Source organism: Narcine bancroftii, chromosome 9 (genome assembly GCF_036971445.1).
Source record: "Narcine bancroftii isolate sNarBan1 chromosome 9, sNarBan1.hap1, whole genome shotgun sequence".
Lineage (NCBI taxonomy): Eukaryota > Metazoa > Chordata > Chondrichthyes > Torpediniformes > Narcinidae > Narcine > Narcine bancroftii.
The window spans coordinates 19,788,276-19,932,454 of NC_091477.1; the positions used below are offsets into that span (position 1 = coordinate 19,788,276).

The 144,179-nt window shown below is 40.9% G+C and overlaps 1 protein-coding gene and 3 long non-coding RNA genes across 6 annotated transcripts in view; 3 read left to right on the plus strand and 1 right to left on the minus strand.

The window, feature by feature from the left end:
* The first annotated feature begins 514 nt into the window (after positions 1 to 514).
* On the plus strand, positions 515 to 68,243 carry LOC138743252 (organic cation/carnitine transporter 2-like). Its single transcript, XM_069898229.1, has 10 exons — positions 515 to 937; positions 13,406 to 13,509; positions 20,899 to 21,053; positions 24,444 to 24,615; positions 44,518 to 44,644; positions 51,067 to 51,167; positions 52,833 to 53,047; positions 56,809 to 56,991; positions 63,782 to 63,917; positions 66,262 to 68,243. Exons 1-10 carry the CDS (start codon positions 515 to 517, stop codon positions 66,347 to 66,349), a joined length of 1,704 nt encoding a protein of 567 aa, XP_069754330.1. The 3' UTR covers positions 66,350 to 68,243.
* A 42,304-nt stretch (positions 68,244 to 110,547) lies between these two features.
* LOC138743257 (uncharacterized) overlaps positions 110,548 to 144,179 on the minus strand; it is a 55,539-nt gene continuing 21,907 nt past the window's right edge. Inside the window, exons 1-4 of one of the 3 annotated variants that reach the window (XR_011344757.1) lie at positions 142,418 to 142,583; positions 116,421 to 116,533; positions 115,482 to 115,626; positions 110,548 to 111,598 (exon numbers count right to left, since the gene is read on the minus strand). This is a non-coding gene — a long non-coding RNA (uncharacterized lncRNA). Of the gene's footprint in view, positions 111,599 to 115,481; positions 115,627 to 116,420; positions 116,534 to 142,417; positions 142,584 to 144,179 lie in introns of those variants that run through there. The other 2 variants (XR_011344756.1, XR_011344758.1) reach the window with 2 other exon arrangements.
* Positions 126,295 to 144,179, plus strand: part of LOC138743259 (uncharacterized) — a 102,835-nt gene continuing 84,950 nt past the window's right edge. Inside the window, exon 1 of the long non-coding RNA XR_011344760.1 lies at positions 126,295 to 126,462. This is a non-coding gene — a long non-coding RNA (uncharacterized lncRNA). The remainder of the gene's footprint in view (positions 126,463 to 144,179) is intronic.
* On the plus strand, positions 139,079 to 143,113 carry LOC138743260 (uncharacterized). The gene is made up of 3 exons (XR_011344761.1): positions 139,079 to 139,207; positions 139,308 to 139,396; positions 142,917 to 143,113. It is a non-coding gene; the product is annotated as an uncharacterized lncRNA (long non-coding RNA).

The following is a 144,179-nucleotide window of genomic DNA, read 5'->3' on the forward strand; positions in this document are numbered from 1 at the left end:
GTCACTGCAAATTGGAGGAATTATTTTGTTTATATTTCGGTCAGGCAGCCTTCCAACTCTCATTACTATCAACCTCCCATTTCTGTTGGCCCCTCTTCTCCCCTTTCCTGGTTTCGCCCTTCCACCAGCTCACCGCTCCCTCTCCTATCAGAGAGATATCTATCTTGGCCGTCTGCCCGCTCCTATTGTCGCCTCAGCGGTTTTCTCTTCTACCCTGTCACCTCTGCTCCACCCTTTCAATCAGGTGTTTCCTTGATTGTTGATCCTCCGAAGCGTCTGCCACCGTTGCCTTTCTCTGGATGCTGTGTGGCCTGCTGTGTTTCTCCAGCACTTTGGTTCATTGCACCTCGTTTACCCACTTTTGTCCAGCATTGAAAAGAATCATCTAAAAGTGTTGCTGTTGACTCCAAACACCAGTTAATTGGTGTTGATGGATTATTTTGCAAAGTGAGAAAGAACGATCTGGGTTTTTTTTGCGCGACAATCCGGTTCTGTAACTTCTGAAGCGCCCGGGATGGAAGTCGCTGCCGTCGATGCAGATGTACCTGAGGTGCGGGATTACGATGAAGTTACCGATTTCCTGGGAGACTGGGGGCCGTTCCAGAAACTTATCTTCGCCCTTTTGAGCTTCAGCATCTTTCCCAACGGTTTCTGCGGACTGTCCGTAGTTTTCGTCGGGGATGTGCCAGATCATCGCTGCTCAATCCCCGCGAATCTCAACCTCAGCGAAGCCTGGATGAACAGGACGATCCCGCTGGTGCCAGGAGACGATCCCCACTACAGCAAGTGCAGCCGCTACCGCCTGGACGTGATCGTGAACCTTTCGGAGACTTTCCCCGACCCAGATTTGGTCAACATGTCTGGGGTCGAACAGGAGCCGTGTCTGGATGGGTGGGAGTACAGTCGGGAGCAATACATCTCCACCATCGTCAGCGAGGTTGGTGAATGCAGCGACCCTGCGTTGGTATCGGCCGCAGGTGGTCGCTTTGCTCAAGCCCCGCTTGGTTCTGTTAGTTCTCAGAAATCTGTCCTTCTCTGTTTGAAATGAACACAACGACTGAGGCTCCGCAGACATCCAGGGTAGGGAATCCAAAGGTTCAGTGCCTTTTGGAAGGATTTTCCTCCTCCTCTTAATCTAAATTTGCCAACCCCAAGTTTTAAAATTGCACCCCCAAAAACATCTTGGCTATGTCTTCTTTGGATATTTGCTGACAACCACTTTTGAAATCCCTTTTTAATATGCTCCCATAAAATTAACTCTTATTCTTCCAAACCCAACACTCTCTGTTTGCATAATCTCTAGTAAATCCCAATCTCAACGAATATCTTCCTTGCCTGGGGGTGGGGGGGGGGGGGTATGGAAAATGAAAACTGCACGCTATTCTCTGGTTTTTGTCTCATTAATTAGAAAATAAATCCACTCATTATAAAGGGCAACAAACACTTGCTGCATTTCCAAGTTGGCCTTCAGTGCTTTGTGCAGCTACACACCAAAGTCCCATTAAATATCATTGCACTCCAATCACTACCAATTGAACAAGCACAACACTTTCTAGTCATGTGCATCAAATTTTCCCAGTTTCCATCAACCATGTTCTTGTTCGTTCATTCTACCCTGTCCATATCCCCTCAAAACCTTTCCAGGCTCTCCTTTGAGTTCATAATCTCATCTTGTAATTTTGGTTACATGACATTTTGCCTTCCAAATCTCATAGCCTTGATAACTGAGAACAATTTGCTTATTCTTTTTCTATGTTTTTTTTGGTGATTAATTTGATAATTATTGCTATTCCAGGTGCTGTAACTGTGTTGGCCAACCATTTGTGTGAGCATTTATCTGTGAAAAATGATGATACACCATATCAACTGTTTCATTCTTTTCTGTTCCATTGGTTATCTTGTCAAAAAAGTTCTGTATATTAGTCTAAGACAGAAGTGAAGATGGTAAAATCTTGAGAAAACAAAGAATTGCTGGAGGAAGTCAGCATATCAGACAGTATCCATGGGTAGAAATAGTCTGTCGACATTTTATATAAAAATTACAGTAAGGAAACAGGCCACCTTGGCTCCTCTAGTGCACACCGATTTAAGTGAACTCCTCTAGTCCTACCTATCCATAAAGCTATAATCTCCTCACATCCATATACTCATCCAACCTTCTCTTAAATAACAAAATTGACCCTGCTGCAATCACTTCTTCCAGAAGGTTATTCCACACAGCCACCACTCTGTAAGTGAGGAAGCTTCCTCTCATATTACTTCTAAACATTTGTCCACTAACCCTTAACTTATGACCCCTCATTTCAATCTCACCTACCCTCAAGGGGAAGGGGAAGAGCCTATTCACACCTACTCTATCTAGCCCCTTCATAATTTTAAATAGCTCTATCAAATCCCCCCTCAACCTTCTACGCTCCAATGAATAAAGACCCAGTCTACTCAATCTTTCTTTGTATTCTAGATACAGGAATCTAGGCAACATTTTAGTAAATCTTCTCTGCCCCCTATCTACCTTATTGATGTCCTTCCTAGAATTTGGGGACCAGAACTGCACACTGTATTTCAAATTTAGCCTCACCAATACCTTGAATAGTCTCAACATCACTTCCCAACTCCTATATTCTCTGCTTTGATTTATAAAGGCCAGCATATCAAAAGCCTTCTTTATCACCCTATCTACATGAGAATCCACTTTCAAAGAACCATTATTCCAAAATCTCTCTGTTCCTCTGCATTCCTCAGTGCCCTCCCCTTCACTGCATATGTCATGTTTTGATTATTCTTCCCAAAATGAAGCACTTCACACTTATCAATATTAAACTCTATCTGCCATCTTTCAGCCCACTCTGTTAAGTAGTCCAAATCTTTCCACAGTCCCTGAAAACCATCTTCACTATCCACAACTCTCCCTATTTTTGTATCATCCGGATATGTACTAACCCAATTTACCACTCCATCATCTAAATCATTAATATAAATGACAAACAACAAAGAACCCAACATCGAGCACTGAGGCACATCGTTCATCACTGGCCTCCATCCTGATAGACAGTTATCTACCATGACACTCTGGCATCTATCTTTTAGCCACTGTTGAACCCATCTGACTATCTCAACATTAATTCCTAGCACCTGAACCTTCCTTACCAACCTTCCATGTGGAAACTTATCGAAGGCCTTACTGAAATCCATATTTACTATCTCTACTGCTCTACCCTCATCAACCTTCCTAGTCACTTCCTCAAAAAATTCAACAAGATTTGTCAAACATGTTGGGTGTCCCTGACCAGTCCCTGCCCCTCTAGATACTTATACATATTATCTCTAAGAATACTTTCCATTAGTTTACCAACCACTGATGTCAAACCTACTGGCCTATAATTGCTAGGCCTACACCTGGAGCCCTTTTTAAACAGAGGAACCATGTTTGCAACATGCCAATCCTGCAGTACCATGCCTCCCTTCAATGACTGTTGAAAAATCACTGTCAGAGCCTCCGCTATTTCCTCCCTGACTTCCCTCAAGGTCCTGGGGAAAATCCTGTCGGGACCTGGTGAATTATTCACTTTTATATGCCTCGATTCTCTAATGGGCCAATTTTATCCTTCATTCTCCTTTTGCTATCCACTTATTTGTAAAAACCCTTCGAATTTACTTACACCTTTTTCGCTATCGCCACCTCATACCTTCTTTTTGCTATCCTAATTTCGTTCTTAAGCTTCTTTTTACAATCCTTGTATTTTCCAAGCATCACGTCCATAACTTGCTTCCTGTATTCAATGTATACCTGCCTTTTATTTCGAACCAACTTTCTAATCTCTCTTGAAAACCATGGCTCTCTTGAACCTTTTATCTGCACCCTCAAAATCTCACCTTTAAATGACCTACAATTCGCCTCTACCTCCTTCCCAGAAAACGAATCAGCTCAAACCACTCTTTGCAAATCCCTTCTCATTTCATCAAATCTGGCTTTGCCCCACTCAGAAACCTTAATCTTTGGGCCAGACGTATCCCTTTCCATAATTATATTGAAACTAATGGTACCATGATCACTGGATTTGAAGTGCTCCTAACACACACCCCAGTCACCTGCCCTATCTCATTCCCCAACAGTAGATCCAGCACTGCCCCTTCTCTAGTGGGTATCTCAATGTATTACAGAAAAAAACTATCCTGTACACATTTTTAAAATTCTAATCCATCCAGCCCCTTCACAAAATGTGTTTCCCAATCTATATTAGGAAAATTAGAATCCCCCACTAACACAACCTTGTGCTTATTACAAGTCTCAGCTATTTCCTTACACATTTGCTCCTCTATTTTTCACTCCTCGCAAGGTGGTCTATAATACACCCCTATAATTGTAACCTCTCCTTTTCCATTTTTTAATTCCACCCATACCGCCTCCCTTGACGAGCCCTCCAATCTATCTCGCATCAGCACCATTGTAATACTTTCTCTGACAAGCAACTCCACCATACCCCCCACTTATCCCTCCAATTCTATCACACCTAAAGCAGCAAAATCCTGGAATATTTAACTGCCAGTTACATTCCTCCTGATGCCACGTCTCACTAATCGCCACCATGTCATACTGCCAAGTGTCTATCCACACCTTCAGCTCATCCACCTTCCTTACAATACCCCTAGCAATAAAGTACATGCATTTCAGAGATTTGTCACATCTTACCTTCTGCTTATCCCCATCTTTACGGACAACTCTATTATTTATTACTGTCATCCCCCCTCCGTCATGGCACTGATCCTTTTCCTTCTCGATCACCTGCCTTTCCACCCCCAAACTTTGTCTACAAGCCTTCTCTTTTTGCTGACAAATCTTCTTATTGCTGTTCTCCTTTATATGGACCCCTTCCCCCCACCACACAAGTTTAAAGCCTCCTTAGTAGCCCTAGCAAATGTTCCTGCCAGGATCATGGTCCCTCTGGGATTCAGATGCAACCGTCCGTTCGGTACAGGTCCCACCTCACCCAAAATAGATCCAGGTGATCCAAGAACTCAAATACTTTCCCCTTACTCCACCCCTTCAGCCACGTATTCATCCTCCACCTAATACTGTTCTTGCCCTCACTATCATGTGGCACAGGAAGTAATCCAGAGATCATCCCTTTTGTGGTCCTTGTTTTTAGCTCCCTACCTAACTCCCTACATTTTTTTTTCACTCATCCTCCCTATGTCATTTGTACCAACATATACCACAACCTCTGGCTCACTACCCTCCCCCCTTAGGATGTCATGGACATGAGATGTTACATCACGGACCCTGGCACAAGTGGGGGGGAAAACCACCATCCGATTTTCTTTATCGTATCCACAAAATCCCCTATCTGTCCTCCTGACCATTGAATCCCCTAAAACTATTGCCCTCCTCTTCCTTTCCCTACCCTTTTGGGCTACAGAGGCTAACCTTGTGCCAGAGATACAGCCACTGCTACCTTCCCCAGCCTCAGTTCCCCCCCAACAGTACTCAAGGAGGAGTACCTATTGTTGAAGTCCACAAGCATAGGGATTCTATCTTGTACCTGTCTCTTCTCTTTCCCTCTCCTAACCCTCACCCACTGATTCTCCTCCCGTGGCCCTGGTGAGACCACCTGGCTATAACTCCTATCTATGACGGCCTCAGTCTCGCTAACCAGAGTGAGGTCATCGAGCTTCAGCTCCACTTCCCTAACACAGTCCCTGAGACGCTCCAGCTCAGCATACCTAATGCAGACGTCGATGTGTGGGAGGCTAGAAGACTCCAGAACCTCCCACATCTGACACTGAGAACAGCAAACTGCTCTCACACACACTCATTCTCTCTCCCCCTCACCTCACAAAGAGAAAAGAAAAATATATATATGTTATAGGTGACAAGTATACAGTCTGGGCTGCTCCTTGCTGGCCGCTCTTTTGCCTTATTCTCCTTTTATAGGCCCTTAACCAATTAACCCTGTCACTCTCTCCACGCTCCTCTTCCGAACACTGCCTGACCTCCAGCTGCCTCCTCCTCTGGCTTGCCACTCGAACCAACTCGGCCCGAGCTCCGGTAAGCACTAGAATTTATAGGCTTACCTTTCTCCTCACTCTCTCCACGCTCCTCCTCCAAACACCGTCCAAGCTCCAGTCACTGCTCAAACCAACTTTATTAAGATAAAAAAGGTTAATATTTTGTACATGAAAGGGGAAATAAGAATGGGGCAGAGGTGTTCGGGTATAATTCAGAAGGTATGAGGGGTATTGGGAGAAATCACGAGGAGTAGGTTATTGAGGGAAAGGAGACAATCCTCATATAAAAAGTTTCTCTTATCGGACGGGCTGATTCCTTGGTTTAGTTATAATGTTTGAATGGAGGTTATTTCAAGCCATGAATTTACAGATGGAATTATACCTCTTGTATATTGGGGATACTGAACCATTTAGGCTTGATGCCATTTGGCACCCAATTTGTTGTCAGGGAAAATATAGAGCTACTCAAAAACTATGTGGTGGCCACTCCTATCAAAGGTGTTGTTATCCGCACAGAGGCAGTCCAACTGTCTGAATGTTTGTCCCTCTTAATGGTTCACTCAGCACATGCTATCCACCCAGTCTGATAGGTTTGTTCATTGGGATTTGGCCAATTTAATGCAGTTGATGCTTAATTAATTTTAGCTAAATAAAGTCTGAAACCTGCTCAGAGAAACATCGTGTCTCCTTATTTCACTCAGTACTTCACTGATGGGTTATTCTTCTACTGTTGTAATGACTATAATATTGCATTTGGTTTTGTTTACTATTGTAGTTTTTATGAAGTATCTGCTTGGCTGCAGCAAATAGGAATTTTAGTCCATATGCCCACTGCTGATGTATATGATAAAAAAACTCATTATTTTAATGTTGGACGAGTACATATTCATCAGATGAGGGAGGGCAGCAAGTGGTAATGAATTTCCTTGTCTATATTTGTCCTGCCATTGAGATTCTTGTGGGTATGAATTACGTTTAGGTCTTCCATGTAAACACAATCTTGCCTCTACAGCACAGGATGTACTTAAGGTCATATTTGTGGAATGTGCATTAAAGAAGGAGACTTCCAGGCACCATCCCATAAACCAGTGGGTAGACCAACTGGAGGTATCAGCAGGTGATCTCCAGCAGTGGGTCTGAAATAATGATACTGGAAGCCCATGAAGATAGAATATCCAACAGATTATTGACGACAAAACTTTCTCATCAACACCAATCTCTCCCCCCCTCTCCCCCCCACCCCCCCCCCCCCACTTCTCTCTCTGCAAATGTTCATGTTTCTAAACTTGTAGGATGCTTTGAGGATAGTAAGGAATCAAAGTGGCTAAAACCTACAATAAATGAGCACTGGTCTGGGACAATAATTATTAGTTCTAGAACTAATTATTAGTTCTAGAACTAGTACAAAAAAACAGGTTTATCTTGTCCTATTATACCAGCCTTGGATTAATTTTTTCCATGGTAGCATTGGTTCTGTGTTGTTTGGCACTATTGTAAGACTAAACTGATCATATTTAGAACAGGATCACTGCACAACTGCAATGAAGTTCTCTTTACAACTCTCTGAATAAATTCTTATGTGAAGACCTTGCAATGATTATGTGGCAAATTTTTCACCAAATTGATGTATGGCCACCTTGTTATAGCTTCCACCATCTGCTTAGAGCAACTCATGTGGCGACTTCTTATCTCTATTAAAAACTGAAATATGATTCTTTCTCTTAATTTTTAATTATTTTAATGTTTCAATTTCATAAAAAAGACCACACTCCTGCAGTGCCCAATAACATCCATGTGCCTATTAATCTCATTATCTACACTCCTCAAGAACGTGAGAAGATACTGGAGCATCAGGAGGGAACCTGCTCAGTCATGGACACTATAAAATCTCCTCACAAAGAGCTGTTCGGCTGGCTGCACCAGTGGCGATCAGGCCTGCTGCTTTGCGTGGCCATTTGGCCAGCCGCTTGAGCAGTGATTAGGTTCATGGTGCTACACGGCCATTCAGCCAGCTGCAGAGGCGATGGTTCAGCCCAATGCATTACGCAGCCGCTTGGCCCACAACGCCCCCACCAAAAAACAGGCAGGGGGAAGATGTGGTGCTGTGCAGCAGTCTTAAAATAAAAATAATTTTAAAATTCTCTTTTTTTTTTAAACTTAGAGATACTGCACAGTATAGGCCATTCTGGCCCATGAGTCCCTGCCATCCAGTTGTCAATTTAAACAGAATATAGGATCAAGTACCATTTAGCCCAGAACATAAACAGTGCATTGAAGTCTTATCCAGGGTTTGGAGCTTTTAAGGATAGAGTCTTCTTGCCCAAAAATTAGATTGTGACATGTTTCTGCCAAAATTCTGCACACTTTGTAAAAAGTAAAATGGCTGCAGGAATGCAACGATGATGCCGAACTGCATTTAAGCAGCCTTGCACTTAGAACAACATTTGACATTTAATTCATAAAAGACAATCGCTTCCAATCATTGAAAGAGCTGGATTCATGTCTAGTTCCGAGAGCCAAAGGATGTACATCCAATTTTTTATCTTATCATAAGAATTAATAATTGATTTTGAAAAACAGCTATTATTTTTTATAAATTTAAAACCAATAATTTAGCTGAAGACAAAACTGAGTGTGTGATTGTAAATGTCATCTTGTTTTTTGAAAAATGTCCAGTATTTAAATGTACTGATATTGATAATGTGAACAGCACTCCATGTAAGGTTTATTTCTCTAATTTTCTTTAAAAATATATATTTGTAAAATAATTGAGCTGTGCCAATATTATTTTACATTCTTTACACTCTTTGAGATAATATAACTTTCATAAGAAAGAGGTTCTGTCGTTTAAGCTGTTTTTTTTATTTAAAACTTTTGAAATGAGACGTCTTATTGCACATCCAGTGCACGACACAAAATATAATGTAGGAAAGAGATACATTTGTGTGAAGTCCGAACTTACTGGTTTGAGTGTTGTGTAATGCACAAGAGAGCTAAGAGTAAAGGAACCATTAGATGGCAGTGATCATGAGTTCAATTTGAGATTTAACAAAGAGAAACAAAATTCAGAAGTGTAGTATTTCAGTGGGGTAAAGGGAACTTCAGAGGCATGAGAGAGGAAATAGCCAAAGAAGGTAGGAAGGGGGCATTAGTAGGGAAGATGGCAGAGCAGTAATAAATGGAATTTCTGTAAGAAATAAGGAAGATGCAGGGTAAATACACACCAAAAAAGAGAAAAAAATCAAATGGAAAAAAGTCACAATTATGACTGAAAAAAGAAGTCAAAACCAATATAAAAGCAGACAAAAGTGTAAGGGTTAAAATGACTTGCAAACATCTTTTTGCAAGAAACCATCAGCTAGAATATAGTTTACAAATTCCATGTGTTTGTCTTCATTTTAACATCAAGGTCTTTTTCTGCATATTTGAGATAAACAATTTAGTTTTGAATTTGATCTTGTACTGTGTAGGAAGAGAGCAAAATGAAGATGGTCCAAATAATTCTTTTGACTCTTAACTTTTTATTAATTGTTTTAAATGTAGTTTAATTGTTTTAAGTGTTCAAATAAACAATGAAAAACTCACTGGTACTTTAGAATGGACTACTCCTTTAATGAGTTAAAACAACACCGTCTATGTGCTGTACGATCGATGATAAAGGGAGATGGTCACAATAGAGCAAGTATATAAGAAAGCAAAAATTAGTAGGAAGACAGAGGATTGGGAAGTTTTTAAAAAACTTACAGGAGGTAACTAAAAAACTCATAAGTAAGGAAAAGATAAAGTATGAATGTAGACTAGGCTAGCAAATAACATCAAAGAGGATACAAAAAGCTTCTTCATGTATATGAAGAGTAAAAAAGAAATGAAAATAAATAGGACCATTAGAAAATGATGCTGGAGAAATAATAATTGGAAAGAAGGTATGGTAGAGGGACTAAATGAGAATTTTGCTTCAGACTTTTCTGTGGAAGGCTTAGCAGTATTTCAGATGTTGAATGGATCAGGTAAGGTAAGCGAATGCAGTTACTATTTCAAGGGAGAAGGTGCTCTGAATGTTAAACAGTATAAATAGTCTCCGTGTTCAGATGGATTGCACCCTTGGTTTCTGAAAGAAATAGCAATAGGTATTGTGGAGGGATTGGTAATGATCTTTCAGGAATTTTGATATGGTCCCAGAGGACTTGAAAAATCATAATTATCAGCCCACTATTCAAGAAGTGAGGGAGGCAGTAGAAAGGAACTTAGCTGAAGACAAGATAGGCCATAGCAAGCATGGTTTCCTTAAGGGAAAATCTTGATTGACAAACCTATAATATTTATTTGAAGAAATGACAAGTTGGCTAGATAAAAGATGAAAGAAGAGGTTGTGTATTTGGATTTTCAGAAGAAGCTTAACAAGGTGCTGCACATGGGGCTACTTAAAAAGATTAGAGCCCATGGTATAACAGGAAACATACTAGCGGGGTTAGAGCATTGGCTGATTGGCAATCCAGGTGGAGGAAAATTGCTAGTTCTTTTTCACAGGGGTGGGTGTTAGGGCTGCTTTTTTTGTAATGTTGAAAATTAATGGTTTGGATTATGGAATGAATGGCTTTAAGGCTAAATTTGTAGATGATATTAAGGTAGGTGGAGGAGCAGGTAGTGTGGAGGAAACAGGGAGACTGCAGAAGGACTTCAACAACTTAGGAGAAGGGGCAGAGAAGTGGCAAATGAAATACAAAGTCAGAGAGGGGATAGTTAAGCACTTTGGTTGAAAAAATAAATGGACACGTCTATTTTCTGAATGGGCAAAAGCAAAAAAAAAAGTATTGGACAGAACTTTACTTATCCAGATATTCCTTTGGATAGTGATAGAGAAGGTAAATGAGTGATATCTGTTATGTGCCTTGATCAGAATGTTCTCAGCCCAACTAGAAAGGAGATATTGCCAGTTTTGTTGCTACAGAAGATATGGACAAATTAAATGAAATGTCACTGAGATAATGTAGAATGATCATTACATTGTAAGGTTTACATCAGTGATGGAGAAAGGCAAGGAACAATAGAAAGAAGAGTTTCTATGTTGGAAGATTTCTAAATTCAATGGAATGAGAGAGAATACAAAATTGGAGGCTAACAGCACAGACGTTCCATTTTAAAGGGTGGGTTTGAGGAAGGATGTACATGTAAAAAGTAGTATTTGGCTGTTGTGACAGAGTATATAGATACATTTTGAGAGAAAAATTGGGAAAGGTTTGTTAGAGTACGTTACATACAAACACTAACAGATCTTATTTAAAATATTGGAGCTAAGCTAATGCTAGATATATCAGCTCCACAGCTTTTGCAAGAGGTTTGGAAAGTGCTCAAGAGACTTTCACTTATGGATTGTTGGAGGGAGAGAGAGAGAGAGAGAGAGAGAGAGAATGAGAGAGAGAATGAGAGAGAGAGTGAGAGAGAGAGTGAGAGAGAGAGTGAGAGAGAGAGTGAGAGAGAGAGCGAGAGAGAGAGTGAAAGAGAGAGGGAGAGAGAGAGAGAGAGAGAGAATGAGAGAGAGAGTGAGAGAGAGAGTGAGAGAGAGAGTGAAAGAGAGAGGGAGAGAGAGAGAGAGAGAGAGAGTGAGAGAGAGAGCGAGAGAGAGAGTGAAAGAGAGAGGGAGAGAGGGAGAGAGCGAGAGAGAGAGAGAACACAAACTCCAAAGTCTGGTGAACTTTATAAATGTTAAATTCTGTGCACAGTATAAGAATTGCCTGCAACCAGTAAACTTGGGGGAATGAGAAATGAGATTGGAATGTGAACCAAATAAACTTTCTGAAATTAACACACACATTACCTACACGCGCACTTACAATTTTAAGGGGGTTAAGTTAGGATAGTTAAAGTGTCATTCTGTTTTCATGTTTAAAGATAATTATATTACAGTAATATTTTATTATTAAAAAAAATCTAAGCCACTTCCAAAATCAAAGCTATTTGGCAAGGAGAGAAAAAAAGATCCCAAATCAAAATAATAAATTATCTTATTAGTCAACACTTCTGCATTCATATCAAATCAGAGATTCTGAAAATAATTTGTAAAAAGTCCCCACAATGTTTGAAAATTTAAATTCAAATCAGAAATTGAGCATCTAATCTTCTCTAAATTTAAATATGACATGAAGTCACGCAGCCATTGAGTGTGTGTAGGCGGAGCAACGTCCTTCCATCTGGGCAACACTGCCCGCCTAGTCATAAGAGAAGTAAAAGCTAATACATGCAAATCAGTTGCCATAAGAGTTACCAAACAAGGTTGATAAAGGATCAGGCTTAAAATTAACTTTTAAAAGTACAGAAGAAGTTTGATATATTTAATTTCAGTAATTCTCAAGGCTCTGGCTTATCCAAAACACATGAGTTAATGAAGCATCTCCAGTGTTACATCCATCACAATGAAGAGATCCATCAACCATGGGGTGGTGGGGTTGCTGCCATGATCGATGTATGTACAGTGCACAGTAGTGAAATCCTGATTTAGTGCAACCCCGCTTTTTTCGTGATCTGATTTTTTTTTTTGATAAATGTGCCTTAAGAACAGTTTTAAAGAGGAAATTCTTCAGCCAAAAAGTGGTGTATCTGTGGGATTTGTTGCCACAGGTAGTTACGGGGGCCATCATTAGGTATATTAAAAATGGAGATTGATGGGTTTATGATTGTAACGGTTGCAAGGAGAAGACAGAAGAATGGGATGAAGAGAGGAAAAATAAATCAGCCATGATCAAATTATAGTGGAACCCTGATTTAACACACCCCGATTTAATGTGAATTTGGATATAACGTCATGAGTCATTGGACCCCTTAATGTTCACATTCCATTCTTTGAGATAGGACTTTAAGTAAGCCCATTTTAAAAGATGCAGTACCATGGATGGTTACCCTGTTGCGCAGTTAAAGTTTAGAAGTGGTGCATCTAAATGATGATGTAAAGTAATGTTTATCTTGGTGGGAAATTCATCGCATTGAGGAATGGGAGGAGTTGGTGGATGAGTAAATGGATAAGGGGGAGCTGAGTGCTGCTGTAAATGGAGGGAGGTATGTGCTGCCATGAACAGTGGGGTGGTGGGGTTGCTGCCATGATCGATGTGTGTATAGTACACAGTAGTGAAATCCTGATTTAGTGCAACCCCGCTTTTTTCATGATCTGATTTTTTTTGGACCCGAAGCATTGCGTCATAACAGGGTTCCACTGTACAATGGATTATGGGCCGAATGGCCCAAATCTGCACCTACTTCATCAAACTGATATGGTAAAATGAATTTCCACCCATTTTGGCATTGTGAAGCGCATGTAGTTTGACCCTGTGTAGTGAACTGTCTTTGCTGTATCTTTGTTCAAGATGAAATATTTGGGCTCTTCATTTTTCTTTTTTTTCTTTTTCAGTGGGACTTGGTATGCAACAATGATTGGAAAACCCCATTATCTATGTCGATATTCTTTTTAGGAGTGCTGATTGGTTCTTTATTTTCTGGGCAGTTATCAGACAAGTGAGTTATTCTTTTCATGTCACTTTGCAAAACAAAATTGCTCTTGTCATTATTTTACTTTTGTAGGAAGTGCTACGGTACAATTCAAAAATTCTTCATTGAGTATCAGCTCTTTGGGATGATACGCGTCCATGAAATTCACTGCATAACTGTATCTGTTTTGAATGGTCACCATTGACATGCTGATGCAAGAGTAGTGGGGATTATAGTGTTGCCTCCAGCTTCAGTTGTTACTACGTGACAATTTTGTTCCAGAAAGGATATGCCATTGGGGATGAAATATGAATTGTCGCAATATGATACATATCCAGAACAGGCCTGCATATTATGGAATCTTCAACAAATTTACCCATTCTTGACATAATGTTGAATGGAAAATCATTGATAGGTACTGAGTGCCGTCTCATTTGGAAACTTGCAGTGGACTCTGGCTTAGGAGAAATATAATGTTTGATCGCTATAATGTCAACCACTGGAGGCTTTCACAGTACACATCATTGTTCTCCTTGCTACTTTGAACTGTGTGAGAGCAGTGACCCTGCTTATCTTTGTTTGTCCCTACTTTTCTTTCATATTCATCATTACATCACCTTTGCAAGCACATCGTCACATTTCACATTGATAATCTTTGTAGCCAGCGATATGGGAAGTCTTGATCCACATTTGGCTCAATTTATTTCTTCACAGGATGTGGATATCATTGTCATTGCAAAGATTTTATGTCTATTCATTATTCGACTTCAGTAGGTTTCAAACTGCCCCCCAAAATCACATTCCACCTTTAGCAATCCCTATGCCATGAGTGCATAGTAATTAGTAAGGGATTACTTAAAATGTAGGGTAAAAAGGTTGAGAACCACTGCTTTAGACCCAAATGTTACTGAAATATTTTGCTTGAGAAAAAATGTCATTGGCCCATTTCCTTTGGAGTTATGAAACTGTGCACATAACGAGTCAATCAGGAATGAAAAACAGTGATTTTCAAACTTTTCCTTTCCACTCACATGCCATCTTAAACAATCCCTTACTTATCACAAAGCATCTATGGCAGAGGGATCACTTAAGGTGGAATGTGAGTTCAGGGGGGCAGTTTGAAAACCACTGTTCTACATGGACTGAGCAAGCAGTTGTGGATATTGTAATACCCTATAAGTCAGTATCCATGCTGATATCATCATAAGTATCTTGTGATTGCAATTACGCTAAGTCATGTAGTGTGTATCGAAAGAACCAAAGTTGATCCAAACCAAGGCTTTTATGAACTAAAAGACTGGAGCATATCACAAGTAGGTCGACCAGTCCAGAATGACCTGGTCTGGCTAGGAGCAATCTTTAAGACCTGCCAGTAGGTATGACTATGCTCTCAGCCAATCACAGTCATCCTACACTACCATCTGTACATCTGTACATATACACTTTGGTGATACAATCTGTACTATCACAAGTCATTAACATTGTTTTATTTCAATGATCTGTCAGTAATCTGTTACATAATTACTGCCAAAGGAATATCTACTATAACCATAAATGTAAAATGTAAACTCTGTACAGCTATGACTGAACCGCCTTGGAATGTGACTTGACTGCCACTTGGTCCATGTGCTATGTGAATAAACCACTTGAGTTTTAGATATCACTCTATCATGTCATGTGTGCCTTTTCTCTGTTCTTTTGACTGTGTACATTAACTATTGAAACTTCAAACTGTACTAATATTTTCTCTAGTAAACAAAGATATGCAGTCTTCTCCACTGTGGTCAAGATCTGAAACATTACAAATTAAGCATCTTGGTGAATTTGGAATCACATTATAGCCTGGATGAATAAAGATGACAGCTTTCCTTCCCTGAAGCATATTTGGGAATATGCAGAGGAGGACAAATAATTTCAACAAAGCCACTGATTGGTGGGGTGTGTGATAAGAAGCAAATTCAAGTTCAAATTTATTATCTTCTGATTGTACATAGACAAGCTGACAAAACAGTATCTCTCCAGACCATGGTGCATGCACAAAAATACACAATATATAGTACAAAAAGATCACATATATAATCAAAATAAATATTTAGAAATATTTGGGGTGATAGTGACCGTGACAGAATACTGTTCATCAGTCTCACAGCCTGTGGGAAGAAGCTATTACTGAGCCTGACAGACCTGATTTTGATGTACCTCTACCTTCTTGATGGTAGTGGGTTGAAGATATTGTGCACTGAATGGAAATGGTCTTCTATAATTCTCTGAGCCCTTTTTAGACAGTGATCCTGTAAATGTCATATATAGAGGAATGGGAGGCCCCCTCTTGGGTCTTTTAATGATCCTCTGTTCTGGTCTGATGCTTTGAGCAACATAGGATGCAATGATGCAGCAAGACAGGACTCTCACAAATGTGCTCCTGCAAAAGATTGACAAGATGAGGGCTGGTTGCTTTGCCTTTTTTAACAGGTAAGACGAATATGAGGCTATAAATGTGAATGCAAACAAGAAAACCTGCAGATGCTGGGGTCTCATGCAGTACACAATGGTGCTGGAGACACTCAGTAGGTTATGCAGCATCATAAACAATGTTTTCAGTCTGATCCCTTCTTCAGGAATGCTGAAAATCAAGCAGATGCCTGATTAAACATGTAAGAGGAAATAGATGGATGCAGAATGAGGTTATTGGAGCAGCATCATATTTCCAAAGATATGTGGGTATGTCTTGATCATAGGGTGACAATGAATCTGAAGTCAAGTTAGTCTTTCAGCTGGTGTGGACATGATGGGCTGAATGCTTGCCTTCAATATTTCATGATTCCACAACAATCGGCTGGACAAAAAAAAAATCAGTGTTGCTGGAGCTACTGTAATGTCAGCGCTGCCATTAGTGTGGACCGGGGAGAGTGAGATGCTGAGACACAGTGCTCTTCTGCAGGGTCCTTCCACCCAGTGTCACTACTGACAACTTTAAGCAGCCTCTTAAAGAAGCCCATAGTTTTTTTATTTAAAATCCTACAAACTCAAGGTCTAGACTCAAGATGGTGGTGCCTGTGTTAGGCAGCAGCCTGAAGTATTTGTAGACACCGGTGGAGCAGAACATGGTATCAATAACAGAGAGAAACACCTCCAATTGAGAAGCAGAATCTGAAGAGAAAATCCTAGCTACGGTGATCACTGTGGTGGAGGAACAAGGGGCTCACACAGGCTGCAAGCTGTTGGCAACTTGCAAGCGATGACCCCACACAGGGTGCAGACTGCCTCATCACAACCAGGTATCAGAAGCAGGATTCAAGACGATTCTGATGGCAAGAAAAGCTCCCAAAGGTAGTGAGCGCTGAATGCTTTGTCATCATGTTGGAGGGGAACTGGGTTCAGGATGCCAATAGTCTAAACTGAGGTTTTGTATAGAGGCTGCAGGAGTGCTGGTGACAAATCCACGGACTATGTGACCCTGGGGGACTCCCTTTTACTTCTCTTTCTATATAACTGTTAGAGGCTGCATGCAACGCTGATGGCAAAGTGTTGTCAGCCATTTGGTGGACAAAAGGCAATTTCATGCAATATTACATTTCTGTTTTATTACAGAAATTATCTGATCTGAATTCAATGGGTTGAGCAGAGACAGTGGGAGAAAAAGAATTGCTGACATTTGTGTCAAGGCTAATTCATGATTCTGTGGTCATTTATACTTACAACAAGCTGTCCATTAGGTAGGACTTGGACCAGGCATCACTAGGTTCCTGCTTAATTTCTGGTGTATCCTTGCTGAATTACTGCTTTTTATCCTTCAAAGTGCTTAAATCTTTGTTTGGAACATTGCTGTTAGGTAATAAATGCAGGACATGTGTAATCACAGGCACGTGTTTGAGTGTGTCATGTGGTGGCGATTAGTGAGACGTGGTTGCAGGAGGAATGTGACTGGCAGTGAAATATTCCAGGATTTTGCCACTTTAGGTGGGGGGGGGGTGGTGTTATTGCTTGTCAGGGAAAATATTATAGCTGTGCTGGGTGGTGTGGGTGGAATTAAAAAATGGAAAAGGAGAGGTTACAATTATTGGGGTGTATTATTCACCACCTCGTGAGGAGTAAAAAATAGAGGAGCAAATGTGTAAGGAAATAGCTGAGACTTGTAATAAGCACAAGGTTGTGTTAGTGGTGGATTCTAATTTTCCTAATATAGATTGGGAAACACATTTTGTGAAGGGGCTGGATGGATTAGAATTTGTAAAATGTGTGCAGTATAGTTTTTTTGCAGTAATACATTGAGATACCCACTAGAAAAGGGGCAGTGCTGGATCTACTGTTGGGGAATGAGATGGGGCAGGTGACTGGGGTGTGTGTTGGGGAGCACTTCAAATCCAGTGATCATGGTACCATTAGTTTCAATATAATTATGGAAAGGGATAGGTCTGGTCCGAAGATTAAGGTTTTTGAGTGAGGCGAAGCCAGATTTGATGAAATAAGAAGGAACTTGAAAGGAGTGGTTCAGGCTGATTTGTTTTATGGGAAGGAGGTAGAGGAGAATTGGAGGTCATTTAAAGGTGAGATTTTGAGGGTGCTGAATATTTATGTTCCTATAATGTTAAAAGGCAGGGCCAAAAGTTCAAGAGCGATGTAGTTTTCAAGGGAGATTAGAAAGTTAGTTTGAAATAAAAGGAAGGCCTACATTAAATACAAGAAGAAAGATATGGATGATATGCTTGGAAAATACATGGATGGTAAAAAAAAAACTTAAGAAAGAAATTAGGATAGCGAAAAGAAGATATGAGATGGCTATAGTGAACAGGATGAAAGTAAATCCGAAGGGTTTTTACAAATATATGAATAGCAAAAGGAGAGTGAAGGATAAAATTGGTCCATTAGAGAATCAGAGTGGACAAATGTGTGCAGAGTTGAAAGAGATGGGGAGATATTGAATGAATTCTTCTCTTCGGTATTCACTCGGGAAAAAGATATGGAATCATGTAGAATAAGAGAAGCAAAAGGGGTAATTATGGAAAAAGTAGGGATTAGGAAAGAGGAGGTGTTGGAACTTTTGAGGCATATAAAGATGGATAAGTCTCCGGGTCCCAACAGGATTTTCCCCAGGATCTTGAGGGAAGTCAGGGAGGAAACAGCAGAGGCTCTGATATAATTTTTCAACAGTCACTTAAGGGGGACATGGTGCCGCAGGATTGGCATGTTGAAAACATGATTCCTCTGTTTAAAAAGGGCTCCAGCTGTAGGCCCAGCAATTATAGGCTAGTAAGTTTGACATCGGTGGTTGGTAAACTAATGGAAAGTATTCTTAGAGATAATATGTATGTATCTAGAGGGGAAGGGACTGATCAGGGTCACCCAACATGGATTTGTGCGGGGAAGGTCATGTTTGACAAATCTTGTTGAATTTTTTGATGCGGTGACTAGGAAGGTTGATGTGGGTAGAGCAGTAGATGTGATCTATAAGGATTTCAGTAAGGCCTTCAATAATGTTCCACATGACTCAACAGTATCTGATAGATGTTTTCGATGTAAAAAAGAAATGGGAACAACAATTCATGCAATCTGGACATGTGAGAAAGTAGAAAAATTTTGGGAAGATCTAAATCAGATATTAAATAAAATAACAGAAAACAATATACCAAAGAATCCGGAGATCTTCCTCCTAAGTAACATAAAAAGCAAAGAATTTGGAATTGATTTGGAGGATGCACAAAAAAGATTTGTTAAGATAGCTCTAGCCGTAGCAAAAAAATGTATTATGTCAATCTGGAAATTGGAAGATAATTTGAAAATACAACAATGGTATATGGAAATGAATAAATGTATTCCATTAGAAAAAATAACATATAGTTTAAGAAATAATATTGAAATATTCGAACAAATATGGGAGCCTTACATGAAACACAATAGCGAAAACCTACCGGGGACAATCACTACCTAAGTTAACGGAAGGAAAAGGAAATGAAAAGAATGGACTCAGTGGAATTTCTGGTGTATTTTTATTGAATGACAACATTGTCTGACTGGTTTAATGTATCCTAGATTTTGTACCTTAAATGGACGGGAGGGGGGAGGTAGGGAGGGTGGGATGGGAGGAGGGAGGGGGGGAGAAAATGGCACTGTATATGTGTGAAAAGGAAAAAATGTGTATCATGGTTAATGTGATTTATGGTGTGAAAAATAAAAAATTGGAAAAAAAATAATAATAATGTTCCACATGGAAGATTGGTAAAGAAGGTTCAGGCACGAGGTATTAATGTTGAGTCAGGTAGGTTCAATGGTGGCTAGAAGGTAGATGCCAGAGATTCATGATGGATAACTGTCTGTCAGGATGGAGGCTGGTGATGAGCCATTTGCCTCAGGGCTCGGATTTGGGTCCCTTGTTGTTTGCCATTTATATTAATGATTTGGATGATGGAGTGGTATATTGGGTTAATAAATATGAGGACAATACAAAAATAGGGGAGTTGTGGATAGTGAAGATGGTTTTCAGGGATTGCAAAAGGATTTGGACTACTTAGAAGAGTGGGCTGAAAAATGGTGTATGGAGTTCAATATCGATAAGTGTGAAGAGCTTCATTTTGGGAAGAATAATCAAAACAGGACATATGCAGTGAAAGGAGGACATTGAGGAATGCAGAGAAACAGAGAGATCTTGGAATAATGGTTCATCATTCTTTGAAAGTGGATTCTCATATAGATAGGGTGGTAAAGAAGGCTTTTGGTATGCTGGCCTTTATAAATCAAAGCATAGAAAATAGGAGATGGGAGGTGATTTTGAGACTGTTCAAGGCATTGGTGAGGCCAAATTTGGAATACTGTATGCAGTTCTGGTCCCCAAATTATAGGAAGGATATCAATAGGTAGAGAGAGTACAGTGAAGATTTACTAAAATGTTGCCTGGATGGCAGTATCTAGAATGCAAAGAAAGATTGAGTAGACTGGGTCTTTATTCATTGGAGTGTAGAAGGTTGAGGGGAGATTTGATAGAGGTATTAAAATTATGAGGGGAATAGATAGAGTAGGTGTGAATAGGCTCTTCCCCTTGAGGGTAGGTGAGATTGAAATAAGGGGTCATAAGTTAAGGGTTAGGAAGCTAAAATTGAGAAGTAACATGAGAGGAAGCTTCTTCACTCAGAGAGTGGTGGCTGAGTGGAAGGAAGAGATGGTCGCAGCAGGGTCAGTTTTGTTATTTAAGAGAAGGTTGGATAGGTGCATGGATGTGAGGGGATTGGAGGGTTAAGGCCAGGGAGCAGGTAGGTGGGATTGGAGGAGATCACTTAAATCGGTGGAGACAAGAGGAGCCGAGATGGCCTGTTTTCGTACTGTAATTGTTATATGATTATATGGTCAAATGCAGAATGTGTGTAATCACAGGCACGTGTTTGAGTGTGCACAATTAAATTTTCATTTCTCTTTGGTTTTTAGGTTTGGAAGAAAAGTAATTATGTTTGGAACAATGGCTGTACAGTGTGTATTCGGTATTTTTCAAGTATTCTCTCCAAACTGGGAAATATTCTGCCTTCTTAATTTCCTTGTTGGTTTGGGACAAATATCAAACTACGTGGCTGCCTTTGTTCTTGGTAAGTACCTGCAACATTCAATACCATACAACCAATTGTAGAACCAGCTCCATTTGGAGAGTTAACCCCCATCCCCTATTGCCTCAGCTCTTTTTTCATCTACTTTCCAACCTACAATATATCAGTTTATGACCTCTTACCTTTTAACCTGTGCTCCTCCCCTGCTCATTCCAGCTTCCTCTTCTCTCCTCCACCTCACATTTTTATTCAGGGGAATCCCTATTTTTGGCTGATACCATGATGCAGAGATCAGGCAAGAAACCTTGGTTACTCTTTACTTTCCATTGCTGCTGGCATGACTTGCTGCATTTCTCCAGAACTTTTGTGTATTGCAGTCATTCTGAATATTTTTCTCTTCATCTTTTGTTTCAAGTTGATTGAATTATTTTACTGTTTCCTCTGCAACATCCAAGACTGATTGAAATACTAGGGAATGAAATAATTTTACCTTCTGTCATTAGGTTCAGATGCTAAAATGTTACCCCACTCTATTTGGCTTTGGGTATCTGTAGCTGAGCATTTCAATATACCTTCTAACTTTTCAAAAAAAAACTGCTATAATCCTTTGCAGAAAACTGACCATCCTGTGAATATTAAATTCTATGATGTAAAACTGTAATCCAGGTTGAATGTAGAAACATCTATCCAGAAGCTGAGAACCATGTTCTTAGATCATTAAAATTAGAACGTGTATTAAAAATAATCAAATGTTTATAATAAAAGTATATAAAGAGGAAGTTTTCAAAAGTACATATCACCTGCAGTTGTTTACACCTGGACTACCATATAATGTCCTGGGCACTTACATTGTAGAATGTGTGCATGTCGTAGTTTCACCAGAAATTTCTAACAACCTCAAGATTAAATTATGAAGAAAAATTGCATAAACTAAATTTATTGTCCTGGGACATTAAAAGGATAAATTGACTGAGATTTTTTGGATTTTATAATGAAGTTTGATAGTACTGGGGTTTGAAAAAGCCAAGAAGAAGTGGGCATAACTTTAAAAATCAGAGTTTGGGCTTTAGGAGAGAATTTAAGAAATACTTTTTCATGCAAAATATATTGAAAATGTGAAACATTTTTTTCCCATTAAATATAGTCATTAATAGATTTTCGCTGATGTGAGTGGAGGGAGTTTAGCTACAAATTGGCCCACAATTTCATGAGTCCTTTTCACATTGGCTAACCAGTAAATTGGCGGTTCAACAAACCAGTTTAAAGTACCATTTTTTCCCATTCACACTATACCCATGTTAACCAATCCTCTGCGCCCTTTCACACTCACCATCCGGCATCCCAGAGCAGTGCACTGCCTGTCCTCAACTGATGATGTCCTGAGTGATGTATCAAGCAATGGCGGACCTGCCCTCCCAGAATTTTGTGTGACAGAGAAACCCCTCCATGAGTGCTTCATGCTTGCAGCCCTTTCATTATACCAAGGCACACTGGGACACGGAGGCTTTAAAGGAAAAGGTTGCATGTTCCTTGCCTACCCGCACAACAACAAGGGCTGAAGGGCTCATGCTCTGCTGTTCATAATACTTAATTATGTTTTAATTAAACATGAATAATTTTGTTTAAATACAAGATCACAATACATTGATCAGGTTTTAGTAAATTGAATACAAAGTTTATACTTTTTAAAATAATTTGTTTCCTTCATGTTCCTGCATGCATTCAATTATGTCATCAACACTTCACTAATTGGACCCTGCACACACCCTGTCTCTTTCACACTGGGCTAACCAATTTGCCGATTCAAAACAAATCAGCAATGATACACCATCCCTTAGCGGTTCATCTCCAAGGTGATCTTGGCACCTGCTTGCTGGTTCACGAGAGTTCATACTGGCATGTTAACTGGTGGATTAGTGGTTAATTACTGTGTTAAAGTGCCAGTGTGAATGAGGCTATTGAATGATTGAGCAAGTTTCAGGGACTGCTCCTATGTGCCCCAATTCTCCATGAGACTAATCTTTGTTTTTATTGTTCCTGAACTAAATTCCATGGGTGAAAATTTCTACAATCCAGGCTGGAGTTCAACAATCAGAACCTAAGAAATCCATACTTCCACCACCATCATGATAAATCCCCCAAGTTAACCAGTATCTCTCCTACTGATCAACACATTCCAAGCATTAACTTGTAAAGGAAAAAAAATGAAGGACTTATTTCTTATCTCAAGCATTTTCAATATCATGTCTGTTTCTTGTGAGGGAATCATTCTGAGCTGTATTTATTTCATTTTCATTGTTCAAAATCGGTAAGTATTTATGTTCCACAAAAGTAGGTAATTTTGAACTAATCTCCTCTTATTGATCCTTAATTAACCCTCTTCATTCATCAGTTATTTTTCAGATAACTTTTTCTGGAAGATATTTCCATTTATAATCAATGAATGGAAGTTCAGTGCCCATGATGGACTTGGCTAGGTTTGCCATTCTCTGCAGCCTTCTTTGTTTTGGGGTACCAGAGTTTCCAAACCAGGCTACAATACAAACTGTAAAAGTTTGAAATAGTATTCAACAACATGCCTCATCTTAGATTTCACAGAATTGATGTTTCTTCTTCATGGTTGGTCAATGTGCTGGCTCCAGGAGATATCCTGCTTTCTGTGAACACCTGAGACATTGAATGTTCTAAACCTATTCACTGATGTCTATTCAATGAAGACAAGTGCATGTTGCCTCAGCCTCTCCTTCCTAAAATCTACAATAAGCTGACATTGAGAGTAAGATTGTTACACTTGTTCTGGCATGACACAACCAGGTTCTCAGCTCATTTTTAACCATGATCCAATGGTGGAGTCAGCAGAATTTTCCATTTTTGCACATTCGCAATTTTTGAATGAATAGTTTGATACTCTTCAATTGTGATTTTAAATGTATATAATGTTAGCAGCTGTAATTCATGGAAAATAATTTTAAGATAGGAAAAATTAGGGCGAGGTAATGATCCACTTAATATCTGGCTAGACTGAAAAGACAAAGTCACTGGGATGAGCCAAAATGCATGGTTGAGAGGGTCAGATTATAACAAGATTGTAATAACGCTCAACCAAATGTTTGTTCCCCATTGCTTTCTCTTTCTTTCTTTTCTGGTGCACTCTATCTTTTACTGTCCTTTCTTGCTCGTTTGATGTAATTTTTCTTCTTTAACTGTTCAATCTCTAGTTTCTGGGTTGTCCCTAAAATGGATTGAGACAATATATGGACATTATAAGTTCTTTTCTTGATTGGTTGTAAGCTCCATCAAAGAATCATTCAAATTAATTACCTGTTAAAAATAAAATTGTAGGCTTTTTCCAATTGAAAGGTTTAATTTGATTTAAAATTAAATTGGTAAATTTTTTGTAATGGCTATTGTTTGTGATTTTTTTTCTTGCAGGAACGGAACTTCTAAGAAGATCTATTCGGATTATGTTCTGTACATTGGGAACTTGCATCTCTTATGCTATTGGCTACATGTTGCTCCCTTTGTTTGCGTACTACATAAGAAATTGGCGGATGTTACTTTTGTCTCTCTCACTCTCCAGCCTGCTATATATTCCTTTGTGGTGGTATGTAGGATTTTTGTTCCATAACTACTGTGTAGTTTAGATGTGAACGTGTGTTTCTGAAATCTTCTGCCACAAATTTTAACTGCATTGAAAGAAAATGAGAGTTCCCCTTCGGTGGGATTTACATTGAGAATGTGTTAACAAGGTACTGTAACCTTTTCTTGACTGTGAACCAGCATTCATTTTGTGACATGTTTGCATTATTAGCATGTATTCCTTGCTGTTTAGGGGAAGTGACTTTTACCTTCACCACCTGAAGTTATCCGGTAGAAAACTTTATGCATCACATTGAAGTGAATCAATTGAAAATACTGCATATCTGGATGGTTATTTCATTTTTGCGACAGAACTTAATTACTATATATGTTTAATTGTTCTGCTATTTCTTTGTTTCCCGGTATAATTTACTCATTTCTTATTTGTACTTTTAGTTCAGATACATTGTCCTTTCAACATTATTACCATCTTAGCCTTTTTTTGGCATTGAGGCCCTATTTACTTCTCACTTACACTTGTCATTTATATCCTATATTTTCTGCCTTGTTTCTCCATCTTCTATTTCATTGCACATTTCTTTCACTGATATTTTGGTTTAAACCATGTCTGAAAGCATTAACCAATATCATCCCAGTCCTGCCAAGGTGAAATCCATCCAGTTAGTCCTGGTTCCTTCTCCCTCGTCCCATTATCCCAGGAATCTGATTCTCTCTTCCATATCTCTGATATATATCTTTATTAGTTTGATGTAGAGAGGTAATGGGAATAATCCTCAGATGATCAGTTTTGGGACTCCCTTTTAATTTATGTCCTAACTGCCAACACTTGGAGAATCTGATCTTATTTCACTGATATGGCTAAGTGCCACTACAAATATTGGCATCTCACTCCTCATAACTTCACAGTTTCTAGTGATAACATTCAGCACTCTTAGTTTCAGATTTAACTGCTTCCATTGCCATCTTATTATGTTCTAATTGCTCTTGTGAGTGAAGTGATGCTCTAAGGTTACATGGCAAGATATTTAGGACTTGGATCAGGAGAAATAGAGCACGATGAACCCTTGGAATTAATTACCTTGGTGAGCTATGGAGACCATATTGCTGATTTTTTTTTAAGAAGGGAACACATTTCTGGGTGCAGAAGTCATCAGGGAGTATGTTGAGAGCACGGCAATATGGCATTGGGGTAGATTTAATGAGTGTAAATCATGCCTCAATTATATAGCTTGTTCTTCAATATATTCCACAGGAGAATTTTATTAAACTGCTGTCAATGGATTTTCATAACACACTTTATGAAAATTAGCCTGTCAATAAATTACCTACTTGAAAACTGATATTCAAAAATAGATTTGTTTGTGACATTTGTGTTCATTCTAAACACCGATGAGTACTTCCTCTTATTTACCATTATAGACTTGGGAATTGTAAATCAATGCCCATTAAGAATATTATTTTCTGAAATGAAACAAGCTTTATTTATTCTAACAAAATGACTGAATGTAATAATCCCTCAGTAAAATAGAAACATCCTTGACTCAAAATAGAAATATTAGCTAAAACCTCAAGATTAAATTTTCTGTTGCCTTTACACTGTTGATTGAATTTTCTGAGATTTTAGATGATACAAACTTTTAAAATCTGATTTTCATTTGACTCTGTGTGTGTGTGTGTATTTTGTGTATTTGTGTGTGTGTGTGTGTGTGTGTGTGTGTGTGTGTGTTTATGCAGAAAGCATGAAATTTAATTATCACCACAGATAATAAAGTCCTTAAGATTGAGAGGATTTTGTTTAACCCTGATGTCTATCTCTCAAATTGTTCATTTAGTTAAGTTTATGATTTTTAGTTATTGGACAATAGACAATAGGAGCTGGAGTAGGCCATTTGGCCCATCGGGCCAGCACCGCCATTTTAGATCATGGCTGATCATTACCATCAGTACCCCTTTCCAGCCTTATCCCCATAACCCTTAACTCCGTTACCCACAAGAGTCTTATCTAACTCTCTTTTGAACATAGTCAGCGAATCCACCTCTACCACCCTCTGTGGCAGAGCATTCCACAGATTCACACTTCTCTGGGTAAAAAAATGCTTTCTCATCTCCGTCCTAAAGGGCCTACCCTGTATTCTTAAACTATGCCCTCTAGTCCTCGTCTCCCCCATCATTGGGAACAAGTAATCAGACTTCACCTTGTCTATCCCCCTGATGATTTTGTATACCTCAATCATGTCCCCCCTCATCCTTCTAAACTCCAATGGATACAAGTCCAGTTTTTCTAGCCTTGCTGCATATGACAACCCTGCCATCCCTGCTCTGCACACCCTCTATAGCTAGTATGTCCTTCCTCAAGTTTGGAGACCAGAACTGGACGCAATACTCCAGGTGGGGTCTCACCAGGGCCCTGTATAACTGCAGAAGGGCGTCTCTGTTCCTATACTCCAATCCCCTCTTTATGAAAGCCAACATTCCATTTGCCTTCTTCACAGCTTTCTGAACCTGCATGCTAGCCTTCAGTGACCGGTGAACAAGTACACCCAGATCCATTTGCACTTCCCCACTCCCTAGCTTGTCTCCATTTAAATAATACTCAGCTTTCCTATTACTTCCCCCAAAATGAATAACCTCACATTTGTTCACATTGAAATTCATCTTCCATTTAGCCGCCCACTCCTCCAGCCTGTCCAAGTCCCTCTGCATTTTCCTTACCTCCTCCTCACACCCCACACCGCCTTCCAGTTTAGTGTCATCTGCAAATTTGCTCATGTTATTTATAATTCCCTCATCCAAATCATTAATTACAAACAACTGAGGACCCAATACCGATCCCTGAGGCACTCCACTCATCACATCCTGCCATTCTGAAAAAGACCCATTTACTCCAACCCTTTGTTTCCTATCTCTTAACCAATTTCCTATCCATGTCAGCACCTTACCTCCAATACCATGCTCCCTGATCTTGCCCACTAGACTCCCGTGCGGTACCTTATCAAAGGCCTTCTGGAAGTCCAAATACACCACATCCACTGGCTCTCCCGAGTCCACCCTCTTTGTCACATCCTCAAAAAATTCCAGAAGGTTAGTAAAGCATGACTTACCCTTAAGGAATCCATGCTGACTAGCCCTTATACTATTATTACTGACTAAGTGTTCTGCTATTTCTCCTTTTATGATGGACTCCAATATTTTCCCCACCACTGATGTCAGGCTAACCGGTCTATAATTTCCCATTTTCTCCCTCCCTCCTTTCTTAAAAAGCGGCACCACATCAGCCACTCTCCAATCCTCAGGGACCTCCCCGGAATCTATGGAACTTTGGAAAATGTCGACCAGTGCCTCCACAATTTCCATAGCCACCTCTTTAAACATCCTAGGATGCAGCCCATCAGGCCCTGGGGATTTTATCTCAACAGACAAACATAAAATTCTTGTAAATAAATTTTGCAAAGTGGTGTTTTAGACAATAGTCACTGTTAATGAAATATACTTTTGCAGCTATCTTTATCGCAGAGCAAAAATCCCTACCATAATCAACCCGTGTTGTAAGATAGAAAAATACATGGCAGAACCATAGACCATACAATACAGGTTTATTAAATTACTCTAGCAGGAGTGAGGAATATTAAGTTCAGGTAGGCAATGCCACTTTAGTCTGTATCGACCCTCACTCAAAGATCACAGTGAAATGGTACAGTATTTAAGGCATAATTTAGCAGCATTTTTCTTTGAATTCATTTGGGGTATATTGTTACAGTTCCTTGTTAACATTTGTCATTGTGTTCTCTCTTAAGAAATATAAATCAATAATATCAATCAGCTGCCCATATTAACAGTTAAATTTCATGTCTTAAAAACAGTTGAGGTAATGTCTAGAGGGTTTGCCTTCAATACATATTGAATATCCATATCCTGTTTGAACTTGGTTTAAGATTTAATTATGAAATGCTAATTATTAGTCTGGAGAGTTGGTCACATGCTTAAGACACTCAAAGCAAAGGAAACTTTTCTTTAAGGCGCACAAAACAAAGCCAGCTGACAATAGGTGGTTTCAAATCGTAGGGGGACCTGCCTGTTAAATCACCAAGCTGGCGATTTAAGAGGGATCCCACTCCCGTGATGACACAGTGAATGATGTGTCACTGACTCACCGGAAATACAGCCAGAAGTTAAGACACAAAGTCAAAATGGTGAACGGGAAGGATGGTGATGTAACTCTGCAGTGCTGTAGCACAGCAGGCAAGTATTTTGACCACTGCTGTCAGGTGCATGCTGAAATCAGTTGAGGAGTAGCAGGGTATAAACACTGCACAATTTAAGAGACAGCTGGAGGAAGACGAGGAGGATAGGCAGGCTGAGCTTGTCATACAAAGATGTAGATGCCTGGCTTATGTATGCTTCTTTCAATGCATGATTGAAACCAGAATGAGGAAGAAGATAGATAGAGCACATGGGCCAGTACTGTGGGGGAACATCAAGTCTAAATTTGTTGATGTGGAGTGGTGGATGCATTTCCGAATGTCAAAGCGCACTTTCTCCTTCATATGTGACCTCTCCTTGAACCAGATTTGAGGCATCAGGTGTTAAATTTCAGAAGACTTGTGGAATTGCATGTCCGACTTAACATTACTTTGTGGTGGTATGCCACTTCATGTGAATATTGGACCATCTGTGTTCTTTTTGCTGTTGGTTATCCACTGTGTGGATGGTGGTGGCACAAATGACTCATGCCTCAAGGAGGACCCTCATGAAGCATTTCGTTCAGCTACCAAGTGGGACTATAAACGGGTTTGCAAATAAAGAATATCCAATGTCTGCTGGGGCTGTTGATGGCACACATTTTCCCATAATCACCCCAAAAGATTATGATCATCCTACTACAATTGTAAGGGGAGACACTCTATAATTCTTCAGACTGTCATGGACCACAAAGAAAGGTAAGGGAATTCTGCACTTTTTAATAATTGTCTGCCTTTGGAAGTAAGTTCACACAGGTTGTCACTTATTGCATTGTGCTGTTTGCTTTCAGCTGCACAGACGTGTATGTGGGATGGCCTGGCTGCACTCACAGTGCTCAGGTGTTAGCCAACTCGCCCCTTTACAGGAAGACTGAGGATGCAGGCAGATATCTGTTCCTATAGGAAGTAAGTATCTAAACCACAATGGATAGATAGTGTGCATGGCTGAAACAAATGAAATGGTTCACCATGACACACATGCACAGAATGGATGTTAAATATGTGCATATAATAACCCATGTTTGAGCTATACGATACTCACACCTCTCTTTTGGACAGCTTACAGGTATCCATGGAAGTTGACAGCATGGAAATTCCAGTTCATCTGGTCGGAGACCCTGCCTACCCCCTCAGGAATGGCTTATGAAGGTGTTCACACAGCATTGTGCTCTCAACCACCAGAAGTGGAAATACAACCATCTGAACTCAGCAAGGATAGTGGTTGAGGATGCCTTTGGTTGGCCTAAGGGACGTTGGAGGTGTTTGAGCAAGCGGATGGGCATTAATGTTTCTGTTGTTTCTGATGTTGTTATTGCCTGCTGCATCCTGCATAATATATGTGAGATTAACAAGGTTCACTACCTGCCTGAGTGAAACATCACTGTGGAGCAGGTGCTCCCTCAGCCAGAGAGAAATCCTTTGCATGATTCCACATCATATGTTGTCCATGCTATCCGTGATGCTATTGTGTCAACTATAAAAACATCAGGGAGGCCGGACAATGTAGACTGTGACATGATGTCAAAGTTCAACTTCAATGGATTAAATAACAAGGCAGGTGGTGCAAAATGAACATTTTGCAAACATAGCTCACTAAAGAGGTGTGCCAACACATGACAGGATATTTAAAATCAACCAGTGCAAATTTACAATTATAAAGTGGCGTGGCGGTCTCCATTTATGGTGAGTTACTTGCCGCGTGCATTAGTACCATCTATTGTAAATATATGCTGATCCAATACCATACGTTCTTAAAATGTGCTTCAATGTATGATCTCAAATAAAAACAAATTCATCTGACACCCTCTAGTGACAGTCTTTTAACACAACAAAACTGTAAACTTTTTCCTTGCAATAATGCCCTAAGCTGAACATCAGTAAAAAGTAATACACAGTACATTAATTAGAAATCTCTCAGTTACATGCCACGTGCGTTATTTCCATCCATTGTAAGCAATTCCTTATGAACCTCAGTAATGTAAGGTAACAAAAGACAGCAGTGGTTTATCTGATACCCCCTCATGAATGTCTTCCAAAGTGAACATTTCACCTGCCAATAATGTGCTGTACTGAGCATCAAAAACATATGATGCACAGTGCTATGAAACACAAAACCCTCATTTACTGACCATTACAGTACTACATAAAGGATGAGGGGAGGAGAACGGAAATGTGCTCTTGGGGCTGGTTGCTCTCCATGGGTTGCTCTCCACAGCAGAGGGATGGTGCTCCTGCTGTTGGTTGGCATGCAGGTAAGGGGGGTATTGTAGTTGGACCTGCATTGGGTGAAGTGTGGAGGTGGAAGTTTGCTGGGATGGTGACGTTGGGGGGCAAGTGAAGAGTAAATTGTGGTGGGCAGGACTGAAATCCAAAGGAGCAGTTCATAAGGCGCACCATCTCCTGCATCATGGACATCTGCTTCTGAATGGCATCCTGAAGGGTGGTCAAGATCCCTGCTATGCCTAAATGCACTCTGTTGATCACCCTGCAGACACCTATACTATTACAGGCTTCTCTTGTGCCATTCGCAGTGATGCTCCTCCTCCTCCCCTCCATCTCCCTCACAAACCATCGGATCACCATGGTCAGCCCCTGTTCCCAGGTGGGTCTCCTCCTCTTCTCCCTCCTCTCTGAGCCTGCAGAATAACGAACAGAATTTACAGAGCACACATGAATGGCCAAATTACAAGTAGACAAACACTATTGAATATAATACGTGAAGGACACTAGCATTGAATCCCACTCTGGCTCGCACTGTTCAGGGTTACCGTTCACATGTTCCACCTCAATCAGTGGCATGCTGGGACTGCACTAGGTGTCTGTGAGCATGCCTGCCCACGATGGCACATGCTCCGGACTCCTCATTCTGTGTGCACCTGGCTGCTGGTGTCATCCAGAGTGGCCTCCATCTCACCTCTATCAACCTATCGGCCATGGTCGCGCTGGGAGTGGATGCCTCAATGGGACCTTCCAGAAGGGTCCATGGCTTGCTGGCATGTGGGCTATTAACATTTGATAGGCTATCCAAGTTAGTCATCAGGGAAAGAGGGGTTTCAGACAGGCTTTTAACACCCAGATCTGAAAGGCCTGCTGACTATAGGGCCAGTCCAAGCTCCCTTTGCCACTTCAATTATTCAGGGACCCATTTTGGTTCTGACCTGGTTGACCCAGTTAGACCCTTTCAAATTGCCACGTAACTGGAGCGCTAATCTGGCAAATTGCCTGGTTAACCCCATTTTACATGGCAGTTTGATGCGATTTTTCTGATGCGATTTTTCTGCCTTTTGTCAACTTGTTTAACAATGCAAAATTTAAAGTATCCTTGGATAGTTAGTTTGAATGTTAATCTAGTCTGGAAAAAGCCTATGGGTTCTGCTTTGAATAAAGATGATTTTGAAACACTAGATTGAATGCAAGGGGATTCTGAAATAATAAGCATCGTAAAGACATGCTTTTCCTTAATAATTGTCATTTCTGGATGACTCAAAAATAGAAACTTTCACAATACCAATACTTCAAATTTGATGCCAGTAAATCTCACTTTAATTTTATGATCTCCGGCTAAGTTTCTGCTTCTGTCTCTGTCTCCTTTGTAGGTGGGGGTTGGCAAGTCTAATGTGGAATATTTCTGCTGCAGCATAACACTGGCACTTAGTAGTTAATTTAAAAGGTGGAACCCACTGGATGGAAAAAAAGGAATGGGCCTTTTTCCATAATCCTGTTCAAGGTACGTTAATTAAAAAAAATGGATTGGGTGAAACTAGTATGTTCCATCTGATCCTAAGATTCATGGAGCCATTTGGCTAACAGATTAATGAAGGAAATTAGAGAAAACAAAAGGACTTTTAAAACTGTGTAATTAAGGTCAGAGCTATTGTTGAAACTCTAACTGAAAGGAAAATGCTGCAAATGCCCAACAGATCAGGCAGTGGGAGTGAAGAGATTACAAGTGAATTAATATTGCAGATGGAGATTCTCAACACCAAAACTGGCCAGTTCTGGTACAAATGGGGAAAATGAGATGGTTGATATTGTTTACAGTGGAGAAACAAAACATAAATTGAGTGATTGCTTGGCAAAACACTTTTGTTTGGGTAGTAGGGGTTGGGGATGATTGGAGCTTTTTTTTAAAAATTCTCCTATTTTAATTTTCCATCATAATACCGCTGCAATATATTCTAGATGATGGGAGCAATCACCAGTCATCACTGGTTGATTGGTCATGTGACACAGAAGTTCAACGTTGCTAAGGTTGAAAGCTTAAATTCAAGCAGCCTCCTTTCCATATAAAACTATGCAGGTACATGTTATGGGCCCAGAGGACCCCAAAACTCAGCAGCAATAGAAATTCATCAAGACAAATGGTTACTTAAACAAAAGTTCATTTTAAGTTTCTTTGAACATAGAAAAGGATCAAATTTTAACTTATTACTATTAAATTAACCTAACTTAACCCCATTCTAATTCTAAGCACACATGTATGCAATGTATATAAATTCAGAAATGTTCTTTGATTCACAGTTGAATCTCACTTCTCACTCCTCCAAGTTCACCAGCATCAGGCAATTCTTTAACATTTATAAATCTTCACCAGGCTTTGGCGCTTGAAAGGTAAATGGTTACAACTCAGGAAGGTTCTTTTCGGTTTTCAAAGAGAGATTTGTTGCTCGTTGGACACACACAAACTGATTCCTTCCGATCAGCCACTTCAGTGTCTTGCTAAAGAAACACCCCATCAGGGTTTTCCAGATGATAACCTCTTTTTTTCAGGTCATCACAGAGTTCATTTTCTGTGTCCCTTATCTCAGGTGAAACATTATACAGCCAGCCATCTCTTCTTGTATGGACCACAAGGGCAATGAACAGGCTGAACTAAGAACTCACAACCATTCAAAAATGGGGATTTAAACAAACTTCCAAAAGCCACTGCAGCAAACCAGCACTCTTTCTCCCTCTCTCTCTCTCTCTCTATCTATCTATCTCACACACACACACACACACACACACACACACACACACACACACACACACACACACACACACACACACTTAGAGAAAAACCTGTTTGACTGCTTGTAAAACTACATGATCTTCCTAAAGCAGCATACTCCACCAAAACAGCTTGCTGACTCCCAAAATCAATTCATGAGAGATCTTATCAGTTTCCTGAGATGGGCCCTTCCATTTGCGCCTTGTTGTGAAAATTTTCAGCACGGGATTCTATTGTCTTTGCAGATGTAGGCACCACCTTATATATAACTCTTGCATTTTTAAATGAGATCTGTTTTGATGTGTTTTTATCTGTTTGACCTAAATAAACCCCACAATCTATCTCCTTCAAAAACATAGCTATAGATAATATAAAATATAACATAATCTGTCATAGTACTAGACCTGTAGTCAATTGGATAAATGGATTGAAAGATGTGATGTTGGATGGGCAACAATTAGCACTTAAACAAACACTTCTTAACTTGGCAAAGAAATAATTTAAAGAAAATGTGTTACAAAACAATACATCTGTGGCTGAGAAGAGAAATTAAAGACATTATTAGGTTTCAGAATTCTTTTTTGTCATGTAATAGTATAGAACATGTAATACACAAAATTGCCTTTTGTCTACAGTAAGGCAGACAAAGAGTCATCATTATTGCCACCCATGCCCCTTACATTATGAGAAAAAGAAGAAAAGGAGAGCCCCTTCAGAGTCACTGACTGTCTGTGGATTTGCCTACAGTTCTCCCGCAGTCTCTGCAGCAGCACAGACTCCTGTTCAATCCATTGGCAACCTGAACTCCAGATCCAAATCTCCAATACAATCAAGAAGACTTCAGCACCCAAAGCCCTTCTGGACCCCTTCTTGCCCTCAGTACCCTCACAAATCCTGGCTCTGATACCTGGTTCACATGATCCAATTTCTAGCAGCCTGAAAGACATGAGTCCCCCAACCTCGTCACCTTGTGTGTATCCTGTCTGGGTCCTTCATACGCTGAACCCTTCACTGGTCCACCACTATGTTCACCTTCCTGTAGAGTCCTTTCTTCTTCTTCTCCTTCTCAACAGGGGAGGGGAAGGGTGTTCTCACCATTTCTGGTGTCCAGCACCAGTCCAATGCTTCCAAAGTCTAACACCTGTCATGGCCACTGCCGAGCACACTTTTCCGCCATCTTGGGCAAAGAGCCACTGGCATTAGGACCAAATGGTTGAATCCTTCAGAGAAGCATTGTGTCTCCACTCTCTTGGGATGGCACCAGTTGCAGTGCTGTCATTACAACAGCTCCATCAGCGCTGCCATTACAAAGTTGGTTGCAACAGCAATAGCCCTGAGGAATAGACATGATTTAGACAAAAGGAGCTTTAACAGCATCATAAAATCAAATCTGAGACTCCTATTGCCAGATAGAGGAAAATTTATAATCAGAAATACTTTGCATTCAGACAATAAGGATATTCCACATGGAATTGGGGTAAGGTCAAGAGACTTAGGAGCATAATTAAGCCGTTTAACCCATCAAGTCGGCATCACTCTTCGGATTTTGCTGTCACATTTACTCACCGAGAACCTGTCAACCTTCATTTCAAAAATTCTGCAGTAGAACTCAGTAGTTAGGTACTAACCATGAAAAACAACACCCCTCTGCTCCTTCTCCCTATCACCACATAATATCTCTCAATGGATTTCTGCTTCATTTTCACTTCCCATTCCCACACTGACATGTCTGACTTCGTTCTAATGAAGTACAGGTTGAGGCCACACATACGTTGGAGAAACAACATCCTGTATTCTGCTGTGATAGTCTTTAACAAGATTACATCAATTGTCGCAGATGATGTTTGCGCTCATACGCCATATTGCAATAATGAGATCACACTTGCAGTTGTCAGCCAGCAAAAAGAAGAATGTCTGTTACAGTATCATCAGGCTTAATATAGACACACAACATATGACCTGGCATCATGACATCTGAAGGGCTAACGACCTCATGACATAGCTGCGTTGAGTAGGCCAGGGCTTCTCAGTAGACCTATAGGTGCTGCTGAGTCACTATGGCTCGTGGCTGTAGTGGCTAGTTGCCAGTAGATAGGAGGCTGTTGTGACTAGCTGTCACAAGACAGGAGCTGTTAGCGCTGGTTCTGTCCATTCTCTCCAAGCGTGCCACTACACAATGTCGATTTCTACAATTTCCAGTATCCTCTTGCACCCCTACCACCACTTTTCCTTATCCCTCTGTCCTCATTCCTCCTCTCTATATCCTTCTCTTTCCCTTGCCACCCTCTCCCTACCTCTCTGTTGCCTTCACCTTCCTTCCTCCTCGCACTCTTCCCCCTTTCCCCTCTCATCTCTTATCCAAGAATTCAGCCTGAATTCCTGTGTTTCTCCAGCTCTTTGGCTTGGTCCACAGCTGTCTGTGGCAGAGAATTCCAAAGATTCACCAACGTCTAGATGAAGAAAATTCTACTCATCTGTTCCTTTAACTCTGATGCTGTTCGTTCTGGGTCTGGATTCTCCCACTACTAGAAACATCCTTTTTGTGTCCACTCTATCCAGCACTTAGGTTTCAATGAGATCACACCTCATCCATCTTAACCCCAAAGAATTCAGACCCACAGCCATCAAATGCACTTCGAATGTTTATTCTCTCTTTCCTGGGATTATTGTTGTAAACCTCCTCTGGACTGTCTCCAACACCAGCACATCATTGCTTAGATATGGGGTCCAAAATTGTTCACAATACTCCAAGTGAGGTCTGATCAATGTACTACAAAATCTCAACATTAGATGATTTTCTTACTATCCACTGCAACAGCAACTTCAAGGATCTCCCAGTGGCCAGCCATTGCCATGCTGACATGTCTGTCCATGCCCTTATATACTACTAAATCAAGGCTACCTGAAAATTGGAGGAACAACACATTTGTATTCTGCCTTGGCAGTCTCTAACCATAGGTCATCAATCTTAACCTCCATTTTCCATTATACCCCTCCCCCAGTCTCTCTCCTTACCCCTCTGTCTCCTTTCGTCCAGCTCCTCAACCCAACTCCTTTCAGAGAACTACCTAACTTAAACCTCTACCCTCTCCCATCGCTTATTTCTGTTCTACTCTCCCACCTGTATCCATCTATTACCTCTTATCTATTAGCCTGTGCTCCTCCCCTTCTCCTTCTTCCCTCCACTCGTGTTCTCCTCCTTCCTTCCCCACATTTTTATTCAGACATCTACCTGTTTTTTTCCAGATTCTCAATGATGGGCTCAGGCCTGAGAAATTGATTGGCTTTTACTTCCTATGGATGCTGCATGTCCTTCTTGAGAGTATCCAACACTTCTCCGGATTGATCAATATTCCATCCTTGCTTTTATTATCTAGTTCTCTTAAAATGAATACGAACATTGCACTTGCCTCCCTTACTACAGACTCAACCTGCATCTTAACCTTTGGAGAATCCTGCACTCGGACACCCAAGACCTTTTTGTCCTCTGCTTTGTCTTTGCTTTTATTCCTTCTGTCATCATGCATGGCTAGACACTGTCCCACACTGTATTTCATCTGTCACTTCTTTACACATTTTCCAAAACGTCTGAATCCCTCTGCACATTACCCTGCTTCCTTAACACGACCTGCCTCTCCACCTCTCTTTATTTTATCCACAAACTTGGCCACAACCCTATCAAATCCATCATTAAAATCACTTATAGAATGTGAAAATAAGCAGACTCAACACCAACATCTGTAGAACACCACAGGTCATCGGCAGCCAACTGGACATCTCCATTTATTCCCGCAGCCACTCAAGCAATCTTCTATCCATGTGAGTACCTAAATGGTTCAGAGGTCCTCATGTAAAGGGGATCTGAAAATCCAAGTAAACAACATCCACTGACTTTCTTTTGACTGAAAAAGAATTCCAAAAGATTTGTCTGGCAAGATCTGCCTTCAAGGAAACTGTTCATTTCAGTCAATTTTATCATGTGCTTTCAAGTATCCTGAAACCTTATCCATAATAATGGAATATAAAATCATCCCAACTACTGAGGTCAGATCAACTACACTGTAACTTCCTGGTATTTTCCTCTTCCACATCATAAAGAAAGGAGTAGCATTTGCAATTTTTCAGACACCTGGAATCATTCCTGACTCGAGTGATTCTTGAAAAGAATCATTCCCTTCACTGACATCCTTCAGGGTCCTGAGGTGTCACCCATCTGTTCCAGATGACTTATCCACTCTTTAGTTTCCAAAGCACCTTTTCCTTAGTAAGAATGACTTCCATTCCTGACTCTCTCACATTTCTAGCATGTTGGTGGTGAAGGATGATGCAAATTCAGCTCCTTTGCCATTTCTTTGTTCCCCATTACCACTTCTCCAGCATCAATTTTCAATGATACAGTGGCAAGTCTTGCCCCTCATTTTTTATCTACAGGTGTATATCTAAAGAACTGTTGATTTCCCCATTTATATTATTTGGTGCTTACTTTCATATTTCATTTTTTATCCCATTACTGTATTTTGGTTTTGCCTTCTGTTGGTTTCTAAAATCTAGCCAATCCTTTAGCTTCCAATTATTCTTTTTTTCAATGTTTTTTTCTTTTGCTTTTCTGCTGCTATGACTTCCCTTGTCAGCCACGGTTGTTTCATCCTCCATTTCAAATGTATGGATGGAGAAAGGAATAGAGAATTGGTTTCAGACAGTAAGCGAAGGGTGGAAACAAATGTATTTTTCTCAGTTTGTGATTAGTGAAGTACTCGAGTGACTGGAGTTTATGCCCCATCTATTCAGTTTGGCAAAGGGGAGCAAATCTCATATCACCAAGTTTACTGAGTGGGATTTTGAATGCAGACGAAGATATGCATGGGCTTCAAGAGATATGGACAAGCTCAATAAATGGGTGAAAACAGGACAGATGAAATATAATGTTATCCACTTTGCTGCGTGAAACATAAAAGCAGAATATTTGTTGAATAGCAAACAATTTGGTAGATTTGGTTGATATTTAATGTGACCAGTTTCAGCTCATACCCACAACACTGAAGACCAACAGGTAGAGCAGGCAATTAGAAGGACAAATAATCTGTTATTCTTTATAATGGAAAGTCTTGATTATTACTGATCAATCAGAATTGTTGAAATCAATAGGAAAGTTCACTATGCACTTAATGTTGGAAAAAGAGGAAGTTAGATTTGCAATTTCATGTTGTGATGTCTTTACAATTGGAAAGTGTGTAGCTGGTGGAGAAACTGCTTGTTTTTTGGGTTCAACACCAAACCTTTATGGGGCATTGAAGATTTGGTCATGCATAAGCTAAGAACCTATTGATACCTGACCTTCAATCTATACCAATGAAGCAAGCTGTGTCTCCAATAATCAAGCTAAGGTTTGCATTTTTAAAATTCTTCGGTATTTCAGTATTGCTTCCTTGCTTGATATTCATGAAAATGCTTGACCTCCTTTATCTATTATTTCCAGACATTTTCAAACAATGTCTTTTAGTTATTCTCCTTTTACCTGCCTGTACTGTTTTCCCTCTTCTTTAATCACCAAAATACGTTAGCATCTCTTTCGTTGAGAGCATACTCAATGAGAGAGATGCTATAAACGATCATTCCCCAGAGGCTGGATGAGAAGTATCCTCTCTGGGACTCAACACCACTCACTGTTACTTGATTCTAGACTTCCTAACAGAATGACCACAGACTGGGTTGGCAACAGAACATTGAGCACCATCATGCTGAGAACTGACGCACATCAGGGCAGTGTTCACCTATCTGTCATGATAATGAATATGTATGAGATGTACCGGAAGTCACGTGGTATGAGAGAGAGATAAGAACACAAGCAGGAGAACAAAGGAAACGGGAGAATAAAAAGACTTTACCTGATAAACTTGTGTTTAATGTTTTATTAACTTCACATTTCGGGCCACAAATGTGACATTGGCGACGAGGATGGGATTCGAACCCACGCGTGTAAAGCACAATGGATTAGCAATGTTTGCTTTCCCTGCAATGTGGATTACTTTATATTTGTAGGGTTGTAGTCTGAGTACCCATCTCTCTATTTTGGCACATGGTTTGGATCTAGGTGCATAGATCACCTCTAATGGCTTATGATCTGTGATGAGTTCAAATTCAATGCCGTATAAATATGCATGGAACCTCTCACAGGCCCATACAAGTCCGAGTGCTTCTTTCTCTGTCTGAGAGTATCTTCTTTCCACATCTGATAACGATCTGCTGGCATAGGCAATGATTCTTGGTCCTCCATCATGCATCTGGACCAACACGGCTCCTAAACCAACCGGGCTGGCATCCGCTATGAATTTGGTTGATGCCGCCGGATCGTAATATCCAAGAGTTTTTGCATCTGTCAGGCTTTGCTTCAGCACTGTGAACGCTTTCTTCTGCTCAGATCCAAAATGAAATGGTACACCTTTCCTGGTTAGTTTCCTTAGTGGTTCTGCCACTGTAGCGAAATTAGGAATGAACTTTGCACAAAAATTGACCAATCCCAGGAAACTCCTCACCTCTGTTGCGTTCTGAGGTGCATGTGCCTCTTCAATAGCCTCTAATGCAGCAGCAATGGTTAAAGCATCGGTGAGTTCCAACTCACTCTGTCTTATCCTCACTTCTCTTTTCGTTCAGGACCAGTTGGTCAACCGATCCCCTGAGCCAGCAGGCGGCATATTCCCTGCTTTCAATGTTATCCCTTTGATTCTTATATAGCCAGATGTTCAGTTCCTGACACATCCAGTCATCCTCAGATCCGAGCCTCGGCCAATATACCGAGCTCCCTTTAATAGGGCTTTTAACCCATTCCAGACAACAGTACTTAATCATGATAAGTTTGTCTTTTCCCCGGGTTCTCCCCGAACCCCAGTCAGATAACATTACTCCTAACATACTCTGTTTAGTTATCTGATCATCCAATCCTTTGTAGCTATTCAGGCGACACTGAAAGCTGTGACTACGAAGGAAGTCGAGAGAGAATCCGAACGTGATCCAGAACTCATGGAAGTAAGAGAATGCATACAGAGTGGACAGTGGGACAAGTGTACTCACAAGGCTTACATTCCCATTAGAGACGAACTTTGTTGCATCGGACAGTGTGTATTGAGAGGTTGCAGATTGGTGATACCACAAAGATTGAGACCGAAGATCGTATCCTTAGCGCATGAAGGACACCTAGGTATTGTTGGTACCAAGCAGAACCTCAGGACCAAGGTATGGTGGCCAGGTTGTGATAAAGACTTGTCATGGATGTCAAATCACAAGTAGGAGTAATCCGCCAGAACTTCCGACAGGACCATGGATCGACGTAGCTGTTGATATTCACCAACGGGTGAATCAATTATGGTAGTGATAGATTACTACAGTAGATACTATGAGTACGTGGTGTTGAAGTCCACAACCACTGAAAAAACAATACAAGCGTTAGCAGAGATATTCGCAAGATATGGATTACCTGTTACATTATACTCTGACAATGGTCCACAATTCACTTCAGAGACATTTACGGAATACATGAGGACCACAGGTATCCACCATCATAAAGTAACACTGAAATGGCCGCAAGCCAACGGAGAAGTAGAGAGACAAAATCAGTCCATTGAAAAACGATTGAGGATTGCACACGCAGAAGGACAAAATTGGCGAGAAGCATTGCTATCTTATGTGGCTGTCTATCGAGCAACGACTCATGCAACCACTGGAAAAAGTCCTGCAGAAGCATTTTTTGGGAGAAAAATCCGCACAAAAATGCCAGAAATAAAGGAAATCCGAGACGACCAGGAGATGAGGAACCACGATGCTGAAAAGAAAGGTGCAGCAAAGCTGTACACAGATTTGAAACGTGGAGCCAAGTATTCAGACATCATGCCAGGAGATAATGTTCTAGTGAGGCATGAAACTGGTGGTAAGCTAGACACACCTTATTACCATCAACCCTATACTGTCGTATCCAGAAGTGGCAGTATGGTGACAGTCAAGTCTCCGACTGGAGTCCTGTATAAGAGAAATGTATCAAGTGTAAAAAGGTACCAGTCCAGAGATACATTGAGCGAAGAGGTTGAAAGGCCAATACGAGATGCTGAAACTGAGAGACCTGATGATGTTCCAGAGGCAGTTACCAGCACTCCTGATGAAGTGACTAGAGCACCAGAAACACCCGAAGCCGTGGCGAGCAGTATTTCCGACGCCGAGAGTGAACAACCGAGAAGCGACGACAATATCGCAGGCAGGCCGAAACGAAATCGGAAAGTGCCCAAACGATACGAAGACTTTGTGCCATAATTTTAATAAGAACTTTGGGACAGTATTTAATCTTATATCATAAAGTGCATGTATGAGTGCTGTAGGAAGTAAATTTTATGTAGTTGAGTTATAGTATTACCATTAGTTATGATGTTTGTAGGTTTCTGAGGGATATTGGTAAGTGAAGGTAAAGTTTATTTCTGATTAAAGGAGGGATGTCATGATAATGAATATGTATGAGATGTACCGGAAGTCACGTGGAATGAGAGAGAGATAAGAGCACAAGCAAGAGAACAAAGGAAACGGGAGAATAAAAAGACTCTAAGAAGTTTACCTGATAAACTTGTGTTTAATGTTTTATTAACTTCACATTTCGGGCCACAAATGTGACACTATCATCTTCATTTTACCTTCCCCAAACACTGGAAATGCTCGCATCCATTTCCCACAACTTAACTGCCATGAAATTATTCAGTATTCGGGTTGCCTGACTGACCAACCATCCAGATAAGTAAAGTTTAAAATTATTTTCTCTTCTAAAAACAATTAATGTTGCTATAATTACTGTAAAAAAATAGTTTGACTTTTATGTTTCTATAAGCTACAATACCATCTGGCTTCTAATCCATTGAAGTTGAAACCATTTTCTCAGAAAAAACTTAATTTGTCTATGATTCACTGTTTGTCAACCACTGATACACATCAGTAACTGTAGTGGAGAGGGTGGAGAGCACCAAGTTCATTAAACAAGTGACCTACCGTGGACGTGCAACATCTCCTCTCTTGTCAGGAGATGCACTTACTGAGAAGACTGAAGTAGGCACCATCATGTCAACCTTCTTCAGGAGATCTTTCAAGTGCATCCTGCTGGCTGCATCAATGTGGTTTGGTTGCTGTCGAGAAATGGATCGGAGATCAATCGCAGGACCATTGGATATAATAAGGGACAAGATAAGAATTTGTCTTGTTTGTGTAAAAGAAGACAGAGGGAAGAAAGAGACAGCAATATTGACTTTTCTGGCTTTCTTTAACCACCCCCCCCCCACTTCCCCCAGCTCCGCCTCCCCCTTCCCTGTCCCCTTTTGCACAAACAGGATAAATTATTACTTCCTCGCTAATCATATTTAATTAACACCTTTGTTCATCTGCATTCCTTCCCCTTCCCTGCTTTGTCTGAATTCTGAGACTTACTGAGATTTCCTGATTTTTGCTTATTCTGCTTGTTCCTTGAAGAGCTCGGCCAAAATTGTCATCAATAGATCTTGTTTTTTTATGGATGCAGAAAAGACTGGCTGAGTTCCTTCAGCATTTTGGTGTGCTTTTACAGAGAGAGAACAGAGCAAGGGTAACATTATTTTAGTCATGTGATGTTTGTTCAGAAGTCTGATAGCTCTGATATTTCCTTGGAATGTTGAAGTTCAACATTACCTTCCTGTTTGACTTTAATGAAATAAAGTAATTCACTTTGTAAAAGACATGGAAACCAACATCTAGATTCCTTTATTGTCATGTAATAGTACAGAACATGTAAATTCACAAAATTGCCTTCAGCCAGACATAAGGCAGATAAAGGGTGGCCCTTACAATATGAGAGGAAGAGAAGCAAAAGAGAGTCCCTTCAGAGTCACTGAGTGTTCTTGGATTTGCCTCCAGCATTCCCACATCTTCTGCAATGTGAGCTCCAGATTGAGGCCCTTCAGGTGCTCTTCTTGCCCTCACCATGCTATCAAATCCCAGCTCTGATATCTGGATCCCAAGGCAGTCTCCAGCAGCCCACAGACCCTGTGGATCCGCTGCTGTGGACACCATCCTGCAGGGTCATCTTCTCTCCTTCTCCTTCTCAATGTGGGGGAAGGGAGAGTGACGCCCGTTGCTGGATTTCTGTTCCCCAGAGTCTGCAACCCCTCATGGCCGCTGCTGAGCCTCGGGTCCACCAACTTGAGCACAGACACATAGTTGCATGATTTTCTTTTTAAAATAACATTGGCTCCTTTAGCAGGCCATCTAATGCCTGCACGGATCTGTCAGAGTTAAGACCAGGCAGTTGAACCTTTCACAACAGCACTGAGCCTCTGTTCTCTGCTCTCCCAGGTACACACCAACAGCAATGCTGCTGTTACAGTGGTTGCAGCTTAAATATTTGTCCTTATTGCTCTTTCACTTTGGATCTAAAAATTATGCTTCAAAAATTAAGGTAATCTTTACGTGGCACAGATGACCATGGTTTTTCCAATCAGTCTGTCGTGATATTAAATAATCTTTTGTACCATCTCTTGTCATTGGCATTTCTGTATCCACTCCAAGATATAAATAAAATTATATTTTATTCTGTATCAGCAAAGATTATTTATGTATTATTCCTGTTTATAAAATTTGTCAGTTTATTATCCATTTCCTAAAATAACAATTTTAATTTCAGGTTTATTCCTGAATCTCCACGCTGGCTGATATTAAATGGAAGGTCAAAGGAGGCCGAAGAATTGCTCCGAAATATTGCAAAGAAAAATGGTGTTGTGGCTCCAAATGTCCTCTTCAGTGATCTTGAGGTATCATTTGTGGTCATTCAGCTCTTTAATAGAGACATCCTTCCTTATCCCCTTTATTTGCTTGAGTATGGATCCATTTTTGTAGGTCATATATGAACTGTAGAACTCTGTGTCGTTTATTTCATTCCACTTTCACCCAGAAGCAAACACACAAGAATGTTTCCAGAAAGAATTACTATACTGAATGGTTACCAATTGGAACATGAGAACCAAGATAAATAATCCTTTGTAACTTTTATGGACAATGATTGTATTAGTAAAGGTACAAGCACAGGCTCAGTTATGATTTATTCTTTGCTACATTGATTACAGTTTGCTTTCCTTCCTCTTCCATCCCTAAAAAAGTGGTTCTCAACCTTTTTCTTTCCACTCACATACCACTTTAAGTAAACCCTATGCCATAGGTGCACCTAAAGTGGTATGTGGATGGAAAGAAAAAATTTGAAAACTACTATTTTAATTGTACCTAATTGACTCGTTATGTGCACGGTTTCATAACTCCAAAGGAAATGGGCCAATGACAATTTTTCTCAAGCAAAATATTTCAGCTATAATTGTGTCTAGAACAGTGATTCTCAACCGTCCCTTCCCACTCACATACCACCTGAAGGAATCCTTTACTAATCACAGAGCACCGAAGGCATAAGGATTACTTTCAGTGGCATGCGAGTGGAAAGGAAATGGTTGAGAACCACTGCCTAAAATATGCCAGCAATGTAATTCCACAATGCCTATTACATTCATTAAATTCATACCAGTCAATATGTATATGGGAACAAATAGTATTACGTGTGAAAACAAAAAAAAAATGAAAGGGTCCTGGTTTTGGCAATATTATGTCAATAATCTCGATGAGAATTAAATGTTAAACTCTGAGTGTCCTAGTGATGGCAGCAGAGATGATAAATAAGATGTTTAAAAAGGCTGGCACTTATGCAGTCTCCTCATTGACTACTCCCGTGTCTCCATTGATACTGCCAGACTTTCTCCATTCCTCTGCAAGTTAATTGCTCCAGATTCCAGTAACTGAAGTCACTTACCTTCATAAATTCAGGCATAGAATACAAGAGCAGGGAGGCTATGGTACAACTTTCTAAAACATTGGTTCAGCTATGGCTGAAAAGTGTGTAGACTTCCTTCCCCATGTTATAGGAAGACGATGGAGAAGGTACCACATGATTCTATTAATAAAACGTTTCAGTTAGAGTGGAAAAGTTGAGCTTGTTGGCCTTTGATAATGGTCATAGACAGGGTGGATAGCAAGAAACAAAGAAAATGGAGCTGGAGCTGCTGCAATGGTAGAACTGTTTGCTGGTGTGGATCCATAGAGAATGGAGAGAGGAGAGACAGTATTCCCCCAAGGGGGTTCTACCACTCCATTCAACTACCGACACCTCTGTACAGGATTTAAATGGCCCTTTAAAGGAGCCAATGGTGGTTCATTTTAAAATCCTGCGACCACGGTGTCTGGGCCCAAGATGGTGGTGCCTGTGTTCAGCAGCAACCTCAAGGGGTGCAGAACCAGAGGAATTATGCAGGGCACCAGAAAACAGCGAGACCAGCCCTGAGAAGGTGAAGTAGAGATAATGACCCTACAGGATGGTGGCCACAGCAGTGGACCAGTAAGGGGCCCATTCCAGAATTGTGGATACATTTCAAGTATAAAAATAGGAATGAAATCAATTAACTAACAGAAAAATTAGTCAACTCTGGAATAGGAAAATTGGGTCACATATATATAGTCAACAAATATAATACGGTTTGAACCCCTGTCTTCCTAAGAGAACTTTTGTCTCTACATCCATGAATTCAACTTTAAGTATAATAAGTTAGAGAATTTTTTGTTTTGGAGTAAAAATATCAAAACATTTAACTGAAAAGTTGCCAAGATGGTTTCCATTTTCTCTAAACATAGCCTTAAAAATGAATGAAATGCTTTAAAATTTCATGTAGTAAAAATGTTAGTCATGACATAACTTCTGATCATTGTGTTAACAAAATAAAAACACATCTAATGATCATTTTTAAAGAAAAACTTTAAACGAACCGATTGATTGTAACCGATTGATATAAATGACAGAGTTGACCACCCCTGCCTGACACTGAATTTTTTAAAACTATTTTTAAAAGTAACAACAATTATTTAATGCTAACAAATATATCTGAATTACAGATCTTTCATGAACTTGAATAATAATTGCATGTGTCTCATGCATTACTAATCTGGAAAATAAAATGGCTTTCAAAAGTTTTTTGATTGACAGGGATCATATTGTAGCAAATTTGGGGGCAGCCAGGAATTAAACTCATCTTGCAATATAATCAGTCAGCTAAAGAGTCCAATCTATTAGTCAAGGGCGAGAGAACCTACACATATATGGTTATTATGCTGCCCCCTTCAGGAAGAATGGCCCCCATGCTTCGCCATACCAGCTTCCTTATGACCTAAGCATGCTAATCATTCATTGGCAATTTCTGCCCATGGTTCTTTGCTTATTTCTACATGATATCCTGCCACTGAGGTTTGTTGTGGGATGAAACTGAGGACATAATCAAAAGAAGCAACAAAAGTATCCTCAACAGTTTTGCTATAAGAAGCAATTTCTCACCACTTTGTGCATGCAAATGCATGTGTCTTGTTGACCTCGACAATGGTCCCAGGATAAATTTTATCATCATATTTGATGACACACCACTATCTAAGGATATATTTTTGGACAGTGATCATTTTCTTTTTCAGCAAAATCTTTATATTTTTTAATTTCTCTGTATAATTTGGAGTTCTCCTGCTTTATTTGTCTTCATCCTGACCTCCTTTGTCTGAATATAGGATATAACCAAAATTGTTAGTAAAAAAATGTAACATAGTGCATCTTTAATTAAAATGTGTAAACAAAACATGTATAAATTATGGGGTGTACCTTCAAGACACAATACCTTGGAAGAAACAGTCAATTACGATCATCTTGACAATCCTAACAATCAAAAACATCACACTTTTCTCAATCTACCTATGACTTACTTTCCAGTTTCTCTATATAATATAATAGACTCAAGGACCTATACACTCAATTTACCTGGATGTCCTGATTCAAGGTCTGGTCCTTGACTTGGTGGTGGTGTCATCTCTACAAGTCTCTGTCTTCTTGCTCTACATCTCTGCTATACCTCTCTCCAATACCTGCGCTTGTACCTTAGTTCCCTTTCATCCAAATGACCACTGTGCTTGCTGCCCTGCATTTCTCCTTTTGTGCCATCTATTTCTGTCTTTTTGCAAATGTTCTGCCTTCCTTTTAGGGTCACCATCTCACCATGCCCTCTATTGCCACTGTTTTTCTGACAACTTCATTGACCTAGAACAGAAATTATTCAATTTCCTTAATGTGGAATGCTATACCACAAATATACCCTTTACAGTAAAATAAACCAGCAGAATCCATAATAAAAGTAAAATAATGCAAAATGCTTCAATGTTACTCATTGTCAACTCTTTTAGCATTAAACAGTTTCAACTATTAACAGAGTTGACATTTTCCACCATTTTGTGCCTTAATTCCATGTGCTAAACTTGAACCAAATACCACATGGCATGTCTAAAAGATGAATTTCATCTTATTACTGTTTTTTTTTAATTGATTGAGAGATTCACTGCAATATCACCCTTTCATCTGGAAAAAGTGGGATGAGTCAAAGGAGAAATTGTTGAGGATGAGGACAAGTTTTGCCAGCTAGGGGAGGGTGGTGGTGGAGAGGGATTGGTTGTGTTTGTTGTTCAGAAAGAAACAAAGTGCTTTAAAGCCTTCAATATTGGAGATGGATGTGTATAAGGATTGGATATTCATGGTAAATATGAAGTAATCGAATTCAGGGTAATGGAAATTGTTGCCTGGACATAGTGGGGAGGGACTGGACCAGGGGGACAAAGCAGAGTCGAAGTAAGCAGTGATCAATTTGGTGGGGAACACGCTGACATGTTGGGACTGAGGGGAAAATTAGGTTTGTGGACCTTGGGTAGGAGGTGGAAATGGTTCAGTTTCTATCATGTTGACAATTCTAACAATCAAAAAAACACACTTTTTCTATCTACCTATGAGTTACTGTGCAGTTACTCCATATAATATAATAGACTAATGGACCTCTGCCATCATCTAATCATGCGGGGATGGGAAACAATAAGGTTGTAGTCTGTGCCAGGAAGGAGACCAGAAGTGATAAGTTCAGAGATGGTGCATGGTACAGTGGTTTTGGTGGGGACCTGTTGGAGGGGCAAGTAAGAGGAGGCATCTGAGAGTTGTCATCTGGCTTTGGCCAGATAGAGGTCAGTGCATCAGGCCACAACAGCTCCACCCTTGTCTGCAGATTTGAAGGTGCGTTTCAGATTGGTGTGGAGAGAGTGGAGGCCAGCATTCCGTGCTGGCGAGATTGGAATGAGTGAGGGGAGTAGTGAAGTTGATTCCATTGATGTCATTGTGACAGTTGGAAATATAAATGTCCAGCGCAGATAGAAGACTGGAATGTGGTGTCCAGGAGGAGGATGAAGGTTTAAAATGGGAGAAGGGGATGGAGAATCGTGGATGTGGAAGTCAGCATGGAGATGAAGCCGACAGAAGAAAAGTTCAGCACCATGGCATGCACGTTAAGGGGTGAGCGAAGGGAGACTAAGGTGAAGCCTCTACTGAAGACAGCGCATTTGGTCTCCAAGAAGGAAAGATCAGAGGGGGGTAGTAAAGACTGCGCAGGGGTTACAGGGAGGTTCAATGAGGTGGAGGGTGTCGAGGAGGGGAGGTGGATGGAGTGAATCAGGAAGTAGAGGGTAGGAAGAGTCCAAGCGAGAGAAGAGAGGATTGGGAAATTCAGAGGGTGGAGAGAGAGAGAGGTCCATGTGATCCTGGAGCCAGGATGGGGGTTCTCAACAGAGGCGTGGTCCTTTAGGTCACAGGGGCCAAGGTGGAAATCCATGTCTGAAGCTTGGTTCTTTCGGTCGGCGAGTTCAAGGTGAATGTTTATTTTGGAGGCTTGATCCTGTAGGTCGCCAGGGCCAAGACAGAGACCCACATATTATCTTTTATGATGGCACAAAACAGGATGGGAAGGTTGCACCTTGGATGGTAGTTCCCAACTAGCAGCCCCAGGGTTCCTTGATGGCCTTTTTCAACTCACCCATGCCTCTGATCATCAGAAACATTAAAACAAATCAATTCAAATTTTTGAAAATATTTTGAATTTAAAATTGCATAACCAGCAAGACACACATTAAAAATATAAAAATAAAGCAAGGTTGAGAGTCCATTTAAATAAGAGGGGTTGTGCTTCGGTACAGCAGGTATAAAGAGAAGGGCCAAATGCAATGTGCTGAGTCCTGCATCAGAACAGAGATCAGATGTAAGCATATTATAGCTCAGTATGTTAATGCTGAGCCTTAACTCTTAGCTCAAGGTAGTTCAAGATTCATATAACGTAGTTTATGCCGGAAATATGACAGGGTCTCTCATGGTAGGCTGATCCAGAACATACAAATGCATAGGGTTCATAGTGAATTAGTTAAGTGGATACAGAGTTTGCTGATCCATAGAAGACAAGGTGATAATGGAGAAAGAGTGTATTTCTAGCTACAGATCCAAGACCGGGAATGTTGCACAGGGATTGTTGTTGGGACACCTATTGTTTGCGAGATATAGATATGCAAAATTAGGTGGATTGTTAGTAAGTTAGCAGATGATACAAAAATTGCTAGAGTTATGGCTATCAAAGAATACAAAAGGATATAAATTATTTACAGATATGGGCAGAGAAATAGTAGATGGAGTTTAATATGATCTCTATGTTCTATTTAAGTGTGATATGTTGGATCTCAGAATGTCAAATGTGAAAGAAAAATGTACAGTAAATGATAGAACTCTTAGAAGCATTAATGTGCAGAGGTATCTGGGAGTTGAGGACTATAACTCCTGGGGGGTGATAAGGTGGCAAAGAAGACTCATGGCATCCATGCCTCCACTGGTTTCTCAGGAGAATCACAGGATAAACAGTGACCTTTCCCACATGGTAAAGGTGTCACACATTGGGTGAGGTGAAATAAACTTAAGGGTGATGTGCAGGGAAGATTTTTATAGAGTGCCTGGAACAGGCTGCCAGGAGTTGATTTGTAAGTCGATACAATGGCTTCATTAAAAAGAATTCGAGATATACACATGAATACAAAGGGTACGGATGGATGTTTATAATGTGCAAGCAATGGAGTTTTACTTTGCTTTGGACATTATGTTTGACAAAGACATGTGACCAAAGGGTCACTGTGCTGTACTTTTCCATGTTACAATGTTTCATGATCATTAATACCAATTTGATCTTACAGTAAAAGAACCTAATAATGATTTCTGTTAATCTACAAGAAAACTATATCTCTTTTTTTTTCATTCCAGCTTGAAGATATGAAGGCTAAAAGTGCACAGTCTTATACAATTTTTCATTTGGTAAAAACTAACAACATCCGACTCATTACTATCATCAATATGCTGACATGGTGAGTATTTCATCAATCATAGTTCAGTAGGAGGGCACTGGTTCCATGATATCTACAATGACGCTTTATGTCCCCTACATCATTTCTACCCATATCTCTGCAAATCATAATCACATATTGCATTAAATCGCTCATCTTCATTTTGCTGCTCATTCGTTTGCCAATCATCGTGAATCTATACCTTCAGTAATTTACCAATCTTACATTGGGAATTGTTGCCTGAAATATCGTCACAGCACATAGAAGCAGATAAATTGGCCACTGCATGGCATATCAACACAATTTTGATCATGGATTTGCCACATGGGTGCTGTTTCATTTATAGAAAGTGCCAACATTTGGATGACAGAAAAAAAGACAGCACTTTTATCGAAAGTTAAACAGAAGAGTGTGCAGATGCTATGTAATGCAATCAATAACCACAAGCAGACTCAAAGTGAGTGATTAAAGGCTTCAATATCCTGCAACATCAGGCATATCTCTGCATGCTGCCGGCCTAGATCCAAGGCTGGTAAGGAGGGAGGAGAACAGGGCTATTAGCCTTTATTGGGAATCTTATGGGAAGGAGTTTCAGAGTTATGTGGGCCAGCCTATACAATCAAATGAGGTCACCCTGCACTACCGTGTTCCACCACACGCGATTGTGGTTTAATGCACAGAAATGCTGGAGAAATTCGGCAGGGCAAAATTCTACATTTTGCTTCTATTTATGAAGTCCATCATCTTGCCTTCTTCATTAATTGTTCTGTCATCCTATTTGCTTCAGCTTTACAGACTTGTGCATTGAAATGCCAGTTGATGAAGTAGATGTGGTCAAACAATAATCATGGCTTTTATTAGTAGAAACTCATGGTGCAATAATGAAAGACAATAGGTGCATACACAGTTATACCCAAGGGGAGTGTCCTTAACAGTAGAGATAATGCACAGCCAATGTTAGTACAGCAAGGCTCGCCAGTGGGGAGACAGCCAGCTTGGAAGACATTCACCACATGCATCTCCTAGATTTTTCTCTTTCCACCTACACAAAATTATCATTAGTTTGCAATCCCTCTCTATTACTCTCAAAATGTATCCTATTTTGCCTCCAACTTTCAGCTACCTTAAAACCAGAAGAGTTTTTGCCTGTTTAATCCATTTTGAGTCCCATAGCTTCACAAATAAATGGCAATAATAATTACAAATTAAATTATCTCTGAATTCATCCTTTTGATCAAGGTTCCTTTATTGTCATATATTAGTACAGGTCTAATAATATTACACAAAATTGAATTTCAACATACATCATTACATGGTGCATATGAATGGTGTATCTCCTGTCATGTACTTTGGCTGAGTCTCTCAATAGCTGTGTGGATCATAGGTAGCCTGCACACTAAACAATCATTTAGGCAGGGGAAGGATAAGACGGCAATAGAGTTGTGTTTCATAATAATGCAGAGCACTTGATTTTACAATAAATTCCAAAGTAAATGCTGCTGTTTCTCATTGAAGTATGGTTATTTCTGCAAGGTTAACTGGCTGTGTTTGAAGCTTGTTTACATTTTCTATTACTTGGGAATAATATGTAAACCAGATTTGTGTCTGCCTTCTGTTGGGAGATGGAAAATGCAATGTCAAAAGGGAATAAAGTGGTTTTAAAAGGAGTTTTATGATTTGTTGCAGGATGATTATAACAGTTGGATACTATGGCCTGTCATTAAACACTTCCAATCTTCATGGCAATGACTATTTGAACTGTTTCTTCTCTGCTGCCATTGAAGTTCCTGGATATATAGCAGCCTGGTTTTTTCTTTGGAAGTTTTCTCGCAGGCTCAGCCATTCAGGCACACTTCTTCTCGGTGGAGTTATTCTTTTACTCATCCAATTCATAACTTCAGGTAAATAACACTGGACAACAATTATTTTTCAAAAGGTTTGCTCCCTGAAATAAAAATTGGGGATTATGATAGACAACTTCAAGGTGAACACATTGATATGTTCAGATTTGCTGCATCATGTAGGAAGTTGGAGAAACATTAAATTAACTTTTATTGAATTTAGCATGTTTAATCACATTATGTTGGTGACACTTTGCATTAGTTCAACTGATCTAAAAATGTTTTGCCACTGATTTTCATTTGTTTATAGCATCTGATGCCTCTAGTGTCAGTATCTAACAATAGTTGGCCAGCAATGATGGGTTCCAGTTGCCCTGAAACCTTTTTTCCATGGTTGCAATGTTTGTAATTGACTGCACCAAGATCAGCAGGGAAGATGTCCAAGTGTAGATACAGAAATGAATTTCAGAAATGGAGAATGTGAATGCAGAAGATGAGAACATCTGTCTCAAAGAATGTAATCTAGCACCTTCCTTGTTCATTGGTTTCACAAAATGTTGAAGGCTGAAATGTTCATACTTGTTGACAGCAAAACCCATCCTTGCAGTGTTGAACTGAGTACTTTGTTTTTGCTTTTGACAAACCTAACTCCCTGACCAGTTCATAGAATTCTGGCTGTGTTATCAAATGAGTAAAACCAGGCATAAACGGTTCAACATCTGGATCAGTGTTGTTTTCCACATCTGGTTCATGCATTGAGGCATCCTCATCTGCTTTATCTAGGCTCCTTGTCTCTGGTGGATTTGGAACTGGCAAACTGTGGTCATGCAGAACTAGTCACATGGGTGACACAAATTGGTGTATTCAATAGTTTCTGTATTTTTAGAAAAAATGCCAGATACATCGGTCAGACAGAAATAACAGTCCATCACGTGATCCTTCTGTTCTCACCATATCATTGGGTCTGAAAATGCTATTAAATTCAGAGTATCTCTGAGCCAAGCTCTCAGGTTGACTGCACATGTTGCACAACAAATGTGAAGAGCCCAGGGTTTGTCTTTGACACCAATTTTATGTGAAGTAGAGCTCATAGGTTTTCTTAATAATTGCAGTCATGCTGTGTTTTTGAGCAAACTGCAAATATAACAGTATGTATCACAGCTGTTGTGACATTGATGAAACATTTCTGCTGAATGTGATCACCCTGAAGACTATAAATGCTATTGTTAAGTACACTCACTGTGCTATTGCATGAATTCCATGTGCATCAACATGCGTTCAATTAATGTAATAAAATATCACTCTAATACAGGCAGTCCCCGGGTTAAATATGAGTTCCATTTCCTAGGTCTGTCTTTAACCCAAAGTTGTATTTAAGTTGGACCTGTATGTACAGTCCTTATTTACCATCAATTGTTTATCTTAGTGTATAATATATATTTTACCTTTATATGCATATAAAACACTTCCCATACACTAAAACATTTTAAACAGTATAATACAGTATATAATAATGTAGTACATAATAATAAAACAGGTAATCATACTTATAATCACACTTTAAGGCCAAGCAGTGGCCATTTTGCAGGGCCAAGCGGTGACCATTTTGCGGGACGTTGTGATGGTGCATGCTCCTTCTCCTCCCCCTCCCTCCCCTCCCCTCTGCCTGGGTTGCTCATCCCTTCATGAGTAAAGCAGACGGCTCAGAATGCAGTCCTGTGTTGCTCTGGTACTAACAGAGATTGTGGTGGACACATTCCTACCTACCCTCACTAACTGTGGTCTAAAGGTGAGGAAATCCAGGATCCAATTACACAGTGGGGCATTGAGTCCCAGGTTTTAGAGTTTGCTGATCCATTTTGAGCAGATGATGGTGTTCATTTCTGAGCTGTCGGCAATAAAGTGCATTCTGATATATGCATTGTTGCTGTCCAAAGCTTTGTATTCCAAGGCTTTGTGTGGAGCCAGTGAGATGGCATCTGCCATACAACTGTTGCTCAGATAGGCAAATTGGAACCGATCTATGTTACCACTCAGACAGGAGCTGATAGGTTTCAACACCAGTCTCTCAAAACACTTCATCCCTGTGGATGTGATTTCCACTGGTCAGAAGTCATTTCAACAGGTTACGACAATCTTCATGGGCACAGGTATGATTGAGGCCTGCTTGAAACAGGTGGGTACCACGCTGTGCCGGGGTGAGATGTTGAAGGTATCTATGAATGCATTGGCAAGTTGGTGAGCACAGGTTTTCAGTAATCAGCCAGTTCCTTAACTCTGATTTTCCAAAGTTCTTTTGATTCATGAAATCTTTACTTTAAATGAGGAAAATTGTACTTGTGCTCTGCTTTTATGAAAGGTGTGAGAAGGAAACCAGTAACACGTTAAATTAATTAATAAGTTGGTGGAAAGGGTTAACTTCTTTTTTTGGGCCAAAGATAAAACTACATTATTAAAGCACCTGTAAGGGCTTGTTTCCAGGTTGGATATGTTCAAAGTATATTAATCTATTGAGTGGATAAAATCTCTGAAAGACTGTTTCTTAAAGTCTGAATATTGTGCAGAACTATTCCAAAGCCATTGTATCTTTGTATCATCACTGTTTTAAGAAATGAAAGTTTTATCAGTGCAGTTACATAAGCAGTACCAATTAAAAATGTGATAGTCTTGTATTTCTCCTTATCACCTGGTGACAAACAAGTTCTGAGTCCTAAAGCTTTTTGTGATCACATCCAACCTTGACATGTTAACATACCATCTTCATCCTCTGTCAATCAACTCGATGGTCTCTAAAGGAACAGTGATATATTTCCAGCTTAGGATGGTTCTAATTTGAAATGGAGACACCAACTGATGATGTTCCCAAGGGTCTGTTGCCCTTGTCTTTAAAAGGGCAGTAAGAAAATACAACTCTTCACTTTGTATTATTAGACAAAGCCAGCTGTGATGTTCTTCAGCAAGGTATTCGATGCAACTCACATTCAATGCTGTATCTCTTTGGCCTTGTGCAGTTTTATAACACTGTTTTGTAACATTATATAATAGCCCCTTTTCATTGCTCATTTCTCTCATGGATTAAATTGTATGAAACCAATATCATTGATTTCCTCACCAGCAGGATTCACAAATACCTGTTATCTTTGACATGCCATTGCCCGGACATGGATTTTGAGTATGCTGGACTTTACAGCATTGTGTTATTTAGTTTTGTTCAACAGGTCATTCTGCATCTTGTTGTAAATTTGATCTGGTGGATGTTAGCACATGATTGGGATGAAAGTGGACAGATGACAAGATAGACACAACAAAAATCAGTCCACTTTTGATGTGCTGTTGAAGTTTTGAGTTTTTCTTAAGTATCCCAATCCATAGTTTTGCCCCAAGATTTGGGGACATTAACTGGGAAATACCAATTCCTTTCTGGTTGTGTGCACCCTGGAGTTCCTGTGTTTTAAAAAAAATAAATGTAATTTGGCAACTCAGAATGAACAGGGTGTCTTTATACTATGTCTCTCAATTTCATCTGTCAAATAAGACTAATCCAAATGTTTCAGGTCTTATTTCATGACCGTATGCTGTGAATGTAGATGTGTCCATTGGAGAAATATGTTGAAAATACTGCAAGAAAGCCTTACCAATTATTAATTTTAATGAATGAGGAGCCCATCAATACATCCTGATTTATGCATCCATCTGGCAAATGTTTATGGCAGAAGCAGGTAAACAAAAAATCTACTCATGTTTAGGCAGATGACAGGATTATACAGACAAGTACAAAGAAATAAATGCACCAAGTTTATGATTGTTTCTGGTTTATTTAGACATTTCAGGACTTGTCACTGTTCTGGTGATGATGGGAAAACTTGCCACCACCTGTGCCTTTGGCATGGTTTATGTCTACACCTCAGAACTGTATCCAACAGCCATAAGAAACACGGGCATTGGAGTGAACTCAATGGCCAGCAGGCTGGGAAGTATCCTCTCACCTTATATTTTTTACCTTGGTAAGATCATTGCTTGATTGTTTGTACGTCAGTGAAATAAAACTATTTTCTGATTTTCTGGCAGTGCCCCAGAATCCACAAGGAATTTAAAACACACTGTTTTTGTGCAAATGGGTAGAGATAAATAATTCAAATAAAGTCATTCCTTCCATTATCTTCTATTATTTCTATTCCATTTGTTGAGACCAAGAATTAGAGCATTTAGTGAGATGGTGAATATTCATAGAAATTAGAATAAACTTTAGAAGTGTCAGCTCTTTCAGTGATCATGAAGAAGGAACCAAGGATTTACAAGAGCCCTTTTAATTAATCATTATGTTTGTAGGTTTGAGCCACTTGCATTACGATAGTTCCGTTATTCTGTACTAATGTGAACCTCCAGTTCAATCCAGATCTTGGATGTGTCACTATGGATGCTACAGTTCTCCCAGTGACCACATGGATCTCACCCTGCATCCTCAAGATACGTGGTTGTCATGATAATGAATATGCATGAGATGTATGCAGATAGAGGTTGAGCTATTAACCTGACGGGAGGTCAGAGGGCATGCGTGCGAGGAATGCAGGCGCGGAATGGTGGAATAATGGAAGCAGAGAAATAAATACAAGCCAATGTTGAACGGGTAAATCATGTGTTGATGGTGCTATCAATTTCACATTTCGGGCCACCAGTGTGACATTGGTGACGAGGAGAAACATTTTGGATTTTGAATCTGTGGCTTTGAGCTGGAACGTTTCATCATGGCAGTCATTGGAGCTGAATTTCTAGCACTTCACCGTGTTCCTCATTTTGACCCGACGGGCGATGCAAGCACTGAGAGCGTGAAGTGGAAGGCATGGCTTGAAGAGTTTGAAGCTTACGTCAACAGTCGTGGCCTATTTCTCGATGGGAGCATGGCGGAGCAGAAAGCGCAGCGGAGGGCGTTACTTCTCTTCACCCCAGGACCTGCAGTTCGGGAAGCTTTTAAGATGCTTTTGAATACTGGAAGGAAAGAGGCATACCAGAAAGCTGTAGATGCATTGAATGCACACTATGTGGTGACACCGAATGTTACATTTCAACGCCATTTGTTTCGCAAAACAAAACAGGAAGATGGGGAAATGGTCGCCCAGTACGTGACGAGATTGCGACAACTGGCTGTTGGATACAATTACGTGGCAGCTGATTTGGACAACCAGTTATTGGATCAAGTCGTGCAGCACTGCAGATCAGACAAACTCAGAAGGTGACTGCTGGAAAAAGGGGGTGAGTTGAAACTTACCAATGCTTTAGCAATTGCTGCTGCATTAGAGGCTGTTGAGGGGCAATTTCATACCATGAAACTGAAAGACAACTCAAGCCAGCCCAGTAAAGACAAAGTTGGCAACAAGTAAATAGGCTCTCGCATAGCCATAGCCAGCCAAGAAATATGCCGACACATGACTTGGAGTGTTACAGATGTGGAGTCAGAGGTCATTTTGGAAAAGACCCATGCTGCCCAGCAAAAGGCAAAGTTTGTAGAAAGTGTGGAGGTAAAGACCACTTTGCAAAGAAGTGCAAAAGCAAGTCAAATGCAAACCAGAATGGGAAGAATACAGCTTCTAAGGGCAAAGCTTGGGGGAAAGGAAAGTCTCCTGGAAAGAAAGGCAATTATGGACAGAGAAAGCAAGGCACTATTCGCCATATAGGTGACCCAGAAAGTGACGATGATAACGACCACCAGGATGGGCAGAAATACTATCAGTTTACATTGAATGATGACCATCATGAGAAAGTCCCAGTGATAATTGGTGGTGTGACAGTTCCGGTCATTGTAGACTCAGGCAGTGACAGTAATGTAATTGACCGACATTTATGGGAGAAATTGAAAAAAAAAGATCATTTGTACATCAAAGAAGTGTTCAAAGAAACTGTATCCATACACAGCAACCAAGCCATTGCAGACCATTGGATGTGTCACTGCGACTGTTGAAGCTGGTGACAAGCACATCGAAGCAGAGTTTGTTGTCATAGACGAGAGGGGAGAACCATTGCTGAGTAGACGCACGGCGCAAGATCTGGCAATACTTCATATTGGAGCTCGTGTTAATTCAGTTCAGTCATATGAGGATGTGAAGCAAGAATTCCCCGCAGTTTTCCAGGGAGTAGGAAAGCTGAAAGGTCGACAACTAAAGCTAGCAGTGGACAAAACGGTCAACCCCAAGGCACAACCAGTGAGCAGAACCCCATTTGGACTTCGTGGGAAAGTCGAGGCCAAAATCAAAGAGTTCATTGAGCAAGACATTATTGAACCTGTAGAACATTCAACGCAATGCGTCAGCCCAGTAGTGATCGTGCCCAAACCAAATGGTGACATGAGACTGTGTGTTGATATGAGGATGGCCAATGAAGCTATAATTCGAGAATGACACCCCATACCAACAGTAGAAGAAGTACTCCAGGAGTTAACAACCAGTCAGGTGTTCTCAAAAATCGATTTAAAATGGGGCTATCGTCAACTAGAGCTGGACCCAGAATCCAGGGACATGACAACATTTGTGACTCACTGTGGATTGTACCGGTACAAGAGGCTATCGTTCGGCATCAATGCAGCTCCTGAGATCTACCAGTACGAAATCCATCGAGTGATTAAAGGCATTCCTGGAGTCGCCAACATTTCTGATGACATCATAGTCCATGCGGCTACACAGGAAGAGCATGACAGACGGTTGAGGCTTGTGCTATCCAGACTATAGGGGGCAGGCCTTACTGTGAATGGAGACGAGTGCCAGTTCGGTGTCTCAGAGATGGACTTCATGGGACACAGGCTTACACGGGAAGGACTGAACCCAGCTGATGCCAAGGTGAAAGCTGTGGCCGATGCACATGAACCCCAGAATGAAACGGAGATGAGGAGTTTCTTGGGATTGGTCAATTATTGTGCAAAGTTCATCCCTAACTTTGCTACACTGGCAGAACTACTGAGGAAACTAACCAGGAAAGGTGTACCATTCCATTTTGGCCCTGAGCAGAAGGAAGCATTCACAGCTCTGAAACAAAGTCTAACAAATGCCGATACTCTTGGGTATTATGATCGGGATGCACTAACCAAAGTCATAGCGGAAGCTAGCCCTGTTGGTTTAGGAGCCGTGTTGGTCCAGACGCATGATGAGGGACCAAGAATCATTGCCTATGCCAGTAGATCTTTGACAGACATTGAAAGGAGATATTCTCAGACAGAGAAAGAAGCACTCGGACTTGTATGGGCCTGCGAGAGATTCCATGCATATTTGTATGGCATTGAATTTGAACTCATCACGGACCATAAACCATTGGAGGTGATCTATGCCGCCAAGTCCAAACCGTGTGCCAGGATAGAACGATAGATGCTCAGACTCCAACCGTACAAGTACAGAGTAGTCCACATTGCTGGGAAAGCAAACATTGCTGATCCACTGTCCAGATTGTTGAAAGATGGATGCCCAGAATCCAAGTCAGAACTGAGGACAGAAGCAGAGAGCTTTGTATGCTTCATAGCTATCCAGTCGACACCGGGTGCTGTGACAATGAGGGAAGTCGAGAGAGAGTCCGAACATGACCCAGAACTCATGGAAGTTAGAGAATGTATCCAAAGTGGACAATGGGACAAGTGCACTCACAAGGCATATGTTCCCATTAGAGATTAACTTTGTTGCATCGGGCAGTGTGTGTTGAGGGTTTGTAGATTGGTGATACCACAGAGGTTGAGACCGAAGATCGTATCATTAGCTCATGAAGGACACCTAGGTATTGTTGGTACCAAGTAAAACCTCAGGAGTAAAGTATGGTGGCCAGGTTGTGATAAAGACGTGGAGAAATTTGTCAAAACCTGCCATGGGTGTCAACTCACAAGTAGGAATAATCCCCCAGAGCCGATCCGGAGTACACAACTCCCGACAGGACCGTGGATCGATGTAGCTGTTGACTTTCTCGGACCTTTACCAACTGGCGAATCAATCATGGTAGTGGTGGACTACTACAGCAGTATGAGTACTCTGTGATGAGGTCAACGACCACTGAAAAAACGATACAAGCATTGGCAGAGATCTTCGCGAGACATGGATTGCCTGTTACACTATACTCTGACAATGTTCCACAGTTCATCTCAGAGACATTTGCTGAATATATGAGGACCACAGGCATCCACCATCACAAAGTGACTCCTAAATGGCCGCAAGTTAATGGAGGAGTAGTGAGACAAAATCAGTCCATTGAAAAATGACTACGGATCACTCATGCAGAAGGACAGAACTGGAGAGAAGCATTGCTATCCTATGTAGCTGTCTATCGGGCAACCCTTCATTGAACCACAAGAAAAAGTCCAGCAGAAGTACTCTTCGGGAGGAAACTCCGCACAAAAATGCCTGAACTGAAGGAAATCAGGGACGACCAGGAGATGAGGGACCACGATGCTGAAAAGAAGGGGGCAGCAAAGCTGGATGCAGACTCGAGACGTGGGGCCAGGTACTCAGACATCATGCCTGGAGATAATGATCTTGTGAGGCAAGAGAGTGGTGGTAAGCTAGACACACCTTATTACCATCAACCCTACACTATTGTATCCAGAAGCGGCAGTATGGTGACAGTCAGGTCTCCAGCTGGAGTCCTCTACAAAAGAAATGTGTCTGGTGTCAAAAAGTACCAATCCAGAGCGGCACTGAGTGAAGTGGTTGGAAATCCAGTACGAGTTCCTCAACCTGAGGGACCAGACGACGTTCCAGAGGTAGTTACCAGTTTTCCCGATGAAGTGGCCAGAGTACCAGAAACACCAGAGGCCGTAGCAAGCAGTGTTTCCGGTGCTGAGGGTGAGCAACCAAGTTGCGACAGTAGCATTGCAGGAAGGCTGAGACTGGACAGGAAACCACCTAAGCGATATGAAGATTTTGTGCCATATTTCTAATCGTGCCTGCATTATCATGAAAGTGAAAGTTTGTGATAGTTGGAATGAGTTTCAATGAAGAAAAAAAAAGTGCATTGATTCAGTGGAAGCGCAGTAATGATACACGCCAACGAAAAGTAGAAATGTGTGGTGATTGTGAAAAAAAAAGAGAAATAATGTAAAGGGTGTATGCCGAACGCTGCCCTTGTGAAACACGCAGTGAATGCATATATGTGGATGTCAGGAAGGAAACCATCGCGAACTCCGGGAAAAAGACCTTTGCGAAGTTGTGCTATGATTACCTGGATCATTGCTGTTTTGTTGTGTTTAGCGATATTAGAAAAAGAAAACTGTGCGCCGAACATTTATTTTATATTTGACATGGTTTGACTTTGGACCATCAGTAGCAGTAACCAACAATCAGAAGTATTTTGATGCAGGAAGAGGAATGATAATGGGAACATTTGGACAGTGATTTTGATAAATACATCATAAAGTACATGTATGAGTGCTGTAAGAATTGCATTTTTGTTTTGGTCGACTATCTGGTATTAAATTAAAAAAAACAAAAGTATTGGAATTTAAATAGGTGGTTTTATAGAACGGGAAAAAAACATAGTCATGAAAAATAAAGGGGAAGGAAATATGTGGAGCATATAATTTTAAATGTTTACATTTTGCATATGAGGTGACCATTGTATTAGTATAACTACAGAAGAAATGTTGAGCCATTATATTACATTTGGTTATAACATGGTTACGTTACATTTTGTGAAGAGGGAATTTGATGTTGCTTTTGTTGGTTTGAAAGGCAGAAAAATGCTATTGATAGTGTTAAAGTGTTTGCATTTAAACAGAAAGAAACACAGCAATGTATTATGTTCGTTGATATTCATACAAGATATACACTTAGATTGAAAGGTTAAGACACATAAAGATATAAAGTTTATTTCCGGTGAAAGGAGGGATGTCATGATAATGAATATGCATGAGATTTATGCAGATAGAGGTTGATCTATTAACCTGACGGGAGGTCAGAGGGCATGCGCGCGAGGAATGCAGGCGTGGAATGGTGGAATAATGGAAGCAGAGAAATAAATACAAGCCAATGTTGAACGGGTAAATCATGTGTTGATGGTGCTATCAATTTCACATTTCAGGCCACAAATGTGACAGTGGTCTCTTAAATTACCCCAAGCATGTAGATGAGTGGCAGCATCTGAAGGAAGTTAATGGGAAATTGGGGGGGGGGGGGGGGAGGGTGTTAAATTAGATTAATGTGTGTTTGGTGTAAATTGCTGGGTGATAGCATAATCTAGGTGGGCTGAAGGGCCAGTTTACCTGTTTCTGTGCTGCACGTCTCTCTGAGTTTGTGACTCTAACATGTTGGGAGGTTGAATATACTCAATAATAAAATAAGAGTAGATGGGTTTGATCTTATAATTATTCATCTGGTAAATTTCAGACCAATTCCCCAGTTATTCATTGGAAAACATTTTTTTAACAAGAAAATGTTGCCAAACAAAAATGGACTCAAAATTAATTTAATTTTTTAATTTTTTTTTTAATTTAGACATACAGCACTGTAACAGGGCCAATTTGGCCCGATGAGTCTGTGCCACCCAATTTACACCCCATTAACCTAAACTCCAGATCGTTTTTTTTTTGAAGAGTGGGAGGAAACAGGAGCCCCCGGAGAAAACCCAGACACTACAATCTCCTTACAAACTACATGGGATTCCGGTCCCAATCACTGGCACTGTAAAGTCTGTAAATTTCCGAAAATGGAAATTAAAAAGTACCTGTACCAAGGGTATTTATTGACAAAAAGATGCGAGTTGCGGAATGTGAAAGGCTTTATGTTGATGTTTAGGACTTCAAATTATTAGAAAAATATTTTGTTTTTTTCACAGGTGTTTATCAGGAGTTTTTACCTTATATACTATTAGGAAGTTTTACAGCATTAATTGGACTTCTAGTGTTGTTTCTGCCTGAAACATTCAATCATCCTCTCCCGGACACCATTGAACAGATGCAAAATATCAAGAGGTAAGTTGTAATAAAGGTTAAATCAATTTCACACCCACATTTTCTGCCTTGTATTCTGGGGAAACTTCGCAATGCACTACCTCCATTATACAGCAACATCATTCCAGCCCACATCGTCCAGTATATCTCATCCATAGCCTCTAGGATGTTAATTCTGCCTTGATACAATCTTGGATGTTCCTTTAAGTAATTTCCTGCTCCTGCAGTCCCACACAATTTAATAGAGGTTTCTTGCATCTCCAGTATTTTAATGATTAATAACACTGGACAACAATTTTTTTCAAAAGCTTTTCTTCCTGAAATAAAAATTGGGGATTATTATAGACACATGCTCAACACAATTTCAGATTTGCTGTTTAATCTCAGATGCTTGATTTTTCTGGAATCCCGAGGTGACTGTTCTTGACATATTTTTTGCTCTACAACCTTCCCATAAAGGCTTAATATTGCTTATTTATGATAATTTATGATCTAAGATTAGCCCTGTTAGTTAAAATCAAGAATGTCTGTGAGCAAGATTTGAATCTTTCATTGTCCAATGAGGTTTGGAATTAAATTTTTAATTTGATTAACACTATTTCCTTCTGTGCACAGGATCATTTGCTGCAATTTAAAGTGGTCCATAGAGTACATATATCTAAAGTTAAATTGTCTCATTTTTATTCAGACATAAATCCTTTATGCTACAAATGTAAAATTTATGGTGCCTCTTTAGTTCATATGTCTGGACCTGCCCGAGCATAAAAGAATTTTGAAAAAATATTTTTCAAACACTATTGGTAATTCTTAATTTAAAATTGGAACTTTGACTTTTAATTGTTCTTTTTGGATCACTTCAAGATGTTGGTGTGTTACTGACTTCAATTCAAAGCCAAATGTTATTGTTTACATCATTGATAGCCAGAGGAGCAATTTTGATTAAATGGAAAGATAACACTCCACCAACACACGCACAATGACTAAGATATTATGGCTTGTTCAACTCTAGAAAAAAAATTAGATAGGCTATCAAGGATTCAGATATTAAGTTCCAAAAGACATGGGGCCCATATGCAGACTATTAGTTTTATTCTGGAATTTTGCCGCTGTGTTGTCCCTCTCTAAGTTGGTGCCTCTTGATTCGTACATGTCAACTTTCAACTTTGCTTAAAGAAAAGGGTTTTGAATTTTTTTCCTCTCTTTTTTTCTTTTGAGTATTTTTGTTGTTAAATTTTACTTTATTGTCATAATTGTGCTCTAGATTTCCTTATTATGAGAATATTTGTAAATTTTTTTTTAATCTAATGGCAGTTTAATTGTTTATACTGTAAAATATAAGAAAAAGATTTGCTGTATCTCATAGGAAGTTGGAGAAACATTAAATTAACTTTTATTGAATTTAACATGTTTAATCATATAATAATGGTGACACATTTTATTGGTTCAATTGTCCTGAAAATGTTTTGCCACTGATTTTCATTTGTACTCAGCATCTGATGCCTCTCGTATCAGTGTCCAATAATAATCCGGCAGCAATGATGAATTCCAGTTGCCCTGATACCACTACAGGTCGTCTTCAACTTACGACCTACGTGAGTTACGTCCACCCATATATACGACCACATTTTTTAAAAATACTGTAAATATGCTGAGATTCTTTGTTAAAGGTTCATTTGTTGAAAATTCTTTTGAAAAATTGCTTTAATACCTCGTTAAGACATGCAAATCTGACTTACAACCAATCTGAGTTATGACCAATACTTTGGTCCCAATTACAGTCGTAACTTGAGGACTACCTGTATTACATGGTCACAAATTGTTGGTGAAACCTTTCACCATGTTCTTCTCTGACTACACCAAGACCAACAGGGAAGAAGTCAAAGTGTGAATACAGAAAATGAATTTTCAATGACATGTTGCATTTCATGGTTTTAAAATATGTAAGGAAATCACAAAAATAGGTGATATCTAAAAAATGGTATGTGATAAGAAACTTTTAAGGTGATTTTCATGATTAGCATCCCAAATTCATAAAATAGATTCAAGTGTTCAGGAAACAAAATCTTTATTGTCCAGTGTAGTAAGTAGTCAAAACTTCGATTTTCGACAGTGAGTTAACATTGATTTTTCTGATGAACCATCGTAGGTGCAAAGCTTCCTTTTCTGTCTTTCACAGGTGCCATATTTGGTGAATGGAATTCTTTATTATTGTTATGTTGAGATTAATTTACATGATCACCTGATACTTAATGAAATAATTGTAATCTTGAGTGATATTTGTGACTGAATCCATCTATGGGATATATTGAGAATGTTTCAGCAAACATTCATTCATTTTCACAAATCTTGTTTTATTTGATTGCAGATTCAGTTGTCAAAACCTGAACATTGGCATAAAAAGAGGAAGAAAAATTAAACCAGCCACTGACCTGCAGGAAAACAAAACTGGATAGTCAATCACTATTCCCAGTTTATATCACATTGTACTCTTTTACAATATCTGTAAAAATACAACTAAAACACTCAAATATCACTGATCTATACAAATCAACTTAATACTACATAAATCACAGTCCTGGACCTGAGACATTGATTATCTCTGTCCCATGCAGATGCTGCCTTACCCATTGAGTTCTTCCAGCAGATTTTTTACTGCATAATTGATTTTTTCCCTTTAACTTTCACAATTTTACAACAGAAATTTGCTCATAATTTGGGCTGAAATACATCATCAGGTGATTTTGATATTAAAGCAATACATCTGAGGAACATTCCCAACTGTTCAGAAGCCTACAGCTTAGAGGTTGGATATGTTTAAAAGGGCCTCAGTGTAACTATTTCTCACAGAAGATGTTAGGGTATGTGGAATCAGCTGCCAGAAGGGGCTATAAAGTGGGAAAAAGCATGATATTTAAAAGACATTTTGACAGGTGCATAGATAGGAAAAGTTTAAAGGGATATGGCCCAAATGCAGACAAGGTAGACAACTTGGTTGGCCTAGACAAGTTGGGCCCAAGGGCCTGTTTACATAATCTATATCTTAATAACTATTGATATATCATGAAGGACTTAACCTATCCTGATGCAAGAGATGGGATGAGATATCCCAATATCAGCCTGTCCCAATCACTAGCAAGTTAGGTGCACAAATTGGCACGATCACAGAGGTAAAGAAACCTAGAGCAGTCACATCCCCAATGAATTCTATGGGATCCAGAGGAGTATTTTTGCTCCTGCGGATCCAACAAAAACAATGAGGAAGTTACTATAGCTACAACTCATCAACCATCATCATTTTTGTGTCTATTCAGTTGTATTCCCTACATATACTTCCTGAAAATGCAGTCATGTTCCTAAGATGTTAGGTTATCTGTTAAAAGTACCCTACTGCTGAAAACTAGTGGGACATTTGAGCACTTAACATTCAAACTTTTTAACTGGTGTTAAAGAGATAGCAAGGACCCCAATTCCCATTGGAGAATATTGCCATTTTAATGCTACCAAAAGAGGTGAAATTGATCCATACAAATTATATTCTCACTCTGGTTTCTCCTCAGAGAGAGTAATTTTATGATGCGCCAAACAATTTCAGTTGAAAGTGTTTGCTGTTGGTGAAGAAGTTGTTCCTTCACGACTCCTCCAGCTGAAATCTCAATTCTCACTGCTGAAATAAAATGGGAATGCATCATTTGGTCAAATACCTGGAGAAAAGATAATAAAAACAACACATACTTCTGGATAGTAGCACAGTACCAGGAAAAAATATGAGTAAACACTGAGAAAGAAAAATCCCGATTGAAATATCATGATGTGACAACAAAAATTTAAGATGAAGAAGTAATCACATATTTACACAGGAAGTAAATTGTAAGCGAGCATTTAGATGCCTTTTGAAGATCATCAGTCATTCTTGAGAACAGTGTTTCCCAAATTCAGGAAGATATCAGGGCAGGGAATTTCGATTTAAGATTTGTATATAATGTGGGAGAGATGAGCAGGGGATGTAGGTGACAAAACGTTATCTCTGCGGTGCTGGCCCTGATGTACAAGGAGCCAGGGGAAAGAACTCAGAGGTTTTGAAGTTTGGTCAGATGGTTAGAGGAGGATGAAGCTTGGCAGTTGATTGAGAGCCACATGTGATCAAATGGTGATGGGCAGATGAGAATTGCATTTAGAGGTTCAAATATAACATATTTGCTGGTAATCATTCAAAGAAGCAATAAATCTGGTCATGAATGCACAGTAAGATATGTTTGGAACTTACATCTAGAACAGGATATGATTGATTCTTCCTGAATTTATTCTGTTTGATTGAAAATTATGAATACATACATTAAAGATGTTCAGTTAAATGACACTTTTTACTGAAATTAATCAGTTGTTTTTATTAGTTTTATTTGCTAGTATGATTATTAAATCTACAGAGACTATTGAATTTATATTTGTAATTATTTATTATTGAAATCACTGAATTGTGGTGAAAATGTATTATTTGTGTGTCCTTCAAAGTCATTGAACACTGGAGCCATTTTACAATTAAAGGGGGAGAGAGAGAGAGAGAGAAGGAAGGAAGGAAAGAAAGAAAGAAAGAAAGAAAGAAAGAAAGAGAGAGAGAGAGAAAGAAAGAAAGAAAGAAAGAAAGAAAGAAAGAAAGAAAGAGAGAGAGAGAAAGAAAGAAAGAAAGAAAGAAAGAAAGAAAGATAGAAAGAAAGAAAGAAAGAAAGAAAGATAGAAAGAAAGAAAGAAAGAAAGAAAGAAAGAAAGAAAGAAAGAAAGAACTTTGTCCACCTAATGAGGAAGACAGAGGGCCATTTTGAAGTTAGAGTCTGCTCCTTGGTTAAACTAACATGACCATTTTTAGGTCAAGGCAGATTAAAGTCAAGGGAGTTTTGGCATCTAAACATTCTGTAAATATTTGTGTAATAGTTGAGTTTTTTGGACCAATTTTTCAGATCAAATTTTGGGGGGTCAAATTTTACACGGGTCATACTTTTGACCACGGTGAGTACCTGCATCATTTCAAGCCACCTGGAGCTCCGATGGCCAGGTCTTGTACCACCAAGTCCGCATTCGGGGTGTTGGGAGCACAAATGGGTGTGTGGCCAGGGCCTAGGAGAGAGTCAGTGGCAAAGCCATTGGGAGCACGGATGGGCAGGAAGTCAAGGCCTAGGAGAGAGTCTGTGGCTGGGCATTGGGACCTCAGGTGAGTGGGTGGCTGGGGCGAGGATTCACAATTGGGGCATCAGCAGCTCTGTTGGGCTATTGGCCAAGGAAAGAGTTTATGGTTGGGGTGTTGGGAGCTCAGATGGGTGGGTGGTTGGGACTAAAAATAGGGGGGGGGGGAATCAACTATTACATGGAATTGATCATTACATCCATTCATTTGGAAATCTTCAGAGAAACTCAGCATCAATGAAGAAAAATAATGGTCAACATTCTGGGTCTAAACCCTTTATTGAGAATGGTTGAAGGGTTTTGACTCAAAATGTCAAAAATTCTTTTTCTCCCACCGATGGCGCTTGACCTGATGAGTTCCTCCAGCAGATTGCATTTAGTTTCAGATTCCAGCACTGCAGTCTCCTACAAGTCTCCAGTTTCCTAATCGGATTGGCTGCCTTTCTGCTTCTCACCAGACAGCAAGCAATCAGATCAATGACAACTAAAGGGAATGAAGGGCACAGTCAGGAAGAATACTCATTTGATCATTGTTCATTGTCAAGAAAACTTTGAACATGTCACAAGCTAGTATAGATACAGCAGGAGCTTTCTTCTGTTTATCAATTTGACCTCAGCTTTTCCACACCATTTGTGCAAACTTCTGCTATTCCCTAAGTTCATGATCCTCACCCAATGTGAACCATCTGCCAATTATTTGATTTGAGCCCATTACAACCAATCGCCATACACCCTACCCTTCCTACCCCACTTCTCCTATTCCCCCACCCCTCAGCATTAATCACTGAAAACTGACTGCTTTTTATTATTCCAATCCAAGATTCTGTCCTTGTCTTTCATTATTCCATTTTTTTTTTGGACTCCAACGTCAGATATGACCAAATTTCCTTGTGTAACTGTGTACAGGAAGGTTCTTGTGCCATGAAGGACATTTCATTCAGATCCAATGGTTAGGGCCTCAGTGCCACTGAATTTCTAAGCCCTCAAAAGTGTTATTGCCAGAGCATGGTCATTGCCTGAAAAAAAAATAATTTTGGCACTGTGGAACTATGAAATTCCAGACCTTTTGATTTGAGGAAGAGTTAAGTGCCCCTTTTAAAATGTAAGCACTTTCATTAATTTCATTTGACGGAAGACATTGGCAAGTTAAGGAGTTGGTAAACCTTTACCATCTGCAGTATGAACTACCAAAAGATGAACTTATTTCACCCATATTCATTACTCTGTTGGTTCGCGAATTGGTTACCATTTGTCAGAGGCCAAATTACAGGTACTTGTAACTTCCCACAGTGAATGCCACACTAAGATGCCTACAGTATACCCTATATATGCCCTTCATGATACAATGAACCTCTATAAAGCCCACCCCCTCTTAATTTCCGATGCTCTAGGGAGAAAAGTCCCAGCCTCTCCAGCCATAATCCTACCCCTAATTCAAGCTACTCCACCCTGAATCAAAATATAATTCTTGTGATTTTTGCACCCTTTCCAGCTTAAGGATATCCTTCCTATAACTGAGTGACAAAAACTGCACTCAATTCTCCAGGTGCAGTCTCACAAATGTCTTGTACTGTTGTATAATTCTGTCCCTATTCCTGTATTCATTGCTCTGATGGATGAAGACAAATGTGCCAAACAACTTCTTCACCACCCTGTCTTCTTGTGTGGCCACTTTCAGTAGAATTCTATATCTGTATCCCAAATTGTCTTTGTTCAACAACACATCCTTGGGCCCAAAGATTTACCTTGTAAGTCCTGCCCTCATTTAACCTGTCAGAATGCAACACTTTACACTTGTCCAAGTTAAATTCCTTTTTCCATTCTTTGGTCCAATTTCCAGTTCACCTTGATCCTGTTATAATTGTAGATAATCTTCTTCAAGTTGAGAAAGATTATCTTGTGTGATTTTTAAAATCAAAAGAGTTTATCAAACTGAATGTTCAGAGAATTCCTCATAATATATTTACAGGTAATTCCTGTCTTGCGACCATAATGAGGATTGAAAGATTGATTGTAACTGGGGTTGATCGTAAGTCAGATTCGCTCCTCTGCACATGCCCAAGGTCATGCAACATTCAACAAATGGACCTTTAATGGGGACCTCGAACTGCCGCAGGGACCAGGGACCTCAGGCTGCCGTGGAGAATGGGGACCTTGGGTTGCTGACGGGGAATCGGGACTTCGAGGTGTCGCGGGGAATGGGGAGCAAGGCATTTGGGCTGCTGCGAGGAACTGAGACCACTGTATACAATACTTTTAATACAAAATATCTGCTTATATAGTATTTTTAATAAAGATTTTTTTTTTTAATTTTGGTCGTATGTGTGGGTGGACATAACTTGCATAGATCAGAAGTCGAAGACTACCAGTACATATGAGAGGAGCTGTAGTTTGCATTTTGTCTACTTTTGCACATGAAAATTATTTTATAATTTGTAAGGCCTGTGATGCTTTCTCTGCTTTGGATTATTATATCACAGAATTGTGTGCCACTCAGATTTAATACTTAATGATAAACATAGAGCAATATCTACTCTGCTGTATCTCGTGGTGAAATAATTGACCATATATAGAAAACATAATGTACCATATCTGATCTGCTTATTTGGAGTTGAAATATGCCATGATGTTTTTGTTGTCCCTTTGCACTTGAGTATTTGTAAAAGGAAGAAGTGGCAGATTCTGCATCCAAATTTTTCACTTCAAATGTTCACATTTGATTAGGATATAGGAAATTTGACAATAAAAGCAAAACATCTCAAATCAATATCCTGATGGATTCCAATAATAAAGTAAGATTTTTGTCTTTTTTCCCCATAATAATATTCAAATTATCCAACTGCATTATATATGCTGGTGTATAGGATGACTCGTGTATAGGACAACCTCCAGATTTTTCACCTAAAATGGAAGTTTTGAGCTTTACCCTTTGTATAGGACGACCAAGTCTGGCACTTACCGCTACCCATGGAGTGATGCTGTCACAATAAGTGAATACCAAATTACTCTGTAAAAGTTTTAATTTTTAAAAAAAATACCATCAGCTCCTGTTACAGACCATTTAAGGCTCATACAGAGCCAATGGCAGTCAAACTGGGTGGATAGATCCTGTGGAGAAGCACTGAGACTTCATTGATAACTAACAAGACAAGTGCAGGTTTGCCCTGTTGAAAGGGCAATGCCCCTCAATGAATGCTCAGGGCTGACTTTAAATATGATCCCATACAAAATGTTTGGAGTATTTTCACCTCTTCTGCAAAATGATATATTGTAAGCTTCCTTTCTTTTAGCTGTTACCATTTGCATGGAGGTGAGCCAGGGGCACGAGGATGGTGGTAGAGTGCGCCAAGGATCTGACCAGGACGCTTGCAACAGAACCAGCAGGATGGATAGGACATGGAGGGAGAGAGGGAAGATGCAGTGGTGTTGAGACTTTGCTGTTAAGGTTCAGATTTTAGACCTGGCATGTAAGACGATACAGATTTTGAGGTGGCATTTTTAAGTTTCAAGGATTGTCCTATGCGTTGGCATATACAGTAAATTGCGTTCTTGGAAATTACACGGAGGTATCAAAATAATTATAGCCCTATCTTAAGCAGGTGATTATCATTTTTTTTCCATCACGTCACAGAGAGGAAGTGCCTAAACAGCCAGATTAGGAATAGTGGAAATGAACAAATTCTGAAATTGGAAAACACTTGAATGTACATGTTGATATCTATTACAAATCCCTATGTTTGCTTTATTCATCTGTTTATTTTCATTTTAAGGTAGATATATGTTTTATTTTTACAGGTACCTATGATAAGTATCTGTCATTTATTGTGATGGGCATATTGTCAGTCTTCTCAGCAGTTATGGTTTTGTTTCTGCCAGAAACATTTAATATTTATCTCCCAGATACCATTGACCAAATGCAAAAAAAATAAGTGGTAAGTATATTCATCATTATGGTTCATTTAAAAAATACTAATGGGAGCAGCTTTAATGTAGAAAGTGCCTCATTTGTTAATAGAGACAAAACAGGACAGAATTCAGGCTTTTTAGAATGATTAGCAGCAGGTCATGAAACACGTGGCGAGAGAGATGAATTTTAAATTTAGTTGTTGGGCGCTATCGGTAACCCCAATAATGACGCAGTCAAAAGACTAAGGGGAACGATGGGCTTTATTGAGCTAGAGACTGCTGGCCTGGGTCCAGGCTAGGAAAATGAGCGGGAAGGAGAGGGGACTCAACCTTTATGGCCTGGGGTCACATGGGCAGGACTAAGGGAGGAGCTAAGGCAGGAAGGCAGGCCAACCAGTGCAAACGATCATATCACCATAACAGTATTTCCAGCATTTTCAGTTTCTGTTTCAGATCTTAAATATCTAAAGTTTTAAGGGTGATTCAGTAAGGCATCCTAGTAAAATTGATGTCTTACAACTTAATTCACCTGGAATGATACTGAACTCTAATTCTGTGTATTGCACTTTCTCCCTGCAGCCTCTTGGTTTCTCCTCCAGGTGCAGTTTCCTCGCAGACCCTAAAAATTGGAGGCTAGTAGGTTAATTAGCCACTGTAAAGTGCCCCTAATATGTTGGAGAAGTTGCACTCATTTTAGGTAAACATGTTCCAATACATACCATAACTCTCCTGACCCATCAATAAAAAAAGGCTTTGGAGGCAGAACATGATCACTAACCCCACCTTGTGCCAAGTTTCTGATCTCTTGTAGTCATGGAATTTATTAAGCAATCAGAAAATTCACTTATCTGGTATTTACCAATCCCGACAAGTGCTGGATACCAGGGGTTATACCATATTTTCTTACACAACATAGAAAACTAAACCAAAGGGACTCATTATTTGCTTGTTTAAATGATTCCTTAGTTAATTGACTATAATTCTCTCCATTTAAGGTAACTCATTGTAATGGAGAATTTAGACCATGCTTTTGCTTCTGCAAGGCTGAGTATCAGTAACCTACTTGGAGAATAATGTAAGAATCAACAGACATAAGCTAAATTCCACCATGGGGCCCAGAGATGCAGTTATCTGACAAAAAGACATCTGGTATCAAGAACGTTTAATCTTCCTGCTTGTTAGCCGGTTGCTGTTTGAGATTGATGGGATTGTTGGTCGCAGACTGTCAGGCAAGGCCTTGAAGCTAAGTAAACCATTGTATTCAAAGTGATAAGCTAGAATGGGTAATATAAACCGTGGTCCCGCTGCTGAAGTTTCAGACTCTCTGAGGGGTGGAAACGTCTCTCAGCAAGAAGAACTTCTAGAGTCCAACCAACATTCCGGTTGGGGGAGGTGGAGAAGTTGCTACTGGTGCCCCGACAACCTACTACAGGTGTGCGGAGGTTGGGACCAGTCCAGGCGTTGATAAGTATAGTTGGGAAGGGCTAGCATATTGTAGTTTGAAATCAGCTTTTGAGTTTGTAATAAACATTTGTATAAACTGGACTGCTCTCGCTGTGTGTGTCTATTTTCTTTCGGTAGTTCAAACACTGTGACCTATCTAAAATGAACAAAGTGAGAGGTACAAGTTTACCCAGGACACTCATATGATAGCAATCTGTAGCACAGCAATGCACGTTGCAATCAAATATCCCATGATAATAGTGTCTGTCACTAGATGAATTAAAACAAACCTGATTTGAAGTAAATTACTGTATCTGGCCAGTGTAACAAGGAAAAAAAAAATTAGTTTACATCCATTCTTTATGACAGTTTTTATTTTTATTTTTACACAGGTTCAAAGGTAAAGGACATGCTCATTCTTATTTAAATAAAAGATGTACTGGTCAGCAAGCTTCAAAACGTGGGCTTTTAGGTCTCCCTCTGCAACCAGATCCTTGATTTCCCCATCAGAAGATCACAGTTAGTGTGGGTTGGAAGCAATATCTCCTCTTCAATGACAATCAACACAAGCACACCTCAAGGATGCATACTTAGCCCACTGCTCTACTCTCACCACACCAATGACTATGTGGTGAGGCCTAATTCAAATTTGCTGATGACACCACAGTTGTTGGCAGAATCACAGAAGTATGCAGGAATGAGATAGATCAGTTAGTTGAGTGGTTTCACAACAAGTTTTCACTCAATGTCAGCATCATGAATAAATGGATTGTGGACTTCAGGAATGGGTATACTGGAGAACATAAACTTGTCCTCAACAAGGGGTCAGCAGCGGAGAGTGTAATAAGCTTCAAATTCCTGGGTGTCAACATCTCTGAAGACCTATCCTGGGACCATAATTTTGATCCAATTGAAGGCAAGCTAGCAGCTATATTATGTTAAGAATTTGAGGAGATTCAAGATTCTATTTGTTGTCATGTAATAAAGACAGTGAAGTTCATTTTGAATGCCATAAGGCAGACAAATTTGCCATCGGCAGAAATTGCCTGAAGCGTCTCTTAAATTCAGAAAAAGAGAAGAAAAAGAGAGTCCCCTCAGAGTCACCAAGTGTCTGTGCATTACCCTCCAGAGCTTCTGCAGCCCCCACAGCCACACAGAATCCAGTTCAAACCATCAGCAGTCCAAGCTCCAGATCTAAACCTCCAACAAAATCAGGAACCCATCAGTGCCCTCGGCACCCTCTCACAACCCAGTACCGATACCTGCTATCCCTTCAGCCAGTCTCAAGCCAGTCTCCAGTAGTCCACAGCCCAGTGTGAATCCTTTGACCACAGTTGCCAGCAGCCCACAGCCTGCATAGATACCTCACCTCTAGACACCAACACTCTGTGTTTCTTCATCCGCAGAACCCATCCCTGCTCTGTCAACCTGGTCAACATTCCATGGGTCATCTCCTCTGCATCTTCTTCTTAAATGGCTGCTGCCAATCAGGTGTCGCCATCTTGGGCACAGACCTCAAGATCATAGTATTTTTAAATAAAACCTCCGTTGGCTCCATTAACATGTCACTTTAAGCCTATATGGAGCAGATGGCAGTTATACTGGGTGGTTGGACTCCATTCCCTACTCTCCATGGATTGGCACCAGCAGCAGTGCAGCTGTTACAGCAGCTCCAGCAGGCGCCATCTTATTTTTTTGGAATGGAGATTTGGTATATCACCAAAAACTCATGCAAATTTCTACAGGAGGCCATTTTGACTGGTTGCATCACATTCTAGTATGGCGGAGCCAATCCACAGGACAGGAAAAGGCTGCAGAGGTTTGTAAACTCAGCCAGCTCCAGCACAGGCATTAGTCTTCGCTCCATTAAGGACATCATTAAGAGGCAGTGTCTCAAGAAAGCAGCCTCTATCATCAAGGACCCTCACCACCCATGCCATGCCCTTTTCTCACTGCTACTGTCAAGAAGGAGGTACAGGAGCTTGAAGATACATACACTAAAACAGCTTCTTTCCCTCTGCCATCAGATTTCTGAATGGACAATGAACTAGTGGACACAACCTCTTCTTTTTTGTACTAATTATTTTTTTCATCTTGTATTTAAAAATTGCAATTTATAGTAATTTTGCATCTTATCCTGCACAGTATTGCTGATGTAAAACATATGCTCATGACAATAGATTCTGATTTTGATTCTGGGTGCCAGATGCAACACCAGTGTAGTCAATGTCACAGGGAAAGAGTTGGGAAGCTTTGCTCTGTAGATTGGCAGCCAAGATTGCTTCATTTGGCACACTAACATATCTGTCTATGGCCTCATCTACTGCCAGGATGAGGCCACATGTACATTGAAGGAACAATTCCTTATATTTCTGTCTCAGAATACTTGATTAACTTAATTTTACTGTTTTATTACAGAATGGTAGTTACAATGATCTAGTTAATGGCAAGATAACTCCATATGCCACATTCAGTCTGAGGTATCCAACCAGATGTCATCAATATCGACCTCTAATTTCTGGTAACCCCATCCCCTATTCTTTTGCTCCCATTCCCATTTTTCTCCTGCTCATCACCCATACCTTCCATCTTTACCTTTTCACTGGTTTCTCTTTCTTTTTCCTGTTAGATAACACCTTTCTAAGCCCTCTATCCCCTCCCCCATCACTTCTCAGCTCCTTCCTCCTTCCACCTGTCTCTACCTATCAGCTGGTAGCCTGTGCTCCTCCCCTCCACACACCACACCCTCCCAATCTTCTTATTTGGGCATTTGCCTGATTTCTATTATTCTGAAGAAGGCTCCAGGCTGGAAATGTTGGCCACCTATTGATTTCCATGGATGATGCTTGATTTGCTGAGTTCCTTCAGCTCTTTTGAGAATTGCTGCAATGTGCACAGTCCAAACTGTAAAATTGATCATTTGTATAATTCTGTGTTAAACAATTTTATTTTAGCAGTTCAAGCAAGTTGTGAATTGCTTTTTGGATTGATGAATGGATTGCAGTCTTATGTGCAGTTTTGGACACCTAACTATAGGAAAGACTGAAAGAATGCAGAGAAGATGGTGCTGGGACTTGAGGAACTGTTACAGGGAAAGGCTAAACAGGTTAGGACTATTCCCTAGAGCACTGTGAATGAGGGGAAATTTGATAGAGGTATATAAAATTATGAGGGATACAGATCAACTAAATGCAAGCAGGTATTTTACACTGAGTTTAAGAGAGATAAGAACTAGAGGACATGGGTTAAGAGTGAAAGGCGAGATGTTTAAAGGGAACATTATGGGGAATTTCTTTCTGCAGACAGTGGAGGGAGTGTGGGATAACCTGTCCACTGAAATGGTGAATGTGAGCTTGATTTTGATATTTAAAAACAATTTAGAGAGATACATAGATTGGAGGGATATGGTCTGCGATATGGTCTGGGTGCAGGTCAATGGGATGAAGCAGAATAATAGTTCACCAAATGGCCAAATATTTCTATCCACATCCGTTTTTGGCTCTCCAGTGACATTGCCCAATCAACCCAGCATTTCTCATAGGCCCTTTTGTTTTCTTTCTCTCTAACCACCCTCATTAACCTATCAACCAGGTTTTATCATCAAGATCACCCTCAACCAGACCTATCAGAGAAATGTCCTTGCTCTATCTATCCTTTGCTCATCTTCTCTACAAATCATAACTAATTTACTTTATCTCTTTCCCAGATCTGATAAGATGTTTGACATTCATAAAACAATATTTCTGTTTTGTTTCCACATGCTTTTTGATCTGCTGAGTGCCTCCAACATTTCCTGATTATAGAACTCAGAACAATTCAGCACAAGACCAGGCCTTTTAGTCCATTATGTCAATGTCAACCATGATGCCAATCTAAACAATCTCATTTGCCTGCACTGTTTGTTCATATATCTGTCCAAATGCCTCCTAAATATTACAATCACATCTGTTTCTAACACTTCCCCTTGCAGTATTTTCCAAATACATTTCTACCTTGGGGAAAAAAAGATGATTATCTATCCTATTTATGCCATTCATAATCTTTTAAATTTCTAACAGGTAATACTCTACAATTTTTTCAAATGGTTTGCTTCCTGAAAAAAATTGGGGATTACGATAGATAACTTCTGACTTCAAGCTGAACATAATTTCAGATTTGCTGTATCATGTAGGAAGTTGGAGAAACATTAAATTAACTTTTATTGAATTTAGCATGTTCAATCACATAATGACGCTGACACATTGCATTAGTTCAACTGACCTAGAAATGTTTTGTCGCTGATTTTTATTTGTACTCAAGAACTGACGCCTCCTGTGTCAATGTCCAACAATAGTCGGCCAGCATTGATAGATTTCAATTGCCCAGATACCGCTTTTCCATGGTTGCAATGTCTTGGAGAAACCTTTAACAACGTCCGTCACTGGCTGCACCAAGATCAGCGGGGAAGAAGTCCAAGTGCGAATGCAGAAAATGAATTTTCAATGACATGCTGCACTTCATGGTTTTATCTGCTTGAAGTTGACTTAAAAGATGACAGGAAATTACAAAAATAGATTATATATAAAAAAAATTAAGGTGATTTTCATGATTGGCAACCCAAAATCCATAAAATACACCCAGAAGTATTCAGAAGCAACATTTTCATGGTCCAGTGTTATCATTCTTCAGCCTCTGAATAAACACTCCAAGTTTGTTCAACCTCCCCTTTTTGCTAGATTCTCCAATGCAGGCAATATCCTCAGAGTTCACTATTCATCTGTGTTTTGAGTCATTCTGACAAATTAAAAATAGTGTCTGAATGTCTACATCCAAGACATTAGGAAAGGTAACAGCTGAAGTATCAGGCTCTGATGAGATCCACTACATTTATTCAGGTGGGAAACCTGAAAGTCTGCCTTTTCAAAAAAAATTCAATTGTCATAATCTTTAGGTTTCAGAAGGGACATGATTACTTCCAAATGGGTGGCAGAATTAGAATGAACCATGGGACCAGGCTGCCCATACCAGAACTGTCGATATCTGAGGATAGGATCTCCAATCTTGCATGACACTGGGGATATCTGCAATGGGAGCAGAACATCTGATGGTGAGAACCTTGAGGTGGCTGTGCAAGCAGTAAGGGTTGGCATTCTTGCTGCTTGTTGCCCAGAATCAGACTGAATCAATTTTTCTCCTGAACTTGGAGCAGAAAAATGGAGGTAAAAGATCAGCAATCTTTTTTTTAATTACAGACTATCCTCAAGGGGCAAAATGGCCTTCTCTTGCTCTTATTTCTTAAATACTTAAAGCATCTTATTGCTCTCTGAAAATTAAAATTATAATTTGAACACACTTTTAAGCATGTTTGGTTGTAGGGCAGTTTGTTAGAGCTTATGAGTGCTTTGTTGGAAAATATAAGGCAAAGGTGAAAGACTGTAAGAATAGAAATTATGCTGATAACACTTCAAGCCTTATAATGCAGGAAAAATCAACATCCAAATATACTTAGATTTGATTTTTCTTCTGTAAAACCTGTCCTATAATTGTAATGAAAAAGATATATTTTCACATCTTTTTAAAAATGTAGAATTTTAGACATCAGTATTTCAGACAAAATATGTCTCACCTTTATTTTTAAATGAATAAGAGTTATATAGCAAGGTTTGTTTGTTATCAATGCTGCACTTTTTCACACTTAGAGCATGATGCAACACCCAATTGTTCATGTCTGTCCATGAATCAAGTACAAAATATCCATGCAAAATTTAAATGGCTGCTCATAATTTCCATTCAAAATCAGACAGAGAAGTCAACACCTGAACATAAAAGAAATTCACTCCATGCTCTGGTGCTATTTACCAAGATTCCTGAGACCTTGTCCATGGTCTGATATATTGAATTGATAGTAGGTGATTGTCCTATCAGCCCAATTAATTTAGGTTCGCATGGTTCCCAGCAGAGGGAAACTTCAACAAACCTTTGATTCTTGTGTATCAGTAAATTGCCTTATTGCAAAACTTCTTATCAAACAAGTATTTAAAGATCAGGCACAAAGGTTTAACTTTTGAGATAAACTTTTTTTGTTTTTATTCAGCCCGAATGGTTTAAACATGCTAGCAATAAAATCCATGCACAAACATGAAAAGACCAGAGTTTTCTGAAAGTGACAAAGTAAGTCAATAGGTTAGGAAAGAAGACTTACAGCATGCTTATCTTCATTAGTTGGGTACAGAAATTGGCAAGTCATGTTGCAATTGTATAAGATTTTGGTTAGAGCACATTTAGGGTTTTGTGTTTAGTTCCGGTTGCCACATTGCAGAAAAGATGTGGAGGCTTTGGAGTGGATGCCTGGATTGATGTGTATTAGCTACAACAAGTGGTTGGACATATTTGAATCATGTTCTCTGAAGCATTGGAGGTTTTGGGGTGACCTGATAGAAATATATAAATTATAAGAGGCACTGAAGTTTTCTACATAGGGAGTGGTAGGTACCTGAACCACATTGCCAGGGGCAGTGGTAGAAGCAGATACAAGAGGAAAAGCTAAGAGATATTTTTCCAGACATGTGTACAGACAGGAATAGAGGGATGTGAACATTTGTACAGGCAGTTGGGATTAGTTTACTATCATAGTTGGAGCAGACATAATGGGCTGAAAGCCACAGAATCATGACCTTAAAATTCCTGACTACCTACCCACTGCCACCACCACCAGTCCCCGACTCCTCTCCACTGCCACTGCTGCCAGTCCTGACACCTCCCCACCACCGCCATAACCCACCCAGACATTTTACAATTGTAGAGCCCGCGGTCCCCTCTCCTGCCCAGAGCCTGAGCTCCTGCCCGGGAACTGATGCCCGCAAGCCAACACGTAGCTCTGATTCCTGCACCGAGCAAACTTGGGCAGCAAAGCGACTTCTTCGATGTGGACAGCCCTGCACCCGCCGTTGAGAGTGGAGTCACTGTTGCAGACTTCGGCTGCAGCTGATGCTGAAGACTTGGACACAGCTCTGTTTGGCATCTTCACATCTAGAAGCAAATGGGTTTTTTTTACTGTTATTGTAATCACTTGTTTAATTTACAGATTTGTTAGTTGGCAATTGGGGTGTTGTACAAAGTTTGGGTTGTTGCTGGGAGGCCTGGACACCAGTCTCAGGCATGTTCCTTGCAGCTACTCTGAGGCTTCAAGCAGAAAATTTGCTGGTTGGATTATACGCCTGATATATGATAAAACCATGAAATTCAGACTGAAAACGGAGACTTGTCTTATCTGAAGATCGTCTTATATGCCATAATATATGGTATTTATTTTCCACTTTTTTTGCCAGATGCTTGAGGCTGCCAGTTGCTTGAATTCCGGATAACAGGGATTTTACTGTAACTATTGATTAGTCAAGTCAATTTCAGACATGGAGACAATATTATGTTGTGAATTTGTTTTAGTTTCTATAATTTAGCATCTGATGACTTTCACATCCCCCATTAAGAGTTCTTTTCATTAACAAGCTGCTGGCAAGAAGTATTGATGCAGTTGCTCCGAATAACTCAACTCCAAAGTCACAATATAGCAACTTAATTTCAACATCCTGTGTGTTGTTAGTACTTCCAAAATGGTTTCAAATTAGATAGGGATTGTGTGCCTCAATTTCAACTATATGGACATTGTGACAACCTTAACCTGTTGCTACAAATAATTTCACCACATTGATTTAGGTTCAATAACTAAATTATCTAAGAGTTTTATATTGCACTTTTGTAATATCAGTGTGTTAAATTTGCAGAAATTGGGAACATAAGAATAGAATAAAAATCAGAAGAGCCAGTCTGCCCCTTGTTCCTGATTTGTCATTCAATAAGATCATGGTTGATCTTTTATCAAAGTCTACAATTTGCTGAACAATTTGCATTTGGACCTTTTTTACATCATGGCCAAGGTCTGTTGTCACCTACAAAAGTTATGACAGGATAACCTTAGAGTGTTTAACATATTTGGTCGATGAAAGCAGAACCCAAAAACTTTGAGTTCCCTTCAGAAGTTCCTGTGAATGGCTAAGTCACTTTATATTTGTTCAGATACAGTAAAATCCCTATTATGCGGAATTCAAGCAACTGACAACTTCAAACAAGCGGCATAAAAATTGCAGAAAATATAAAAGTTTAAAATTGCACCCCCCCCCCACCCAGCAGACAGTTCGTCAATCATTCAACATGCAATCACTAACAACCAGCAAATTCATTTATCTAGCATCCACCAATCCATGAAGGTTCTGGATACCGGGGGTTTTATTGTACTTCAAACTGAAGAAAGCAGATATGAAGGCTGTAACAAAGACCACAGTTAGTGGGAGAGAGTAATAGCTTGAATAATGAGGAACAGATTCAGTTGAAGAGGAATGGTGGCGCTGCCAGAGCCATTGTAGTGCCATAGCGGCAGCGCTGCTATGGACCCACAGGGTGTGAGGAAGTAGAGAAGCAGCACTCCTGTGGGGTACAGCCACCCAGTCAACTGCCATCAGCTCCACATGGGCTTTGAATGACCCATTGAGGGAGCTGACAGTGGTTTTATTTGAAATCCTATGACCGCAGGTCTGCACCCAAGATGGCAGCGCCTATTAATAAGCAGCAGGTCATGAGGGGCTGCAGTCTCTGCGGAAGTGGAGGACTGGAGCAGGGTACCAGATGATGGGAAGATCATGCCCCATCTGAGAGGGAGAAGCAGAGAAGATGACTCAAAGGATGGTGACCAAGGTGGTGGACCATTGAGGGGGCTCCGCAGCTAAAGGACCAGTCCATGCAATGGGCTGCTGGCGACTTGAGTCGAGGAACCTGCGGAAGCTGTGGGCTGCTGGAGACTGGTGTCGGGAGACTCACGCTGAGCTGTGGACTGCTGGAGATTGACTCAAACTGGCTGGAGGGGTACCAGGTATCGGAACAGGGATGCAGAAAGGTGTCAATGGAGCTGAAGGGTTCCTGACCGTGTTGGAAGTTCGGATCTGGAGCTCGAGTTTCCAGTGGTTGGATTGGACTCTGTGTGGCTGCGGGGGCTGCAGAAGCGCTGGAGGCGAATCTATGGACATTCGGTGACTCTGGGGGAACTCTCTTTTGCTTCTCTCTAATTTAGAGGTGCTTAGGCAATTCCTGCTGATGGATAATCTGCCTTGCAGCAGGCAAAAAGAAATCTCAGGTAATATGATACTGCTTTATTGCTACGATAATAAATTGAATCTTGAATCTTAATAGTTGTAAAAATTCCAATGGTTAGCTGAGGCAGAATTTATTAAGTGCATCCCGGATTCTTTGAGCAGCATTTAGATAGTTCAACCAAAAAGAGCGCATACTGGACCCTGTATTGAAAATTGAGCCCGACTTTCTGCTTGACATTTCAGTGGGAGATAACTTTGGGAATAGTCATCACAATTTCTTAAGTTTCAAGATAGCTATGGATAAGGATAGGCTTAGACCTCAAGGGAAAATACTAAACTGTGGGTTGGGAGGGAGAGAGGGAGGAAGGAAAGGAGGAGCAAAGGGCTAATTATGATATAATTAGACAGGAGTGAGGGGGGTGGTAATTAGAACAGCTGTTATTATACAAATCCACAACTGGCATGTGGAAGTTGTTGTTTAAGCACCAACTAATAAGAGTCTAAGACCAGTGGAAGGGAAGGAGGATTGATTGATTGATTGATTGATTGATTCAGGGAGCTGGAATTGAACATTGCTTTGGATAAATTGAAGGAAAGAGCACAAACAGGGCCTTCCTTAGGAAGGCTAAGAGGAGTATGAAATGTTCTTGCTGGCCTAGATCTAAATGAACACCAAGGCATTTAAAAAAAAAATTTAGATGATAATAGGAAAAGGATTGGATCACTCAAGGACAAAGGAGAAAATTTATACCTGGAGTCAGAGGAAGCAGGTGAGGTACAAAATAAATACTTTGCATTGGTATTCTCCAAAGAGAAAGTTATGTGGTGGAGTTCTGGTGGGCAAGCAGCAACAGGGATTCTGGGTCAATATATTAATGTGGCAGAATATGTTAGTGATGAGTTCTTCAGAAATTATGCTAGACAATGAAGGTTTTGCTTTCTGAACACTTTTCGGTGAATTGAATAGTTTTTGGGCTCCTGATTATGAAAATCACCTTAAACTTTTCCTGTCATGTGTTTTTTTTAAGATATAACCAGTTCTGTGGTTTTCTAATGCATTTTAAGTTTATTAGTACATTGTCCAAGTATGCCTGGGCAATCACTCAGTGCAGGTGCTTTGTAAATATTGTTTTAGGCCTGGACATGCTTAGTTGAGATAGATGCAGACAGGCTATAAAAGCAGCTCACATATACAGATGCTGCGTATAACATTGATAAAGATTGAACACGTGTTCTTCAGGCAATAGCTTCATGAGTATACTTAGCAATAGCATTTAATGTCTTCAGGAAGCTACAATACAGCAGAAATGTCTTGTCAATGCTGCAACAGCTGTGATACATTTTATTACATTTATCGTGAGTAAACACTTAAGCCTCAAACTCTCAGCATTAGAGCACTTATTTTAAAAATTTGTGAGCTCTACTTCAGTTGTAAAATTGGTGACCAAAACAAACCCTGGGCTCCCCACATTTGTTGTTCAACATGTGCAGTCAACCTGAGAGCTTGGCTCAGATGTACTCTGAAGTCAATGCCATGCTAAATTCAATAAAAGTTAATGTAATGTTTTTCCAACTTCCTATTCGATACAGCAAACCTGAAATTGTCTTTGTGTTCAGGTTGAAGTTGACTATCTTAATCCCCAAATGTTCTTTCAGGAAGCAAACCTTTTGTGGGGGAGAAATGTGTTGTCCAGTGTAATTGAATTAAATGCAAAAGAGGGCAGATTATGTCAAATAAATATAAGTTAGGCCCTTTCTGGAATATTGAATGTGACTTTTTCATTGAGAGAAATGGAGAAATGGTTTAATCTAAGTATTCAGGGTGTGGTGGTGGGAATAGTGATGTGTGTATGTTGGGATAATAATAAATACTAATTTAGGGGTTAGCACAGTTGGCATAGCAGTTAACTCAACACTGTTACAATGCTAGCCATCAGAACCAGGGTTTAGATCCCGTGCTGATTGTAAGGAGTTTGTATGTTCTCCCTGTGTTTGCATGGGTTTCTTCCAGAGGCTCTGGTTTCCTCCCATGTTCAAAACATACCAAACGTACCAGGGGTTGCAAGTTAATTAGGTGGCATGGGCTTGTGAGCCAAAGAGGCACATTACCGTGCTCTGTCTAAATTTAAAAATTTAAATGCAAAGTCTATGGACTGAATATCTGTGCTATTAATCTTCAAAAGAAAAACAGCTAACACCGCGGGTTCTCCACGCCGCGGGTTCTCCACGCCGCGGGTTCTCCACGCCGCGGGTTCTCCACGCCGCGGGTTCTCCACGCCGCGGGTTCTCCACGCCGCGGGTTCTCCACGCCGCGGGTTCTCCACGCCGCGGGTTCTCCACGCCGCGGGTTCTCCACGCCGCGGGTTCTCCACGCCGCGGGTTCTCCACGCCGCGGGTTCTCCACCTTCTGCCCTTCACTCCCTTCAAGGCCAACACATCTTTCTGAAGGTTTGGTGAACAGAATTGCTGAAAATCGTCCAGTTCTGAATTAACTGAGACTTTGCAAAGCAGCAGCATAGTTTCTATCACTTTTTCTACTGCCTGTAGATAGAATATGAGAAATAGTTACATTTTTGCTGTCTTCAATCCATTACATTTAATATTTTGGAATGTGACGAAAGTACCAAAGGTGATTACTATCGAGATACTGGAGATACAAGTAATAACTCCTTGTTGCCCACAACAATACTTACCTCAACAGCTCCACCTAGAGGTCAAAAGGTTGCTCATGAAATCATAGGGGGATATTTTTTCAGCCAAAAGAATAATGGGAATGATTCTCACCATATGACAGGGCCAAGCAAAATTCAGGGAACAGTTTTTTCAATTATTTTTGCTGCAATGTTGTTTAATGTCCAGGCAGCTTCCTGTAGGAGTGGGTCTAAATTTTCAGAATGATTTGGTAGTGCCATTCTTGGGGGTTTGTGGAATTTTGCTGGTCAATGATAATGTTGACTTCTTAAATACTTTAGTGGCAGCCTCAGTGTTTTTTTAAGAGCTTCTATCTTCATAACTCCCTTGATCGTAGCCAAAGTCTGACTCCTGGATAGCAAAATCACCTAGAAGTGGATATTCAGAAAAGCTCTCCACATCCATGGGCTTAGTTGGGACCACATCATCAATGGCAACATCTCCTGACCTTACAAATTTGGGGCTAGTTTCCAACTTCTTGCCAGAATGATGATCAATGTTTTGGTGTCATACTGTTAAGAATCAATAAAAGGTGTAAACTTTTTAGAGTTTCAGATGAAAAACTGAAATAAAAGTAGAAAACAATGGATCGTCTCAGCAAATTAGGCAGCATTTATGGAAAAAGGAAGAGTTACCAGTAAGATGCCAGTAAGAATTTTCATAATTTCTGGCAGCAGTGTATCAACAAAACATTATGGAACTTCTTTATTTTTGAAGTTTACTCAGCAGATAAAATAAAATATTTAAAATGTGCCTTTACAGAATTTGGGTTTGGAAACAGCTTTGAAATACAAAAAGTAGATCATGGTGACGAATATTCATTTTTTTTCCTCTCATGATCTCTCTGTAATGAATCATGTCATAGATGTGGAGAAAAGTTTGCACAGGAATGTGCAAAAAATCTGCAGTGCAGCAATGAAAATGCCTGAAGATGAACCTTGCTGAATTACCGAAGAAAAACTAGTGGTGTGAAATAAGTGACCACATACAGGCATGAGAAAGTTTCAGTTCATGTTCAATTTTGTAACAGAAATTATTTTTGAAAATGATTACAGTGCTGGAGAAACTTTTAGTAAGATTTGCACTATGTGTGTCTGTGTAAATACTTCCCCATCAAAATTGTGTTCAGTCCTTGCCTTTGAAACCTACCAAACCTGTTTCCTCATTCACAACTCTGTGTTTGTGTGTGTGTTAAGAACACTCCTGTTCGGCTCCGAATCATGGGTCCTCTACCGGCACCACCTACGGCTCCTAGAACGCTTCCACCAGCGTTGTCTCCGCTCCATCCTCAACATCCATTGGAGCGCTTACATCCCTAACGTCGAAGTACTCGAGATGGCAGAGGTCGACAGCATCGAGTCCACACTGCTGAAGATCCAGCTGCGCTGGATGGGTCACGTCTCCAGAATGGAGGACCATCGCCTTCCCAAGATCGTGTTATATGGCGAGCTCTCCACTGGCCACCGTGACAGAGGTGCACCAAAGAAAAGGTACAAGGACTGCCTAAAGAAATCTCTTGGTGCCTGCCACATTGACCACCGCCAGTGGGCTGATAACGCCTCAAACCGTGCATCTTGGCGCCTCACAGTTTGGCGGGCAGCAACCTCCTTTGAAGAAGACCGCAGAGCCCACCTCACTGACAAAAGGCAAAGGAGGAAAAACCCAACACCCAACCCCAACCAACCAATTTTCCCCTGCAACCGCTGCAATCGTGTCTGCCTGTCCCGCATCGGACTTGTCAGCCACAAACGAGCCTGCAGCTGACGTGGACTTTTTACCCCCTCCATAAATCTTCGTCCGCGAAGCCAAGCCAAAGAAGAAGAACCAGTTTACCTATCTCGGCTGCACCATTTCATCAGATGCAAGGATCGACAACGAGATAGACAACAGACTCGCCAAGGCAAATAGCGCCTTTGGAAGACTACACAAAAGAGTCTGGAAAAACAACCAACTGAAAAACCTCACAAAGATTAGCGTATACAGAGCCGTTTTCATACCCACACTCCTGTTCGACTCCGAATCATGGGTCCTCTACCGGCATCACCTACGGCTCCTAGAACACTTCCACCAGCGTTGTCTCCGCTCCATCCTCAACATTCATTGGAGCGACTTCATCCCTAACATCGAAGTACTCGAGATGGCAGAGGCCGACAGCATCGAATCCACGCTGCTGAAGATCCAACTGCGCTGGGTAGGTCACGTCTCCAGAATGGAGGACCATCGCCTTCCCAAGATCGTGTTATATGGCGAGCTCTCCACTGGCCACCATGACAGAGGTGCACCAAAGAAGAGGTACAAGGACTGCCTAAAGAAATCTCTTGGTGCCTGCCACATTGACCACCGCCAGTGGGCTGATATCGCCTCAAACCGTGCATCTTGGCGCCTCACAGTTCGGCGGGCAGCAACCTCCTTTGAAGAAGACCGCAGAGCCCACCTCACTGACAAAAGACAAAGAAAGAAAAACCCAACACCCAACCCCAACCAACCAATTTTCCCCTGCAACCGCTGCAACCGTGTCTGCCTGTCCCGCATCGGACTTGTCAGCCACAAACGAGCCTGCAGCAGACGTGGACATTACCCCTCCATAAATCTTCGTCCGCGAAGCCAAGCCAAAGAAAAAATGAAAAAAAAACAATTTAGCCTAAGCTAACTTTCCCAAGCATGATCTAAATGCAGGAAATGCACTGAAGTTGATGAATTCACTCCATGAATAGCAATGCTATGGCATTGATTGACACATGGAATGATGACATTATGGTTGGAGGAGGGGCAGGACTGGCAGGTCGATGTGCTGGGTTTCCATTGCTTCAGACACAATGAAACGAGGGGGGGTGGTGGGGGCGGGGGTGAGAATGAAAGGTGAAATTTTGAGAGTACAAAGTTTCAATTCCTGTCAGGATTAAAGATAAAGTTAACAGGCATAGGGAACCTTGGATTTGAGGGATATTGGGGATCTGGTTTGGAAGAAGAGAGAGGTATATAGTAACATGGAGCAAATGAGGTTCTTGAGCAGTATAAAAAGCAAGAAAAATCTCAAGAAAGAAATCAGGAAGGCTATAAGAAGACATGAGGTTTCTTTGGCAGACAATACGAAGAGAAATCCTGAGGGTTTTACAGGTACGTTAAGAGCAAAAGAATAGTAAGGTACAAAATTGGTCCCCTTGAAGATCTTTTGTTTTAAATTGTATTTATCATTTGTATCAATATAAAATATACATTCATTAACACAGTAATTATAATAAATCATACAAAATAATACAATTTTTAAAATCCCCAACCCCCCTCCCCAAAAGAAAGGGAAGAAAGATGAACACCTATTTCAACATGTATAATATTAACATATATAATATTTATTGACTTTTTTTATAATTTCTAATTGAGAGGGGTGGGTAAGGTGGAAGATGTGGATGGAATTTTATTCATAAAATCCATATGTGGTTCCCAAATTTTATAAGTTTTCAATTTGATTCCTTAAACTGTATGTATTTTTTTCTAAAGGTATACAATTTTTCATTTCAATATGCCATCTATCTAATTGTACCACGCTCTGTTTTCCATGTTACCGCTGTACATTTCTTTGCAGTCGCTACTGCTATATTTAAAATAAATTGTTTGATATTTATCCAATTTCAGTTTTATCTCTTTCATGTATATTCCCAAGTAAAATATTCTTGGGTCTTTTTATATCTTTAACTTCATAATTTGTCCTAACAATACACTCAAATCGTTCCAGACTCTCACAGGACCATACTGAATGTAAAAAGGTCCCTATTTCCTTGTTACATCAAACATTTATTTGGATAATTAGAATCAAGTCCATTCAATTTATGTGGAGTATAATATAATTGATGAAGAAAATGATATTGATCCATTTGATATCTAGCATCAATTGTATTTGTAACATTCTCTTTTCACAATTTTGACCATATTTCTTCCTGAATTTGTATATTTAAATCTTTCTCCAATGTAATTTTGATTTATATAAATCTTTTTTCATTTTAGTTTCTTGTAATTTTGTGTACATATTAGTAATAAATTTCTTATCTTATTGTACCTTCAAATTGACTTTGTTCTGGGAGTCTCAGATCTATTCCTAATTTCTTAGTTTTTTGAAAATCCCCAAATCAATCGTTTATCCTCTATATGCCTTTACTATAACAATTATCAAATAAAGAATTTCAAAGTGAAAGGAATATGTTGATTTTGTTTTAACAACATTTTATGTAATTGATAATTTTTAATCCCTCTCTTCATATTATCGGCACGAACTCACTTTTATCAACATTAACTTTATAACCCGATACTCATCCATATTCTATTAATCTCAGGGCAGATCTTAATTTTTTAATCAATATTCACATAGTAAACAGACACGGAGTTGTGGGTAGTAAAGAAAATAAGCAGTGAGGTCATGGAACCTATACAGATTAAAGAGGAGGAGGTTTTTAGTCTTGAAACAAATAAGGATGGATAAATCCCCAGGGCCAGACAAGATATTCCCTCACAATTAAAATTAAGAGGGGGGGATAGACAAAGTAAATGTAGGTAGGCTATTTCCACTGAAGGTAGGTAAGATACAAACCAGAGGTTTGGGGGACTATGTGGAGAGGAGAGGAGAGGCCCAAGGACTATCAGAGTGCCATACAATGCAGAGTTCCTCCATCTTTTTCATCTCTTCCCTGGCTGAGTTTCTCGGGGGGGTGACACTGCACCCTGGCATGGAGAGGAGGGCCTTCTGTAATGATTTGGGTTCTGCTGAATGGAAGTGAGGCGTGGTTATGGAGAGGAATCCTGCTAGGACATGAGCAAATTTGTTGTTGGCAGTACTCATTGGGTGCAGGTTGGAGCTGGTGAGTTCAGTGCCCTTGAGTGAGAGTGACTGAAATATCTGGATGTGCACCAACCGGCCCCCCTTGATATCCACCTGGAGTGAGTTGGCCGGCAGGAAATCTGCACCCAGTAATGGTTGTTGCATGGCCGCCACTGTAAACTTCCAAGTGAATTGTCTGTCCCAGCATAGGGGAATGGGGGAGAAGCTGAATGTTTGGTTGTTGGAGCCGTTTTCCGCTCGGAGCTCCCGGCCCATTTTGCTGCAGCGGGCCTCCAGAATGGTTGGGGGAATAATGCTGTATTATGCCCCAGTGTCCACCAAAAAACATCATCCTGATGGAGTCTTGAATGTGTATCCAGCTATGCAGTTGGCTGGTTGTCGCAGCCATTAACGTTGGCCAGCTTGGGAGTTTCACTGGAACATGCAGGGGGAGCAGCATCAACAGGCCTTGGAACCCCACTGTTGGTGATAGAAACAGTACTGCTCACTGGTGGGGGATGGTGTTCTTGTGGTCAATTGGTGATCTTCTTGGCCAGGCGCTGATGACGTGGTGCAGTCACCTCCTTGAGTGAAGCACAGGTGTCCCTCTTCGTTGCCCATAGTAGGTTTGCTTGGGGGCAGCCACCTTCTTCGCCACACACTGTCCCTGTCTGTTGGAGTTTTGCTTGTTGGGGGTCAGTGCCGCTGTGTGGGCTGCTGGCCTTCAGTTGTGCTTGCCACCCAGAGCGCCAGCTCGATTGCCGCAGCACCAGGCCGCTACAATATACAGATTAAAGTTTTACTTAATGGTAATTTTTGACTTTGAAAGCAACCAGAATGTCCCTCTCTTGGGAGAAACTATTCTCTCTTCACATTTTGTGAACAAATCTTTAGTATATCAGCACTCAAACAAACTTTTGTCCTTCCACTGTTAGTGGTGCAGCCAGTTTTAAACATAAATCTGTGTTTACTTCTGCTATTAAAGTGTGTGTAAAAACTAATAATAAATGTTTACTTTGTGTGACTTTAGTCTTTCAAAGTAGAGTTACTTTCGCATTATCATTTAATAGGGCAATAATCAAGACAGAAGAGCTTTGCAATGTGAGGACATCCATCTGTCACAAATACCCCATGTTCATCAATGTTGCACTGAGGGCACTTATTCGGAATTTTTTTCACGAGCAAGTCTCAACTGCAATCAATTGGAAGTCTGTTATTCCTCCAAGTCGTGGATGTAACTTTTATTTATTCCTTGTTTTGCTGACTATCTGGAGGAGGGCTTAATTTATTTTCTCAATCGGTGCAGAAAATCTGTCACTGAACTAAAAGCTCATTCCCTTGATCTTGTTTCCAAAGACACAACATTGAAAACTAAGGAGGGAATTCCAAACATTGTGCTAAATCTTAATCGGGTCAGTTAGAATATTGTGTTCATCTTTGCGCAAACTGTATTTTGAAGGCTATTAAGAAATGCAATAATAAATATGTTTGAAAAGCCATGCATTTTTGTTTGGGTCTGATCAAATGAAGGCCAGTCATCGAGGTTAATAGTGAGTACCAAAATATTATCATCAGGAGAAATGCAAAGCAGAGAATATTCAAGTTTAAGATAATATAGAATTAAATTAGAGGTTGAAAAGGGGAAATCAGCAGTTGGTGGATGTACAGCATGAAAAAAAGTGTTAATTTCCCTAATGTTGATTTCATTTTAAATATTTACAACATCGAGATGGATCTCTTAGTGCCTTGTCACCCACCTCCAGAAAAAATATGGTTAGCAACATATTTTACGCCATACCTGGTATGGAGTAAAAACACAAAATTCTGGAGAAGGTCAAACAATGTCCTTTATGTATAATGGCAAAGATATATCACTGATGTTGTGGGCTTGAGCCCTTCAAGGTATGAGAAAATGCCGAAAAGTGTCCGAACAAGAGTAGGAGGGAATTATATCGGAGATGGACCAGGTGAGTTTGAGATCTGGCTGATGTATGGACTCACCTAGTTTATCTCCAATAACACTCTCCCCTTCCTGGATCTCTCTGCCTCCATCTCTGGAGACCAGCTTTCCACCAACATACTACAAACCTTCCAACTCCCAAAACTACCTGGATTACACTTCCTTACACCCTGCCCCCTGAAAGGATTCCGCCCCCTGAAAGGATTCCATCTGTTCCATCTGTTCCTAAGATGGTCTTCCAATCCAGATCTTCTGTAATATCTGCTGCCTTCCACAAAAATGGTTTCCCCTCCACCACTATCAACTCATCCCTCACCTGCATATCTTCCTCCCCTCTTGGCCTTCTGCAGGGACCACTCCCTCTGCAACTCCCTCGTTCCCTCATCCTTCCCAAAGCATCGCTCCACCGGCACCTTCCCCTGTGCCAGCAGGGGGTGCAAATCTTGCACGCACATCTCCTCCCTCACCAACGGGCCGTTCACGTGAAGCAATACTTCATTTGTACATCCAGAGGTTGTATTTACTGCATCCAGTGCACCTTTTGTGGCATTCTCTACATCGGAGAGACTGGTTGTAGACTGGGAGATCGCTTTGCTCAGCACCTCCGCTCTGTTCGCAACCACTGCGTCCTCCCAGTGGTCAACATTATAATTCCAGGTCTCACTCCTATGCTCACATGTCTGTCCATAGCCTTGTGTACTGTCCCATTCTGTCCACCCATAGATTGGAGGAACAACCCTTATTTTCCATCTGGCTACCTTCAGCCACATGGGATGAACATTGACTTTACTGCTTTCCACTAAACCTGCTTGCTTTTTTCCCCCTCCCCCCTTGTCTTTCCAATTCTTTCACCCACACGGCCCTACCATCCCCCCCCCCCCATTGCTGCTGTCCCTTCGTGGAGTGAAATCTGGTGCCTGTGATGTCGCAGACCAAGTTAATAGCCCTCTGGATTATTTTCTTGTCCTCAGCATTGTCACCTCCATGTCAGACAGTGATACCACCAGCCAGAATGCTCTCCACAGTCCACCTGTAGAAGTTTTCTAGTCTTTGGTGACATACTGAATCTCAGGCACCTCACAAAGTTTAGCCGCTGGTGACCCTTGTCTGTGATTTCACCAACATGGGTGCTCCAGGACAGATCCTCGGAGATGTTGACACCCAGGAATTTGAAGTTCTTGACCCTCTCCACTACTGAGCCCTGGACAAGGTTGTGTTGCCCTGACTTCCACATGAAGTCCACAATCATCTCCTTGGTTTGCTGATATTCAGCGCAAGGTTGTTGTCTTTACACCATTCAACAAGCTGATCTATCTCCCTCCTGTACGCTTCCTCATTGCCATTTGTGATTCTGCTGACGACTCTGGTGTCATCAGCAAACTTGTAGATGGAATTGGAATTGTGCCAGACCACACAGTCATGGGTGTATAATGAGTAGAGCAGTGGACTAACCACACATCCTTGGGGTGTGCCTGTGTTGATAATCAGTGAGGAGCAGATGTTGTTTTCAATTCTTACTGACTGGTCTTCCGATGATAAAGTCATGAATTCAGTTGCAGAGGTGGTGGGGGGGAGTGGGAAATGGATACAGAGGACCCCGCCCCCTAGAGTTTGTAGTTTCTTGATCAGCACTGAGGGAATAATGGTATTGAAGGCCAAGCTGTAGTCGATGAAGAGCAGCCATATGTATGAATTGCTGTTTTTGAGGTGATCCAGAGCTGAGCGGAAAGCCAGTGATATTTCAGCTGCTGTGGAGCGACTGTGATTATAGGTGAATTGCAGTAGGTGCAGATCTTTGCTTAAGCGTGTTAATTCTGGCCATAACTAGCCTCTCAAAGCTTTTCATCACAGTAGAAGTTAGTGCTACTGGGTGGTAGTCGTTGAGGCAACTCACACTACTCTTGGATACCAGATATAGGTTCAATGCAAGAAGAAGGATTGGTGTTGATCGATATCATGGTTGAAATGTATAAGGTGGCCAAAAGAGACTGTTTCAGTGCTGTACAGTTCTGATTCTTGTCAATGTCAAGTTGGTGTCTGTTCCACCTGGGAGATTGGAGCAGCAGCATACCAATCTGAAATGGACACCAGAGGTCATAGTAGAGCTGCAATGGATTTTTAGAAGTATCTGTGCAATATATAAAGTTTATCTTCAGAATTCCTTATGATCCAGAGGTAGTATTTTTATTTCTTTACAACCTGAAATGCAGTCAGGACATAGCCTGTTCCTGCTGTCCCTGATTGGGGGGGGGAGGGGAAATGCCTCCACACACTCCTTTAGAGAACAACATAAAGGGAAATCTGAAAGAGAGGGAAATGGAAGAAGTGGGCTCTGCAGTCCTTCACCATACTTTACGACCAACTTGATTTATTGGGTTCATTCACATTACCATGAAATTACTGAAATGGGCAGTGTGTTTGGTTGCAGCAGACTATTTTAAAACAGTAACAACCCACACTGATCAACTAACATGAGGATTAATTTTCTCCTACATTCAATGATAAGTACTGATGGTTTGGCTACGTGCTAAGTTCTTTCACATAACCGATATTGTAAGAGATTATCAAAGGATGTGTCATACTTGAAAGTGTGCTGAACAAAGGCTGCCACTATAAGAAACTTGATCTGTGTCCAAAAGGCAAGCTTCTGAAAAGCATGTGACTTACAGGAATAGGATGTGGCCTGTCTAACAACCCATGATTCTTATCCTTATTTAATTCAATGGTTTTATGCTGCAGCTGAATATCATTCAAGGATATTTCTATTGCTAAAGTGCATATTTAAGAATTAAATCTATCTTAAATTTTAAGATCTTTTAAATTTTAGCAAAATTTTGTATTTTAGTTTAATAGTAAAATTGTGGTGGCGCACATTGTGACACAGGCGAACCAGTTCCTTTTTTATCAAGGCCACGGCAGCAGAGCAGCGCATCAAGTTGGCGCCGCCGGGTTTTGCTTCCCTTGTGGGCAGGGAGGCGACCCACGCACACTCAGCTGCATTGTCGCGTCACCGTCAACATTGTAGTCAATCTGTCAGCTCAATTTATTCATCTATATTTCTTTGTAGACTTGTGTCCTCTACACAATTTGCTTTTCCACTTGATTTAGTTCTGTTGACGGTTGGATGCTATCAGTCACCCCAATAATGACTCTGACAAAGACTGAGCAGAATGATAGGGTTTATTGTACTAGAGACTGCTGGCCCGGGTTCCAAGGCTAGGAATGAACAGGAAGGAGAGGGGACTCGACCTTTATGGCCCAGGGTCACATGAGTAGGACTAAGGAAGGAGCCAAGGTAGAAGGACACCCAGAGGGAGGGCTAGCCAGCACATACAATCATATCACTAAATTCATCCCCCTTTTAAAAAAAATGGAACCCACCAGAAAACAATCAACAACGGGGGGGGGGGGGGGGGGGGGGTGATACAACAACCATAATAACAGCAACAATACAGTAACACAACAGCAGCAGGACAATCACAGCAAACCAGGGGTGGGTAAAGCAGACGCCCTCCATCAGCTAGAAGTTAAGCCGTACAGGCGGCCTCTATCTGCTGAACTGCCGTAGGGCCGGTGGTGCTCCTCCGGAGAGGGGACCGATGGGAGCATCCACTGCAGGAACTGTCTGAAAAGGATCTCAGCTGTGGACTCCCAGAGTGCTGGGGGTGTCCTCTGCTGTTGCATGGGGGGGTAGGTACCTGGACATCTGGCTGCAAGGCGGGCAGCTCAGGCTTCAGGGTCGTACTCTGATGCAGCACAATAGGATTCATGGTGTGGTCAGTAGCCGGCACGCCGATCACGCAGTGATCGATGAAGAAGGCAGAATTGACATCATCGGGGCGGTGAGCTGAGGTTGGGAGCGATGAGCGACAAGATGGCGCTCCCCTTACTGCACATGCAGTCAGTGCCGGAAGCTCCTCAGGAATGCACACCGTGCTGCTCCCAGACTGTGGTTGGGACCTGCAGACTTTCTGGTAATGGCCCCTCTTCCCACAGCCTGAACACGTAGCCCACCCCCCTCGTGGGCTAGGGGCATCGCAAATGCTTGGACTACCCACAGAAGTTGCATCTCGATGATGCTGTCTGCATGATTGCTGCCATGGTCGGGTCGGAAGTGAAGGACCTCATGGTGGAATATGCAGAGATGGCCCGCTTCTGCCTGCAATCGTCACCATGTGGCACTGGGCTGTGTCTAAGGTTCTGATTAAGTCGATAGCCTTTTTGAGTGGGAGCAGGTCCTCCTTGAGGAGTAGTTGCCGGATATAATCCAACCTCAGACTCGCATGCAGGCCTCTAGAATCAGTTCTTCCATGCACTGGGTGAGGGATATAGTGACTGTGGGTTCCCCCAAACAGTCTTTACCCAGTGTGACTAGGGACCAGAAGAACTCTTCAGTGGACTCACCATGCTGTTGTTTTCTGGATGCCAGCAAGTAACGGGAGTATACCACGTTCCCTTTCGGCTTGTACAGCGCCTGTAGCTCAGCCATCACCTTGTTGTAGGTCACACTGCCTTGGATGGTCAGGAAGGCCCCCTGGCCAACTCGTGCCTGAAGGATTTTTAACTTTTCGTCGAAGTTAACCATCTCAGCAGCAGTGTCAAGGAAGTTGTTGAAGCAGTTCATCCACTGCTTGAAGAGCACTGAAGCACCTGGGCCTTGGGGGTCAACTTCTAGCTGTTCAAGGCGCAGAAATTTCTCCATTACCGGAGACCACCAAAATCTAGTACAATAAATTGTTGGGCGCTATCAGTAGCCCCAATAATGACTCAGACAAAGACTGAGGGGAATGATAGGCTTTATTGTACTAGAGACTGCTGGCCCAGGTCCAAGGCTAGGAAAACCAGGAAGGAGAGGGGACTTGACCTTTATGGCCTGGGACTAAGGGAGGAGCCAAGGTAGAAGGACACCCGGAGAGAGGGCCAGACAGCACGTACAATCATATCACTACATCGACAATCTTAGATGTATTTAATTTGGTGCCCACCTCTACATCATCTATGAATTTAGTGAACATTTGCAGGCCCAGCACCAATTTCTGAGGCTCTTAACTCACTAGTGATTGCCAACCAAAGAAACATTTATTCCAACTTTCTGCATTCTATTGGTTAACCAGTCCTCTATCCAACTCCAAGTATCCTTGTCTCATTCAGAAATATTTTATGAAGCACCTTATCGAACACATTTGAGATATCTAATTGTTCAATATCCACCTGTTTCCCTCTATCCACTGTATATCCTCAAACTCCAGTAACGTTGTTAAGCATGACCTGGCCTTCCTGAATCCATGCTGCATCTACCCTCTCCCTTGTAAAGTCTCATCTGGTTCACTGATGTGCCTTGGAGAAGGATACTTCAAGGCACTCTTCCATAAACCAATGTTGCCCTGTACCATCAGAAGAACATCAGCAAGCTGACTTTAACAGTGGGTCTTCAATAATGATATTGAAAGTCCATGAAGATAAAACATACGATCAATGATTAGCAAAGAAACTTTTTCATCAATAACAATCCCTCTCTCTCAGAAAATATCCATGTTTCTTTACTGACTTGAAGGATGCATTGAGAATAGTGAGGAATCTTATCCCTATTGAGATCTTCAATTTACTTTGGTCAGAATAGATTTTTAAAGCCACCACTAACCAAAAAGTAAAAGAATTGCACTGGGATGATAAATATTGGTTGTTTTAATAAAAAGTGCATCAAAAAAAGGTTTATCTTGTCCTGCTATACTAGCCTTGGATGCATCCTTCCACATCCATGGGAATGTTGGTACTTTGTTGTTTGGCATTATCATTGTATTAAATTGGATGTATTTACAGCAAGATCACTGCATAACTGCAGTGAAGTCCTCTCCATATCTCACTTCATTATATCTGCTCAAACTTGTGTGAAGACCTGCCTAGGATTACGTGGCCAAATTTTCCCTCGTCTGATGCATGGCCATCTTGTTACAGCTTCCACCAACTGCTTCAAGCAACTCAGTGTGGCGATGGGGGTGGGGGGGGAGGGGTGGGGGGGGGACTGCAATTCTTATTCTACTGATCCTTTTTAATTACTTTAATTATTTGCTTCATAAATACAGCCCATAAGCCCACATTCTCCAGTTTCACCCATAATTAATGTGTTAACCGTTATATCTTTGGAAAGTGGAAGGAAATTGGAGCATTAAGAGGGAACCCATGGTCATGGAGACCATGTACAATCTCCTCTTTCAGACAGCAATGGATTCAAACCCAGTTCTCTGGCCCTATAGAAAGGCTGCACTAACTCTGGCACCCATTTGGCATTCTGTTATATCTCATTCTCCTTGAGGTTTACCTGAATTTAACACATTCTGAACTTTCACCACATCCTCCAATTCACTTGGTTCATCTCTGCCATCATTCTCCCTTTCTCTATCTCAGGAGGTTATCTTTCTGCAGACATTTTTTACAAACCTATCAACTCCCACAACTACCTCAACTACATTTCTTCATACACATTTTCCTCTATTCCGTTCTCTCAATTCCTGTCTCTCCATCGTATCTGCTCCCAAGATGAGGTCTTCCAGTCCAGATCATCTGAGATGTCCTGCTTCTTCTACCACCATCAACTCAGCCCTCATTCACATCTCCTTCATTTTCTGTTTACCTGCCCTGGCCTCCTCTGCCCCCAGACACAACAAACACAGGATTTCCCCTCACCTCTCACCCCACCAGATTCTGCATCCAATATTATCCTCTACAATTTCCATCACCTTCAAATGTAATCCCACCACCAGATATATCTTCTTCTTTCTTGTCTCCACCTTCCATATGGACCACTCCCTCATCCCTTTCCATTAATTTCCCCCATGGCAACTTCCCATGCAGCAGCAGAAAGAGCCACACGCACCCACATCTTCTCCTTCACCAACATTCGGGGCACCAAACAATCCTTCCATGTGAAGCAGCACTTCACTTGTGAATTTGCGAAAGCCATCTACTGCATCTGGTACTCCTGTTGTGGCCTTCTCTATATCAGAGAGACCGGACATAGACTGGGAGATCACTTCATTGAACATCAATGCTTTGTCCGCATCAATAACAAGGATCTCCTAGTGGCCAATCAATCAATTCTGTGCCCCAGTCCCACATTGACATGTCCATCCATGGCCTCGTGTATTGTCAAACCAAGGCCACCTGTAAATTGGAGGTGCAACACTTGATATTCTGTCTAGGCACACTGTCTATCATTGACTTCTCCAGGTTTTGCTAGTCTACTCCCCTTTATCCCTTTTCCCTTTCTCTGTCTCTTTTCCTCCAGCTCTCCACCCACTTCCCTCTCCTTTCACAGAGTCAAACCCCCCCTCCTGCCGTTTGCTATTGTGCTGTCCCTCCCTCCTGCTTGTGGGACTGCTCCTCCCCTGCCCCTCCCCCTCACCATTTTGTTCGGGTGCCTGTCAACATTTTGTTCATGGTAGATGCTAACCTGGAAGAATTCCTCCAGATGGTTGCGGAGCTGAACCTCACTTACAACAAGTCTGTGCTCAGCAGCACCTGCCTCACCATCCTGGGGTACATCGTGTCCCATGGAGTTGTTGGCCTGGATCTGGAAAGGATGCACCCATTAATGGAGTTGCCTCACCCCTGCTAAAGCCCCTCTGCAGGTGCCTGTTCTCTTATTACTCGCAGTGGGTCCCTCGCTTCTCGGACAAGGTCCACCCACATCAGACAAGACATCACAGACGCCAGGATGCAGGCTGTGGATGAGAACTCCCCCTTCCAGGTGGAGAGCGATGCCTCCGAGGCGGCCCTCGCTGCTACCCTCAACCAAGGGGGGAGCACCGTCGCCACCTTCTCCAGGACCCTCCACAGCTCTGAGCTAGGGCACTCCACCATTGAAAAGGAGGCCCAGGCAATTGTGGAAGTGGTCTGCCACTGGCGCCACTACCTGGCTGGCAGGAGATTCATGCTCCTCACAGACCAGCAGGCTGTGGCATTTATGTTTAACACTACCAACAAGAGCAAGATCTAGAACGACAAGATCCTGCGCAGGAGAGTCAAGCTGGCAACCTACAGCTACGACATCCAGTACCGCCCCGGGAAGTTTAATGACTCCACTGATGTCCTCTCTCACACCTGCGCATCTATGCTTGACGACAGGTCGCAAGCATTGCATGAGTCCCTGTGCCATCCGGGCGTCACCCGGTTTTACCATTTTGTTGTCCCAAAATCTGCCGTAGACTGTCAGGGATATGACCGAGGCCTGTCGGGTCTGTGCAAAGTGTAAATCCTGCTTCTTCCGCTCCCCCCCCCTCCCCACTCAGGGTTGTGAAGGCTACTCGGCCTTTCGAATGTTTCGGCATGGACTTCAAAGGGCCCCTGCCTTCCACGAACTGAAATGTCTACTTCCTCACAGTAGTGGACAAGTACTCGTGCTTCCCTTTCACCATCCCTAGTCTGGACACATCCACGGCCATCATCATCAGGGCCTTTGGGCAGATTTTCACAATGTTGGGCTACCCCACCTTCATCCACAGTGACCGGGAGTCTAGTTTCCTGAGTGACGAGCTGTGCCAGTACCTGAAGGCGAGGAAAATCGCGACCAGTCGCACGACAAGCTATAACCAGAGAGGCAATGGACAAGTGGAATGTGAGAATGGGGTGGTCTAGAAGGCAGTCCTCCTGGCTCTCAAGTCAAAAGGATGGGCCGTTGAGTACTGGCCCGTCGAGGTGCTCCATGCCATTCAGTCACTGCTGTGCACGGCTACCAACGAGACCCCTCATGAATGTCTGTTCTCATTCCCCAGGAGGTCAGCAACTGGAACGTCACTCCCACATGGCTCACGTCCCCGGGACTGGTGCTTCTGTGTCAGCATGTACGGATGCACAAGGCCGAAGCCCTGGTGGAGCAGGTTTTCCTCCTTCATACAAGCCTATGCTTACATTAGGTTTGGCAGTGGCAGGGACCTGTCACCAGCAGGTGCACCCACCACACCATGCCACCCTCCAACCCAGGGCGATGCTGACTGGACATACATCCCCATCCCCAGGCAGCTATGGGACACGCAGGGGCCCGCTTCAGCCTTAGAAGACGAACATCCCCCCCCCATCCAATACGACCTGCATACGTTGACCCCGGCCTCCCCATGACTACCCCTCCGCGCAGCCACACACACCCCTGCCACCAGCCCCTCCACTTTCCCTCTGACCAATGGCCAGGAGCCAGTCCTACAATGGTCACAGAGACCCCAGAAGCTGCCAGATCGTTTCACCCTGTAAATATTGTATGTATATAGTGGGTGCAATTCCTTGTTACTGTTCCCCCCAGGACAATTTTAAAGAAGGGGGTGAATGTGGTGGTAAACCACCAGCCTACTGCAGGGGGCAACCTCTGAACCTGCAGGAGTGTAAGGGGACAGGACAACACCTAGCCGGCTGTCAATCAGTCGACCTGAATGGATCAAGCTCCACCCGGTCAGGTGTCAATCACCCTCCAGGATATAAGCCTGCGCCGGCCTACCGAGGCCTCACTCAGAGTTGCTGTAGCCACAGCCAGCCTGGTTTTGTGGAAGTCTTTGTGGATTAAAGCCTGTTGTACAGTCTATATCTTTGTGTGTGTCTGATTCTAGTTAACAGTGCACCTCAATCCTCCTGTCCACTTCATATATCATACCATTACCCCTCATTTGTCTATTTCTCCCAAACTCATTTCCTTCAGCTGCTGTCCTCTTTCACTACATTGTTCTCAGAAAAAGCTTTCTGCCATACTACAGAGAGCAAAACAATCAAATGCCCAATCTATGGGCTTCACCATGCATTCTGACAACAAAATTCATACTTGGCCAGAAAGAAGATAGGCAATTCTTTTAGAGAATGATTATTTTAAGAGTATTTTAGGAGCTTGATCCATTCAGGTCGACTGATTGACAGCCGGCTAGGTGTTGACCTGTCCCCTTACACTCCTGCAGGTTCAGAGGTTGCCCCCTGCAGTAGGCTGGTGGTGTACCACCACATTCACCCCCTTCTTTAAAATTGTCCTGGGGGGGGAACAGTAATGTACAAATCCACTTAAAGTTGTGTGTTAATTAAAGGAGAATGCAACATAATACAGGTAGTCTTTGACTTCCAACCTACACGAATTATGTCCACCAACACATGACTAAATGTTGTCTTTAAAAATCTTTAAAACTACTGTACAAGTACATGTTTTAAAATTATTATATACAGTGGTCCCCGCTTCCCGTCGGCAGCCCGAGGACCAATCCTTCAGTCCCCACTACAGTCGTAAATCAGGGACTACCTGTATGTTTATGTATATATAGTTCCAAGTTGTAATTTAACTTCAACTCTACACCACCCACAGAGCCTCAACCTCGTCAAGCTAAATGTTCAACAGCAACAAGTGTAATTTGGCTGCCATCAACTCTACGTCACGCAATCTCTTGAAAAATTAATTGTCATTTCCAGGGCACAATATTGAAATGCAGCACCCAAGGCCTGTAAAATTTACTTCCATTTTCAATACTGTTGTCATTGGAAAAATTAGCTTGCCACCCATTCTCAAAAACAGCTAGGAATGGATAAAAATTGGTAAAGTTGTGCACAGCACTCCAAATATTAAATGTAAATGATCCAAATGACAACACTTCAGACCTCAAAATGAGAAAATAATTTCTCGCATTGTATCCATGAAAAGGATTGGTACAACACATCTGTTTATTCATCTATTGTTTTTGTGGAATTTGCCTAACCCAGTGAAACCTACTTTGATGGTGTTACGGGAAAAGGTTTGTTCCTTCATCAGAAAGTGAATGCTTTCCAGTTTCATCCAAATAATCAGTACCTGCATGTATTCAAAGTAAATTTTACAAGTTTTAAAATACTCTTAAAATAATTATTCTCTACTGGAAACAGAAATTGGAAGCAGGAACAAGTATTTCAGACCTTTGACCTGTGTTGGATCATTCTTTCAATACCTTGTTCCAGTTTTCTCTGCACATTTCCGAGCCTTATATCCTTAAGAACAATATTTAATTCCTTGAATATCTTCAGTACTTTGGCTTCAACTGCTTTCTGTGCAGAGAATTCCAGAAGTCCACCACTTTTCTCTTCAATCTCTGACAGCTTAATCCCTATCCTTGTCCTGTGACCCCCACCCTCCGGGTCTTTGAATCCCTCACCATCTGCAAATTCCCTGATTCTTTCTATTTCCTTCTTCAAATCATGGGGTGACATTAGCAATCTTCCAATTTTTTTGAAATTTCTCCAGAATTTAAAGAATATTAGAAAGTTGCTACTACATTTGCAAGGTCACTTTCTTAACTATGTTGTGATACACAGTTCTAAGCCCTCAGAATTTATCAGTTCAATTTCCTGAGCTCCACTTCCTTGGACTGGTTTCATTCAGTTTGTTCCTCTCAGCCAAGTTCTCAAAAATCTGTCAGTTATTTGTGTCATTCTTTATGAAGAGAGAATCTAAATGCATATTGAAGTGTAGAAATATGAGAATGTAGGATTCAGCACAAAAAACAAACTCCTAGAAGAAGTCGGTGGGTCAAGCAATTCTCACTGACCATGGTTTCTCATGCCTCCAGCACTCCCTGCCCACATGGGACACCTACTTCTGTCCTCTTACCTTTCTTCTCTGTCCTTCTCTGTTTACATTTCCTAATTTGACTAATCAAATGCCTTGCCTTTTCTCCCCTCTCCAACCTTACCACTTCTAAATGTGCAGCACTCTATTCACGTCAGAACACTATCAACCTTAGCATCAAACCTTGTAAACTAAGCCATTGTAATTGTGAAAACGATGCACTGATCTCCTGAGAATAGACAGCAGCTCTTGGATATCTTTTCATACCTATCCCTTGACAATATCCTCACCAACAAACACCAGATCATTGTCTCCCTGACCATTACTGTTCTCATCTTATCAAGAGATCTCCCCTCCACAACCTCCACTCTGATATTGCCCCAACCTATATGTCCCATTTTTATCTCTTACCCATTATTTCTGCATGCTCTTTCTCACCAAACTTATCTGTCATTCCCTGACTCTATCCTTGTCCCTCTTGTCTAATCCTTTCCCAACTACATTTGAGACATCTTTCATGCCATCTAACAGTAAACTTATTTCCCTGATCCCAACTTCCTTGTCTTCATGTAGTTCACCTATCATAATAATAGGTCTATGGCAGATATCATCTCACTGACTCTACCCAAATCCCTAGAACACCTGGACAGCAAAGATGCATACATCTGGATGCTCTTTATCAACTACACTTTGGCATTTAATACCATCATCCCCTTAAAACTGATTTGCAAACACCCCACCATGTAATTGGATCATGGATTTCCTCATATCCAGACCACAATCAGTGAAGATTGGTAAGAACTTCTCCTCCACAATCTCCATCAGCACCAGAGGACCACCCTGCTCTACTCACTTTACACCTATGACTGTGTGGCTCAGTACAACGATAACACCATCTACACACTTGCTGATGGTAGTGGGTTGTACAAAGGAAGGGGATGAGTCAGTATGCAGGATGGAGATTGAAAACTTGGCTGAATGGTGCATTAACAACAACCTTGCACTCAATGTCACCAAAACTAAGAAGATTATTGTTGAGCAGGAAAGGAAAGCCAGAGGTATACAATCCAGTGATCATTGAGGGATCGAGGTGGAGAGGGTGAGCAAATTTAAGTTCTTGGGAGTCACTATCTTGGAGGACCTTTCCTCACCTCAACACACCAATGGCATCATGAAGAGAGTATGTTAGCACCTCTATTTCCTCAGGAGTTTGCAGAGGTTTGGTATGAAACCAGAACCCTGGCAAATTTCTGCAGAGGTGTTGTGGAAGGTGGGCTGACTGACAGCATCATGGACTCATATGGGGACACCAATAACCCTGAGCATAAAACCCTCCACAAATTAGAGGACACAGCCCAGAACATCACAGGCAATACTTTCCCCACAGTTTGAGGACATAGTGGAAATTGGCCGTGAAATTGACAACCTCAATAACATTTCCTCCCACCTTGCCTCATGTAAGGATGCCATTCCTTTATCTCAGTTTCTGCATCTCTGCTTCATCTCCGTCGAAGAACAGCAGCAATCGTCAAAGACCCACACCACCCAGCACACTCTGTTCTCACTGCTGCCATCAAGAAAGAGGTGCCACAAGACTTGCGCCACCAGATTGAGGAACAGCTGCTACCCCTCCACCATCAGACTCCTCAACAACAAACTCGATCAATGACACATTTAGGACTCGTACTCTTTATTGATTTTACTTTTTTTATTCTCTCTGTATTTCAGTCCGCTTGTTTACATTCATTTGTTTATAGTTCTTTATTTGTTTGCCACGCCTGCAGGAAAAAGAATCTCCAGGTTGTATGTGATGTCATGTTTTTACTCTGACAATTAATCTGAAATCTACATCCACTCTTCCCCAATGATTCACCTTTCCATCTATGGTTGCATTGGTGCAATTTCCTCCACTTGGGCCGTGCACATCAATATTATTAACTTTTGCACCAACTTTCACCCTGCCCTCTAATTCATTTGACACTTTTCCTATTTTTGAACTTCTGTCTCCATCTTAGGAGACAAACTGGCCACTGATCTCTACTATAAACTCACCAATTCCCATATCAAAGATAAAATAGGATTCTGATGACACCATAGTTAAGTTGAAAAAAACACAAATGCTAGAGAAACTCAGCAGGTCAAACAGTGTTTTTATGTAGCAAAGGTAAAGATACATCACCCACGTTTCAGGCTTGAGCCCTTCATCAAGGTGTGGGGGAAACATAAGAGATGTCCAAACAAAAAGGGGGAGGGGAGGGGGGTGGTGAGAGTGGGAGATGATAGTTGGGGGGAGGGGGAGGAGTCTAGGCTAGATGGAGAGGAAAAGGAAGTAGGAACTGGAATAACAAGCTAAGTGGGGTGAGAAAGGCAAGCTGATTAGTGGAATGCAGTGTTCGTGCCCAGAAGAAAAATGAGGTGGTGTTAGTCCAATCTGTGGGTGGTCAGGGTGGGGTAGTGTGAACGGCCATGAGCTTGAGAATATGACTCAGCAATTGAAATGGTTGGCTACCAGGAGGTCGCTTTTGTTGTGGATGGAGAGGAGGTGCTGGGTGAAGTGATCTCCTAATCTACAACAGGTCTCTCCAATGTAGAAAAGGCCACAGAGGGTGGACCAGGTGCAGTAAATGAGTTCTTTGGATTTACAGGTGAAGTGTTATTTCACCTGAAAGGTCTGTTTGGACCTCTGACCTTGGTGAGGGAGGAGGGGTGGTGCAGGTATTACACCTCCAAAAACCACGGTGGAAGGTGATGGGTGGAGAGAGAGAAGAGTGCACAAGAGAGACATGGAGGGAGTAGTCCCTGTGGAAGGCTGAGAAAGAAAAATGTGTCTGGTGGTGGGGTCCTGTAGTAATTTTCAGAAATTCCAGCGGATAATGTGTTAGATGCAGAAGCTTGTGGGGTAGTAGGTGAGGACGAAGGGGATTCTATGTTTATTGTTTCTAGGGGCAGGGGGGCTAGGGCAAATGGAGGAGGAGATGTGGATGAGGGTTGAGTTAACAATGGTGGAGGAGAAACCATGTTTGTGACATTTCAGAGGCTCTGAACTGGAAGACCTCAACTTGGGAGCAGATGCAGTGAAGATGGAGAAATTGAGAGAAGGGGATGGAGTCCAGGTAGTTGTGGGAATTAGAGGGTTTGTAATAAATGCCAGTGGAGAGTCTGTCTCCTGAGATGGAGGCAGAGATCCAAAAAAGGGAGAATGTTATCAGAGATGCACCAGGTGAGTTTGAGGTCAGTCTGGAAATTGACCGTAAAATTGATGAAATTGACAACCTGAATAACATTTCCTCCCACCTTGCCTCACATATTGCCTCACCATTCACATGCCATTCCTTTATCTCAATTTGTGCATCTCTGATTCATCTGTTCTCAAGATGAAGCTTTCTATTCTAGGACTTTGTAAGATGCTGTTATTCTAGGAACATGGGTTCCTCTCTGCCACAGTTAATGAAATCTTCACATACATTTCCTCCATTTCCTGCACTTTTATTCTCACACAGTCCACCACCACAAACTGAATACAGATAGAATTGCCTTGGTAAACACTCTTCATCTTTTAGTCTTCGCATCCAGCATTATTACCCTTTTCCATTTCTGCTGCCTCCATCCCACAATCCATCACATCTTGTTTCCTTCACTCTCTGCTTCTCACAGGGGCCAGTCTCTGGTACACTTATCTTTTTGCCACTTTATCCTCTGCCACTTTTATGTGGTGCAGCAACATCCTCCTGCACAACAATCTGGGGACCTAACCAGCCTGTGAAAGGCAAGGCAGAGATTCACATTAACCTCCTCAATCCAGGTCTGTTGCATTTGATGCTCATGATGTTGCCTCATCTACATCAGCGAGACCAAGTTAGACCAAGCGACTGTTTTACAGAGCACCTACATTCTTGAGGCAATGCTGGTAATCCGGATAAGCAGGCATCTTGAGTTTCCAGTTGTACATCACCCACATGCCTTGAATTCTTTTCCCAATTTTCCTTTCTGGTTCTCCCAGGTTCTCTCCTCCTGTGTTTACCTGTTCCATTCATTTCCTCCACCCACCCATCTCACTCCCCAATGTTGGTCCATTTGCTCATCATTCCTCTATCTGGTTCCACTTATTACCTACTAACTCATGTCACCCCTGTCCCCCACACCTCTATATGCTGGGCACCATTCATCCAGGTGATGCAGGGTTTTGGGTGGAGCCAGTGAGATGGCATCTGTTGTAGACCTGTTGCTGCAGAAGGCAAATTGGAAGAGATCCACATCGTCACTGACAAGAGCAGATATGCTCCAACATCAGTTTCTCAAAACATTTCATCAATGTGGATGTGAGTGTCACTGGTTAGTCGTCACTTACACCAACTCTTCTCAATATATAACTGAAATATATTTTTTAGGAATTGAGCATAAGCATTTTCTTCTAAAATGTGATGCAGTCAAATCTGAGACAGATCAAAGAGAAAATGTTTGAGAAAAAAAAGAGGTGGTGAGAGGGGACTTGAATGATTTCAGTTTTATATTATTTATAATAATTTTTCTGAATGCTTATCAACAGAAATGCATCAATTGTAAAGTGGAAGATTTTTAATGACTGTTCCTTCAGTCAAAAAATGATTCCTATGATTAACATCTGCAGTATATTTGTTTAACATTTGTCTTTGGCATTTGTTATTGTCAGATTTACAAAATGATGACGTTCATTCTAAACAGCAACAAACAAAAGGTTAATGTGACCTAGTGAAAAATCTAATTCAACACACCAAGCAAGTTTGAGCACATTTTTTAACCAGCTAGAAATTGCTAATTTATCAGAAGCCACTAGAGAAATCTGGATGACCTATAACACAATGCAACTCCACCCCTCAAAAAATATTATCTTAGACAAGAACTCACTCTTGAGGGGAGGAATGGTTTCTTGGCATTTCAATTATATTAGAAAACAATAATGTATTTTGCAGTAAAACATTACTGCAAAATTCTACAGAAACTGTCCTCTCCCTCCCCCACCCCACCACTCAAATTTTTCATTTTGATAATCACTTTTCTCATCACAACAGGCAGTATGGTTCACTGCAATATTTCTTAGGAACTTGAAGTTGAAATGTGGAATTCATAGAGATATATTGAACATCTGGAGAAGATGCATGCAGAAGCTCAATTTTGTTGAAGATAATTTAATCTGATTTTGCAGTCAATGACAATTCTGCTTCTTTTGTTGATCAGAAGGAAATCTGCTATAAAGATTTCTGGGTCAAGCTGCCAGAGGAAGTTGTAGCTGCGGCCACAATTACAATGCTCAGAAATTACTAGGACAGATAAATGAATATGTAGGGATTTTTTTTTTAAGGATAATGGCAAATGTAGACAAATGGGATGACAGGCCCAGAATGCCAACTTCCTCAGCATGGATGAATTGGGCTGAAAGGCCTGTTCTGCATTGTGTGGGTCTGTGACTCCATCTCTCTCGCTTTTGATCTCAAGGGGAACAGACTTAGTTTCTGGTTAAATATATAAGCTCTAGATTTGGAACCAAATCATTGAACATTTTGATATCCTTTACTCTTTGGAAAGAAACACAATTATCAGTTGATGTGCCTTAGGAAGCCAAAAGTCTTTTAAAAAAAAATTAAATTTAGTGGAACCTCATAGCCTGTCTGAAGTTATTAAATGCCAGAGTAAAAAAAAATTGAATTCAATCCACTTAATGGTGTAACATTCATCATAATTTGATTCAAATATGATGAATATGGATTATTTAACCAGAGTTGAAAATCCAAAAGCTGAAGTGAGGACGATCCGGATTAGCAGCATTGCCTTGCAAATTGAATCTGCACAGACCCATTATTTCATTGGATGAGCTGATGTCATTCCTGTAAAACTAATTACTTTGCAAAGAATCTTGATATGAAAATTTAGGTGACTGCTTGCCAATGAATAACTCCAAGTAACCATAAGGGAGCAGTGTTGTGAGTATGATGTGGTAATTAACACCCAACTTTAGTTTCCAAAAGTAGCAAAGACAGTAAAGTTATTACATTTCAGATCTTAGTCACAAAATTCTTTTCATTTGAAAATATTTTTATTGAGTCTAACATATAAGCATAAATTTCTTTCTTTCTTTGGCTTGGCTTCGCGGACGAAGATTTATGGAGGGGTAATGTCCACGTCAGCTGCAGGCTCGTTTGTGGCTGACAAGTCTGATGTGGGACAGGCAGACACGGTTGCAGCGGTTGCAAGGGAAAATTGGTGGGTTGGGGTTGGGTGTTGGGTTTTTCCTCCTTTGTCTTTTGTCAGTGAGGTGGGCTCTGCGGTCTTCTTCAAAGGAGGTTGCTGCCCGCCAAACTGTGAGGCGCCAAGATGCACGGTTTGAGGCGATATCAGCCCACTGGCGGTGGTCAATGTGGCAGGCACCAAGAGATTTCTTTAGGCAGTCCTTGTACCTCTTCTTTGGTGCACCTCTGTCATGGTGGCCAGTGGAGAGCTCGCCATAGAACACGATCTTGGGAAGGCGATGGTCCTCCATTCTGGAGACGTGACCTACCCAGCGCAGTTGGATCTTCAGCAGCATGGATTCAATGCTGTCGGCCTCTACCATCTCGAGTACTTCGATGTTAGGGATGAAGTTGCTCCAATGAATGTTGAGGATGGAGCAGAGACAACGCTGGTGGAAGCGTTCTAGGAGCCGTAGGTGATGCCAGTAGAGGACCCATGATTCGGAGCCGAATAGGAGTGTGGGTATGACAACGGCTCTGTATACGCTTATCTTTGTGAGGTTTTTCAGTTGGTTGTTTTTCCAGACTCTTTTGTGTAGTCTTCCAAAGGCGCTATTTGCCTTGGCGAGTCTGTTGTCTATCTCGTTGTCGATCCTTGCATCCGATGAAATGGTGCAGCCGAGATAGGTAAACTGATTGACCGTTTTGAGTTTTGTGTGCCCGATGGAGATGTGGGGGGGCTGGTAGACATGGTGGGGAGCTGGCTGATGGAGGACCTCAGTTTTCTTCAGACTGACTTCCAGGCCAAACATTTTGGCAGTTTCCGCTTGACGTCCTGTATAAGCATAAATACAGAATTGACAATTACATAATAATTAATTTGTATATAATTAAGCACAAACAAAAAAATTGAAAAAAGAAGAGAAAACTACATAAATAATTGAATTGTGATACCTCAAAAACATTTAATTGAACATTTAATTAAACCCATTTTTTGAATAATAAATTCTCAGTTTTCAGAGGGAGACAACCCCCTCCCTCCATTCCCCATTCCTGCCCCTATTGGTGCTTTCTCCTATTTTCGGTGGAAAGGTGACTCTCAGTCCTCACCCCTGGTGGGAGAGAAGCAGGCAGCAGCTGCCTCATTGTGGGAGCAATGGCCATCTTCTTTACCCATAATCACCCTCATGCAGCTGGAATCGCTCTGGCTCTGGAAGATTGGTTCCAGCTGTGTGGGGGATTATGGGTACAAAGACAGCCATTGCTTTTGTATTGAGCCATCACCACGACCTAGTGCGGCACTTTGTAAACTCCAGACTTGGCAGCACAGCATTGAAGTTGTGGTTTCTTAAAAAGTTTGTTGCACCAACATCCCAACATGATTGCCTACACAAAAATAAAACACCAATATACTTCAGCATCAATCAGACAGGAAAAATCCTAGGTAGCACACATTAATCCCTCTTCCGTCCTGATCTTGATGTATATGAATTTTATCAATGTAATCCAACTACTGAAATGACCTTCAACAATAGGTTAATGGTGTGCAGCTTTCACCCTGAAATACATTTTGAGGATATTAAATGTATTTCTGCATTGCTTGAATAAGCAGAAACTTTCTCTCATATGGGAGTAGATGGTGCCACCTCCTGCCAGCTCTTCCTCCATTGGGTCTGTTGAGTCTTCTGATGCAACAGGTACAGACCTCAGCACGAGCCCCGTTCATGCAGTGAAAAAGGCAGAGATCCTCTGCCATTACATTGGGAGACTTAGCTTTTTGAATGCGCAGTGGCTGGCTCCAAGACGCTGACTGCAATCCCTCTCAGGAGAGGATAATCGGCAGAGCGTTGTGCTTCGCCACCTCAGATGAATGTACAGCCGCGGGCTGATGATCTTGCAATTACATCATCAGCCAGTAACCCATCTTTCGACTCTCTCCCACCAACTCATCCCTCTCCCTCCATGTCCCCCTTAGGGCAGGGGCAGCCAGCAGGAGCTGTCAGGGCAGGTGGCGGCTAGTGGGGACCATCAGGGCAGGGGTAACAAGAGAGCTGTCAGGGTGGGGCAGCTGGTGCGGGCTGTGACAGCCCCCCCTCCCAACCCTAACCACTCTGACACCTCACCAGGCCTCTCTCTGCGGCTCAAAATGAGGCAGAGCAATGGCTGTCTTCCCTACTCATAATCCCTCACGCAACTGGAACTATTCTGGGAAACACAGAGTGATTCCAGCTGCATAGGGGATTAAGGGTAGGGAAGACAGCCATTGCTCTGCCATGTGTTTATGATGGGTGGCGCTAAGGCACCTGTTGCCCCACCTCCATAGGCTCTGGAAGGCACTACAAGGCACTGCTCAACATGAATGCGACACTGGTCTATGAAAGATTAGTTTATGTTTTCCCTCTGCGCTTACAGCTGGCTGGCCTCCCGGTGGAGTGCTGCCATGAAATGGCCTACTGTCTGGTGTTCCACTTTGGACTTTCTTGTCCTTTTCACAAAGGGCACACTTCATAGCCTCTTCTCCATAGCAACCATGATTCTCTGCTGATATCTGGTTGCTATGCTGAATGTGCCTTTAAGAGAATATTGCCTTCCTCGAGACTGATTCACAGCAGGTTGCCAGTAGATCCATTCTTCTGGGTATGACCAATTGGCCACTGCAGAGGTCTCATTTAAGGACATATTTCTGAAGTGAACCTTCTGATTAATGTTGCAGACAACTTTTTCTCTAACTTGGACCCATTGCATGAGTCCAAAAATCAATTCTGGTTTCAGGCACCAAAGAAAGTGGGAGATTTATTGTTTAAATGCCTATTCTTCCAAATTTAGTTTTTAAAAATGTTATGTATACAGCAAGGTAACAGGCCCTTCCGGCCCATGAGCCCGTGCTGCTCAATTAACCTATAACTCCAGTAAATTTTGAAGGAGATTGGAGCACCCCGAAATAAACCCACACAAACATGGGGAGAATGTACAAACTCCTCACAGATAGGCCATACTCATATTTTATGACCCCCTGCAAAATACTCACTCTTGTGTTGAAAGATGATGCATATTAACAGCTATCCCGTTAAAGCATGGGTGATAAAGCAAAATCTTGAATGATGCTAAAATTGTTTCAGTTGGATGCAAGCCAGTAACCCGAAAAGGTTCAGATAACTGCCAAATTAAAAATGAACTTCTTGTAGTTTTGATCATCCATGCTTTCAATAGCAGTATCTTTGATACAGCGCATCAAACATAGCAAACTATCTTAAACACTTCAGAAGAAGCAGAGCAGCCTCAGCGGTTTGAGGAGTTACACAAGCCATGAGAAACATTGATATGCCAGACATTAAAAGGGAATTGTCATATAATGTTGATCTTAAAACTGCAATAAATTGTATTCAGGTGTGTGCCACTTATCATCTGATCAGGCAAAGTCCGACTGCATATACCTCCGTCGTCCACGACCCAATAGGGTTATAATGGAATTCAATCAGAAATCCCAATTGGAGATTGCGAGTACAGATGTAGAGGGCATAACCGGAATGGAAGAAGAGGCAAGGGAAAAGGAAACTGCAGAAGGAGATCAGGTGCAGAAGTTAAGGCTTTGTAAATTCTTAACAGCTTAACTTAACCGCTTGCTGAAGAGATGGACCCATTTTAAATGACTGGTGCACACTGAACGCTTTTGACTGATAGAGAGGAATCCTCATGCAGCGTTTGCTGCATATAACGAAATCTATGAAGAGAATAAAATGTAAACAACATTGGACATATTCCTGAAGAAGCCAACACCTCGCCAAGAAAATCCTCAGCCAGGTCCTTCGCAGCCTTCCTGCGAAGGCTGAAACTCTTCCAGTGGAACACTTTGAGGAAGTTGAGAACAATGATGTGGATAATCCTGATCCTCTCTGCTAAAATGTGTGTGATGTAGGCTAATAGTGTTTACATAGGGAAAATAATTACAGTTTCATTTATCGTAAGTAACCCATATAGGTTTCCTAAATATTACAGTAATATGGTGTTAACACAATGTCCATGTTACATAACACCAGTTTTACAGAACATATTATGGATATTAAGTGGTGTATACCTGTATACAACTGTGCATTAATACAGTAGTACCCAGTACTATATTTGGGCTTTTGTAAACTGCTTTTATGTTGGTTATTAAATTGTAATCACTCAAAACTGAATAAGGAACACCAATTCTTTAACTTTCTAATAAGTCTGAAGAGACATGACACAACATCAAATATTCTATCAAACTTCTACAAGTGTACTGTGTAAAATATATTGATATGGTCTGGTTTTGAACCTCAAATATGCAGGAACACAATGTTGCAGAAACAGATAAATATAGCCATGTGCATCACTGGTACCAACCTCCTGTCCATTGATGAAATTTATATGAGGCCCTGCCTCAATAAGGCAGCCAACATCAACAAAAGAGATGGTTGTTGATTTCAGGAGGGTCCAGGGGATCACTCTCCCATGGCCATTGAGGCTCTATCAGTGAGATTTTAAAGAATATCATATTCCTTAGCGTGCAATTGGTGGAGAATCTCAGGGCATGTGCGGCTCAGCTGGCAGATGTTCTTAATGACATTCTTACCATCTCCCTGAGAAATGCCATGGTCTCAACATACTTCAAAGCTGCCACCATTGTCCCTGTGCCCAAGAAGTCATCTGTGTCCTGCTTCAGTGTCTACAGCCCTGTCGCTCTCCCATCTTACCATCATGAAGTGCTTTGAGAGGCTAATCGTAGGGCATATCAGGCTCCTGCTGCTCCTGTCACTGGACCCTCTGTGGTTGACATGCAGATCCAACTGCTTTAAGGATGATGCCATTGCCACTGCCCTCCATCTGGCACTCACCCACCTGGAAAATAAAGACTCGTATGTTTGAATGCTGTTTATTGACTTCAGTTTGGCATTCAATACAATCATACATCAATACTTGATAGGGAAGTTGTGCCTGCTGGGTCTGAACATCTTGCTCTGCTATTGGATTCTTGACTTCCTGTCAGGGAGACCTTGGGCAGTCCAGATTGGAAACAAAACTTCCAAGACCATCACTCTGCTGACTCAAGTCTGTAACAAAACACAGTTCACACCACATCATCAAGTTCATGGCTGTGGTGGGCCTTATTAGTAAGAATGATGAGTCAACGTACAGAGATGAGGTGCAGGCGCTAACAGACTGATGCAGAGCCAACAACCTGTATCTGAATGTTAATAAAACAAAAGGGATGGTTGTTGACTTCAGGAGGGTCCAGGGGATCACTCTCCCATGGCCATTGAGGCTCTACCATTGAGGTCGTCAAGAGTATCAAGTTTCTTGAAGTGCACCTAGCAGAGAATCTCACCTTGTCCCTTTACACCAGATCCATAGCCAAGAAAGACTACCAGTGCATCTATTCCTGCGAAGGCTGAGGAAAAGTTTATTTCCCACCCTCCATCCTCACTACATTCTACAGAGGATGTATTGAGAGCATTGTGAGCAATTGCATCACTGCCTGATTTGAAAGCTGTACAACCTCAGTCTGTAAGATCCTGCAGAGGATAGTGAAATCAGTGGAAAAGATGATTGGGGGCTCTCTTCCTACCATGATGGACATCTACAACACGCAATGCATGCGGAAAGCAATAAACATTGTCAAGGACTTCACATACTCCTCATGTAAACTTTTCTCCCTTCTTCCATCTGGTAGGAGGTACTGTAGCACTTGGGCCTTATGTCCGCATTGGGCAAGATTTTTCCCCCAGGCCATCAGGCTCCTGAATTCCTAGAACATATGTGGATAGTGTACCGTGAACTTTTATTGAATGTCTTAATGTTTTAATTTCTATTTTAACATATTCATGTAAATCTGCTCCGTGGCCCTGGAGAAATGCTATCTCGCCTTTACCGTGCAATACATGGTATGAATGACAAATAAAAGTGACTTGACTTGAAGTCAGTAAGAAAGGTGATTTAAAACTGCTGAGAAAATCACTGTGGTCTTGCTTCCCTCTATTGAAAATATCTACAGGGAGCAGTGCTTAAAGAGGGCTCAGAAAATTAGCCTGACCATCCATCCTGGAGTATCTTTGCCATCAAGGAATAGATATAGCAGCATTAAAAAGGAGGACTGCCAAGCAAGGGACCATCTTTCTACAGATTGTGAGATTATTGAACAATCCTAGTAATCAGTAAATTATGTTTATAAATTTATTTTGAAAAGGTCTCTCTCTGCGCGCACACACACGTGCCATTTGTGTATAGGCTGTGTCTGTATGTATGCGCACTATGGATCAGAGATGAGTTCTTTCATTGACTAAGATGTATATTAACAATCAGATGACAATTAACTTAAATCTGAAAAATGGCAACAAAGTGCTCGGTGTGCAGCAGCAACTTTTGGAAATACTCATCATGTTCTTCACACAGCTGCTGGAATAGATAGTCTTTATGACAATTAAAGCAAAGTTTTTAAACATCCTCCTTAAGTTTTTAGCCACTAAGTGCTCCCTTTGAATGACACAATGAACAGTAAGAACTGAAGGTATAATGATTTTCAGATGTGTGATTAACCATTGCAGTGACTCCACCAGTTGCGCAGCACACGATGTCCTTGTTAATGTAATTAACTTATTTTAAGATAGTTAGTCCTTTAGTACTTAATCCTTCTTGCAAACATCTCTTCCATCAGCTCATTCCCATTCCAGAATCTAGTATAAACTATGGTTAAAAAGTATCATTCTCTTGCAGAGAGGATTGGTCTAATTGTAAAGAGAATTTTTTGGATTGTAATGAAATAGGATTTCAATGTTCCTTCCCATCTCATTGATTCTTATAGAAATAGTGGAATTACTCAAAGGAATTGCCTGAATTGTTTCTTTGGCATTTAAGTTCATGACACCAGATATTATTATGGCTACTGAAGGCAAAATAAGTGACTCCGCAATATTATGAGCACTTCCGCTGTTTGCAATCAAATCACCTATCCTGTATTTTTTTTTTAATTTTTTTTTTCACACCATAAATCACATTAGCCATGATATACACTGTTTCTTTTTCACACATATACAGTGACTTTTTCTCCCCCCACCCTTTCCTCCCAAACCACCCCCCCTCCTCATCCATTTTAGGTATACAATCTAGGTTGCATTAAGCCAGTCAGACAATGTTGTCATTCTACAAAATTACACCAGAAATTCTACTGAGTCCATTCTTTTCTTTCCTTCTCCTTCCATCAACTTAGGTAATGTTTGTCCCCGGTAGGTTTTCGCTATTGTATTTAATGTAAGGCTCCTATACTTGTTCGAATATTTCAATATTATTTCTTAACCTATATGTTATTTTTTCTAATGGAATTCATTTATTCATTTAAATTTAGTAGTTTCTTCCTTTTAATTTGGTTATGTATTCCATTAATATTTAAAGACATATAGTTCAGCGTAGCCCTTTTATATTTTGTTTATCTTCTCTTTCCGTTTTTCCATCCTTACCTTTCCTCCTTTTCCATTTCTGTTTTCTTATTTTCAACTCTTTATAAGACAACATTCCTACAACATCCAACATTTTCCTTATTCTCCTATTTCTATCTTATTTATCCCCAATCTCCCCTTCACCTCCTGAGTTGTCCTTTATCCCTTGTCGGACAACCACATCTCCCTTCTCCATTTGGATTTGCGAATCCACTCGCAAGCGTCAACTGATTTTGCAGTGACCGCTATTTCCCCCCACCCCGCCTCCCCCAGAAAAGATTTCACTTTTCATATGTCACAAAGGTCACTCTTTTAATTCCCTTCTTATTCTCTCTATTCCATTACCTTCCCTTATTAATTCTTGTCTATACTATCTATATTTTCCTCTAAGTACAGATACATTCATGTATGCTCATTGTCTCTATTCACTCTTATACCTCTTTACCCGCATACATATCAATCGTGATCATTTTTACTCTCATTACCCGTCTTCATCCCTCAGTCTATTTTTGTCTTTACCCACATACATATCAATCGTGATCATTTTAACTCTCATTACCCGTCTTCCTCCCTCAGTCTATTTTTGTAATTGTTCTGCAAATTTTCGTGCTTCTTCTGGATCCGAGAATAGTCTGTTTTGTTGTCCTGGAATAAATATTTTCAATACCGCTGGATGCTTTAGTATAAATTTATACCCTTTCCTCCATAAAATCGCCTTTGCTGTATTAAACTCTTTTCTCTTCTTTAGGAGTTCAAAACTTATATCTGGATAAATGAAGATTTTTTGCCCTTTATACTCCAGTGGTTTGTTGCCCTCTCTTACTTTTTCCATTGTCTTCTCCAGTACCTTTTCCCTTGTAGTATATCTTAGGAATTTTACTACAATAGATCTTGGTTTTTGTTGTGGTTGTGGTTTAGAGGCCAATACTCTATGTGCCCTTTCTATTTCCATTTCTTGCTGTAGTTCTGGACATCCTAGGGTCTTAGGGATCCACTCTTTTATAAACTCCCTCATATTCTTGCCTTCTTCATCTTCCTTAAGGCCCACTATCTTTATGTTATTTCTTCTGTTATAATTTTCCATTGTATCTATTTTTTGAGCTAGTAGTTCTTGTGTCTCTTTAGTTTTTTTATTAGATTCCTCCAATTTCTTTTTTAAGTCTTCTACCTCCATTTCTGCTGCTACTGCCCGCTCTTCCATCTTGTCCATTTTCTTTCCCATTTCTGTTAAGGTCATCTCCATTTTATTTATTTTTTCTTCTGTGTTGTTTATTCTTTTTCTTAAATCCTTAAATTCCTGTGTTTGCCATTCTTTAAATGACTCCATGTATCCTTTAATAAGAGAAAGTATATCCTTTACCTTGCCTTTCTTTTCTTCTTCTATTTCCCTGTACTCTTCCTCTTCCTCTTCTTCTTCCTCTGGGTTGGCCATCTGTTGTTTCTTTGGTGCCCTTTCCTCCTCTTCTTTCTTGTTTCTATTGTCTTCTGTGGTCTCTTCTTGCTGCAGGTGTACTGCAGCTGTCGTTGCCGGCTGTGGAGATCGACTCCCCAGCTGGTCCCCCCTCCCGTCGGTGTGTTTTTTTTCATGCGCATCGCGCATGCGTGAAGTTTCGCGCATGCGCGGTTGCGCACTTTTACTCGGCTCTGCGAGCCATTTTTGTAGTCCATTATTTACCGACCTGAGGGAGCGGGTTTCTCTCTCCGCAGCGGGCCTCTTTGGACAGGTAAGGCCTTCACCTTTTTCCTCCTTTGTCTTCTCTTCCTCTCTTCTTACCGTTGCTTTCGATTTTTCTTTTTTTGTCGCCATCTTCTTTCCACCTTTATACTCACTTTTCTGTAACTTTTATTTCTGTGCCTTTGTGTTTTCCTTTGTTTTTCCTGACTTTTCTGGAGAGGGCTGGAGTTCACCGTCCGGCCACTACTCCATCACGTGACTCCTCCTCACCTATCCTGTATGAAGCAAGAAGACGCTTTTCCAATTTCTGTCACATTTCTGTAATCATCTGTTTGATCAATGGCCTTCTCTTGAAGTTATCACAAAGGTTGTTGAAGTAATCCAAGGATTTATCTTTCTTTTCTTTATGTGTGGTCTTAAATGTTATTTCAGCTTGGTTGGCCCTATGCTTTCATTTGAAAACTCAAAGCAAACTGTGGATGCAAGAAAGGTTGAGCAAAATGTTTGGCCTGCATGCATATGCTGGAGTTGAAGAGAATAGAACAAAAGAGGAAAAGTATGTTGTAGGCAATCCACAGCCAAAGCTCATTCCATTATCAGTCAAAACAATCATGTTGAAGCAAGGATTGCTCTGAAAACATATTTAATTTTCTGCATTTATCTTGGCCTCCAATCTTGAAAATAATATTGCATTGCTTGGCAACTGCATACAGCAAAGCCTAGCAGCAAAGTCATTTCCTTCCTCAAAATATGTTTAATTTGGTCAGTTTCTAATTCCCCCGATATGTTTACACATTTATTGGGTGTTCCTTTGCCTTGGTGTAATCCCTAACTTCCTTACTTCACACTTTAAATTCAATTCAGATTTGCACAATCCATCTGAACTGATGTCATGGTTCAGACTCTGGCATCCACTATGGTAAGATAGCATTCAAAAACATTGACTAATTGATTATTACTCACTGTCATTACAGCATTCTCCTTTTTCCACATCTCTGAATGTAAATACATGATAGCTTATTTTATTTTTGATGCATAACCAATGTGCATTTTGAACTGATCCCTGCAAGTGATGAATACATCAAGGTAAGCTATTATTTCCCTTTGCATACCATCCAGATGTTTACCAAAGAAACCACTTGAGAACGCAGACCAACAGATATCTAAAATCAGCCAATCTGGACAATCCCATGAACTTGTGAGAGATGAGAAAAACTGACATTGCAATATGAACATGAAGAAATGAAGAAAATAAAATTGATACATAAGTAAATGAATGAAGCCAGTGCAAACAACATGAGACATGGATATTAGAAGGCAGGAAGCTGACACTGTCTGAGTAAGATAAGAATCTCCTACACCAGCAATTTCACTGAATGAAGGAGAGAAGGACAGACAATTGAGAATAGAAGTAGAGTTAGTCTGAATGAGATAAGGGTCGCCAAGCCCCAGATAGAATTAGCAAGGCTTGCATAAATAATTAGAAGACCTTAGATAGTATTAGCAAGTTATACATATATAATTAGTAAGCCATACAACAGATTTTTCAAGTATGCATATTTAACTAGTAAACCCTAGACAAGATTAACGAACCCTGCAGGTGAAGGGACTGTTGCCCTGAGAGTCGGGAAGGTGTGAATGGGGACAAGGGCTAGGATGTGAATAAGGACAATGGGAATAATGGCATAAGACACCGACAGGATACCCCCTGGTCCTCCAAGTCTACTGAAACTGCACCCAACTTTGCATTGTTATTTAATAAATGTTCTTTGTTCTCAATTTTTGTCTCGAGCAATTTCTTTAACGGTACATCTATTTCTAACAAACTCTAAAAGCAGGGCATTTCCTAACCTCATTCAGATTGAATGGGGCACTTGTGCATCATGCAGATTGTCACCATTTGAACTGATGAAGGGACATGCTTTGTAATAACTTGGATTGTTTTGATTCTGTTGCCTAATTTCTAACATTTCAACTCGTATTGCCAATCAAAACATCCCTTTACAGATAAAATTTTGCACCATATACTCACATGTCCAATATTCTAATACAACTATTGTGAAAAAAAGTGGTTCTGCAAAAATATCTTCAAACAGGTATATCAATGATTATCCCCATTTCAATCATACCCTAACGATGATTAATGTCAAAAAAATGTATTTTTAATGGCTTTACTTAGCATTTTCCTCACAAATGAACTGTGTATGATTTCATCCAACATAAAATGATGAATGAAAGTTGGCTTCATAATCATTAATTATTTTTCAGGACTGTCTCATTCTGTTGTGATTTTCCAAATTGCTTTGGTTACAACATGATGATGTCTGCATGCATGCAACCTGTTGAAAGATTGGCTTCCTGCTAAAATGCAAAATTCAGGTATCCTCTTAGAATGCCCACTATCAACCCATGTCCCTGATGGACCAGCTCCAGATGGCAGTTCCAACTGCTGTGTCTATAGTGTGAGAAAGTGGGAATAGATATACTGGCAAGAGAATTGCCTCAACTATGGAGATCACACGAGAGATTCTAATATCCTGAGAGAGGAAAGGAGTTTTAATGTCATCTGCAAAAGTAAAAATTTGTAAGAGAAGCTGGATACACTCTTATTCATTTCATGGAGTTTGACAGATCTGAAAAGCTGCTCAGCGTGCCTACCCAACAGCCTTTACTGAAATGCTTCCTCATTTCGAACCTTATCTGACCACTCCTGGCCAGAATGACTGATTGAACTTAACTTCTGTATATCTGAGACAGCATCGCTCTTTCCCCTCCTGCTTGACAGCAATTCATTAGGGCCAGACATCTTCCATTGTAGAATTGTTCCCAAGCAGGGCCAATCTTTTGAGCTGGTGCTTTACAGAGATAGATATATTGATTCACTCTGCCTTTCGATGTCAGATTCAGGTGATGCCTGAAATTGTCCCTGCAATTCTGATCATTTTTTGGGTTTCTTGGAGCATGAAGCTATAGTTCGAATTAATCTGTCTCTGTTGTGCAGAAATCCTGTGAAGAAAATGCAACTTTAGGTGGACCTTCAATGTGCTGCAGCCATCCAAATTCTTACATCTACCTACATCATATCTGATTTTCCTGTCTTGAACCAGTCCAAGATTATATGAATCAGTCATCAAGTACTCAAATCTAATAAGACTTCCAGTTTACTTCACCTTGGATATTTCAGTTTTCAATTACTCTTTGGAAACTTAAGAGGGGCATTTGATACTGATGATATAGCTTCAAGTTTGTATTGTTTTCTTAGATCCACTGATCAAATGTTTGCCAAAGTCAAGAGTATGTAAGGAAATCTAAGATCATCTTTACAGTCTTAATACACAATTGAGCATCTATTAGATTAAAAAACTTCCAGTATAAATTTGTGTTACTAGAAGCACTTGTCCATATTTCTGAGCCTTTCATTTCCTGATTCCTGAATTGTTTGTAATAACTCTTGAAAGTGATTCCCCTTGAATGATACTTATATGGGATGGCATGTGAATAGGAACAGAAAAATGTAAGAAATAGGAGCAGGAGTACACCATCTGGTCTTTAAAGCCTGCTTCACCATTCAACAAGATTGTAACTGATTTGGCTATGGAATTGATGTACTTTTGTCCTGTCTGTATTAAATTCAAGGACATTATGTTTGATTCTCTGCATCTGAAGTTCTTTATGTGTATAAGAATAGGTATTCTTAAGGATCAGGAAGGGCATCTATGTGTAGACCCAGAGGAAATGGGGAAGATTTCAACAAATATTTTGTTAACATTTTTAAATTTGGACAGGAATGGGAAGAGGTTTTAGAGGTATTAGGTAAGTAGATAAATCTTCAGGTCTAGACCAGAGTGTGGGAAGGCAGGAAAAAAAATTCTTTGAGCCTTGACTGACATTTTCAAGTAATTGCTGAGGGGAGAAGATGGAGGATGATAAATGTGATGTCATTGTTTGAAAAAGACTAAGGATAATCCAGATAACTACAGATTGGTCCAATGTAAGTGGGAGGGAAATTGTATGAATGGCTAGGGGAATATTAGAGAGAGTCAGCATGGATTTGTGCAGGCAAAATCATGTCTCCTAAACTTTATAGATATTTTTGGAGGTTACAAAGAGGGTAGACAAAGACAAGGCAATTGATGTTATTTTTGTGGATTTTAGTAAAGTATTTCAAATGATCCATCATAGTAGGTTGGCATGGAAGGCAAGGGCAACAGGATAGGAAGTAAACTAGGGAAATAGATCCAAAAAAATCCTCAGTGATGAGAGTCAGATAATGGTTGTAGAGGCCAGTTTTCAGACTGGAGGATCGCGACCAGCTGAATGCCTCAGAATTCAGTACTAGGACCTTGCTTTTAGTAATATGCTTAAATTATTTGGATAAGGATGCTAGTGCAAGTAAGTTTCTTAATGATATGAAAATACATGCTGTGATGAACAGTGGAGAAAGTTATCTGGGTTTGCAACTGGATCTAGACCAGATAGGGAACTAGATGAAGGAAAGGCAGGTGCAGATCAACATGGTGAAGTGTGAGGTGCTGTATCTGGGTAATTCGAACCAGGGCAGGATTTACTCTGATAATGTTAGGGCCCTGAAGCTGAAGCATCATGGAGCAGAAGGACCCAGGGTGCAGGTGTGTAGCTCTTTACAGATGGCAGTACAGGAAGACAGAGTAGTGGAGGGAGCATTTAGGACAATTAACTTCATCTGTCTAAATAAGTGTTGATGATGATGATGGTCATACAAGACATCAGTGAGACCATACATGGAATATTGTGTGCTGTTTTGGTCATCTAGCTATAGGCGGGAAAGTGTAAAGCTGGAAAGGATGCAGAAGAGGTTTACAAGGTTATTGCCAGGATTAGGGAATTTGAATTACCGTGAGAGACTGGAAAAACTAGGCCTGTTTTTCTTGGAGTGCAGGAGGTTGAGAAGGTGTCTTATCGAGGTCTACCATAGCATTGATAGGGTGAAATAATGATGGTCTGTTTTCTGGAGTGGAAGATGAAAGGGGATAACTATAAGTTGAGAGGGGTGGGATTTAGAAAGGATGTGAGTAGATAGTCTTTCACCAGAAAGTGATGAATATATAAAATGAGATGGCAGACAAAGTGGGGGATGCAGGTACATTAGTTTTCTTTTTTTTTTAAATGGATACTACTGCATGGATGGGAGGGGATTTGAGGGGTATTGGTTTAATGCAGGAAAGTGGGCCTGTTTCTGTGCTCTGGGACTCTATGACTCTAAAGTGGAAGAGGAGGTGGTGACAAAGGAAGAGTCTATCAGGTCTGGATGTGAAGGGCAGGCTCATACTCTGCAGATCCAGTGATGAGTATGAGGTGAAATGTCACTGCTCAAGTTAATTTTCAAAAATTTAGACATACAGTACGGTAAAAGGCCATTTCGGCCCAAGGGTCCGTGCCACCCAATTTACACCACATTAACCTGTACCCCCAGTACATTTCGAACAGTGGGAGAAAACTGGAGCCCCTGGGGAAAAACCATGCAGACATGGGAGAATGTATAAACTCCTTTCAGACAGCGTGGGAGTCAAACCCCAGTCCTGATTACTGGTGCTGTAAAGGGGTTCCACTAACAGCTACGCCAACCATGCTTGTGAAACAATCCATGGACACTTGCAAAAAAAGCTTTGCACAGCATTCAGCCTTCCAATGATAAATGTTAAAAAAAATGTTGGCAATGATCCTCTCAACAAGAGAGAATAGCTCCTCACTCCCATTTGACATTCAGGAGCATTGTCAACACTTAATCCCTTTGAAATAAGGTACTGGTCACTCATGTTTGACAAGAAACTCACCTAGGTCAGAGACCATTCAGCCCATCAAGTCTGCCCTGCCATTTAATCTTGGGCTGATCCATTTTCCCACTGCCCAGCCTTCTCCCCCATAACTTTTGATGCCCTGGCTAATCACGACCCTATCTTAAAGTCAATGAAATAACTCATCTCTGATCCATAGTACACATGTCTGAGCCCTTCCTCAGGTAAAAGTTGTGTCACCCTTTACTTCTTCTGGATACTTGGTGACCTGTTGAGTTTTTCCCAGAGTCTTTGTGTACTGCACTCCAACCCAGGATCTGCAGACTTTCTCGTTTAACTCCAATTTTTCTTGTAGTTCACGACTCTTCCTAATTCTTTACAAGACAAACCTATGAATTTCTAAACAAAATTGAGATCACAAGTTCCAAACAAGAACTGTTCTTTATTGATGCAAAGTGGAGGTGAATTTGGTTTTTCATTATGAGACTGGGAACAATCTCACTTGCTTTTCACGTGCAGAGAGGCTGGAGTGGGGACTGGAGGGGGAGGGGGAGGGGGGAGGAGGAAAGAGAAAAGGAAATTTAAATTCGTAATGTGGAAGTGAAAGTACATGTTAAATCTGCTGCAGAGAACGAGCTTTCCAACCTTGCACTGTCCCAATCACAATTTTATGCCTCTTTACAAAAGGCTGAGGACTGCTCTGCAGCACATTTGGAATATCATCGTGTGAATATTGCTACAAAAAAAAAGGACTTGTTCTCTGAAGTTAATTTGCAGCTCAGAAGCTACTGACAAGGTAAATGACACGGTTTATTTCTGCTCTGTGGAATGTAAATGGAGTCATGAGAATTGTGTAGTTTGGACAGTATTACCCTTCTAATGTGTTGTTGCAAAATTGAAAACTTCGCTTTGAAGTTACAGGACATGTATATCATTAATGATAAAAGGTAGGTAGTCGGATACAAACACCAAGTTCTGTCACACAAAACGTCAAAAATGTGAGGAGCAATAACTCGATTTGAAGTTCACAATTTAAAAATAAGATCGGCGTGTTTTCATGAATGTGTTCTTTAATTTCACTTTTACTTTCGTCTTTGGTCTCACTCTGAAATTTGCATGACTAGCATCTTTGCATACGATCCGAGATTCGTGGAACATATTAAGAATAAGGATTTAAATTGTTGACAATAATGTAATCTAATTTTGGACAAGTAAGAAGGATTTCCCTTTCAAAATTCACCTTCCCTTCTCCCCAACCCGCTATACCGCCTCTCCAGCCTTGTCATTACTACGTTAGTTCCTGAAATTGTTTACAAGCCACTCACGTTGATTTCTCAAGTTCACTCCCGAGAAACTTCTTGCCACTTGTTTGCATTTAACTGCTGCCTGTTCTTCACTTACGTCGGGATTTCTGTTACCTTAATTGATAGAGCAGGTGCCCACTGTTGTCTATCTTAATTGATAGAGCAGGTGCCCACTGTTGTCTATCTTAATTGATAGAGCAGGTGCCCACTGTTGTCTATCTTAATTGATAGAGCAGGTGCCCACTGTTGTCTATCTTAATTGATAGAGCAGGTGCCCACTGTTGTCTATCTTAATTGATAGAGCAGGTGCCCACTGTTGTCTATCTTAATTGATAGAGCAGGTGCCCACTGTTGTCTATCTTAATTGATAGAGCAGGTGCCCACTGTTGTCTATCTTAATTGATAGAGCAGGTGCCCACTGTTGTCTATCTTAATTGATAGTCCACTGTTGTCTATCTATCACCTGAGTCTGATCACTCAACATTTGCCCGTTTCTGTTGTAAACTGGTGCCTTGAGGAAATCTGTTGGAACAAGGCTGCAGACTACCATTTACAGTCCCAAGTATTTGAATAGCCAAGGTCTGGATATGATGCAGGTAGATAGATAGGAGCAGTATGGGTGGGTATCACAGTTGGCTTATACATGGTGGGCCAGGGCTTGCGTGGCCCCTTGACCGAGTATTTAAGGGGACTATCCAACCAGTCCCAATCTTTCCCAGTAGTTATTCAATATTTGTTTATTTTCAAAAAATGCCTTTATTTCTCCCACCATCTAAATGGGTAATAGAATCGGGAGATGTGAGCAATATGTGACATTACAGCTGATCATCTTCCTCAATAGCATTTTGCTGTTTCCCCTCTCACACCACCACACCCCCCTCCCCCCACCTCATACCACACCAGCCTCCGCATCCAACACATTATCTGCTGGAATTTACAGTACTTACTACAGGACCCCACCTCCAGACACATTTTTCCTTCTCAGCCTTCCATAGTGCACTCCCTTGTGCACTCTTCCCTCCCCACCCATCCCCCTCTCCCCCAAGCACCTTCCATTGAGGTGCGAGGAGGTGTAATACCTGCACCAACACCTCCTCCCTCACTATGGTCCGAGGTCCCAAACAGACCTTTCAGGTGAAGCAATACTTTACCTGTATCTCCAAAGAAATAATTTACTTCACATTCTGAGGCTTTCTCGACATCAGAGAGACAAGTTGCAGATTAGGAGATTGCTTCACCCAATGCCACCTCTCCATCCACAACAAAAGCATCTTCCCTGTAGCCAACCATTTCAATTCTGAGTCACACTCTCAAGCTCGCGTCTGTCCATGGCCTTTCACACTACCCCACCCTGACCACCCACAGATTGGAGGTACAGCGCGTCATTTTCGTCTGGGCACCCTCCAGCCCCAGGGCATGAATAGTGAGTTCACTGTATTCCACTAATCAGCTTGCCTTTCTCCCCCCCCCCCCCACTTAACTAGTTATTCCAGTTCCTACTTCCTATCCCTCTCCGCCTAGACTCCTTCCCCTGCCCCCAACTATAATCTCCCACCTTCACCACTTCACCTTCCCACTTTTGTTCAGGCATCTCTCGTGTCCCGTTTTCCCCCCCACCACACCTTGATGAAGGGCTCAAGCCTGCAACGTTGATGATGTATCTTTACCTTTGCTACATCAAGGTTTGACCTGCTGAGTTTCTCCAGTATTTGTGTGTTTTTTCACTTAACCCCAGTGCCAACAGAATCCTGTATTTCACTCCTTGTATCCTTTGATATATTTGTCAGTCAGGCCCAAAACATCAGTAAAATATCTTTACTTCCTATGGACGCTGTGAGTCTGGCTGAGTTCTTCCAGCATTTTGACTACAGCGTCTGTAGACTTCCATGATTCAGTCCCCTTCTAAATGTTTTTACTGACTTGGCCTCTGCATCGCTGAGCAATAGTGATCTCCACAGTCTAACACCATCCTCTAAGATTTAATCTCATATGACTGTCCTGCAATCCCAGGAATGAAGCTTGTGAATTTCCATCATACTCTCCATAGCAAGTACTGTACTGTATATCCTTTCTTGGCGGACAATATAGAACATGGCACCCTATATGGTCACACCAAACCCTTGCATAATTGTGGGAAGCTAATTTTGCTCCTGTATTAAAATTGTTTTGCCAACATAGTTTTGGCTATCTGAATTACTTACTCAGCTACATTTTTGCTTTCAGTAAATAGTGTATAAGGGGACTAGGCTCTCTTTGCATATCAACATTTACCAAATGAACGCCATTTGAATGATGTTTTGCCTTTCTATTTTTCCTTCAGAAGACATTTAGACATTCCACCCTACAAGAGGTCCTTCCAACCCCCAAGCCTATTCCACCAAATCCCCCAATTAATCCACAACCCATGTACATTTTGCTTAGTTGCCTTGAAGCCTCTGTGTATCCTGCTCACAATTCATGGTTCCATGAAGTACAATGTTGATGGTAAAATTTGAAGTACTACATTTGGATCCCTGTTCCAAATGACTGATAAATATTACAAAAGGCCGAGGCCCAAACATTTATTTCTGCAGCCTTCCAGTATTTACTAATTTGTGCCCACTTTCCGCTTTCTGTCAGACCACCAGTTTTCAATTTGTGCCAATACATTGCCAACAGCACCTTACACTTTAATGTACTTTATTAAAAGCTTCTGAAAATCCAAGAACATCACAAGTATTATCGCCTCTTGTCTGCCATTTATATATATAAAAAAAAACACCAGTAGATTTTCAAATGTGATTCTCCTTCAGAAATCAGGATTAGACAAAATTAATATTTCTAAACATCTTGTTAAAACTATTCTTTATATTGACCTTGAATCTTAACTCTGCTGCAGGATAGTGAACTAACTGGTCTGTAGTTTCATGTTTTCCATCTCCCTCTTTTATTAGTAGTAAGGTTGTTTCCCTTTGGTTCATTGGTCTGAAGTGAAACTTCAATTGTTATTTATAATTTTAAATTTATGTAGGAGTTCACAATTAAATCTGGCATTACTTTTTAAAAATGCATTTTAAGACGAATGCTTTATTTTTTTTGGCAGAGCAGATTAATCTGCAGATTATCTGAGCATCATTTGATCCTGTTGCTTGATGTAACTTGAGAAGTAATCTTTATTTCTCAATTACTCTGTTCATGATTTGGGGTAGGTTCACATGAAAGTGCAGCTCATCAACGTGCCAACCTACTGCAGCAGTTGTAGGATGCGTAATATTTTAAACCAAGAGAAACCCTGGTGTAAATTCTGACATTTTAAAATGGTATGTGGGAGATTTGATTTTTTTTTTAAAGTAAGGATGGCATTTGGCTAGGCTGAGCAGGTTGTGATGGAGAGTGTCCTGTGCTCTGCAGAGTGAAGCTCAAGATGATGTGTGTCCAGACATGCTCCTGCCAGACTGTTCAGGTCACTGCATGATAGGAAGGGAAAAGGTGAAAAGGCAGGTTTTGTACCTCCTATATTTGAATGGGAAAGACTAGAGCAGGGGTGTCAAACTCAAATTCACGGAGGGCCAAAATTAAAAACTTGGACTAGTCAAGGGCCGAACTAAATATTTATTGAAAATTTTCAACAACATCTGCATGTTTTCTCTTCTTTCAACATATGTAATGTTAAACTTTTTCTTATTAAAATAAATGTTTAATAATAGTTTTGGATAAACTCTTTCCCGAAGCATTAACAAATGAGAAATAAAATATTCAATAAATAATATTTCTCTATAGAGGATTTGTCAAATGTTGCTAGTGTGCTGTCGAATTGTAAAATCTGAGGGCTATTGAGAATGTGGGAGAATAACATGATTCCTGAAACAATCAAATGGGTGACTGATTGTGGGCATGAACTCTAGCAGGGTTATTTGCCATGCCCTTTTTCCATTGCTACAGATATCCTTTGATTTACACACTTTTCAAGTTTTATGCCTAATGAGCTTGTATCCAGGTGCAGGACCATTTTTAACCAGGAATATATTTATCACTGTGACATGAAACTATTGGAAGATCATTTTATCCTGAGATTAAAGTTCATAATACTTACTCAGGCCTGTGTGCGGGAGGGCGGGGGTTTGCGGGCGATCGGGTTGGACAACGACAGTGCGGGGGCATCGGCTCTCGCTGCAGGGTGGCATCTCGGCGGATCAGCGGCCCCGTCACCGTGAGTCATGGTTCGGCCTGCGGCAGGGAGGGGGAGTGGGCAATGGTCCTGGCGAGGTCAGGCCCGAGGCCTCCGGTTCCGGGAGCTGGGAAGCGGCCTTGGCTTCCCCTGACACCGGCCAGGCCCCAAAACCAGAGTCCATGGTGAGACCCTGCAACGTAAACAGAGGAGGTGGGGGCGATTAGCGGGCTGACGCCAATGCATTCTGGGGTTTGTTGTATTACTATGCATGCGCTATACTGGCGCGGTGGCCAGCGGGCCACCTTTAATACATTTTTGAAATGATCTTGCGGGCCAAATATAATTATATCGCGGGCCAAATTTGGCCAGCGGGCCAGAGTTTGACATGTGTGGACTAGAGGGATGGTGCCTTTAGATGGTAAAAGGAGAGATGGGTGGGTGAAGGAAAGATGTGTCTGGTGATGAAATGGCATTGGAGGTGATGGAAATGGTGGAATATGATACATTCTGTGTGGAAGCTGATGGAGTAGAATGAGATAACAAGGAAAAGCCAATCTCCCCACTAAACACATTTCTCCTCCTCTTCCTTAAAGCATTCTGAAAGGACTGTTCACTTCACAATTCCCTGTTTCACTCTTTCATCTCCAATGATCACACTATTTCTCACTGAATGTTACCATTGTAACCGATGGAAATGCAATGTCTTCCTTTTTATTACTTCCCTTCTGACCATCCAAGGACTTGCAGTCCTTCCAGTTGAAGCAGCAGTTCACTAGCAGTTATTCCAATTTGATGTACTAAAAAAATAAATGATCTCAATGATTGTTGATTTGAGGAATTGTTAAGTCAAAACTTTCATCATAAATTTCAGAAGCATTTCTCTATGTAAAATGTGGTAGAAGTTTTGATCTCTTCCACCAGTGGCAATTAATATTAGACATTGCTAATTGGCCATTGTTAAGCAAAAGATTTGGAGATGTGGGGTTAAACTCTGTCTCGGGTTAGGTCATGGATCACCTGTGATCTTATTAAAAGGTGGAACAGGAAAGAGCGAGAGAGAGAAAACATTTTCTTCTGTTTATATGTTTCTACTGCAGTGTAATTAAAACCATTAAAGAAGTAAAGTTTAAGGAGTGATGCGAAGGAATATAGAGAGAGACAAAGAAATAAACAGCTTTCAGAGAGAATTTCAGAGCTTAGGAGATTTAAAGACAAAATATAACTATCTGAGTTATGTCTGCTTATAGAACATAGATCATTACAGGCCAGTATGGGCTATTTAGCCCATGATGTGACCTTATTTCGTCAAGTACACTTTTCTGCGGAGGAAAAAATATCTGATATAACTTGTACAGTATAAGAATCATCTTACAGTACAGTGACTTACAGGCCTGGAGCCTGACTAAACAAACCTTCTTCAGTATTTGATCCAATAATCCAACTTTTTTCTATTTTTATAAATATTAATGCTGATGTTCAGAAATTGATGAATGCACACTCAGAAGCTTGTATTATTTTTAACAATATTTCTCTTAAATATAGGTCCATTGGCTTGTGGGCCAGAAGGGCCTGTTACCTTGATGTATGTTGAAAAATAATTAAATAAAATTCTAAGAGAACAGATAAATAGGAAGTACAAAACTTTTCCCACAATACAAAAGACAAAAAGGTTTAGGGGATGGTCTAATTCAGCCATTCTCAACCTATTTTTGGCTATGGCCTCATTAGGATTCTGCTCAAAGCTTCCGTATGAAGCAGTCAAATTTAGTTGGTTTCTTCTATACTTTTCTTTTAATATACTTTTAATATACATTAAAAAATATATATTTTATGATTTCACTATGTGCACCCCTTAAATGTGCTGTAAACCTCTTTGAGAATGGCTAGTTTAATTGTGACAAGAATTAAAGGGGAAATTTAAGTACTATTTTCACCCAGAGGATTGCATGAATTTGGAGCTCACTGTCTGAAATATTTTGTGTATTTTAAGAAATCTCCAGTACATACCTTAAGAACTATAGTTTAATTTAATTTTTTTAAAAATTGTGTTTGTCTATGGAGGTAATGCTGTAGTTCAGGTTAAACCATTGCAGCAATTTCTCCATGAGCACAGATAGAATCAACTGACTAGCCTTCTGGGTTGTGTAGGTTATGTGATTCTATGATAAGATGCTCTCCATGAAAAATAGATATCAAAGCTATCTATATTCTATATCTATTTAGCCCTCAGTGAATTCATGCATGGTTTTGGTATGTAATAATGGAAGTAGCTGTGGGAAAGGGAAAAGGTGAAAAGGCAGGTTTCACTGGAAATTTTGCTATGGCTACTTTGCCATGTTGTAAACAGAAATTAGTTCTTTTTTTTTTAAAAGAGCCCAATATGGTGAAATGAAATTTCTGAACTGTTCAAAATGTATATTGGGGTGTAAATTGGTTGGCTTGGACTCGTGGGTTGAAATGGTCTGTTACCATTCTGTATGTCTAATTTTTTAAAATTCTGACATTCACCACGGTGGGAGGCGGGGGTAGGGGTGGGGGGGGGGGGGTTGGGAAGGACATCATGGTGGCATTTTGAATGCTGAAGTGCCTGGACAGAGTAGATATGGCAAGAATGTTTCCCATGGTAGGGGATTCTTGGACAAGGAGCATAACTTCTGGATTGAAAGGCATCAATTTAAAATAGAAATGCAGAAAAATTTATTTAGTCAGCGTGTCGTGAGTCTGTGGAACTTGTTGCCATGGGCAGCTGTAGAAGCAAGATAATTGGGTATATTTAAGGCAGAGATTGACATGCATTTGATGAGTCAGGGCATCAAGTTTTATGGGTGAAAGCCAGGAGGTGGGGTTGAGTTGATGGATGAATCAGCTCATGATTAGAATGGTGGAGCATTCTCGATTGGCCAATGGGCCGACTTCTTCTCCTATATCTTGTAAACATTGTAAAAAAAAAACCCCACAATGCTGGAGAAACACAACAGGTGAGTGTTCTTTATATAGCAAAGATAAAGATACATAACCAATGTTTCGGGCATGAGCCCTCAAAGAGAACTTCTTCACAGTGGGCATCCCTCAAAGAGAACTTCTTCACAGTGGGCATCCCTCAAAGAGAACTTCTTCACAGTGGGCATCCCTCAAAGAGAACTTCTTCACAGTGGGCATCCCTCAAAGAGAACTTCTTCACAGTGGGCATCCCTCAAAGAGAACTTCTTCACAGTGGGCATCCCTCAAAGAGAACTTCTTCACAGTGGGCATCCCTCAAAGAGAACTTCTTCACAGTGGGCATCCCTCAAAGAGAACTTCTTCACAGTGGGCATCCCTCAAAGAGAACTTCTTCACAGTGGGCATCCCTCAAAGAGAACTTCTTCACAGTGGGCATCCCTCAAAGAGAACTTCTTCACAGTGGGCATCCCTCAAAGAGAACTTCTTCACAGTGGGCATCCCTCAAAGAGAACTTCTTCACAGTGGGCATCCCTCAAAGAGAACTTCTTCACAGTGGGCATCCCTCAAAGAGAACTTCTTCACAGTGGGCATCCCTCAAAGAGAACTTCTTCACAGTGGGCATCCCTCAAAGAGAACTTCTTCACAGTGGGCATCCCTCAAAGAGAACTTCTTCACAGTGGGCATCCCTCAAAGAGAACTTCTTCACAGTGGGCATCCCTCAAAGAGAACTTCTTCACAGTGGGCATCCCTCAAAGAGAACTTCTTCACAGTGGGCATCCCTCAAAGAGAACTTCTTCACAGTGGGCATCCCTCAAAGAGAACTTCTTCACAGTGGGCATCCCTCAAAGAGAACTTCTTCACAGTGGGCATCCCTCAAAGAGAACTTCTTCACAGTGGGCATCCCTCAAAGAGAACTTCTTCACAGTGGGCATCCCTCAAAGAGAACTTCTTCACAGTGGGCATCCCTCAAAGAGAACTTCTTCACAGTGGGCATCCCTCAAAGAGAACTTCTTCACAGTGGGCATCCCTCAAAGAGAACTTCTTCACAGTGGGCATCCCTCAAAGAGAACTTCTTCACAGTGGGCATCCCTCAAAGAGAACTTCTTCACAGTGGGCATCCCTCAAAGAGAACTTCTTCACAGTGGGCATCCCTCAAAGAGAACTTCTTCACAGTGGGCATCCCTCAAAGAGAACTTCTTCACAGTGGGCATCCCTCAAAGAGAATTTGTATAGTTTTCAGTAGGCAAGAATAAAACATAAAAGTCTGCAGACTCTGTGATTGAGGGACTGTTACGAGCCCAGCGGATCCAAAAACTCAGCAGCAATAGGCATTGACCAAGACAAATGGTTACTTGAACAAAAGTTGCTTTTAATTATCTTTAAACATAAAAACAGAATCACACTTTAACTCATCACTATTGACTTAACTAATCTAACTTAACTCCATTCTAATTCTAAGCACACATATATGTAATGTGTGTGTAAGTCAGAAAAGTTCTTTGATTCACAGTCCAATCTCACCTCACTCCTCCAAGTTCACCAGGATGAGGCAATTCTTATACTGTGCACAGAATTTAACATTTATGAATTTCACTAGACTTTGGTGCTTGAAATGTAAATGGTTACCACTCAGGAAGGTTCTTGTCGATTTTCAGAGAGAGATTTGATGCTCGTTGGACACAAACTGATTCCTTCTGATCAACCACTTTAGTGTTTTGCAGAAGAAACTTGCCCCATCAGGGTTTTCCAGATGATAACCTCTTTCTTTCAGGTCACCTCAGAGTTCCTTTTTGTTTCCCTTATTTCAAGGGAAACATTATGCAGCCAGCCATCTTCTCTTGCATGAACCACCAGACCTCTTCCAAAAATGGGCATTCCACTAGCTTGAGCTTGTCCTGTTCCAGACTCAATTGCGGTCTGCTGGCTGTAACACTACAGAACTGATGTCTGTCTGTCTGTCTGTCTGTCTGTCTGTCTGTCTGTCTGTCTGTCTGTCTGTCTGTCTGTCGCGCTCGCCCCGGCGCTCGCCCCGGCGCTCGCGCAGAAAGCCTATTTGACTTTCTCTGCTTGAAAAACCACATGACTCTCTCAGAACAGCAAGTTCTCTTCCAGACAAGCTCTTTCATCTGTTGTAAACAATAATTGCCTTTTGTAAACAATAATCCATTAATGAAGTCTCTTGAGCACTTTCAAAGCTTATGCAAAAGCTGTGGAGCCAACATGTCTACCATGGGGCAGAGCTCCAGTATTTTAATTAAGATCTGTTTTAAAGTGTTTGTACTCTAACAAACATTTCCCAGTTTATCTCCCATAAACATATCTATATACACTATATACTCTGTCACAGTACAAATCAGTAGATTAAACACTGTACTTTTTATTGCAAAAATAAAGATACGTGACCAATGTTTTGGGCTTCAGCCTATCTTTATCTTTGGTATGTAAAGTTCACTTTTTAACCTGCTGAGTTTCTCAAGCATTTTGCTTTTACTTCAATCACAGTTTCTGCAGACTTTTGTGTGTTATTCTTTTAAGCATTGTAGTTGTATCTGCCTATACCACTTTTTCTAGCATATATGCTCATTCCATTTAAACATCATCACATGTGTGCAGTGTAAAACTTGCCCATCAGATCTCCTTTAACTTTCTACACTTTCACTTTAAACCATTGTCCTTGGCTTTAGTCTCCTCTAGGAAAAAGATGAATTATCCTATGTGTGTCCCTTAATTTTATCAACTTCCGTACCATCACCCCTCGAACAGTGAGAATAATTCATCTTACCAAATCTCTCCGGATCAATAGAGCTTAATTACAAAGAAAATCCTGGTGAATTTCTTTGCACTCTTTATTTTCTAATGCCTCCACTTTTTTCTTGTAGTTTGGCAACCAGAACTGCATACAATGTTCCATGTGCAAACTGACTGGTGCTTTGAACAGCTGCAAATAACATCACAATATTTGTACTTCATATTTAAGCATGCTGAATACTTCCTTCCCTACCCTGTCCATCTGTGTCACTATTTTCAGTGAGCTCAGAAATTTCATCCTAATGACTCTCTATACATCAACACACAAAAGGTCAAAGGTTCTTGCCATCCACTGTACATGTCCTGTTAGCATTTGGCATCCCAAAATGTCATACTTATCTAGATAAAATTCCATCTGCTACTGTTCTGCCCAATTTTCCAACTGATAAATATGCACATGTGAGAATTAGTTGAATGACTGAATGACCAAATGAACTACTCATGCTAACCATCGGAGTGTCTACTATTTATTAAACAATATTTATTTATTTTGATATACGTATATTTGTTCTGTATGTGTGTTATATCTGGTTGTGTGTTTGCATATTTTGCGCCAAGGCCCAGGGAATGCTGTTTCATCAGGTTGTACTTGTTCAGTCAGATTATAAATAAACTTGAACGTGTATATAAAAAAAAAACCTTTCCATATTTTATGGAAACCAAATGTACTATTCCTGCCTTCATCAATTTTCTTGCTTACCTCCTTAAAAAAAACCTCAAGATTTGTGAGACAGGATTTCCTCTTATACCCCACCATGTCACCACCTGCTAATTAGTCTCTGCTTTTCCTTGTTCTTTAGAATTTTTCTCATTAATTTCCCTTCTATTGTTGTAGGGCTCATGAGCTTGTAGTTTCCTTGCAGCCTTTTATGAATAAGGGAACATTATCTATTCAATAGCATGTGATACTGTAAGCTGCTAACACATGGCACTCTAAGCTACTCTGAATATTTCCTTCCAATCTATATTCAGCTGCACAAATCAACACAATTCTAGATCTTGTCCAGTCATTCAACATCGAAAACCATCCCTCGTGTTCATTTCAAAAATAAATCCTAAGTATAAACTTGAAAATGTACCGCAACCAGTAAAGAAAGTGGGAATCTATTCAGGAATATATTAATGTGCATTATTTTTAATATTGATTTGATGCTTCTGTGTAATATTGCATAAGGAAAACCTATTGTCATGGAGGATAAATTAGATCATCAGTGTGCTGCTGCCTTGTGTTTCATTTATATTCCAGCTGGAAGGTCGTGCCTGGATTACTGAATAAAATATTGGCATGCTTTAAGAATGTTAATGTGTTGGAAGCAGTTCAGTGAACGTTTGTTGGAGTGGTTGCTGGACTGGAAGTGTTGTCCCATGAGCAAATATTGGTTTGTGTTCACTGGAATTTAGAGTGAAGGGAATGATTGAGATATGCAAGGTCCTGAGGTATACAGATACAATGGACAGGGAAAGATATTTCCTTTTGTGGATGTTTCTAAAACTAGGGGTTAGAATTTAAAATAAGAGGTCATACATTTAAGACAGCTGGTGAAAGTATTTCTTTCAAGACTGATGTAAGTTTGGAAATCTGTTTATATAAGTAGTGCCTTTGAAGACTAAGGCAAGGACTGATAATGTGTGATTAAAGTTCACCACAACAGAGGAGATTGCCGAGTTTGGGCTGCAGCAAAGTAGCCATTCCTTATTAAATGGCCAAGTAAGGTCCAATGTAAGGTCCAATGTCCTGCATTGCTCCTAATTCGTATGTTTAAATAAAGGTGCATCATGAAATAAATTAGAAACAAAATTAGGCTTTAAAAAAAATCCCAAAACTTAAGCAATTATTTACAATCACAAGTAATTTTTTTTTTAGACCGACAGCACGGTAACAAGCCCACAAGTCCATGCTATCCAATTAACCTACACCAATGGAACATTTCGAATGGTGGGAGGAAACCAGAGCTCCCAAGGAAAACCCACATAGACATGGGGAGAATGAACAAACACCTTACATCAGTGCGGGATTCGAACACCTGTCCCGATTGCTGGCGCTGCAATAGGCATTGCGCTATCTGCTACGCCAACTGTGCTGCCCTGATTGAATACTAAATTTGAATCACTGCTGTACATTTGGGGGGGGCGGGGTGGGGGTTGGAAACTAACTTTTCATTTGTATAATGTTATTCTGTGATTGAAATACAGGGAAGTTACATGGAGCTCTGTCCTTGTCTCGGATCAGACCTAGTGAATAACTTCAGACCAAATGTACTTCAAACCATACACCTTTATTCGCAAGGTTTCGTCACTCAGTTGATGTACAGAATCTCATTCAAGATATCCATAACCAAGTGAGCCCTGATCAAATTCTGAGGCTGCTGCTTTTACATTTGTTATCATGCACACCTGTTTGCTCAGCCATTTAATAAGGGAATGGCTATTCTGTTTCAGACACCCTTGATGAAGAGTTCACAGGTAAATCATACTGCAGGCATTTCCTATATGGGTCTTGAACACCTCAGCATTGATCAGCTCAGCAGGTAATAATCAGCTCGGCACTGTCAGTTCCTCTGTAACCATTGTACCTGTAACTGCAATCATTATGCAAGGTTCATTAAGCTGTTTATAGGTAGTTTAAGACCATGAACAAGTTTTGGCATGTCCCAATTACTCTTGCTCTATTACATAATATTTCAGGTTAAGTGAAATAGTTAAACAAGATACTTCTGTCATGAACTGAAAGTAATTTCTTAAAGAATGTGTTGAGTTTTGGACAGCTTGGCTTTGATTTTAAAAAGAATAACACATTTAATTGATTTACTTCCACAGTTGAGTTACTCTTTAGCTTCGATGAAAGTCAAAAGCAACAATAATTATGCTTATTTTTCACCCAAAGACCAGAAATTCCTGCAGCCTTAAATTGGCAAGATTTGTGTTGTGGTATCAATTCCCTGTTTGATGGCTCCACTCAAACTTGTGAATCTACAAAAGGAAATAATAAAAGCAGAAAATGCATTATCCCAAAACTACTATCAAGTTTCACACCATTCCACTGAACAAATGAATGTAAGCAGATCAGGATTTCTCCAACTGCAACTACAAAAAATAAACAGGGTCAAAATAAATATTGAATTTAATTGAGAGCCATCAGGGTCTGCATAAATACTGAATTTAATTGAGAGCAAATGGGGTCTGCATAAATACTGAATTTAATTGAGAGTACCCATTCACAATGGGGGTGGTCCTACCCACTGTGGAGACCACAGTATATTTGTGTAAAAGCCTTGTTTTTTTTCCCCCTTGTGTATCATAAATTTTTTTATGATTCTTGTGTAGTTGGTAGGAGAGGAGTACTGAAGAAACCAAAACTTAACTGCTTCACAGGGAAGGGGGCCCATAAACCTAGAGTATGATCCTTAGGGAGCCATAGGCAAAAAAAACCATTGAGAATGTCTGATTTAAAGAACAAATTATGACAGATGACTGCAGTCTTGTGTCAACGTTTTGTGCAGCAGTATTCTAAATAGCAATCATCGTTGACAGGAATATGTCATAAGAGCATAAGAAATGTAAACGAAGCTGCTTTTATGTCGCATCTCCGCTTCAAGGCTGGTTAATTTCACGGAGAAAAAAAATTGAACATAGCTTTGTTATGGAGCTTCCTGAAAAGGCTGCTCTTATAGTGCATTTATGAAGAGTGGCACCTCCAGAGCCAATGGAGGTGGTGAGACTGATGCTGTAGCACCCCTTGCCGAGTTGAAGTCACGCACACGTGCCCAACGTGGTAACCCCAGAGCGGGTAGGAAAGTTAATTGTGATGTTTGCAGCCAGTCTTAATGTCCAGGCAGAAATCCTGCCGTGCACATTGTCGGTGTTTTTAAAAAAAAACCCCGCTCCTGTGTCTCAAGTTGACAATGTCACTGCAACGTCATCAACCTGCCCCTAGCTAGCTGCTTGCAGCGGTAGTACGTTCATGATGTGTGCCTGCACTCCACCACTGACCTAGGTCAAAGAGGGGATTGGATTTGGTGCCTTGGAGCCAATCGAGGAACATTTATGACGGTGTGTGCAACCAAAAGGCAGAGAATTTCCGCCTTTATGTTCACACTTTTTTCCTCTGTAAAAGGGCCTAAAGTAAGTTATCTGGTCCTTTGAGCCTGTCGCACCATTCAGCAAGATCATACCTATTTCTCATTACAGGAGGTTAATGAACTTATGCTAGTTCTCAGAAATCTCATTAATCACATTCCTCCATTTACTTCCCTAACTCAGAATTCTCCTATCACCAATATGAGAAGTAATTTATAGTACCTAATTAATCTAATCTAATTAATGATGTGGGAGGGGACTGGAGAGCTGAGGGGAAACCCCATGCAGTCACAGGGATAGTGTGCAAACTCCACAAAGGTAACACCAAAGATTAGGATCAAACTTGAATAGGGGAGCTGACTGAGCTACTCCATGCCATTTTAAGGCAGTATCCCCATCGTCCTTAATGTCTAGAAACCTATCTATTTCTGCTTTGAATGACCTAACAACAAAGCAAAACCCACTAATACAATAACCAGGAATTCCACAGGCCACCACCATCAGAGTGAATTTTTTTTAACTTCTCTCAGTCCAAATTGGCACCGAAATGCTGAACGAACACAGTCGGTCTGTTCAGCATCTATAAAAGACAAAGATGCCTTCTTGCCTGTCACATCCTTTGAGGTTTAAAAGAAAATTTCAATCAGATCTGGCAAGAATATAGTTTCAGTCTCCTGAATCTCTCATGAGCTAAATTTATAGTCCCTAGAGTCAGTCAAGTAAATCTTTGTTGCATGTCTTTTCTTTGGGTAAGACGACAAAAATTGTACATGGTAGTTGAGGTGTGATCCCACAAAGGCCTCGTACAAGTGAAATAAGACTTCCTTTCTCATACAAATAATATAACATTGATCCTCCTAATTGCCTGGGTGTAGCTGCATCTTGTCAAAATCTTTCTATCCAATAGTCAGTTCCTGTTCTATGTTTTCAGTCCATTAATCCCAAATCTTGTTCACCTGCTCCTGTGAAGGACCTTATCAAAAATACCAGAAATCCAAAAACTTCACACCCACTGGTTCCTCTTTGCTTATTCAGGTTGCCACTTGCTCTAAAAATTCTAACAGATTAGTCAAACATGATTTTTTTCAAACTTAACAAATGCGGATGGATTGTGTTCCAATCTAATGGTGTTTTAAGGTGATCTGTTGCAACTGTTACAAGTCCAGAGGACCCCAAAACCCAGCAGCAATAGATACACACCACCACAAAGAGTTGCTTAAACAAAAGTTGCTTTTAATTATTTTTAAACAATAAAAATAGAATTGAACTTTAACTTGTCTCTATTGACTCACTTAACCTCATTAACCCCCTTCTAATGCTAAGCGCACATGCATGTAATGTGTGTGCAAGTTCTGCAAAGTTCTTTGGTTCACAGTCCAATCTCACTGGTTGCAGACAATTCTTGTACTGTGCACAGAAGTTAACATTAATAAAGTTGACCAGGCTTTTGTGCTTAACAGGTAAATGGTTACCACTCAGTAGGGTTCTTGTTGGTTTTCAGAGAGAGAGAGTTTTTCTTGTTTCAGGTCACCAGCGTTCCTTTCTTTTTCTCCTATTCCAAGGGAAACACTGGACAGCCAGTCCTCTCCTATGACCAAGCCACCTTCCAAAGCTTGCTGCCACACAGACGCGCGCGCACACACGTGTGTTTGTGTGTCACTCTCTCTCTCTCTCCCTCCCCCTCTGAGAGCAGAGCCTGTTTTTTTCTGCACTCTGCCTGCAAAGATCACATGACCACCCAGATAGTAAGTTCTGTTTTCCAGGCAAAGCTGTTACTGCCTGTTGCATTTGTTGCCTTTTCAAACAGTGCAACATGAGTCTGAGCTCTCTTGCAAAAGCTCCTGCAAAAATTCTGTTTTAAAGTGTTTGTGTGTGATCTGCTCTAATAAACCTTTCCCAATTTATCTCCCAAACGATATGTACTCTGTCCAGCGTGATCAAGGATCTAACTTTATGTCTGGTTTGTTTCAGAAGTTGGGAATAAAACAGATCATGTCAACCCACTACCAACCTACACCTTTTTCAGAGGTGGGAAGAAACTGGAGTACTCAGAGAAAAATGCTTTAGTCATATGTAGGACATCGAAATTTCACATAGATAGCACCAGAGATCAGGATTAAACCTGTGTCTCTGAATGCAGGAGGCAGCAGCTCTCTTTGAATGCAATTAAACATTTCTGTCAATTATCTACCTCTTGATAAATAAAACTGACATCACTCAGCACTTAATACACATTTCATCCCATTTTATGAGTTGAAGTTAAGTTTGCATGGACTGAAATGGGTTGGGAATCATTTTCATGTAATCAAACGTTTTCCTGAAATTTGACCAGGCACTTCAGACCATAGACACCCTGAAGATTTTCATGGTTCTGCTCTCTAACAAATTTCCCTTCACCTCTAACCTCAATCACCCACATTTTTTACAAACACGATAGAAATTGCAGGATGAATGCAGGTAAGGGACCAGAGTTGTCGACGGTTTTACAACACAGAAACTGGCCTTGCAACAAAACTTGCCGACCTAAGCATGTCCCATTTGCTTGTTTTGCCCATATCTCTCAAACCTTTCCTATCCCTTCACCTGTCTAAAAGGTCATTTGAATATTACATTTGTACTCTTTCCACCACAACCCCCGGCAGCTTGTTCCATGTATCTTTCACCCTCTGTTTGGGGAAAAAGGTGCATCTCCGATCCCTTTTCAATCTTTTCCCTCTCACTTTAAACATGCCCTCTAGTTTTAGATTTCTACTACCCTGGGGAAAACACAGTAACTATTTACCTTATCTATGCCCCTCATGGCTTTGTATGCCATTCCAAGATAAAATGTCAGCCTGCTATATTCCAGAGAGAAAATTACCAGCCTCTTCTAGTAGCTGAAGCCTGCCAGCCCCATTATGATTCTCAGAATCATAAATTATTATCATGATTAAATAACATTTGTTGTTTTCCAGCAGGATCACCATGCAAATAATCATATAGTCCACTTTACAAAAATAAATAAAATAGGGCATGAAAAGTCAAAGTAAGGAATTATCTTGGTTCATTGTTCAATCAGGAATTTGATGGCAGTGGGGAAGAAGCTGTCTTTGTGCTGTTGAATGCTCATCTTTAGACTCCTGTACCTTTTCCCCGATGGTAGATAAAGAGAGCTGGATAGTGGGGGCTTCCTTGAGACGCTGCTTTCTTAAAACACTGCCTTATGTAGATGTCCTCGACGGAGTGAAGTCTGTT

Bases quoted from the DNA above. Each gene is read 5' to 3' on its own strand.
- LOC138743252 (XM_069898229.1), top strand. From the start codon at position 515: ATGGAAGTCGCTGCCGTCGATGCAGATGTACCTGAGGTGCGGGATTAC. The intron at 13,510-20,898 runs GTGAGTTATTCT...TTTGGTTTTTAG, and splicing joins TCTGGGCAGTTATCAGACAA to GTTTGGAAGAAAAGTAATTA. The intron at 53,048-56,808 runs GTAAATAACACT...TGGTTTATTTAG, and splicing joins CATCCAATTCATAACTTCAG to ACATTTCAGGACTTGTCACT.